Raw genomic sequence first — 144,179 nt, 5'->3', positions numbered from 1 at the left:
TTTCTCATGTGCTGCATTTCCTTTCCTTTCAAGACAGAAGAAATCAGGGTTGGGTTGGGAGAATAACTTGGAAAATGTCATTCAATAGCCTGCTAATACACTACTTTAATTTTTTTTTTGTGCAAATATTCAATATAAGAAACAGAGAAACCAAAATGCAAAGTTACTTCAACCATCTAATAATTAATTGTATTTCAATTTGCTCTATAGAATCTAATTATAAATACAATAAAACTATGACATTTCCTCAGGCGTATTCAAAGATCAGAAGATATTTTAGCAAAGACGCTATGCAAAGTCATTCATTATTAGTAATACGAGGAGTTTTTTAGGATTCATTTTTAGTACATAATGATTTTTAAATTAATTTAGGCTAATTATTACAGATTCTGCACCGCTGTTGGTCGGCTGCACAATAACATGTACAATACATCCAGCTGTTTAGCTGGCCTGGTGACATTGACGGCCATCATCAGCTGATCCAGGAACCATTTATCTGAATGACAGTAAAGTGACAAGCATCTGTTGTGATGTAGCGCGCCGTCCAACAGCCAGAGTATTAGGGGGAAACGGCTGTAAGAGCCATAGCGCAGGAAAGAGCATTTAGCTATTTTAAATTATTGCAGTATTATTATGTATTATTGCAGTATTATTATGTATTATAATGACTGTATATTTGCACATTTGTATAGTGTTAGTACACCCAGAACATTCCATTGTGGACATTTGTACATAGGACACCCCCGGTTAGAGTTCTCCGTTGGTTTAGTCTGCATGACATCATATCCATGACATCATTGCTTAGCTCATCGGGCAAGAAGAGTTCTGTGGAGCAATACAGTTTTTTTTGACCTGGTTATTAAGTTCATTTTCCTTGTAAACGTTTCATTACTATATGTCAGGGCGAAGCTTTTGAATGTTTTTATTCGCGTCAGACGCTATGCTTTTTATATGAACTACGGTGGTTAAAACGCTTTTTAGAAGGCTGCGCCACAAGTCCATGTTCACATGGCAAGCTGTGAAATGGAGGCCGTCAGCCATGCTGTGTGAGGAAATGGAGGCCGTCAGCCATGCTGTGTAAGGAAATGGAGGCCCTCAGCCATGCTGTGTAAGGAAATGGAGGCCCTCAGCCATGCTGTGTGAGGAAATGGAGGCCCTCAGCCATGCTGTGTGAGGAAATGGAGGCCCTCAGCCATGCTGTGTCAGGAAATGGAGGCCGTCAGCCATGCTGTGTCAGGAAATGGAGGCCGTCAGCCATGCTGTGTCAGGAAATGGAGGCCCTCAGCCATGCTGTGTGAGGAAATGGAGGCCCTCAGCCATGCTGTGTGAGGAAATGGAGGCCCTCAGCCATGCTGTGTGAGGAAATGGAGGCCCTCAGCCATGCTGTGTAAGTGCTACTTATGTCGTTTTTTGGGTGTATCTGCACTTTACTTTGCTATTTATATTTTTGACTACTTTTAGTTTACTACATTCCTAAAGAAAATAGTGTACTTTTTACTCCATACATTTTCCCTGATACTCAAAAGCATTCGTTAGATTTTGAATGGTTAGCAGGACAGAATAATTGTCTAATTCACACACTAATCAAGAGAACATCTCTGGTCATCTCTACTGCCTCTGATCTGGAGGACTCACTAAACAGAGAACATCCCTGGTCATCCCTACTGCCTCTGATCTGGAGGACTCACTAAACAGAGAACATCCCTGGTCATCCCTACTGCCTCTGATCTGGAGGACTCACTAAACAGAGAACATCCCTGGTCATCTACTGCCTCTGATCTGGAGGACTCACTAAACAGAGAACATCCCTGGTCATCCCTACTGCCTCTGATCTGGAGGACTCACTAAACAGAGAACATCCCTGGTCATCCCTACTGCCTCTGATCTGGAGGACTCACTAAACAGAGAACATCCCTGGTCATCCCTACTGATGTGATCTGGAGGACTCACTAAACAGAGAACATCACTGGTCATCCCTACTGCCTCTGATCTGGAGGACTCACTAAACAGAGAACATCCCTGGTCATCCCTACTGCCTCTGATCTGGAGGACTCACTAAACAGAGAACATCCCTGGTCATCCCTACTGCCTCTGATCTGGAGGACTCACTAAACAGAGAACATCCCTGGTCATCCCTACTGCCTCTGATCTGGAGAACTCACTAAACAGAGAACATCCCTGGTCATCCCTACTGCCTCTGATCTGGAGGACTCACTAAACAGAGAACATCCCTGGTCATCCCTACTGCCTCTGATCTGGAGGACTCACTAAACAGAGAACATCCCTGGTCATCCCTACTGCCTCTGATCTGGAGGACTCACTAAACAGAGAACATCCCTGGTCATCTACTGATCTGGAGGACTCACTAAACAGAGAACATCCCTGGTCATCTACTGCCTCTGATCTGGAGGACTCACTAAACAGAGAACATCCCTGGTCATCCCTACTGCCTCTGATCTGGAGGACTCACTAAACAGAGAACATCCCTGGTCATCCCTACTGATGTGATCTGGAGGACTCACTGAGAACATCACTGGTCATCCCTACTGGACTGGAGGACTCACTAAACAGAGAACATCCCTGGTCATCCCTACTGCCTCTGATCTGGAGGACTCACTAAACAGAGAACATCCCTGGTCATCCCTACTGCCTCTGATCTGGAGGACTCACTAAACAGAGAACATCCCTGGTCATCCCTACTGCCTCTGATCTGGAGGACTCACTAAACAGAGAACATCCCTGGTCATCCCTACTGCCTCTGATCTGGAGGACTCACTAAACAGAGAACATCCCTGGTCATCCCTACTGCCTCTGATCTGGAGGACTCACTAAACAGAGAACATCCCTGGTCATCCCTACTGCCTCTGATCTGGAGGACTCACTAAACAGAGAACATCCCTGGTCATCCCTACTGCCTCTGATCTGGAGGACTCACTAAACAGAGAACATCCCTGGTCATCCCTACTGCCTCTGATCTGGAGGACTCACTAAACAGAGAACATCCCTGGTCATCACTACTGCCTCTGATCTGGAGGACTCACTAAACAGAGAACATCCCTGGTCATCCCTACTGCCTCTGATCTGGAGGACTCACTAAACAGAGAACATCCCTGGTCATCCCTACTGTCTCTGATCTGGAGGACTCACTAAACAGAGAATATCCCTGGTCATCCCTACTGCCTCTGATCTGGAGGACTCACTAAACAGAGAACATCCCTGGTCATCCCTACTGCCTCTGATCTGGAAAACCGGATCAGCGTCCGGCCCACCACAGGAGTTTCTAGAGCGCGATTGGACAAGGACATCCCGGCCGGCCAAACCCTCCCCTAACCGGGACAACCTATTGTGCGCCGCCCCATGGGTTTCCTGGTCACGGCCGGCTGCGACACAGACCGGGATCGAACCCGGATCTGTAGTGACACCTCTAGTACGATGATGCTGCGCCATTCAGGAGGCCTTTTGGTACTTAAATATAAAAAAATATAAAAAAACATTACTTTTAGACTTTTAATCAAGTAGTATTTTACTGGGTGACTTTCACTTTTCTACCATGTTCTATATACTTTTATTCAAGTATGACAACTGGGTACTTTTTCCACCACTGATGCTGATGCTGTGTAGGCATCTCAATCGCACTATACTGTTCATTGACTACAGCTCAGCGTTCAACACCATAGTGCCCTCAAAGCTCACCACTAAGCTAAGGACCCTGGGACTAAACACATCCCTCTGCAACTGGATCCTGGACTTCCTGACAGGTCGCCCCCAGGTGGTGAGGGTAGGTAACAACACATCTGCCACGCTGATCCTCAACACAGGGGCCCCTCAGGGGTGCGTGCTTAGTCCCCTCCTGTACTCCCTGTTCATCCAAGACTGCTTGGCCAAGTACAACTTCAAAACCATCATTAAGTTTGTTGACGAAACAGTGGTAGGCCTGATCACCGACAACGATAAGACAGACTATAGGGTGGAGGTCAGAGACCTGGCCGTGTGGTGCCAGGACAACAACCTCAACGTGGGCAAGACAAAGGAGATGATCATGGACGACAGGAAAAGGAGGACCGAACAGGCCCCCATTACATGGATGGGCCTGTAGTGGAGCGGGTCGAGAGTTTCAAGTTCCTTGGTGTCCACATCACCAACAAACTATCATGGCTTTTAAGAATTCATGGACCACATGGAAAACTAAAGGCATAGAAACCAGAAATGACTTGGTAATAGGAAAAACGTTTATTTCCTTGACAGAATTAAAAAGCCATTTTGGATATTTTCAAATACAAGTTTATTTATTTATTAACTTAAGGGGGCTGAATAATTTTGCACGCCCAATTTTTCAGTTTTTTGATTTGTTAAAAAAGTTTGAAATATCCAATAAATGTCGTTCCACTTGTTGTTGATTCTTCACAAAAAAATACAGTTTTATATCTTTATGTTTGAAGCCTGAAATGTGGCAAAAGGTCGCAAAGTTCAAGGGGGCCGAATACTTTCGCAAGGCACTGTATATACAGGGGGCACCGGTACAGAGTCAATGTGCAGGTGTACAGGCTAGTTGAGGTAATCTGTACATGTAGGTGTGGGTGAAGTGACTTGTTACCTAGGTAACAAACAAACACTGAGTAGCAGCAGTGTACAATAGGGGGGAGGGGTCAATGTAAATTGTCCGGTGGCAATTTTTATGAATTGTTCAGCAGTCTAATGGCTTGGGATTAGAAGCTGTTGAGGAGCCTTTTGGTCCGAGACTCGGTGCTCCGGTACCGCTTGCCATGCGGTAGTAGACTTGGTGCTCCGGTACCGCTTGCCATGCCGTGCGGTAGCAGACTCGGTGCTCCTGTACCGCTTGCCGTGCGGTAGCAGACTCGGTGCTCCTGTACCGCTTGCCGTGCGGTAGCAGACTCGGTGCTCCTGTACCGCTTGCCGTGCGGTAGCAGACTTGGTGCTGTACCGCTTGCCTTGCGGTAGCAGACTTGGTGCTCCGGTACTGCTTGCCGTGCGGTAGCAGACTCGGTGCTCCGGTACCGCTATGACTTTTAATCTGTTTGCATATTTCAAGACATATGAGGGTGTAGTGAGATGCCAGATAGGTGATTCTCCTCATAAAACATCTTTTAAAAAACGTATATTTAAAAACTGGAAATCAACCAATCCTCCGTCGTTAACGCAATGGAAAGGTCAAATGATTTATTATCTAAATGTTGAAAGTGCTTGGATGACGGAGAGAAACAAAATGGCGCCGCTTGAGGCCATTGTGGTGGAGAGTGATGCAGGCGCTGGAGATGGGCGTGTTCAGCAGGTGTGTCTCTGGACAGGTGTGATGTAGTTGATGTTTGTATGATGCTGTGGTTTGTATGTGTACGTTTCAGTATTGTTAATAAAATACAAAATAAAATAATTAAAATAATTAAAATAAAATCATTAAAATAAAATAATTAAAATAAAATAAAAATATGATTGGTAAGAGAAAAAAAATACAGTGATGGTTGTTGTTATAGAAACGAAGAAAGATAGAACAGTTCTGTGAAGGATTACTAGCAAAAGGGAATAACAAAGATAATGATACTATGATCTACCATTGAGGCCTGTTAGCCGCCAAGCTAACACAACAGTGTGCTACGTTCGTTTTGCCTAGTCACTAGAAATAAGAGATTTTTTAGGAGACAGTGTATATATTTGCAATCGTTTTTGTGCACTGAGGTAAACAAAATGGCGGATGTCACAGCAGATTTAGTCACAGGCTAAAAACGTCCACAAGAGGGCAGCAAAGACGACAGAAAAAGCAACGTGTGTGAAAAAGTGTGTGTATATATGTGTGTGTATGCATGCGTGTGTGTGTGTGTGTGTGTGTATATGTGTTGGACAGGACAAGCTGGGTCAGAAGAATCCGCGGAAACCATTCCCTACTCTCCCTTAGGAAGAAGCAGACTCAGACCATGGGGTCTGAATGGGCCTGCGGAGTGCGTGTGTGTTTGTATATCTGTGTGAATGTGTGTGTGTGTATATCTGTGTGAATGTGTGTGTGTGCGTGTTTGTTTGCACAATTGGGGCGGCAGTCATAGAGAGAAAGCTCATACAGGTTTGTCCTGTTATAGACCCAATGTAATTCTGTTCTGAATTTTTTATTTTTTTTGCTGTGTAGTATTGGTGTAGCTAACTACTGGAACTACACACTACTGTGTTACCATGTAGCGGTGTAGCTAACTACTGGAACTACACACTACTGTGTTACCATGTAGCGGTGTAGCTAACTACTGGAACTACACACTACTGTGTTACCATGTAGCGGTGTAGCTAACTACTGGAACTACACACTACTGTGTTACCATGTAGCGGTGTAGCTAACTACTGGAACTACACACTACTGTGTTACCATGTAGCGGTGTAGCTAACTACTGGAACTACACACTACTGTGTTACCATGTAGCGGTGTAGCTAACTACTGGAACTACACACTACTGTGTTACCATGTAGCTAACTACTGGAACTACACACTACTGTTTCACCATGTAGCTAACTACTGGAACTACACACTACTGTTTTACCATGTAGCTAACTACTGGAACTACACACTACTGTTTTACCATGTAGCTAACTACTGGAACTACACACTACTGTTTCACCATGTAGCGGTGTAGCTAACTACTGGAACTACACACTACTGTGTTACCATGTAGCTAACTACTGGAACTACACACTACTGTTTAACCATGTAGCGGTGTAGCTAACTACTGGAACTACACACTACTGTGTTACCATGTAGCGGTGTAGCTAACTACTGGAACTACACACTACTGTTTAACCATGTAGCGGTGTAGCTAACTACTGGAACTACACACTACTGTTTAACCATGTAGCGGTGATGCTAACTACTGGAACTACACACTACTGTTTAACCATGTAGCTAACTACTGGAACTACACACTACTGTTTAACCATGTAGCTAACTACTGGAACTACACACTACTGTTTAACCATGTAGCGGTGTAGCTAACTACTGGAACTACACACTACTGTTTAACCATGTAGCGGTGTAGCTAACTACTGGAACTACACACTACTGTTTTACCATGTAGCGGTGTAGCTAACTACTGGAACTACACACTACTGTTTAACCATGTAGCGGTGTAGCTAACTACTGGAACTACACACTACTGTTTCACCATGTAGCTAACTACTGGAACTACACACTACTGTTTCACCATGTAGCTAACTACTGGAACTACACACTACTGTTTAACCATGTAGCGGTGTAGCTAACTACTGGAACTACACACTACTGTTTCACCATGTAGCTAACTACTGGAACTACACACTACTGTTTAACCATGTAGCGGTGTAGCTAACTACTGGAACTACACACTACTGTTTAACCATGTAGCGGTGTAGCTAACTACTGGAACTACACACTACTGTTTTACCATGTAGCTAACTACTGGAACTACACACTACTGTTTCACCATGTAGCTAACTACTGGAACTACACACTACTGTTTCACCATGTAGCTAACTACTGGAACTACACACTACTGTTTAACCATGTAGCTAACTACTGGAACTACACACTACTGTTTTACCATGTAGCGGTATAGCTAACTACTGGAACTACACACTACTGTTTTACCATGTAGCTAACTACTGGAACTACACACTACTGTTTCACCATGTAGCGGTGATGCTAACTACTGGAACTACACACTACTGTGTTACCATGTAGCGGTGTAGCTAACTACTGGAACTACACACTACTGTTTAACCATGTAGCGGTGTAGCTAACTACTGGAACTACACACTACTGTTTTACCATGTAGCGGTGTAGCTAACTACTGGAACTACACACTACTGTTTTACCATGTAGCTAACTACTGGAACTACACACTACTGTTTAACCATGTAGCGGTGTAGCTAACTACTGGAACTACACACTACTGTGTTACCATGTAGCTAACTACTGGAACTACACACTACTGTGTTACCATGTAGCTAACTACTGGAACTACACACTACTGTGTTACCATGTAGCGGTGTAGCTAACTACTGGAACTACACACTACTGTGTTACCATGTAGCGGTGTAGCTAACTACTGGAACTACACACTACTGTGTTACCATGTAGCGGTGTAGCTAACTACTGGAACTACACACTACTGTTTTACCATGTAGCGGTGTAGCTAACTACTGGAACTACACACTACTGTTTCACCATGTAGCTAACTACTGGAACTACACACTACTGTTTCACCATGTAGCTAACTACTGGAACTACACACTACTGTTTAACCATGTAGCGGTGTAGCTAACTACTGGAACTACACACTACTGTTTCACCATGTAGCTAACTACTGGAACTACACACTACTGTTTAACCATGTAGCGGTGTAGCTAACTACTGGAACTACACACTACTGTTTAACCATGTAGCGGTGTAGCTAACTACTGGAACTACACACTACTGTTTTACCATGTAGCTAACTACTGGAACTACACACTACTGTTTCACCATGTAGCTAACTACTGGAACTACACACTACTGTTTCACCATGTAGCGGTGATGCTAACTACTGGAACTACACACTACTGTTTCACCATGTAGCTAACTACTGGAACTACACACTACTGTTTAACCATGTAGCTAACTACTGGAACTACACACTACTGTTTTACCATGTAGCGGTATAGCTAACTACTGGAACTACACACTACTGTTTTACCATGTAGCTAACTACTGGAACTACACACTACTGTTTCACCATGTAGCGGTGATGCTAACTACTGGAACTACACACTACTGTGTTACCATGTAGCGGTGTAGCTAACTACTGGAACTACACACTACTGTTTAACCATGTAGCGGTGTAGCTAACTACTGGAACTACACACTACTGTTTTACCATGTAGCGGTGTAGCTAACTACTGGAACTACACACTACTGTTTTACCATGTAGCTAACTACTGGAACTACACACTACTGTTTAACCATGTAGCGGTGTAGCTAACTACTGGAACTACACACTACTGTGTTACCATGTAGCGGTGTAGCTAACTACTGGAACTACACACTACTGTTTTACCATGTAGCGGTGTAGCTAACTACTGGAACTACACACTACTGTTTCACCATGTAGCTAACTACTGGAACTACACACTACTGTTTCACCATGTAGCTAACTACTGGAACTACACACTACTGTTTAACCATGTAGCGGTGTAGCTAACTACTGGAACTACACACTACTGTTTCACCATGTAGCTAACTACTGGAACTACACACTACTGTTTAACCATGTAGCGGTGTAGCTAACTACTGGAACTACACACTACTGTTTAACCATGTAGCGGTGTAGCTAACTACTGGAACTACACACTACTGTTTTACCATGTAGCTAACTACTGGAACTACACACTACTGTTTCACCATGTAGCTAACTACTGGAACTACACACTACTGTTTCACCATGTAGCGGTGATGCTAACTACTGGAACTACACACTACTGTTTCACCATGTAGCTAACTACTGGAACTACACACTACTGTTTAACCATGTAGCTAACTACTGGAACTACACACTACTGTTTTACCATGTAGCGGTATAGCTAACTACTGGAACTACACACTACTGTTTTACCATGTAGCTAACTACTGGAACTACACACTACTGTTTCACCATGTAGCGGTGATGCTAACTACTGGAACTACACACTACTGTGTTACCATGTAGCGGTGTAGCTAACTACTGGAACTACACACTACTGTTTAACCATGTAGCGGTGTAGCTAACTACTGGAACTACACACTACTGTTTTACCATGTAGCGGTGTAGCTAACTACTGGAACTACACACTACTGTTTCACCATGTAGCTAACTACTGGAACTACACACTACTGTTTAACCATGTAGCGGTGTAGCTAACTACTGGAACTACACACTACTGTTTCACCATGTAGCTAACTACTGGAACTACACACTACTGTTTAACCATGTAGCGGTGTAGCTAACTACTGGAACTACACACTACTGTTTAACCATGTAGCGGTGTAGCTAACTACTGGAACTACACACTACTGTTTTACCATGTAGCTAACTACTGGAACTACACACTACTGTTTCACCATGTAGCTAACTACTGGAACTACACACTACTGTTTCACCATGTAGCGGTGATGCTAACTACTGGAACTACACACTACTGTTTCACCATGTAGCTAACTACTGGAACTACACACTACTGTTTAACCATGTAGCTAACTACTGGAACTACACACTACTGTTTTACCATGTAGCGGTATAGCTAACTACTGGAACTACACACTACTGTTTTACCATGTAGCTAACTACTGGAACTACACACTACTGTTTCACCATGTAGCGGTGATGCTAACTACTGGAACTACACACTACTGTGTTACCATGTAGCGGTGTAGCTAACTACTGGAACTACACACTACTGTTTAACCATGTAGCGGTGTAGCTAACTACTGGAACTACACACTACTGTGTTACCATGTAGCTAACTACTGGAACTACACACTACTGTTTTACCATGTAGCGGTGTAGCTAACTACTGGAACTACACACTACTGTGTTACCATGTAGCGGTGTAGCTAACTACTGGAACTACACACTACTGTGTTACCATGTAGCTAACTACTGGAACTACACACTACTGTGTTACCATGTAGCGGTGTAGCTAACTACTGGAACTACACACTACTGTGTTACCATGTAGCGGTGTAGCTAACTACTGGAACTACACACTACTGTTTAACCATGTAGCGGTGTAGCTAACTACTGGAACTACACACTACTGTGTTACCATGTAGCTAACTACTGGAACTACACACTACTGTGTTACCATGTAGCTAACTACTGGAACTACACACTACTGTGTTACCATGTAGCTAACTACTGGAACTACACACTACTGTGTTACCATGTAGCTAACTACTGGAACTACACACTACTGTGTTACCATGTAGCGGTGTAGCTAACTACTGGAACTACACACTACTGTGTTACCATGTAGCGGTGTAGCTAACTACTGGAACTACACACTACTGTGTTACCATGTAGCGGTGTAGCTAACTACTGGAACTACACACTACTGTTTTACCATGTAGCTAACTACTGGAACTACACACTACTGTTTAACCATGTAGCGGTGTAGCTAACTACTGGAACTACACACTACTGTGTTACCATGTAGCTAACTACTGGAACTACACACTACTGTGTTACCATGTAGCTAACTACTGGAACTACACACTACTGTGTTACCATGTAGCGGTGTAGCTAACTACTGGAACTACACACTACTGTGTTACCATGTAGTGGTGTAGCTAACTACTGGAACTACACACTACTGTGTTACCATGTAGCGGTGTAGCTAACTACTGGAACTACACACTACTGTTTTACCATGTAGCGGTGTAGCTAACTACTGGAACTACACACTACTGTTTCACCATGTAGCTAACTACTGGAACTACACACTACTGTTTCACCATGTAGCTAACTACTGGAACTACACACTACTGTTTAACCATGTAGCGGTGTAGCTAACTACTGGAACTACACACTACTGTTTCACCATGTAGCTAACTACTGGAACTACACACTACTGTTTAACCATGTAGCGGTGTAGCTAACTACTGGAACTACACACTACTGTTTAACCATGTAGCGGTGTAGCTAACTACTGGAACTACACACTACTGTTTTACCATGTAGCTAACTACTGGAACTACACACTACTGTTTCACCATGTAGCTAACTACTGGAACTACACACTACTGTTTCACCATGTAGCGGTGATGCTAACTACTGGAACTACACACTACTGTTTCACCATGTAGCTAACTACTGGAACTACACACTACTGTTTAACCATGTAGCTAACTACTGGAACTACACACTACTGTTTTACCATGTAGCGGTATAGCTAACTACTGGAACTACACACTACTGTTTTACCATGTAGCTAACTACTGGAACTACACACTACTGTTTCACCATGTAGCGGTGATGCTAACTACTGGAACTACACACTACTGTGTTACCATGTAGCGGTGTAGCTAACTACTGGAACTACACACTACTGTTTAACCATGTAGCGGTGTAGCTAACTACTGGAACTACACACTACTGTTTTACCATGTAGCGGTGTAGCTAACTACTGGAACTACACACTACTGTTTTACCATGTAGCTAACTACTGGAACTACACACTACTGTTTAACCATGTAGCGGTGTAGCTAACTACTGGAACTACACACTACTGTGTTACCATGTAGCGGTGTAGCTAACTACTGGAACTACACACTACTGTTTTACCATGTAGCGGTGTAGCTAACTACTGGAACTACACACTACTGTTTCACCATGTAGCTAACTACTGGAACTACACACTACTGTTTCACCATGTAGCTAACTACTGGAACTACACACTACTGTTTAACCATGTAGCGGTGTAGCTAACTACTGGAACTACACACTACTGTTTCACCATGTAGCTAACTACTGGAACTACACACTACTGTTTAACCATGTAGCGGTGTAGCTAACTACTGGAACTACACACTACTGTTTAACCATGTAGCGGTGTAGCTAACTACTGGAACTACACACTACTGTTTTACCATGTAGCTAACTACTGGAACTACACACTACTGTTTCACCATGTAGCTAACTACTGGAACTACACACTACTGTTTCACCATGTAGCGGTGATGCTAACTACTGGAACTACACACTACTGTTTCACCATGTAGCTAACTACTGGAACTACACACTACTGTTTAACCATGTAGCTAACTACTGGAACTACACACTACTGTTTTACCATGTAGCGGTATAGCTAACTACTGGAACTACACACTACTGTTTTACCATGTAGCTAACTACTGGAACTACACACTACTGTTTCACCATGTAGCGGTGATGCTAACTACTGGAACTACACACTACTGTGTTACCATGTAGCGGTGTAGCTAACTACTGGAACTACACACTACTGTTTAACCATGTAGCGGTGTAGCTAACTACTGGAACTACACACTACTGTTTTACCATGTAGCGGTGTAGCTAACTACTGGAACTACACACTACTGTTTCACCATGTAGCTAACTACTGGAACTACACACTACTGTTTAACCATGTAGCGGTGTAGCTAACTACTGGAACTACACACTACTGTTTCACCATGTAGCTAACTACTGGAACTACACACTACTGTTTAACCATGTAGCGGTGTAGCTAACTACTGGAACTACACACTACTGTTTAACCATGTAGCGGTGTAGCTAACTACTGGAACTACACACTACTGTTTTACCATGTAGCTAACTACTGGAACTACACACTACTGTTTCACCATGTAGCTAACTACTGGAACTACACACTACTGTTTCACCATGTAGCGGTGATGCTAACTACTGGAACTACACACTACTGTTTCACCATGTAGCTAACTACTGGAACTACACACTACTGTTTAACCATGTAGCTAACTACTGGAACTACACACTACTGTTTTACCATGTAGCGGTATAGCTAACTACTGGAACTACACACTACTGTTTTACCATGTAGCTAACTACTGGAACTACACACTACTGTTTCACCATGTAGCGGTGATGCTAACTACTGGAACTACACACTACTGTGTTACCATGTAGCGGTGTAGCTAACTACTGGAACTACACACTACTGTTTAACCATGTAGCGGTGTAGCTAACTACTGGAACTACACACTACTGTGTTACCATGTAGCTAACTACTGGAACTACACACTACTGTTTTACCATGTAGCGGTGTAGCTAACTACTGGAACTACACACTACTGTGTTACCATGTAGCGGTGTAGCTAACTACTGGAACTACACACTACTGTGTTACCATGTAGCTAACTACTGGAACTACACACTACTGTGTTACCATGTAGCGGTGTAGCTAACTACTGGAACTACACACTACTGTGTTACCATGTAGCGGTGTAGCTAACTACTGGAACTACACACTACTGTTTAACCATGTAGCGGTGTAGCTAACTACTGGAACTACACACTACTGTGTTACCATGTAGCTAACTACTGGAACTACACACTACTGTGTTACCATGTAGCTAACTACTGGAACTACACACTACTGTGTTACCATGTAGCTAACTACTGGAACTACACACTACTGTTTTACCATGTAGCGGTGTAGCTAACTACTGGAACTACACACTACTGTTTTACCATGTAGCGGTGTAGCTAACTACTGGAACTACACACTACTGTTTTACCATGTAGCGGTGTAGCTAACTACTGGAACTACACACTACTGTTTTACCATGTAGCGGTGTAGCTAACAACTGGAACTACACACTACTGTTTTACCATGTAGCTAACTACTGGAACTACACACTACTGTTTTACCATGTAGCTAACTACTGGAACTACACACTACTGTTTTACCATGTAGCGGTGTAGCTAACTACTGGAACTACACACTACTGTTTTACCATGTAGCGGTGTAGCTAACTACTGGAACTACACACTACTGTTTTACCATGTAGCGGTGTAGCTAACTACTGGAACTACACACTACTGTTTTACCATGTAGCGGTGTAGCTAACTACTGGAACTACACACTACTGTTTTACCATGTAGCGGTGTAGCTAACAACTGGAACTACACACTACTGTTTTACCATGTAGCTAACTACTGGAACTACACACTACTGTTTTACCATGTAGCTAACTACTGGAACTACACACTACTGTTTTACCATGTAGCGGTGTAGCTAACTACTGGAACTACACACTACTGTGTTACCATGTAGCTAACTAACTACTGGAACTACACACGACTGTTTTACCATGTAGCTAACTACTGAAACTACACACTACTGTTTCACCATGTAGCGGTGTAGCTAACTACTGGAACTACACACTACTGTTTTACCATGTAGCGGTATAGCTAACTACTGGAACTACACACTACTGTTTTACCATGTAGCTAACTACTGGAACTACACACTACTGTTTTACCATGTAGCTAACTACTGGAACTACACACTACTGTTTCACCATGTAGCGGTGTAGCTAACTACTGGAACTACACACTACTGTTTCACCATGTAGCGGTGTAGCTAACTATTGGAACTACAACATTGTTTTTGTGCCTATAGGCTAAATAACACAATATGTTAACATATGAACCCAAAGTAATCTGTTCTTGCAATTTGTTGTCCATAACATTTCAGATTTACATATGATTTTTTTTCTCACAAAGTAGTTTACATGTAGTGAAATAAACTATATTGCTTTAGTATAGCTTAACTTCGTCCAGCTTGGTCAACTCAATTTTTAGAGTAGCTTCCCCAATATTGACGGTTGGACTTGTTTTCTGTGGGTCAATAGCCTTTGTTAACTGCAAACTCTAAACACATGTACCAAATACTATGCCCGTGACCTTGGTCATGTGCTGCAGAGGTCACTTACCTCTCTCTTTCTCCCTCCCTCCCTCCCCTCCCTCCTGTTTAGTCTACCTCAGGAGGTGTGTCGGACCAATACAGAGACAGGAAATGAAACAAGCCCCCTTCAGATGCGAGAGATGGGGAGGAGCTGCGATAGAGGGGACTGGCTGGTCTAGCGCCTCTGGTAAACATGTCTACAGTGTGGACATTATTTCCCGGCCTTCTTCCCATTGACATCTCTGTCTTCCCATCTCAAATATGTACAAAAAATATATAATAATGAAAACTATTTTGAAAAAGGCTGCTAGACTTTTCTCCATTCACACACCATATTCCTTTTGGGTAACAGTGGCGCAGTGGTCTAAGACACTGTATCTCAGTGCAAGAAGCTGCCTGGTTCGAATCCAGGCTGCATCACATCCGGCCGGGATTGGGCGGTGCACAATTGGTCCGGGTTTGGCCAGGGTAGGCCGTCATTGTAAATAAGAATTTGTTTTTAACTGACTTGCCTAGTTGAATAAAGGTTAAAAAACTGACATACTGTGCCTTGCGGAAGTATTCGGCCCCCTTGAACTTTGCGACCTTTTGCCACATTTCAGGCTTCAAACATAAAGATATAAAACTGTATTTTTTTTGTGAAGAATCAACAACAAGTGGGACACAATCATGAAGTGGAACGACATTTATTGGATATTTCAAACTTCTTTTTTTTGTTGGTATATTGCATTATTTTACATCCGACTTTTGGGATCAGAATTTAAACTTGTTGCACCAACCAAAAATAAGACTGCTGATTTTGTACGTTTGCCAACTGACAAAGAAATGATCAGTCTATAATTTTAATGGTAGGTTTATTTGAACAGTGAGAGACAGAATAACAATTAAAAATATCCAGAAAAACACGTCAAAAATTGTAGAAATTGATTTGCATTTTAACGAGGGAAATGCCCGGCATAAACAATGAGCAGTCATGAGATGTGATGCTTCATAATGATGGTTGCTAGGCAGCGCCCATTATTAGGCTGTTGCCATGCCAGGCATGTCACTTCCCGCCGTAAAACCCGCCACTATCCACGCATGTTTTCTTAAAACCACAACGGGTTGGATCCATCGATAGTTACTGTGGGAATGAATATCAGTGAATGACGAAAATATAGGAATAAAGCCATTGAAAGCATTTATCATTTTGTTGCTTAATAAAAACTCCCAAAGTCATCAAACCATTTTTAACTATAACTATAATTTCAGCGTCATCGCTCTGCTTTTATCATCTTGATAAAAATCATCTTAATGTGAGAGTGTATGTTGATGTTAATATGAACCTCTTAGGGATAGGCGGGACACAAATGTCTCAACTGGCCAATTGCCAGGTTCAACTGCAGAGCGCCAGATTCAAATAAAATGCTACAAAATTCAAACTTTCATTAAATCACACATGTAAGATATTCAATTAAAGCTACACTCGTTGTGAATCCAGCCAACATGTCAGATGTTTAAAATGCTTTTCGGCGGAAGCATAAGAGGCTATTATCTGATAGCCTTCACCATCTGCACCAGCAATAAACAAAGAAGCTAGCATAGCAGGCGCTACACAAAACACTGAAATAAAAATATAAAACATGCATTACCTATGACGAGCTTCTTTTGTTGGCACTCCAATATTTATGTCCCATAAACATCACAAATGGTCCTTTTGTTCGAATTATTCCGTCCAAATATATCGAAATGTCCATTTATAAAGCGCGTTTGATCCAGAAAAAAACAGCTTACAAAAAAACGCAACGTCACTACAAAATATTTAAAAAGTTGCCTATGAACTTTGCCAAAATATCTCAAACTACTTTTGTAATACAACGTTAGGTATTTTAAAACGTTAATAATCGATCAAATTGTAGACGGGGCAATCTGTATTCAATACAGGAAAGAAAACGAACCAGCGCTGCTTTTCACGTCTTGCGCAACTCACAAAAGTGTCCCCAGTTCCGAGTTAGCCTACTTCTTCATTGCACAAAGGAATAACCTCAGCCAAATACCAAAGACTGGTGACATCTAGTGGAAGCAGTGGGAACTGAAAATAGGTTCCTATGAAATATCCCTTGGCAAAGACAATTCAGGGAAAAATAGGTTCCTATGAAATATCCCTTGGCAAAGACAATTCAGGGAACAGAGAGAGAGGGGGGGGGTGAATTCTGAACAGTTAGTCCTCGGGGTTTTGCCTGCTACATAAGTTCTGTTATACTCACAGACATGATTCAAACAGTTTCAAACAGTGTTTTCTATCCAAATCTATGAATAATATGCATATCTTATATTCTTGGCATGAGTAGCAGGAAGTTGAAATTGGGCACGCTATTTATCCAAAAGTGAAAATTCTGCCCCCTAGCTTCAAGATGCTTCAAGAGGTTTAACTAAGTAATTGGCCCGCCACCCATGAGCACAGACATGATCAGGTGTCATAGAACCCGTCTTTTCTAATGTTACGAATAAAAACCCTACTGAGGAAATCCTCTTCAGACCACTCTTACCTCGGTGTAAACTGAGGTTTGAATACTAAGACTAAGCAAACTGCGAATAGTTGTTGAATTCCTAACCATACCACGTGAAGCATTAGCTGGAAATGGTTAAACTCTGAGACTATCGATCCCAACAGAATAAGAGCAAATCTTAGATACTAATTACTAGTCTGCAGCTATAAATTATGTCAACCTGGGATGCGAAGACCGACAACCGCCGAAACATCTATTCTATGAGAACATTTCTGAATGGTCCTCTGAAGTATCCATTCTAACCACTGAAGACTTTAATCTTCAGGGAAGCAGAGAAAGAGACTCAGATAAACTCTCCAGCAGACAGACGGACGATTCCAACAGAGATCACAACGACACACTGGGCGTAAATATATATATTGATGGCAATTATTCCCGAATGAGTGAGCGTTCATGTGCAAAGGATTAGCATTTCAATGAATATAATTATCCACTGTGTGTAGTGACTCCTTTTAGTCTTTCCCGCCCTTCTCAGCCCACACCCACTTCCCTTTGTCCACTAAACCGTCGGTTTAGCCCACTAGAGAACCTATCATTTCCTTGTAACCATATCTCCTGTTTGTTTGTTTATGCATTTCTGTGATTATTTAGTTAACTAGTAAATAAATGATTAAAGGCTGGGTTCGTGCAGATAACCAACAATTTACGACTTTGGAATGAGACTAACGTGAGGTAAAGAATAGTTCATTAGATATGAGATATCTGAAGAGTTATATTAGAAAAAATTATAACTTTGTAATCTGAAGATTTTCCTTGGTGCCCAAACTTCCTAGTTAATTAATCACGTAATAATAATTACAGAGAATTGATTTGACATGACACCGAGCCTACTGTCTCTCTGCACCGACCCTACTGTCTCTCTGCACTGACCCTACTGTCTCTCTGCACTGACCCTACTGTCTCTCTTCACTGACCCTACTGTCTCTCTGCACCGACCCTACTGTCTCTCTGCACTGACCCTACTGTCTCTCTGCACTGACCCTACTGTCTCTCTGCACCGAGCCTACTGTCTCTCTGCACTGACCCTACTGTCTCTCTGCACCGACCCTACTGTCTCTCTGCACTGACCCTACTGTCTCTCTGCACTGACCCTACTGTCTCTCTGCACTGACCCTACTGTCTCTCTGCACTGACCCTACTGTCTCTCTGCACTGACCCTACTGTCTCTCTGCACTGACCCTACTGTCTCTCTGCACCGACCCTACTGTCTCTCTGCACCGACCCTACTGTCTCTCTGCACTGACCCTACTGTCTCTCTGCACTGACCCTACTGTCTCTCTGCACTGACCCTACTGTCTCTCTGCACTGACCCTACTGTCTCTCTGCACTGACCCTACTGTCTCTCTGCACTGACCCTACTGTCTCTCTGCACTGACCCTACTGTCTCTCTGCACTGAGCCTACTGTCTCTCTGCACTGACCCTACTGTCTCTCTGCACTGACCCTACTGTCTCTCTGCACTGACCCTACTGTCTCTCTGCACTGACCCTACTGTCTCTCTGCACTGACCCTACTGTCTCTCTGCACTGACCCTACTGTCTCTCTGCACTGACCCTACTGTCTCTCTGCACTGACCCTACTGTCTCTCTGCACTGACCCTACTGTCTCTCTGCACTGAGCCTACTGTCTCTCTGCACTGACCCTACTGTCTCTCTGCACTGAACCTACTGTCTCTCTGCACTGATCCTACTGTCTTTCTGCACTGACCCTACTGTCTCTCTTAGGAATCACACTGACCCTACTGTCTCTCTGTACTGACCCTACTGTCTCTCTGCACTGACCCTACTGTCTCTCTGCACTGACCCTACTGTCTCTCTGCACTGACCCTACTGTCTCTCTGCACTGACCCTACTGTCTCTCTGTACTGACCCTACTGTCTCTCTGCACTGACCCTACTGTCTCTCTGCACTGACCCTACTGTCTCTCTGCACTGACCCTACTGTCTCTCTGTACTGACCCTACTGTCTCTCTGCGCTGACCCTACTGTCTCTCTGCACTGACCCTACTGTCTCTCTGCACTGACCCTACTGTCTCTCTGCACTGACCCTACTGTCTCTCTGCACTGACCCTACTGTCTCTCTGCACTGACCCTACTGTCTCTCTGTACTGACCCTACTGTCTCTCTGCACTGACCCTACTGTCTCTCTGCACTGACCCTACTGTCTCTCTGCACTGAACCTACTGTCTCTCTGCACTGATCCTACTGTCTTTCTGCACTGACCCTACTGTCTCTCTTAGGAATCACACTGACCCTACTGTCTCTCTGCACTGACCCTACTGTCTCTCTGCACTGACCCTACTGTCTCTCTTCACTGACCCTACTGTCTCTCTGCACTGACCCTACTGTCTCTCTGCACTGAACCTACTGTCTCTCTGCACTGAACCTACTGTCTCTCTGCACTGATCCTACTGTCTTTCTGCACTGACCCTACTGTCTCTCTTAGGAATCACACTGACCCTACTGTCTCTCTGCACTGACCCCACTGTCTCTCTTCACTGACCCTACTGTCTCTCTGCACTGACCCTACTGTCTCTCTGCACTGACCCTACTGTCTCTCTGCACTGACCCTACTGTCTCTCTGCACTGACCCTACTGTCTCTCTGCACTGAACCTACTGTCTCTCTGCACTGACCCTACTGTCTCTCTGCACTGAACCTACTGTCTCTCTGCACTGATCCTACTGTCTTTCTGCACTGACCCTACTGTCTCTCTTAGGAATCACACTGACCCTACTGTCTCTCTGCACTGACCCTACTGTCTCTCTGCACTGACCCTACTGTCTCTCTGCACTGACCCTACTGTCTCCCTGCACTGACCCTACTGTCTCTCTGCACTGACCCTACTGTCTCTCTGCACTGACCCTACTGTCTCTCTTTACTGACCCTACTGTCTCTCTGCACTGACCCTACTGTCTCTCTGCACTGATCGTACTGTCTCTCTGCACTGACCCTACTGTCTCTCTGCACTGATCCTACTGTCTCTCTGCAATGACCCTACTGTCTCTCTGCAGTGACCCTACTGTCTCTCTGCACTGACCCTACTGTCTCTCTGCACTGACCCTACTGTCTCTCTTAGGAATCACACTGACCCTACTGTCTCTCTGCACTGACCCTACTGTCTCTCTGCACTGACCCTACTGTCTCTCTTAGGAATCACACTGACCCTACTGTCTCTCTGCACTGATCCTACTGTCTCTCTGCACTGACCCTACTGTCTCTCTTAGGAATCACACTGACCCTACTGTCTCTCTGCACTCATCCTACTGTCTCTCTGCACTGACCCTACTGTCTCTCTGCAATGACCCTACTGTCTCTCTGTACTGACCCTACTGTCTCTCTTAGGAATCACACTGACCCTACTGTCTCTCTGCACTGACCCTACTGTCTCTCTGCACTGACCCTACTGTCTCTCTGCACTGACCCTACTGTCTCTCTGTACTGACCCTACTGTCTCGCGTAAGAATCACACTGACCATACTGTCTCTCTGCACTGACCCTACTGTCTCTCTGCACTGACCCTACTGTCTCTGCACTGACCCTACTGTCTCTCTGCATTGACCATACTGTCTCTCTTCACTGACCCTACTGTCTCTCTGCACTGACCCTACTGTCTCTCTGCACTGATCCTACTGTCTCTCTGCACTGACCCTACTGTCTCTCTGCAATGACCCTACTGTCTCTCTGCACTGACCCTACTGTCTCTCTTAGGAATCACACTGACCCTACTGTCTCTCTGCACTGACCCTACTGTCTCTCTGCACTGACCCTACTGTCTCTCTGCACTGAACCTACTGTCTCTCTGCACTGACCCTACTGTCTCTCTGCACTGACCCTACTGTCTCTCTGCACTGAACCTACAGTTTCTCTGCACTGACCCTACTGTCTCTCTGCACTGACCCTACTGTCTCGCTTAAGAATCACACTGACCCTACTGTCTCTCTGCACTGACCCTACTGTCTCTCTTCACTGACCCTACTGTCTCTCTGCACTGACCCTACTGTCTCTCTGCACTGACCCTACTGTCTCTCTGCACTGACCCTACTGTCTCTCTGCACTGATCCTACTGTCTCTCTGCACTGACCCTACTGTCTCTCTGCACTGACCCTACTGTCTCTCTGCACTGACCCTACTGTCTCTCTTAGGAATCACACTGACCCTACTGTCTCTCTGCACTGACCCTACTGTCTCTCTGCACTGACCCTACTGTCTCTCTGCACTGACCCTACTGTCTCTCTGCACTGACCCTACTGTCTCGCTTAGGAATCACACAAACCCTACATTCTCTCTGCACTGACCCTACTGTCTCTCTGCACTGACCCTACTGTCTCGCTTAAGAATCACACTGACCATACTGTCTCTCTGCACTGACCCTACTGTCTCTCTGCACTGACCCTACTGTTGCTCTGGACTGACCCTACTGTCTCTCTTTACTGACCCTACTATCGCTCTGCACTGACCCTACTATCTCTCTGCACTGATCCTACTGTCTCTCTGCACTGACCCTACTGTCTCTCTGCACTGACCCTACTGTCTCTCTGCACTGACCCTACTGTCTCTCTGCACTGACCCTACTGTCTCTCTGCACTGACCCTACTGTCTCTCTGCACTGACCCTACTGTCTCTCTGCACTGATCCTACTGTCTCTCTGCACTGATCCTACTGTCTCTCTGCACTGACCCTACTGTCTCTCTGCAATGACCCTACTGTCTCTCTTAGGAATCACACTGACCCTACTGTCTCTCTGCACTGACCCTACTGTCTCTCTGCACTGACCCTACTGTCTCTCTTCACTGACCCTACTGTCTCTCTGCACTGACCCTACTGTCTCTCTGCACTGAACCTACTGTCTCTCTGCACTGATCCTACTGTCTTTCTGCACTGACCCTACTGTCTCTCTTAGGAATCACACTGACCCTACTGTCTCTCTGCACTGACCCTACTGTCTCTCTTCACTGACACTACTGTCTCTCTGCACTGACCCTACTGTCTCTCTGCACTGACCCTACTGTCTCTCTGCACTGACCCTACTGTCTCTCTGCACTGACCCTACTGTCTCTCTGCACTGAACCTACTGTCTCTCTGCACTGAACCTACTGTCTCTCTGCACTGATCCTACTGTCTTTCTGCACTGACCCTACTGTCTCTCTTAGGAATCACACTGACCCTACTGTCTCTCTGCACTGACCCTACTGTCTCTCGGCACTGACCCTACTGTCTCTCTGCACTGACCCTACTGTCTCTCTTCACTGACCCTACTGTCTCTCTGCACTGACCCTACTGTCTCTCTGCACTGACCCTACTGTCTCTCTTTACTGACCCTACTGTCTCTCTGCACTGACCCTACTGTCTCTCTGCACTGATCGTACTGTCTCTCTGCACTGACCCTACTGTCTCTCTGCACTGATCCTACTGTCTCTCTGCAATGACCCTACTGTCTCTCTGCAGTGACCCTACTGTCTCTCTGCACTGACCCTACTGTCTCTCTGCACTGACCCTACTGTCTCTCTGCACTGACCCTACTGTCTCTCTTAGGAATCACACTGACCCTACTGTCTCTCTGCACTGATCCTACTGTCTCTCTGCACTGACCCTACTGTCTCTCTTAGGAATCACACTGACCCTACTGTCTCTCTGCACTGATCCTACTGTCTCTCTGCACTGACCCTACTGTCTCTCTGCAATGACCCTACTGTCTCTCTGTACTGACCCTACTGTCTCTCTTAGGAATCACACTGACCCTACTGTCTCTCTGCACTGACCCTACTGTCTCTCTGCACTGACCCTACTGTCTCTCTGTACTGACCCTACTGTCTCGCGTAAGAATCACACTGACCATACTGTCTCTCTGCACTGACCCTACTGTCTCTCTGCACTGACCCTACTGTCTCTGCACTGACCCTACTGTCTCTCTGCATTGACCATACTGTCTCTCTTCACTGACCCTACTGTCTCTCTGCACTGACCCTACTGTCTCTCTGCACTGATCCTACTGTCTCTCTGCACTGACCCTACTGTCTCTCTGCAATGACCCTACTGTCTCTCTGCACTGACCCTACTGTCTCTCTTAGGAATCACACTGACCCTACTGTCTCTCTGCACTGACCCTACTGTCTCTCTGCACTGACCCTACTGTCTCTCTGCACTGACCCTACTGTCTCTCTGCACTGAACCTACTGTCTCTCTGCACTGACCCTACTGTCTCTCTGCACTGACCCTACTGTCTCTCTGCACTGAACCTACTGTCTCTCTGCACTGACCCTACAGTTTCTCTGCACTGACCCTACTGTCTCTCTGCACTGACCCTACTGTCTCGCTTAAGAATCACACTGACCCTACTGTCTCTCTGCACTGACCCTACTGTCTCTCTTCACTGACCCTACTGTCTCTCTGCACTGACCCTACTGTCTCTCTGCACTGACCCTACTGTCTCTCTGCACTGACCCTACTGTCTCTCTGCACTGACCCTACTGTCTCTCTGCACTGACCCTACTGTCTCTCTGCACTGACCCTACTGTCTCTCTGCACTGACCCTACTGTCTCTCTTAGGAATCACACTGACCCTACTGTCTCTCTGCACTGACCCTACTGTCTCTCTGCACTGACCCTACTGTCTCTCTGCACTGACCCTACTGTCTCTCTGCACTGACCCTACTGTCTCGCTTAGGAATCACACAAACCCTACATTCTCTCTGCACTGACCCTACTGTCTCTCTGCACTGACCCTACTGTCTCGCTTAAGAATCACACTGACCATACTGTCTCTCTGCACTGACCCTACTGTCTCTCTGCACTGACCCTACTGTTGCTCTGGACTGACCCTACTGTCTCTCTTTACTGACCCTACTATCGCTCTGCACTGACCCTACTATCTCTCTGCACTGATCCTACTGTCTCTCTGCACTGACCCTACTGTCTCTCTGCACTGACCCTACTGTCTCTCTGCACTGACCCTACTGTCTCTCTGCACTGATCCTACTGTCTCTCTGCACTGACCCTACTGTCTCTCTGCAATGACCCTACTGTCTCTCTGCACTGACCCTACTGTCTCTCTGCACTGACCCTACTGTCTCTCTGCACTTACCCTACTGTCTCTCTGCACTGACACTACTGTCTCGCTTAAGAATCACACTGACCATACTGTCTCTCTGCACTGACCCTACTGTCTCTCTGCACTGACCCTACTGTCTCTCTGTACTGACCCTACTGTCTCGCTTAAGAATCACACTGACCATACTGTCTCTCTGCACTGACCCTACTGTCTCTCTGCACTGACCCTACTGTCTCTCTGCAATGACCCTACTGTCTCTCTGCACTGACCCTACTGTCTCTCTTAGGAATCACACAAACCCTACATTCTCTCTGCACTGACCCTACTGTCTCTCTGCACTGACCCTACTGTCTCGCTTAAGAATCACACTGACCATACTGTCTCTCTGCACTGACCCTACTGTCTCTCTGCACTGACCCTACTGTTGCTCTGCACTGACCCTACTGTCTCTCTTTACTGACCCTACTATCGCTCTGCACTGACCCTACTGTCTCTCTGCACCGATCCTACTGTCTCTCTGCACTGACCCTACTGTCTCTCTGCACCGACCCTACTGTCTCTCTGCACTGACCCTACTGTCTCTCTGCACTGACCCTACTCTCTCTCTGCACTGACCCTACGGTCTCTCTGCACTGATCCTACTGTCTCTCTGCACTGACCCTACTGTCTCTCTGCACTGACCCTACTGTCTCTCTGCAGTGACCCTACTGTCTCTCTGCACTGACCCTACTGTCTCTCTGCACTGACCCTACTGTCTCTCTGCACTGACCCTACTGTCTCTCTTAGGAATCACACTGACCCTACTGTCTCTCTGCACTGACCCTACTGTCTCTCTGCACTGACCCTACTGTCTCTCTTAGGAATCACACTGACCCTACTGTCTCTCTGCACTGATCCTACTGTCTCTCTGCACTGACCCTACTGTCTCTCTTAGGAATCACACTGACCCTACTGTCTCTCTGCACTGATCCTACTGTCTCTCTGCACTGACCCTACTGTCTATCTGCAATGACCCTACTGTCTCTCTGCACTGACCCTACTGTCTCTCTTAGGAATCACACTGACCCTACTGTCTGTCTGCACTGACCCTACTGTCTCTCTGCACTGACCCTACTGTCTCTCTGCACTGACCCTACTGTCTCTCTGTACTGACCCTACTGTCTCGCGTAAGAATCACACTGACCATACTGTCTCTCTGCACTGACCCTACTGTCTCTCTGCACTGACCCTACTGTCTCTGCACTGACCCTACTGTCTCTCTGCATTGACCATACTGTCTCTCTTCACTGACCCTACTGTCTCTCTGCACTGACCCTACTGTCTCTCTGCACTGATCCTACTGTCTCTCTGCACTGACCCTACTGTCTCTCTGCAATGACCCTACTGTCTCTCTGCACTGACCCTACTGTCTCTCTTAGGAATCACACTGACCCTACTGTCTCTCTGCACTGACCCTACTGTCTCTCTGCACTGACCCTACTGTCTCTCTGCACTGACCCTACTGTCTCTCTGCACTGACCCTACTGTCTCTCTTAGGAATCACACTGACCCTACTGTATCTCTGCACTGACCCTACTGTCTCTCTGCACTGACCCTACTGTCTCTCTGCACTGACCCTACTGTCTCTCTGCACTGACCCTACTGTCTCGCTTAGGAATCACACAAACCCTACATTCTCTCTGCACTGACCCTACTGTCTCTCTGCACTGACCCTACTGTCTCGCTTAAGAATCACACTGACCATACTGTCTCTCTGCACTGACCCTACTGTCTCTCTGCACTGACCCTACTGTTGCTCTGGACTGACCCTACTGTCTCTCTTTACTGACCCTACTATCGCTCTGCACTGACCCTACTATCTCTCTGCACTGATCCTACTGTCTCTCTGCACTGACCCTACTGTCTCTCTGCACTGACCCTACTGTCTCTCTGCACTGACCCTACTGTCTCTCTGCACTGACCCTACTGTCTCTCTGCACTGACCCTACTCTCTCTCTGCACTGACCCTACTGTCTCTCTGCACTGATCCTACTGTCTCTCTGCACTGATCCTACTGTCTCTCTGCACTGACCCTACTGTCTCTCTGCAATGACCCTACTGTCTCTCTGCACTGACCCTACTGTCTCTCTTAGGAATCACACTGACCCTACTGTCTCTCTGCACTGACCCTACTGTCTCTCTGCACTGACCCTACTGTCTCTCTGCACTGACCCTACTGTCTCTCTGCACTGACCCTACTGTCTCTCTGCACTTACCCTACTGTCTCTCTGCACTGACACTACTGTCTCGCTTAAGAATCACACTGACCATACTGTCTCTCTGCACTGACCCTACTGTCTCTCTGCACTGACCCTACTGTCTCTCTGCACTGACCCTACTGTCTCGCTTAAGAATCACACTGACCATACTGTCTCTCTGCACTGACCCTACTGTCTCTCTGCACTGACCCTACTGTCTCGCTTAGGAATCACACAAACCCTACATTCTCTCTGCACTGACCCTACTGTCTCTCTGCACTGACCCTACTGTCTCGCTTAAGAATCACACTGACCATACTGTCTCTCTGCACTGACCCTACTGTCTCTCTGCACTGACCCTACTGTTGCTCTGGACTGACCCTACTGTCTCTCTTTACTGACCCTACTGTTGCTCTGGACTGACCCTACTGTCTCTCTTTACTGACCCTACTATCGCTCTGCACTGACCCTACTATCTCTCTGCACTGATCCTACTGTCTCTCTGCACTGACCCTACTGTCTCTCTGCACTGACCCTACTGTCTCTCTGCACTGACCCTACTGTCTCTCTGCACTGACCCTACTCTCTCTCTGCACTGACCCTACTGTCTCTCTGCACTGATCCTACTGTCTCTCTGCACTGATCCTACTGTCTCTCTGCACTGACCCTACTGTCTCTCTGCAATGACCCTACTGTCTCTCTGCACTGACCCTACTGTCTCTCTTAGGAATCACACTGACCCTACTGTCTCTCTGCACTGACCCTACTGTCTCTCTGCACTGACCCTACTGTCTCTCTGCACTGACCCTACTGTCTCTCTGCACTGACCCTACTGTCTCTCTGCACTTACCCTACTGTCTCTCTGCACTGACACTACTGTCTCGCTTAAGAATCACACTGACCATACTGTCTCTCTGCACTGACCCTACTGTCTCTCTGCACTGACCCTACTGTCTCTCTGCACTGACCCTACTGTCTCGCTTAAGAATCACACTGACCATACTGTCTCTCTGTACTGACCCTACTGTCTCTCTGCACTGACCCTACTGTCTCTCTGCACTGACCCTACTGTCTCTCTGCAATGACCCTACTGTCTCTCTGCACTGACCCTACTGTCTCTCTTAGGAATCACACAAACCCTACATTCTCTCTGCACTGACCCTACTGTCTCTCTGCACTGACCCTACTGTCTCGCTTAAGAATCACACTGACCATACTGTCTCTCTGCACTGACCCTACTGTCTCTCTGCACTGACCCTACTGTTGCTCTGCACTGACCCTACTGTCTCTCTTTACTGACCCTACTATCGCTCTGCACTGACCCTACTGTCTCTCTGCACTGATCCTACTGTCTCTCTGCACTGACCCTACTGTCTCTCTGCACCGACCCTACTGTCTCTCTGCACTGACCCTACTGTCTCTCTGCACTGACCCTACTGTCTCTCTGCACTGACCCTACTGTCTCTCTGCACTGATCCTACTATCTCTCTGCACTGACCCTACTGTCTCTCTGCACTGACCCTACTGTCTCTCTGCACTGATCCTACTGTCTCTCACACACGTCACTTACGATACACAGACACACACCTTGATTACAGATGAACATGGTCCTACATTTATCTGACTGTCAGGTTGTTCAGCAGTCCATCCCTTTTGGTTCATGTGATGAGCATCCGTTAGGTAACACACTGTGATTACATAGACACACACGGGTTTGTTTAACCTGATTCAACTCAGGAGTTTCACACTACTCTATCTGTCATATCTTTCCTTCCCTCCCTCTGGTTGGGGGAAGGCTGTGCCAACATCAACAGACAGAGAGACAGAGACAGAGAGACAGAGACAGAGACAGAGAGTTAGACACAGAGAGTGAGAGAGAAGGAGAGAGACATAGAGAGAGAGGGAGAGAGACACAGAGAGAGAGGGAGAGAGACACAGAGAGAGAGAGGGAGAGAGACACAGAGAAAGAGGGAGAGAGACACAGAGAGAGGGAGAGAGACACAGAGAAAGAGAGGGAGAGAGACACAGAGAGAGAGAGGGAGAGACACAGAGAGAGAGGGAGAGAGACACGGAGAGAGAGGGAGAGAGACACGGAGAGGGAGAGAGACACGGAGAGAGAGGGAGAGAGACACAGAGAGAGAGGGAGAGAGACACAGAGAGAGAGAGGGAGAGAGACACAGAGAGAGAGAGGGAGAGACACAGAGAGAGAGGGAGAGAGACACAGAGAGAGAAGGGGAGAGACACAGAGAGACACAGAGAGAGAGGGAGAGAGACACGGAGAGAGAAGGGGAGAGACACAGAGAGAGAAGGGGAGAGACAGAGAGACACAGAGAGAGAGGGAGAGAGACACGGAGAGAGAAGGGGAGAGACACAGAGCGAGAAGGGGAGAGAGACAGAGAGAGAGAGAGAGAGAGACACAGAGAGAGAGAGGGAGAGACACAGAGAGAAGGGGAGAGACACAGAGAGAGAGAGAGAGAGAGAGATAATAACACATATCACATCATGAAAAGACTCAAATCATCATCAGAAGAATCCCAACTCAGAGACAGCATCTTGTTAGAGGTCTGACCGTGTCACAACTCAGGGACAGAGACAGCATCTTGTTAGAGGTCTGACCGTGTCCCAACTCAGGGACAGAGACAGCATCTTGTTAGAGGTCTGACCGTGTCCCAACTCAGAGACAGAGACAGCATCTTGTTAGAGGTCTGACCGTGTCACAACTCAGGGACAGAGACAGCATCTTGTTAGAGGTCTGACCGTGTCCCAACTCAGAGACAGAGACAGCATCTTGTTAGAGGTCTGACCGTGTCACAACTCAGAGACAGCATCTTGTTAGAGGTCTGACCGTGTCCCAACTCAGGGGCAGCATCTTGTTAGAGGTCTGACCGTGTCAGAACTCAGAGACAGCATCTTGTTAGAGGTCTGACCGTGTCACAACTCAGGGACAGAGACAGCATCTTGTTAGAGGTCTGACCGTGTCACAACTCAGGGACAGCATCTTGTTAGAGGTCTGACCGTGTCCCAACTCAGGGACAGCATCTTGTTAGAGGTCTGACCGTGTTCCAACTCAGGGACAGAGACAGCATCTTGTTAGAGGTCTGACCGTGTACCAACTCAGGGACAGAGACAGCATCTTGTTAGAGGTCTGACCGTGTCCCAACTCAGGGACAGAGACAGCATCTTGTTAGAGGTCTGACCGTGTCCCAACTCAGGGACAGAGACAGCATCTTGTTAGAGGTCTGACCGTGTCCCAACTCAGAGACAGCATCTTGTTAGAGGTTTGACCGTGTCCCAACTCAGAGACAGAGACAGCATCTTGTTAGAGGTCTGACCGTGTCCCAACTCAGAGACAGCATCTTGTTAGAGGTCTGACCGTGTCACTACTCAGAGACAGAGACAGCATCTTGTTAGAGGTCTGACCGTGTCCCAACTTAGGGACAGCATCTTGTTAGAGGTCTGACCGTGTCACAACTCAGAGACAGCATCTTGTTAGAGGTCTGACCGTGTCACAACTCAGGGACAGAGACAGCATCTTGTTAGAGGTCTGACCGTGTCCCAACTCAGGGGCAGCATCTTGTTAGAGGTCTGACCGTGTCAGAACTCAGAGACAGCATCTTGTTAGAGGTCTGACCGTGTCCCAACTCAGGGACAGAGACAGCATCTTGTTAGAGGTCTGACCATGTCACAACTCAGAGACAGCATCTTGTTAGAGGTCTGACCGTGTCACAACTCAGGGACAGAGACAGCATCTTGTTAGAGGTCTGACCGTGTCACAACTCAGGGACAGCATCTTGTTAGAGGTCTGACCGTGTCCCAACTCAGAGACAGAGACAGCATCTTGTTAGAGGTCTGACCGTGTCACAACTCAGGGACAGCATCTTGTTAGAGGTCTGACCGTGTCCCAACTCAGGGACAGCATCTTGTTAGAGGTCTGACCGTGTTCCAACTCAGGGACAGAGACAGCATCTTGTTAGAGGTCTGACCGTGTCCCAACTCAGGGACAGAGACAGCATCTTGTTAGAGGTCTGACCGTGTCCCAACTCAGGGACAGAGACAGCATCTTGTTAGAGGTCTGACCGTGTCCCAACTCAGAGACAGCATCTTGTTAGAGGTCTGACCGTGTCCCAACTCAGAGACAGCATCTTGTTAGAGGTCTGACCGTGGCACTACTCAGAGACTGAGACAGCATCTTGTTAGAGGTCTGACCGTGTCCCAACTTAGGGACAGCATCTTGTTAGAGGTCTGACCGTGTTCCAACTTAGGGACAGCATCTTGTTAGAGGTCTGACCGTGTTCCAACTCAGGGACAGAGTTTGTCCATTTGTACTATATAATGTGCTATAGAATGTACTATAGAATGTACTATAGAATGTACTATAGAAAGTGCTATAGAATGTGCCATAGAATGTGCTATAGAATGTAGTATAGAATGTGCTATAGAATGTACTATAGAATGTGCTATAGAATGTGCTATAGAATGTACTATAGAATGTACTATAGAATGTGCTATAGAATGTGCTATAGAATGTGCTATAGAATGTACTATAGAATGTGCTATAGAATGTACTATAGAATGTACTATAGAATGTGCTATAGAATGTGCTATAGAATGTACTATAGAATGTGCTATAGAATGTGCTATAGAATGTACTATAGAATGTACTATAGAATGTGCTATAGAATGTACTATAGAATGTGCTATAGAATGTACTATAGAATGTACTATAGAATGTACTATAGAATGTGCTATAGAATGTGCTATAGAATGTACTATAGAATGTACTATAGAATGTACTATAGAATGTGCTATAGAATGTACTATAGAATGTACTATAGAATGTGCTATAGAATGTACTATAGAATGTACTATAGAATGTACTATAGAATGTGCTATAGAATGTGCTATAGAATGTGCTATAGAATGTACTATATAATGTACTATAGAATGTACTATAGAATGTGCTATAGAATGTACTATAGAATGTACTATAGAATGTGCTATAGAATGTACTATAGAATGTGCTATAGAATGTGCTATAGAATGTACTATAGAATGTGCTATAGAATGTACTATAGAATGTACTATAGAATGTACTATAGTCAGTGTTTTTTATCTTTGGCAGGCTCTGATAAAAACAGGTGAAAGCAATATGCTTGGCTTGGTCTGTTGCTGACCTCTTATCTGTCACGTAACACACACACACAAAGAGAGAGAGAGAGAGAGACAAAGACACGCCACAGAGGTAGACTTACTCTGGAGACGGGAGAGAGAGACTCAGAGAGAAACAGAGAGAGAGAAAGAGAAAAAATGCTGACTCTTTATTCCCTGTTCCTCAGTTCGTGAGAGAGAGAGGAGTGGTGCCAAGGGCATTATCTAATATAAATGTGTCTGTGTGTGTGTGTGTGTACACCATAGTATCCCCTTAGCCAAAACAAAGAGGGTGGGGGACAGAGAGGGGGTGTGGTGGTAACGTGCTGGGTGGAGCACACACACATCAGGGTTGAATGGCGGGATGTCATGTCTAAATCTGGCCTCTCTACGACCTCCGCTTGATGAATCATCAACGCTCAGTATGGAGACAGACATCTCAGTATGGAGACAGACAGCACATCTCAGGGTGGGGACAGACAGCACATCTCAGGGTGGGGACAGACAGCACATCTCAGTATGGAGACAGACAGCACATCTCAGTATGGAGACAGACAGCACATCTCAGTATGGAGACAGACAGCACATCTCAGGGTGGAGACAGACAGCACATCTCAGTATGGAGACAGACAGCACATCTCAGGATGGGGACAGACAGCACATCTCAGTATGGAGACAGACAGCACATCTCAGTATGGAGACAGACAGCACATCTCAGTATGGAGACAGACAGCACATCTCAGTATGGAGACAGACAGCACATCTCAGGGTGGGGACAGACAGCACATCTCAGGGTGGGGACAGACAGCACATCTCAGTATGGAGACAGACAGCACATCTCAGTATGGAGACAGACAGCACATCTCAGGGTGGAGACAGACAGCACATCTCAGTATGGAGACAGACAGCACATCTCAGGGTGGGGACAGACAGCACAACTCAGTATGGAGACAGACAGCACATCTCAGTATGGAGACAGACAGCACATCTCAGGGTGGAGACAGACAGCACATCTCAGTATGGAGACAGACAGCACATCTCAGAGTGGGGACAGACAGCACATCTCAGGGTGGGGACAGACAGCACATCTCAGGGTGGGGACAGACAGCACATCTCAGTATGGAGACAGACAGCACATCTCAGTATGGAGACAGACAGCACATCTCAGGGTGGGGACAGACAGCACATCTCAGGGTGGGGACAGACAGCACATCTCAGTATGGAGACAGACAGCACATCTCAGTATGGAGACAGACAGCACATCTCAGGGTGGAGACAGACAGCACATCTCAGTATGGAGACAGACAGCACATCTCAGGGTGGGGACAGACAGCACATCTCAGTATGGAGACAGACAGCACATCTCAGTATGGAGACAGACAGCACATCTCAGGGTGGAGACAGACAGCACATCTCAGTATGGAGACAGACAGCACATCTCAGAGTGGGGACAGACAGCACATCTCAGGGTGGGGACAGACAGCACATCTCAGGGTGGGGACAGACAGCACATCTCAGTATGGAGACAGACAGCACATCTCAGGGTGGGGACAGACAGCACATCTCAGTATGGAGACAGACAGCACATCTCAGTGTGGAGACAGACAGCACATCTCAGTATGGAGACAGACAGCACCTCTCAGTATGGAGACAGACAGCACATCTCAGTATGGGAACAGACAGCACATCTCAGTATGGAGACAGACAGCACATATCAGTATGGAGACAGACAGCACATCTCAGGGTGGAGACAGACAGCACATATCAGGGTGGGGACAGACAGCACATCTCAGTATGGAGACAGACAGCACATCTCAGGGTGGAGACAGACAGCACATCTCAGTATGGAGACAGACAGCACATCTCAGGGTGGAGACAGACAGCACATCTCAGTATGGAGACAGACAGCACATCTCAGTATGGAGACAGACAGCACATCTCAGTATGGAGACAGACAGCACATCTCAGTATGGAGACAGACAGCACATATCAGTATGGAGACAGACAGCACCTCTCAGTATGGAGACAGACATCTCAGTATGGAGACAGCACATCTCAGTATGGAGACAGACAGCACATATCAGTATGGAGACAGACAGCACCTCTCAGTATGGAGACAGACAGCACCTCTCAGTATGGAGACAGACAGCACATCTCAGTATGGGGACAGACAGCACATCTCAGGGTGGGGACAGACAGCACATCTCAGGGTGGGGACAGACAGCACATCTCAGTATGGAGACAGACAGCACATCTCAGGGTGGGGACAGACAGCACATCTCAGGGTGGGGACAGACAGCACATCTCAGGGTGGGGACAGACAGCCTTCTCAATATGGAGGACAGACAGCCATCTCAGTAGAGGACAGACAGCCCACCTCAATATGGAGGACAGACAGCCATCTCAGTAGAGGACAGACACCCCATCTCAGTAGAGGACAGACAGCCATCTCAGTAGAGGACAGACAACCCATCTCAGTATGGAGGACAGACAGCCCACCTCAATATGGAGGACAGACAGCCATCTCAGTAGAGGACAGACACCCCATCTCAGTAGAGGACAGACAGCCATCTCAGTAGAGGACAGACAGCCATCTCATTAGAGGACAGACAACCCATCTCAGTATGGAGGACAGTTCTCAATGCATGTCAGCCCATCATGGCCACTTTGTATCACTGTATCTGGCCTACCTCTGGGCCGGGGACCTCTGGTGGGAACTCAGCCACTTTGTTTCTAGTGACAGGTTGGTCTGTATTTGCTGCAGCATGTTACAGTAATGTACTGTAAAGACCGAATGTTTCATTTATCTCCATCTGGCTCTCGTCTTTTCATTTGTAAAGATGATTTTAGTTTTTAACTGCAGCTGCAGATTTTTAAAACAGCCTAAAATAACGTTGCTTTAAATCACGGACGGTACTCTCTAGACTCTCTCTTTAAATCAGTCAATGTGGAGGCTATATACAGGGGGTACCTGTACAGAGTCAATGTGGAGGCTATATACAGGGGGTACCTGTACAGAGTCAATGTGGAGGCTATATACAGGGGGTACCTGTACAGAGTCAATGTGGAGGTTATATACAGGGGGTACCAGTACAGAGTCAATGTGGAGGCTATATACAGGGGGTACCGGTACAGAGTCATTGTGGAGGCTATATACAGGGGGTACCGGTACAGAGTCAATGTGGAGGCTATATACAGGGTGTTACGGTACAGAGTCAATGTGGAGGCTATATACAGGGTGTTACGGTACAGAGTCAATGTGGAGGCTATATACAGGGGGTACCAGTACAGAGTCAATGTGGAGGCTATATACAGGGGGTACCTGTACAGAGTCAATGTGGAGGCTATATACAGGGGGTACCTGTACAGAGTCAATGTGGAGGCTATATACAGGGGGTACCTGTACAGAGTCAATGTGGAGGTTATATACAGGGGGTACCAGTACAGAGTCAATGTGGAGGCTATATACAGGGGGTACCTGTACAGAGTCAATGTGGAGGCTATATACAGGGTGTTACGGTACAGAGTCAATGTGGAGGCTATATACAGGGGGTACCGGTACAGAGTCATTGTGGAGGCTATATACAGGGGGTACCGGTACAGAGTCAATGTGGAGGCTATATACAGGGTGTTACGGTACAGAGTCAATGTGGAGGCTATATACAGGGGGTACCAGTACAGAGTCAATGTGGAGACTATATACAGGGTGTTACGGTACAGAGTCAATGTGGAGGCTATATACAGGGTGTTACGGTACAGAGTCAATGTGGAGGCTATATACAGGGTGTTACGGTACAGAGTCAATGTGGAGGCTATATACAGGGTGTTACGGTACAGAGTCAATGTGGAGGCTATATACAGGGGGTACCGGTACAGAGTCAATGTGGAGGCTATATACAGGGTATTACGGTACAGAGTCAATGTGGAGGCTATATACAGGGTGTTACGGTACAGAGTCAATGTGGAGGCTATATACAGGGGGTATCGGTACAGAGTCAATGTGGAGGCTATATACAGGGTGTTACGGTACAGCGTCAATGTGGAGGCTATATACAGGGGGTACCGGTACAGAGTCAATGTGGAGGCTATATACAGGCTTAATTGTGGCCCCATTTAAGGTCTGTAGAGCAGCCTGTATCTGGCCCACCTCCGGGCCGGGGACCTCTGGTGGGAACTCAGCCGTACCTTTGTGCAGTATGTGAACCTGGGCTGAACCTTTTTATTTGACAATTATTTTTCACTGTATGATACAAAGTAATCAGACCTCTTGACATTTTCCCACATTTTGTAACGTTACAGCTTTATTCTAAAATGGATTAAATAAAACATTTCCCTCATTAATCTACATCACAATACCTCATAATGACATCACAATACCCCATAATGACATCACAATACCCCATAATGACATCACAATACCCCATAATGACATCACAATACCCCATAATGACATCACAATACCCCATAATGACATCACGATACCCCATAATGACATCACAATACCCCATAATGACATCACGAGACCCCATAATGACATCACGATACCCCATAATGACATCACGATACCCCATAATGACATCACGAGACCCCATAATGACATCACGATACCCCATAATGACATCACGATACCCCATAATGACATCCCCCCATAATGACATCACGAGACCCCATAATGACATCACGAGACCCCATAATGACATCACGATACCCCATAATGACATCACAATACCCCATAATGACATCACAATACCCCATAATGACATCACGATACCCCATAATGACATCACGAGACCCCATAATGACATCACGAGACCCCATAATGACATCACGAGACCCCATAATGACATCACGATACCCCATAATGACATCACGATACCCCATAATGACATCACGATACCCCATAATGACATCACGATACCCCATAATGACATCACGATACCCCATAATGACATCACGATACCCCATAATGACATCACGATACCCCATAATGACATCACGATACCCCATAATGACATCACGATACCCCATAATGACATCACAATACCCCATAATGACATCACAATACCCCATAATGACATCACAATACCCCATAATGACATCACAATACCCCATAATGACATTGTGATGTTGTGATTAATGACATTGTGATGTCATTACGGGGGTATTGTGATGTCATTACGGGGTATTGTGGTGTCATTACGGGGTATTGTGATGTCATTACGGGGTATTGTGATGTCATTACGGGGTATTGTGATGTCATTAAGGGGTATTGTGATGTCATTATGGGGTATTGTGGTGTTATTATGGGGTATTGTGATGTCATTATGGGGTATTGTGATGTCATTATGGGGTATCGTGATGTCATTATGGGGTATTGTGATGTCATTATGGGGTATTGTGATGTCATTATGGGGTATTGTGATGTCATTATGGGGTATTGTGATGTCATTATGGGGTATTGTGATGTCATTATGGGGTATTGTGATGTCATTACGGGGTATTGTGATGTCATTACGGGTATTGTGATGTCATTATGGGGTATTGTGATGTCATTATGGGGTATTGTGATGTCATTATGGGGTATTGTGATGTCATTATGGGGTATTGTGATGTCATTATGGGGTACTGTGATGTCATTATGGGGTATTGTGATGTCATTATGGGGTATTGTGATGTCATTATGGGGTATTGTGATGTCATTATGGGGTATTGTGATGTCATTATGGGGTATTGTGATGTCATTATGGGGTATTGTGATGTCATTATGGGGTATTGTGATGTCATTATGGGGTACTGTGATGTCATTATGGGGTATTGTGATGTCATTATGGGGTACTGTGATGTCATTATGGGGTATTGTGATGTCATTATGGGGTATTGTGATGTCATTATGGGGTATCGTGATGTCATTATGGGGTATTGTGATGTCATTATGGGGTATCGTGATGTCATTATGGGGTCTCGTGATGTCATTATGGGGTATCGTGATGTCATTATGGGGTATTGTGATGTCATTATGGGGTATTGTGATGTCATTATGGGGTATTGTGATGTCATTATGGGGTATTGTGATGTCATTATGGGGTATTGTGTGTAGATTAATGAGAGAAAAACAATTTTATAATTGTCACGGTATTCCTCCTCTTCATCTGAAGAAGAGAGGCGAGAAGGATTTTCACCACACTCCGAGGGCCCTCACCTCCTCCCTGTAGGCCGTCTCGTCGATGTTGGTAATCAAGCCTACCACTGTAGTGTCGTCCGCAAACTTGATGATTGAGTTGGAGGCGTGGGCCACGCAGTCATGGGTGAACAGGGAGTACAGGAGAGGGCTCAGAATGCACCCTTGTGGGGCCCCAGTGTTGAAGATCAGCGGGGTGGAGATGTTGTTACCTACCCTCACCACCTGGGGGCGGCCCGTCAGGAAGTCCAGTACCCAGTTGCACAGGGCGGGGTCGAGACCCAGGGTCTCGAGCTTGATGACGAGTTTGGAGGGTACTATGGTGTTAAATGCTGAGCTGTAGTCGATGAACAGCATTCTTACATAGGTATTCCTCTTGTCCAGAGGGCAGTGTGCATCGTCTGTGGACCTATTTGGGCGGTAAGCAAATTGGAGTGGGTCTAGGTGTCAGGTAGGGTGGAGGTGATATGGTCCTTGACTAGTCTCTCAAAGCACTTCATGATGACGGAAGTGAGTGCTACGGGGCGGTAGTCGTTTAGCTCAGTTACCTTAGCTTTCTTGGGAACAGGGACAATGGTGGCCCTCTTGAAGCATGTGGGAACAGCAGACTGCGATAGGGATTGATTGAATATGTCCGTAAACATACTAGCCAGCTGGTCTGCGCATGCTCTGAGGACGTGGCTGGGCCTGCCGTCTGGGCCTGCTTCCTTCATGTCTTAAAGGTAAATTAGTATTCACCCCATAGTCCCTTCTGCGCATATCTCTCCAGCACTAACACATTATATCACATATAACACCAGCTAGAACGTTAAATATTCAGTCAAAAAGATACAACTTTACATTATTTAATGATGAATAAAATAAATCATTAATCTAAACAATTTGAGGAATTGTTTTTCAGAAAGAGTGTAGCAGAGGACTTAATTGGTTGACAAGAGAATCAAGAGCAAAGGATTGTGGGATAGATAGTAGAGTGGAAGGAGGGCAGAAACGTTTTGGGCAGGAGTGGGCTACTTAGGTCCAAAAGGCACTGTGTGCTTTTGGTCCAGCTGGTTCGAATTCCAGAGCAAGGAACTTCAGCCTCAATTTCTCTGGATGAAAGTGTCTGCTAAATGACTATAATCATAGTTCTCAATCAGTTGAATCAGGACTGTTATATAGCTGGACCAAAAGCCTACAGTAGTCAGGGCATCTTAGCATAGCGTCTCTCTGCCAGGTGGGGCCTCGTTAGGTGACCATTACCGGCAGTCAAATTCCACGTCACGGTAATTAGGCATCTCCAAGCTCTGCTGCTGGTGATTGTTAACCTACTAAACTTGCTAACTGCCTCGTACTCAGCATTTTATTGTGCCTCTAATCACTCTGACATCAAATGTAAAATCAAATCAAACACTTCATGAGAGCCCATGAGCTCAAGTTGAGCAACGTTTCTATGGGGTGTCATTATGTAAGAATACAGAGTGATGACCTCTATTAAAAAGAGGAGGAACCCATCAGCTTTCTATTGGCTAAGCCTACTATATCTATTTATGAACTTTCCTAATATTAAGCACATTGCTTCTCTTTACAACAGGAGTATAGCCTATGAACCATGGGAAAACCATTCTCTATTCAAATGCATCTATTTTTTTCTCCTGCCCGTTCCGAGACAAGAGCAGGATATGGTCCATTCTAAATCAATACATATACTAAATAATATTTATGAATTTGTAAAGACACAATTAAATCTAGAATAGTCTGATGGGTGACAATATTATCACTTGTGAATGATGTGCCCAGCACGTGCAGTAAGGAAAGAAACAGATTGACTTTTTTTTTCTGTGTCTTTCAAATCCTTGTCAAACACCTCAAGTAGCCCATAGGCCTATATGTTTTGGTAAGGTTTGTATCACAACGAAAGTGGCCAAATAACTTCTGAAAATTAGGGGTGTTTAGATACATACATAAGCAGCGTGTGAGTAAAGCATTACAAGCATAATCACATTTGCGGAAGCTTTTGAGAAAAGGTTTATTTCACACTAATTGATAGAATTTTGAAACATTATAGCCTTCTACCATGTACCTACTGCCGTGTACCTACTGCCGTGTACCTACTGCCGTGTACCTACTGCCATGTACCTACTGCCATGTACCTACTGCCGTGTACCTACTGCCTTCTACCATGTACCTACTGCCGTGTACCTACTGCCTTCTACCATGTACCTACTGCCGTGTACCTACTGCCTTCTACCATGTACCTACTGCCGTGTACCTACTGCCGTGTACCTACTGCCTTCTACCATGTACCTACTGCCGTGTACCTACTGCCGTGTACCTACTGCCGTGTACCTACTGCCGTGTACCTACTGCCGTGTACCTACTGCCGTGTACCTACTGCCATGTACCTACTGCCGTGTACCTACTTCTACCTACTGCCATGTACCTACTTCTACCTACTGCCATGTACCTACTTCTACCTACTGCCATGTACCTACTTCTACCTACTGCCATGTACCTACTTCTACCATGTACCTACTTCTACCTACTGCCATGTACCTACTTCTACCTACTGCCATGTACCTACTTCTACCTACTGCCATGTACCTACTACCATGTACATACTTCTACCTACTGCCATGTACCTACTTCTACCTACTGCCATGTACCTACTTCTACCTACTGCCATGTACCTACTTCTACCTACTGCCATGTACCTACTTCTACCTACTGCCATGTACCTACTTCTACCTACTGCCATGTACCTACTTCTACCTACTGCCATGTACCTACTTCTACCTACTGCCATGTACCTACTGCCATGTACCTACTTCTACCTACTGCCATGTACCTACTTCTACCTACTGCCATGTACCTACTTCTACCTACTGCCATGTACCTACTTCTACCTACTGCCATGTACCTACTTCTACCTACTGCCATGTACCTACTTCTACCTACTGCCATGTACCTACTTCTACCTACTGCCATGTACCTACTTCTACCTACTGCCATGTACCTACTTCTACCTACTGCCATGTACCTACTTCTACCTACTGCCATTTACCTACTTCTACCTACTGCCATGTACCTACTTCTACATACTGCCATGTACCTACTTCTACATACTGCCATGTACCTACTTCTACATACTGCCATGTACCTACTTCTACCTACTGCCATGTACCTACTTCTACCTACTGCCATGTACCTACTTCTACCTACTGCCATGTACCTACTTCTACCTACTGCCATGTACCTACTGCCATGTACCTACTTCTACCTACTGCCATGTACCTACTTCTACCATGTACCTACTTCTACCTACTGCCATGTACCTACTTCTACATACTGCCATGTACCTACTTCTACCTACTGCCATGTACCTACTTCTACCTACTGCCATGTACCTACTGCCATGTACCTACTTCTACATACTGCCATGTACCTACTTCTACCTACTGCCATGTACCTACTTCCATGTACCTACTGCCATGTACCTACTTCTACATACTGCCATGTACCTACTTCTACCTACTGCCATGTACCTACTTCTACATACTGCCATGTACCTACTGCCATGTACCTACTGCCATGTACCTACTTCTACCTACTGCCATGTACCTACTTCTACATACTGCCATGCACCTACTTCTACATACTGCCATGTACCTACTTCTACATACTGCCATGCACCTACTTCTACCTAGTGCCATGTACCTACTTCTACCTACTACCATGTACCTACTTCTACCTACTGCCATGTACCTACTTCTACATACTGCCATGTATATACGTCTACCTACTACCATGTACCTACTTCTACCTACTGACATGTACCTACTTCTACATACTGCCATGTACCTACTTCTACATACTGCCATGTACCTACTTCTACCTAGTGCCATGTACCTACTGCCATGTACCTACTTCTACCTACTGCCATGTACCTACTTCTACCTACTGCCATGTACCTACTTCTACATACTGCCATGTACCTACTTCTACATACTGCCATGTGCGCATTGCTGCGCTAATGTGACGAAATAACCTAATAGTTTATCAACATTTAAGCTAAAAGTTCTGATCTGTTGCATCAGCCTCATTGCTTTTAAAAGGTGTTTTGATGCTAGTGGTTGTATATATTTGGGATCTATCACATCCCACCATTGTCCCAGACTATGTTTGGAATATTTATTTATTGCACAGAATAGGTCAACTTTTGTAGTGGATTGACATAGGCTAGTGTTTTTGCTGTTCATTAGGCCTACTCATCTTGTTGGCTGATGAAAAGTATGTGTTATTCCAACATATTCAATATGCACCTCGGAATTGGATAAGGGCAGTGTGTCCGTCTTCACTTGTAGCCTTTGAGAAGGAAACAATCACGTGACGGGCATTGGCTAATAAGAATTGAGATATCTGAGAGAACAATGTGAGTGAGAGGTGCTTTGGAGCACGGCAGCCCAAGAGAAAGGAATTATAATTATTATATTCAGCCCAAGGGAACAACGACCACTGGCTGCAAAACACATGGATTATTTAGGAGGCATTTACCGCCACACAAAGGGGATTCCGCCGGGAAATTAAGAGGCATTATCAACCGTTTGTCAAATTGTGAATGAGAGACTGATGAAGTGTGTTCAGACTGAGCAACAAAACAAAGCAGAGCTCATGCCTTTCAAGCGACTTTTTTCAAATCTTCATTAAGAGTCTCATCATTCAGCCTTACAATGTATTAAACATCTGAACATACGGCGCAACGTTTATAGAACAGCTAAAGTTACATTAATAATTAATAATAGGAGTACCGATGTCTTTGTTAACCGCTCAACATAGAATAACTGCATGTGCAACACTTCCTCCAATCGTTTGGAGAAAATGTCCTCTCTATTTCATTCAGATTTGTTCAATTATATTGTAAAATAATAATTAAATAATGCCACGGAATTCTAAGTAAATCTTGTCTGCTAAATGAACTAGTGTAGCCCACAGCCATTTGCCATATGGTATCGCTAGATCAGGGCCTAACATGAGGACAACTCAGAGGATGCTATTCTGTTCTTCTGAAATAGACTACATTTTCTTCATATCATGTTTCGTCTAAAATAATGGATTTATTGTGAAGGTGTAGACTATATTACATGGATTTATTGTGATGGTGTAGGTAGACTATATTACATGGATTTATTGTGATGGTGTAGACTATATTACATGGATTTATTGTGATGGTGTAGACTATATTACATGGATTTATTGTGATGGTGTAGGTAGACTATATTACATGGATTTATTGTGATGGTGTAGGTAGACTATATTACATGGATTTATTGTGATGGTGTAGGTAGACTATATTACATGGATTTATTGTGATGGTGTAGGTAGACTATATTACATGGATTTATTGTGATGGTGTAGACTATATTACATGGATTTATTGTGATGGTGTAGGTAGACTATATTACATGGATTTATTGTGATGGTGTAGACTATATTACATGGATTTATTGTGATGGTGTAGGTAGACTATATTACATGGATTTATTGTGATGGTGTAGGTAGACTATATTACATGGATTTATTGTGATGGTGTAGACTATATTACATGGATTTATTGTGATGGTGTAGACTATATTACATGGATTTATTGTGATGGTGTAGACTATATTACATGGATTTATTGTGATTGTGTAGGTAGACTATATTACATGGATTTATTGTGATGGTGTAGACTATATTACATGGATTTATTGTGATGGTGTAGGTAGACTATATTACATGGATTTATTGTGAAGGTGTAGACTATATTACATGGATTTATTGTGATGGTGTAGGTAGACTATATTACATGGATTTATTGTGATGGTGTAGACTATATTACATGGATTTATTGTGATGGTGTAGGTAGACTATATTACATGGATTTATTGTGATGGTGTAGACTATATTACATGGATTCATTGTGATGGTGTAGACTATATTACATGGATTTATTGTGATGGTGTAGGTAGACTATATTACATGGATTTATTGTGATGGTGTAGACTATATTACATGGATTTATTGTGATGGTGTATAGACTATATTACATGGATTTATTGTGATGGTGTAGACTATATTACATGGATTTATTGTGATGGTGTAGACTATATTACATGGATTTATTGTGATGGTGTAGACTATATTACATGGATTTATTGTGATGGTGTAGGTAGACTATATTACATGGATTTATTGTGATGGTGTAGGTAGACTATATTACATGGATTTATTGTGATGGTGTAGGTAGACTATATTACATGGATTTATTGTGATGGTGTAGGTAGACTATATTACATGGATTTATTGTGATGGTGTAGACTATATTACATGGATTTATTGTGATGGTGTAGACTATATTACATGGATTTATCGTGATGGTGTAGAATATATTACATGGATTTATTAAGACTTTTTAAAATGTAGATGTACCAAAGGTCTGCATCGGTGTCTTGTTGGCTGTGTGTGGAAGCCAGAAGATGCTAAATGTGTTTATGTTAATTAACGGTCAATTACCGTGAGACCGGCAGTTATTTCCTTGTCAATAACCGGCTGACAACATTTCATGACCATCAGCCCTAGGCCCTCTGCAGTCAAAAACACGATGTTCCTGTGTTTAATATATACAGTATTTATATACCATGAGGTTAGAATAACACTGTGAAAAGAGCAGTTTGAAAAGACTACCTGAAAATTCTGACCGTTTTGGTAGGACAAGAGTTTTGGGTAAATTAGTTAATAGACCAATAAGAAAGAGTTCCAAACCTCTCTGCCAATAACAGCTATTTTTCAGTTTCCCCCTCCCCACTCACACGACTTCCAGACAGTTGTTGCTTGAGAAATTACTATTTGCTATGAAGCAAATGTTTGTTTTTGTTGTTGTTGACCATTTTAATTGAAAAACAAATCAAAGTAAGATACTTAATTGTTACCCAGAAATGATTTGACATCGAGATAAAAAAAACCCAGCTGGAATTGACCTTTTATTGGTTCATCGTTTACTTCATCTTGTTCGGTAACTTCTGCACTGGATGGATGGATAGATAGAGGGATGGATAGATAGATAGAGGGATGGATGTGAACACTCAGTCTGTGAATGACACTTCTGTCAATCTCTGAAGGAATTGCACTTTGTCTGTTTGTCTGTCTGTCTGTCTGTCTGTCTGTCTGTCTGTCTGTCTGTCTGTCTGTCTGTCTGTCTGTCTGTCAGTCTGCAGCTAGCCGTCGGTCATGCAGTCTCTGGGTCCAGTTCTGACTTGATCCAGCTCGTCATTCTTTGATCTGCAGAGAAAATACACAAAACCAAGACTAGGTTAAAATCTTGAACTCTAAAGTTTACGGAAACCATATCCTTCACAACAGGCAGGTGAACTGCCTGTAACTCCAGCAGGTTTGGTCTGTTCTGTCTGCTCAGATAGAACATTAGGGTTCTATCCCAAATGGGGCCCTATTCCCTATGTAGTGCACTACTTTATACCAGAGCCCTATTCCCTATATAGTACACTACTTTAGACCAGAGCCCTATTCCCTATATAGTGCACTACTTTAGACCAGGACCCTATTCCCTATATAGTACACTACTTTAGACCAGAGCCCTATTCCCTATATAGTGCACTACTTTAGACCAGAGCCCTATTCCCTATATAGGGAATAGGTTCCCGTTTGAGACAAAAGCCTACAATGTAGATATATTTTCCTCAGGTAGGAAGAGGAGAAGGCCGGAGCCTGGTTACCTCGGTGACGACCCCGGCAGCGATGGTTGACCCTACATATCTCAGCATGAAGCGTCCCAGCTCCTTGAAGTCCTTATAGAGCTCCAACGCCACGGGCCTCTGGGTCTGGATCTCCACCATCGCGTTCATACCCTTACCCAGACACCTACACAACATTAAATAAACATTTATACAACATTCACATTCTTTCCCAACACTAAGGGTGTAACGGTTCACCAAACCCATGATTCGGTACGTATTGACGTTTTGTGGGGTAGTTTTGGGGGGTCACGGATCGGCTTTGGTACATCGGGAAAATTACAATGTTCCTGGCATTGTCTGTTGTGACAGGATTGTTAAGTTGGGTCAAGTTTCCACTCGGGTGCTGCGTTCGTAACCATGTGGGAGGTGGGAATTCACCCGTTTTGAAGTCGTAACTACCAGCATTCATGTGATTTGAACTCTTTGAGAAACGCAGATTGACTAATGGCCAACAAGCTACAACTAAAAGTACGGCAAATTATTACGTTCAAAAAAGAGGATTGCTTTTTATAAATGTTTTCAACGGCTGTTATAGAGGCCATTACCTTAGTAGGTCACAGAGGTCACCATGTAGAAGAAGCTCAAGGATGATGGGAGCTCATGTTTTCCCCACTAGTACTACCAGTTGGAGGGCCATTGAAATAGATTCAATTCATCTCCCAGTGTCTTTTGGAAAGCAGACTGAACCAGGATTTTGCCTGTGCTTAGCGCCATTCTGTTTATTTTTTATCCTGAAAAACTAACGTCCTTAAACAATCACACACATACCCATAACATGATGCAGCCATCACTATGCTTGAAAATATGAAGAGTTGTACTCAGTAATGTGTTCTATTGAATTTTGTCCAAAACATACTTTGTATTCCCGGACAAAAAGTGAATTGCTTTGCCACATTTTTTTCAGTATTAATTTAGTGCCTTGTTGCAAACAGGATGTATGTTTTGGAATATTTTTTTATTCTGTACAGGCTTCCTTCTTTTCACTCTTTCACCAATAGCTGCCCTGCTTTGTGAGGCAAACCTGGAAAACCTCCCTGGTCTTTGAGGTTGAATTTGTGTTTGAAAGCATCTTTCCCTCGATCCTGACTAGTCCCACAGTTGCTGAAAAACATCCCCACAGTATGATGCTGCCACCACCATGCTTCACCGTAGAGATGGTGCCAGGTTTCCTCCAGACGTGACACTTGGCATTCAGGCCAAAGAGTTCAATCTTGGTTTCATCAGACCAGAGACTCTTGTTTCTCATGGTCGGAGAGTCCTTTAGGTGCCTTTTTGGCAAACTCCAAGAGGGCTGTCGTGTGCCTTTTACTGAGGAGTGGCTTCTTTTTGGCCACTCTACCATAAAGGCCTGATTGGTGGAGTGCTGCAGAGATGGGTTGTCCATCTGGAAGGTTCTCCCATCTCCACAGAGGAACTCCGGAGCTCTGTCAGAGTGACCATCGGTCACCTCCCTGACCAAGGCCCTTCTCCCCCGATTGTTCAGTTTGGCCGGCGGCCAGCTCTAGGAAGAGTCTCGGTGGTTCCAAACGTCTTCCATTTAAGAATGATGGAGGCCACTGTGTTCTTTGGGACCTTCAATGATAAAGAAATTTTTTGGTACCCTTCCCCAGATATGCGCCTCCACACAATCATGTCTTGGAGCTCTACAGACAATTCCTTCGACCTCATAGCTTGGTTTTTGCTCTGACATGCACTGTCAACTGTGGGACCTAATATAGACAGGTGTGTGCCTTTCCAAATCATGTCCAATCAACTGAATTTACCACCGGTGGACTCCAGTCAAGTTGTAGAAACATCTCAAGGATGATCAACGGAAACAGGATGCACCCGAGTTCAATTTTGAGTCTCATAGCAAAAGGTCTGAATAATGAATACTGATGTAAATCTAAATAAGCTGATATGATTTTTTTTTTTTAAATAAATTTGCTAAATCTTGTAAAAACCTGTTTTTTCGATTAATCATTATGAGGCATTGTGTGTAGATTGATGAGAGGGGTCTGAATACTTTCCGAATGCACTGATCGGGTACTACCTGTTTACTGAAATGGGTTCCAGATTTCGCAACGTGGCTCGAGAAATTGGACGAGGCGCTGAAAACCTAAACTATCCTCAACCACTGAGAATGGGAGCATACCCGCGGCTATAAACAAGACAGATACGTTGCTTTGTTTTTCTTTTTTTACTATCTCTCCTTCTTTGGCCCGGTCAGAATCAGCTGCCAAGGTACGGTTGTGTTGTTTCTGTGTGTTTTCGTCGATATACTGGGGTGATGAAGTGATGGCAGCTGCTATTCTCGTTGAGCGACGACATACCACGTCTTATCCACCGCTCTTGTCCATCTCTACTGTGAACCCAACATGTTCCCAAACTACAGATTATAACAATGGATCCTCAGATTCTGGTTTAATTGACCCCACCATTGTACAGAACTAGTTCCCTCACAAAAGGACAGTTTGAAATGTGCCAATTAAGAATCTCTATAACGGGTACGTAGGCTCTAGTTGTTTTAACAGAAGAGTCTGAAACATTTTCAGCTCAGTATGTAGCTTCGGCTGTAGCCTGTAGGCATTGTGTTTTCATTTGATAAATATCTATTTAAGGAATTCATTCGGGTTCCACAGTGAGGAACCGAGGTCCCTGTACCGAACAGTTCGGTACGAATACATGTTCCCGTTTACAACCCAACCAAATACACAATGTTAGTGCAATGTTTACTGCATTTTTAAAATTTTATTTTACCTTTATTTAACTAGGCAAGTCAGTTAAGAACAAATTCTTATTTTCAGTGACGGCCTAGGAACAGTGGGTTAACTGCCTTGTTCAGGGGCAGAATGACAGATTTTGTACCTTGTCAGCCCGGGGATTTGAACTTGCAACCTTCCGGTTACTAGTCCAACACTCTAACCACTAGGCTACCCTGCCGCCCCTCCACTCTAACCACTAGGCTACCCTGCCGCCCCTCCACTCTAACCACTAGGCTACCCTGCCGCCCCTCCACTCTAACCACTAGGCTACCCTACCGCCCCTCCACTCTAACCACTAGGCTACCCTGCCACCACTCCACTCTAACCACTAGGCTACCTGCCGCCCCTCCACTCTAACCACTAGGCTACCCTACCGCCCCTCCACTCTAACCACTAGGCTACCCTACCGCCTCTACACTCTAACCACTAGGCTACCCTACCGCCTCTACACTCTAACCACTAGGCTACCCTGCCGCCCCTCCACTCTAACCACTAGGCTACCTACCACCCCTCCACTCTAACCACTAGGCTACCTACCACCCCTCCACTCTAACCACTAGGCTACCCTACCGCCTCTACACTCTAACCACTAGGCTACCCTACCGCCTCTACACTCTAACCACTAGGCTACCCTGCCGCCCCTCCACTCTAACCACTAGGCTACCTACCGCCTCTACACTCTAACCACTAGGCTACCCTACCACCCCTACACTCTAACCACTAGGCTACCTGCCGCCCCTCCACTCTAACCACTAGGCTACCCTACAACCCCTCCACTCTAACCACTAGGCTACCTGCCGCCCCTCCACTCTAACCACTAGGCTACCCTGCCACCCCTCCACTCTAACCACTAGGCTACCTACCACCACTCCACTCTAACCACTAGGCTAACCTGTCGTATCACAACATTGAAGACATATTTCGGGAGAGTTGATCCTTGATCCTGAGACTACAGAACTGCATTGACATAAAAAGGTAGAATCAGACGTAGGGATATCGGGCCGATTTCCTCAGCAACAAAACCGCGTGATAAGCGAGGCCAAAACTTCTCTTCTTCTATGGTCCCTCAGAATGAAGCAGCTTCATCATCTATGAAGACTTCACCTTGATACTCACTTGGGTTTCTTCTTGAGCACCTCTCCGCTGCTCTTGTGCAGAACGCTGACCAGCTTCCTAATGGTGGCCGGTTCACTGATCGTCTGGTAGTGCAACACAACCTACGCACAGAACACACACTTAGAACCACACACTTCACACACTGAACCACACACTTAGAACCACACACTTCACACACAGACAATATTCTTAAATCTACTTAGAACCACCCATGGAACACAGATTGTGTGTGTACTCACGGGGAAGCCCTGCGTGATGGGGACCTCTATGTTGAAGAGCAGGACTCTGGCCCTGAAGCGGGAACACGCTCTGATTGGCTCCTTAATGTCACAGAACACACAGCCCACACTGGAGGAGAGATTATAGACACTGAGTGGACAAAACATTAAGAACAGCTGCTCTTTCCATGACATTACCAGACCAGGTGAATCCAGGTGAATGCTATGATCCCTTATTGATGTCACTTGTTAAATCCACTTCAATCAGTGTAGATGAAGGGGAGGAGACATGTAGATGAAGGGGAGGAGACATGTAGATGAAGGGGAGGAGACATGTAGATGAAGGGGAGGAGACGTGTAGATGAAGGGGAGGAGACGTGTAGATGAAGGGGAGGAGACGTGGAGACGTGTAGATGAAGGGGAGGAGCCGTGTAGATGAAGGGGAGGAGACGTGTAGATGAAGGGGAGGAGACGTGTAGATGAAGGGGAGGAGAGTGTAGATGAAGGGGAGGAGACGTGTAGATGAAGGGGAGGAGACGTGTAGATGAAGGGGAGGAGACGTGTAGATGAAGGGGAGGAGACATGTAGATGAAGGGGAGGAGACGTGTAGATGAAGGGGAGGAGACATGTAGATGAAGGGGAGGAGACAGTTTCAATAATTATTTTTAAGCCTTGAGACATGGATTGTGTCTGTGTCATTCAGAGGGTGAAAGGTCAAGACTAAATATTTAAGTGTCTTTGAACTGTGTATGGTGGTAGGTGCCAGGCACACTGGTTTGTGTCAAGAACTGCAACGCTGCTGGGTTTTTCACACTCAACAGTTTCTCTGTGTGTGATCAAGAATGATCCACCACCCAAAGGACATTCAGCCAACTAGACACAACTGTGGGAAGCATTAGAGTCAACTTGGGCCAGCATCCCTGTGGAACGCTTTCAACACCTTGTAGAGTCCATACAGCCACGCAGATCAAACATTACAGGGATAGAAACACACAGAGAACAATTATTATCATTTCACTGATTAGGGGTTAGAGGTTAGGGGTTAGAGGTTAGGGCTGTATACTCACTTGATCTGATTAGAGGTTAGAGATTAGGGCTGTATACTCACTTGATCTGATTAGAGGTTAGGGGTTAGAGATTAGGGCTGTATACTCACTTGATCTGATTAGAGGTTAGAGGTTAGGGGTTAGAGGTTAGGGCTGTATACTCACTTGATCTGATTAGAGGTTAGAGATTAGGGCTGTATACTCACTTGATCTGATTAGAGGTTAGAGATTAGGGCTGTATACTCACTTGATCTGATTAGAGGTTAGAGATTAGGGCTGTATACTCACTTGATCTTGATGATGACCAGTGGGGCAGGGTTAGAGGTTAAGGTTTAGGTTCTATACTTAATCTAGATGCTGCCCATGCCAGTGGGTTAGAGGTCACGTGTTAAGGTTAGAGGTCACGTGTGAAGGTTAGAGGTCACGTGTGAAGGTTAGAGGTCACGTGTTAAGGTTAGAGGTCACGTTTTAAGGTTAGAGGTCACGTGTTAAGGTTAGAGGTCACGTGTTAAGGTTAGCGTTTATGTTATATACACTGCTCAAAAAAATAAAGGGAACACTTAAACAACACAATGTAACTCCAAGTCAATCACACTTCTGTGAAATCAAACTGTCCACTTAGGAAGCAACACTGATTGACAATAAATTTCACACGCTGTTGTGCAAATGGAATAGACAACAGGTGGAAATGATAGGCAATTAGCAAGACACCCCCAATAAAGGAGTGGTTCTGCAGGTGGTGACCACAGACCACTTCTCAGTTCCTATGCTTCCTGGCTGATGTTTTGGTCACTTTTGAATGCTGGCAGTGCTTTCACTCTAGTGGTAGCATGAGACGGAGTCTACAACCCACACAAGTGGCTCAGGTAGTGCAGCTCATCCAGGATGGCACATCAATGCGAGCTGTGGCAAGATTTGCTGTGTCTGTCAGCGTAGTGTCCAGAGCATGGAGGCGCTACCAGGAGACAGGCCAGTACATCAGGAGACGTGGAGGAGGCCGTAGGAGGGCAACAACCCAGCAGCAGGACCGCTACCTCCGCCTTTGTGCAAGGAGGAGCACTGCCAGAGCCCTGCAAAATGACCTCCAGCAGGCCACAAATGTGCATGTGTCTGCTCAAATGGTCAGAAACAGACTCCATGAGGGTGGTATGAGGGCCCGACGTCCACAGGTGAGGGTTGTGCTTACAGCCCAACACCGTGCAGAACGTTTGGCATTTGCCAGAGAACACCAAGATTGGCAAATTCGCCACTGGCGCCCTGTGCTCTTCACAGATGAAAGCAGGTTCACACTGAGCACGTGTGACAGACGTGACAGAGTCTGGAGACGCCGTGGAGAACGTTCTGCTGCCTGCAACATCCTCCAGCATGACCGGTTTGGCGGTGGGTCAGTCATGGTGTGGGGTGGCATTTCTTTGGGGGGGGCCGCACAGCCCTCCATGTGCTCGCCAGAGGTAGCCTGACTGCCAGTAGGTACTGAGATGAGATCCTCAGACCCCTTGTGAGACCATATGCTGGTGCGGTTGGCCCTGGGTTCCTCCTAATGCAAGACAATGCTAGAACTCATGTGGCTGGAGTGTGTCATCAGTTCCTGCAAGAGGAAGGCATTGATGCTATGGACTGGCCCGCCCGTTCCCCAGACCTGAATCCAATTGAGCACATCTGGGACATCATGTCTCGCTCCATCCACCAACGCCACGTTGCACCACAGACTGTCCAGGAGTTGGCGGATGCTTTAGTCCTGGTCTGGGAGGAGATCCCTAAGGAGACCATCCCCCACCTCATCAGGAGCATGCCCAGGCGTTGTAGGGAGGTCATACAGGCACGAGGAGGCCACACACACTACTGAGCCTCATTTTGACTTGTTTTAAGGACATTACATCAAAGTTGGATCAGCCTGTAGTGTGGTTTTCCACTTTAATTTTGAGTGTGACTCCAAATCCAGACCTCCATGGGTTGATACATTTGATTTCCATTGATCATTTCTGTGTGATTTTGTTGTCAGCACATTCAACTATGTAAAGAAAAAAGTATTTAATAAGAATATTTCATTCATTCAGATCTAGGATGTTATTTTAGTGTTCCCTTTATTTTTTTGAGCAGTATATATATATATATGTATATCTATGTTAGAGGTTAGGGGTTAGGTTCTATACTTGATCTAGATGCTGTCCATGCCAGTGGGTTTGGGTTAGGGGTTAGAGGTTAGGGGTTAGGTTCTATACTTAATCTTGATGATGTCCATGCCAGTGGGTTTGGGTTAGGGGTTAGGGGTTAGGTTCTATACTTGATCTTGATGATGTCCATGCCAGTGGGTTTGGGTTAGGGGTTAGGTTCTATACTTGATCTTGATGCTGTCCATGCCAGTGGGTTTGGGTTAGGGGTTAGAGGTTAGGTTCTATACTTGATCTTGATGATGTCCATGCCAGTGGGTTTGGGTTAGGGGTTAGAGGTTAGGTTCTATACTTGATCTTGATGATGTCCATGCCAGTGGGTTTGGGTTAGGGGTTAGGGGTTAGAGGTTAGGTTATATACTAACTTAATCTTGATGATGTCCATGCCAGTGGGTTTGGGTTAGGGGTTAGAGGTTAGGTTATATACTAACTTAATCTTGATGATGTCCATGCCAGTGGGTTTGGGTTAGGGGTTAGAGGTTAGGTTATATACTAACTTAATCTTGATGATGTCCATGCCAGTGGGTTTGGGTTAGAGGTTAGGTTATATACTAACTTAATCTTGATGATGTCCATGCCAGTGGGTTTGGGTTAGGGGTTAGAGGTTAGGTTATATACTAACTTAATCTTGATGATGTCCATGCCAGTGGGTTTGGGTTAGGGGTTAGAGGTTAGGGGTTAGAGGTTAGGGGTTAGAGGTTATATACTAACTTAATCTTGATGATGTCCATGCCAGTGGGTTTGGGTTAGGGGTTAGAGGTTAGGGGTTAGAGGTTAGGGGTTATATACTAACTTAATCTTGATGATGTCCATGCCAGTGGGTTAGGGGTTAGGGGTTAGAGGTTAGGGGTTAGAGGTTATATACTAACTTAATCTTGATGATGTCCATGCCAGTGGGTTTGGGTTAGGGGTTAGAGGTTAGGGGTTAGAGGTTATATACTAACTTAATCTTGATGATGTCCATGCCAGTGACGGTCAGACTAACATGATCTCCTGCTGCTGCCCAGTCCAGAGGATCATCGTGGAGAGAGATGCCTACACAGAGACAATACAGAGACAGACAGATAGGGAGAGAGACAGAGAGAGACAGAGAGGGAGAGAGAGAGAGAGACAGAGAGGGAGAGAGAGAGAGACACAGAGAGGGAGAGAGAGAGAGACACAGAGAGGGAGAGAGAGAGAGACACAGAGAGGGAGAGAGAGAGAGAGACAGAGAGGGAGAGAGAGAGAGAGAGAGAGAGAGAGAGAGAGAGAGAGAGAGACAGAGAGAGACAGAGAGGGAGAGAGAGAGAGAGAGAGAGAGGGAGAGAGAGAGAGCGAGAGAGGGAGAGAGAGGGGGAGAGAGAGGGGGAGAGAGAGAGCGAGAGACAGAGAGGGAGAGAGAGAGAGACACAGAGAGGGAGAGAGAGAGAGCGAGAGAGGGAGAGAGAGGGGGAGAGAGACAGAGAGAGACAGAGAGGGAGAGGGAGAGAGAGAGAGAGACAGAGAGAGAGAGAGGGGGGAGAGAGAGAGAGACAGAGAGAGGGAGAGAGAGAGAGACACAGAGAGGGAGAGAGAGAGAGACACAGAGAGGGAGAGAGAGAGAGACACAGAGAGACAGAGAGGGAGAGAGAGAGAGACACAGATAGGGAGAGAGACAGAGAGAGACAGAGAGGGAGAGAGAGAGAGACAGAGAGAGGGAGAGAGAGAGAGACACAGAGAGGGAGAGAGAGAGAGACACAGAGAGGGAGAGAGAGAGAGACACAGAGAGACAGAGAGGGAGAGAGAGAGAGACACAGAGAGGGAGAGAGAGAGAGACACAGAGAGGGAGAGAGAGAGAGACACAGAGAGGGAGAGAGAGAGAGCGAGAGAGGGAGAGAGAGGGGGAGAGAGAGAGCGAGAGAGGGAGAGAGACAGAGAGAGGGAGAGAGACAGAGAGAGACACAGAGGGAGAGAGAGAGAGACACAGAGAGGGAGAGAGAGAGAGAGAGCGAGAGAGGGAGAGAGAGAGAGCGAGAGAGCCAGAGACACAAAGAGAGAGACACAGTGAGAGAGAGACACACAGAACGAGAGAGAGACAGAGACACAGAGCGAGAGAGAGAGACAGAGCGAGAGAGAGCGAGAAAAACACACAGAGAAAGAGACGAGAGAGACACACAGAGAGAAAGAGACAAGAGACACACACAGAGAGAGACAGACACAGAGAGTCACAGAGACACAGAGAGAGACAGAGATGTGTTGTATGTCCACAAGGTGGCACTGGTGTATTAGACATTGAGAGACACACACACAGAGAGACATAGACACAGAGAGACAGAGACACAGAGAAACAAAGACACAGAGAGACAGATACATAGAGAGACAGACACAGAGTAGAGACAGAGACACAGAGAGACAGAGACATAGAGAGACAGAGAGACATAGACACAGAGTAGAGACAGAGACACAGAGAGACATAGACACAGAGTAGAGACAGAGACACAGAGAGACATAGACACAGAGTAGAGACAGAGACAAATAGACACAGAGAGATACAGACACAGAGATACAGACACAGAGAGATACAGACACAGAGAGATACAGACACACAGAAACAGACCTTTAACAGTGCATGTCTCATTGGGGGGCATGGCCAGTACTCGGTCTCCTGTCTGAATGTAGCCCGCCTCGATCTTCCCGGTTACACAGAACCCTGAGCCCTGATCTAGAACCACAGAGAAGAGGGTTAGAACACAGAACCATGAGCCTTTTTTTAAATTTTATTTTACCTTTATTTAACCAGGCAAGTCAGTTAAGAACAAATTCTTATTTTCAATGACGGCCTAGGAACAGTGGGTTAACTGCCTGTTCAGGGGCAGAACGACAGATTTTGTACCTTGTCAGCTCGGGGATTTGAACTTACAACCTTTCGGTTACTAGTCCAATGCTCTAACCACTAGGCTACCCTGATCTAGAACCACAGAGAACAGGGTTAGAACACAGAACCCTGATCTAGAACCACAGAGAACAGGGTTAGAACACAGAACCCCGATCTAGAACCACAGAGAACAGGGTTAGAACACAGAACCCTGATCTAGAACCACAGAGAACAGGGTTAGAACACAGAACCCTGATCTAGAACCACAGAGAACAGGGTTAGAACACAGAACCCTGAGCCCTAATCTAGAACCACAGAGAACAGGGTTAGAACCCTGAGCCCTAATCTAGAACCACAGAGAACAGGGTTAGAACCCTGAGCCCTAATCTAGAACCACAGAGAACAAGGTTAGAACATAGAACACTGATCTTTAAAAAGAATATCAACAGCTGATCGAACACATAAAGCGTATTTCTCTCCAATGTTGAGCCCAAATGTGTTTACACCCCTGTTAGTGAGCATTTCTCCTTTACCAAGGTAATCCACCTGCCACCTGACAGGTGTAGCATATCATGAAGCCGTTTAAGTTTTTCCTAGCCACCGTGCTTCTACACCTGCATTGCTTTGCTGTTTGGGGTTTTAGGCTGGGTTTCTGTACAGCACTTTGAGATATCAGCTGATGTAAGAAGGGCTTTATGAATTTTGAATTTGTTTTAATTTACGAATTTGTTTTAAATAAACAGCATGCTTATTACACAGGTGCACCTTGAGCTGGGGACAATAAAAGGCCACTCGAAAATGTGCAGTTTTGTCACACAACACCACAGATGTGTCAAGTTGAGGGAGCGTGCAATTGGCATGCCGACTGCAGGAATGTCCACCAGAGCTGTTGTCATGCCGACTGCAGGAATGTCCACCAGAGCTGTTGCCAGAGAATGTAATGTTCAGTTCTCTACCATAAGCCGCCTTCAATATCCTTTTAGAGAATTTGGCACTACGTCCAACCAGCCTCCCAACCGCAGACCACGTGTAACCACGACAGCTTCTTCACCTGCGGGATCGTCTGAGGGGAACCCTTTTGTGGGGAAAAACTCATTCTGATTGGCTGGGCCTGGCTCCCAAGTAGGTGCCCTCCCAGGCCCACCCATGGCTGTGCCCCTGTTCAGTCATCTGAAATCCATAGATTAGGGCCTAATGAAATTATTTCAATTGACTGATTTCCTTATATGAACTGTAACTCAGTAAAATCTTTGAAATTGTTGCATGTTGCCTTGATATTTTTACATTGATTTATTTAATATTTTAGTTCAGTATAGATAGATGGCAGGTAGCCTAGTGGTTAGAGCGTTGGACTAGTAACCGAAAGGTTGCTAGATTGAATCCCTGAGCTGACAAGGTAAAAAAAAAAATGTCGTTCTGCCCCTGAACAAGGCAGTTAAACCCACTGTTCCTAGACCAGTTAACCCCACTGTTCCCAGGCCATCATTGAAAATAAGAATTTGTTCTTAACTGACTTGCCGAGTGAAATAAAGGTTCAATTTAAAAAAGAAAATATACATTTAAAAATACCTCCGCCAACTGGGTGACCAACATGTCGATGTGCCCTTGAGCAAGGCACTTAATCCTAATTGCTCCTGTAAATCGCTCTGGATAAAACATCTGCTAAATGACTAAAATGTAAATTCACTGTCATTATGGGGTATTTGTGTGTAGATGGTTGAGAGTTAAATCCATGTTGAATTCAGGATGTAACACAACAAGATTTAAAATGATACCTGCAGACAATGTTGAATTCAGGATGTAACAAGATGTGGAATAAAATCAAGGGGTTGAATACTTTCTGAAAGCAGGTATGTTCTCAATTTAAAATGATACCTGCAGACAATGCATACGAGGAAAACCATACACCACATTCTGTACATACATACACATTTTCAAGAATGACATTTAAAATAGTTTAGTACAAATCCAACCCTTGTAATTTAGGTCCAGTATGAAAATAAGGAAGTGACAATTAGGCTATTGGAGATTTGCATTACAGGTTCGATATATCAATGTTGTACATTTGACTTTAGTTCATGCATTTTTTTTTTTTTTTTTTAGCAATGTCACCTCAAAAGTAATTGCGGTTGTTCCCATAGCAACCATGTAACGTCTATGGATAAGCTAGCGACCTGTTAGATCAATAATATGTTTTGTTTTTTATTTATTATTAAAACATTTGTTGGCTTTATAATCGTGAGAGAAATTTAACTAGCTAGGTAGCTTACAAGGTCGGCTGACTTTTCTCAAAATAAATCTCACTGTGGCTAGCTACTTCCTGTCCCTCATGCTAGCCTTTACAGACAAATATCACTTTAGAAACATATATAATATTTATCAACAACAAGTGGGACACAATCATGAAGTGGAACGACATTTATTGGATATTTCAAACTTTTTTAACAAAATCAAAAACTGACAAATTGGGCGTGCAAAATTATTCAGCCCCTTTCAGTGCAGCAAACTCTCTCCAGAAGTTCAGCGAGGATCTCTGAATGATCCAATGTTGACCTAAATGACTAATGATGATAAATACAATCCACCTGTGTGTAATCAAGTCTCCGTATAAATGCACCTGCACTGTGATAGTCTCAGAGGTCCGTTAAAAGCGCAGAGAGCATCATGAAGAACAAGGAACACACCAGGCAGGTCCGAGATACTGTTGTGAAGAAGTTTAAAGCCGGATTTGGATACAAAAAGATTTCCCAAGCTTTAAACATCCCAAGGAGCACTGTGCAAGCGATAACATTGAAATGGAAGGAGTATCAGACCACTGCAAATCTACCAAGACCTGGCCGTCCCTCTAAACTTTCAGCTCATACAAGGAGAAGACTGATCGGAGATGCAGCCAAGATGCCCATGATCACTCTGGATGAACTGCAGAGATCTACAGCTGAGGTGGGAGACTCTGTCCATAGGACAACAATCAGTCGTATATTGCACAAATCTGGCCTTTATGGAAGAGTGGCAAGAAGAAAGCCATTTCTTAAAGATATCCATAAAAAGTGTTGTTTAAAGTTTGCCACAAGCCACCTGGGAGACACACCAAACATGTGGAAGAAGGTGCTCTGGTCAGATGAAACCAAAATTGAACTTTTTGGCAACAATGCAAAACGTTATGTTTGGCGTAAAAGCAACACAGCTCATCACCCTGAACACACCATCCCCACTGTCAAACATGGTGGTGGCAGCATCATGGTTTGGGCCTGCTTTTCTTCAGCAGGGACAGGGAAGATGGTTCAAATTGATGGGAAGATGGATGGAGCCAAATACAGGACCATTCTGGAAGAAAATATGATGGAGTCTGCAAAAGACCCGAGACTGGGACAGAGATTTGTCTTCCAACAAGACAATGATCCAAAACATAAAGCAAAATCTACAATGGAATGGTTCAAAAATAAACATATCCAGGTGTTAGAATGGCCAAGTCAATGTCCAGACCTGAATCCAATCGGGAATCTGTGGAAAGAACTGAAAACTGCTGTTCACAAATGCTCTCCATCCAACCTCACTGAGCTCGAGCTGTTTTGCAAGGAGGAATGGGAAAAATGTTCAGTCTCTCGATGTGCAAAACTGATAGAGACATACCCCAAGCGACTTACTGCTGTAATCACAGCAAAAGGTGGCGCTACAAAGTATTAACTTAAAGGGGCTGAATAATTTTGCACGCCCAATTTTTTCAGTTTTTGATTTGTTAAAAAAATAAATGTCGTTCCACTTCATGATTGTGTCCCACTTGTTGTTGATTCTTCACAAAAAAATACAGTTTTATATCTTTATGTTTGAAGCCTGAAATGTGGCAAAAGGTCGCAAAGTTCAAGGGGGCCGAATACTTTCGCAAGGCACTGTATCTATGTAGACCCACGTAGAACAAGGTTAAAACACAGAACTCTGATCTAGAACCACAGATAAAACAAGGTGTGATGTCACCTTTGAAGACATCCGAGACACACAGTCGGAAGGGCTTTTCTATCGACCTCTGGGGTGGTTTGAAATAATCTATGGAGAGAGAGGAGGAGGGAGAGATAGAGGGGGAGAGAGGAGGAGGGAGAGATAGAAGGGGGGAGAGAGGAGGAGGGAGAGATAGAGGGGGAGAGAGAATAGATATAGAGGGGGAGAGAGAGAGAGCAGAGAGAATAGATATGGAGGGAGAGAGAGAGCAGAGAGAATAGATATGGAGGGAGAGAGAGCAGAGAGAATAGATATGGAGGGAGAGAGAGAGAGCAGAGAGAATAGATATGGAGGGAGAGAGAGAGAGCAGAGAGAATAGATATGGAGGGAGAGAGCAGAGAGCAGAGAGAATAGATATGGAGGGAGAGAAAGAGAGCAGAGAGAATAGATATGGAGGGAGAGAGAGAGAGCAGAGAGAATAGATATGGAGGGAGAGAGAGAGAGCAGAGAGAATTGATATGGAGGGAGAGAGAGAGAGCAGAGAGAATAGATATGGAGGGAGAGAGCAGAGAGAATAGATATGGAGGGAGAGAGAGAGCAGAGAGAATAGATATGGAGGGAGAGAGAGCAGAGAGAATAGATATGGAGGGAGAGGGAGAGAGCAGAGAGAATAGATATGGAGGGAGAGAGAGAGAGCAGAGAGAATAGATATGGAGGGAGAGAGAGAGAGCAGAGAGAATAGATATGGAGGGAGAGAGCAAGAGAGCAGAGAGAATAGATATGGAGGGAGAGAGCAAGAGAGCAGAGAGAATAGATATGGAGGGAGAGAGAGAGAGCAGAGAGAATAGATATGGAGGGAGAGAGAGAGCAGAGAGAATAGATATGGAGGGAGAGAGAGCAGAGAGAATAGATATGGAGGGAGAGGGAGAGAGCAGAGAGAATAGATATGGAGGGAGAGAGAGAGAGCAGAGAGAATAGATATGGAGGGAGAGAGAGAGAGCAGAGAGAATAGATATGGAGGGAGAGAGAGAGAGCAGAGAATAGATATGGAGGGAGAGAGAGAGAGCAGAGAGAATAGATATGGAGGGAGAGAGAGAGAGCAGAGAATAGATATGGAGGGAGAGAGAGAGAGAGAGCAGAGAGAATAGATATGGAGGGAGAGAGAGAGAGAGAGCAGAGAGAATAGAGATGGAGGGAGAGAGAGAGAGAGCAGAGAGAATAGATATGGAGGGAGAGAGAGAGAGCAGAGAGAATAGATATGGAGGGAGAGAGAGAGAGCAGAGAGAATAGATATGGAGGGAGAGAGAGAGCAGAGAGAATAGATATGGAGGGAGAGAGCAGAGAGAATAGATATGGAGGGAGAGAGAGAGAGCAGAGAGAATAGATATGGAGGGAGAGAGAGAGAGCAGAGAGAATAGATATGGAGGGAGAGAGAGAGAGCAGAGAGAATAGATATGGAGGGAGAGAGCAGAGAGAATATATATGGAGGGAGAGAGCAGAGAGCAGAGAGAATAGATATGGAGGGAGAGAGAGAGAGAATAGATATGGAGGGAGAAAGAGAGAGAATAGATATGGAGGGAGAGAGAGAGAGCAGAGAGAATAGATATGGAGGGAGAGAGAGCAGAGAGAATAGATATGGAGGGAGAGAGCAGAGAGAATAGATATGAGGGAGAGAGAGAGAGCAGAGAGAATAGATATGGAGGGAGAGAGAGAGAGCAGAGAGAATAGATATGGAGGGAGAGAGAGAGAGCAGAGAGAATAGATATGGAGGGAGAGAGAGAGAGCAGAGAGAATAGATATGGAGGGAGAGAGCAGAGAGCAGAGAGAATAGATATGGAGGGAGAGAGAGCAGAGAGAATAGATATGGAGGGAGAGAGAGCAGAGAGAATAGATATGGAGGGAGAGAGAGCAGAGAGAATAGATATGGAGGGAGAGAGAGAGAGAGCAGAGAGAATAGATGATATGGAGGGAGAGAGCAGAGAGAATAGATATGGAGGGAGAGAGAGCAGAGAGAATAGATATGGAGGGAGAGAGAGAGAGAGAGAGCAGAGAGAATAGATATGGAGGGAGAGAGAGCAGAGAGAATAGATATGGAGGGAGAGAGCAGAGAGAATAGATATGGAGGGAGAGAGCAGAGAGAATAGATATGGAGGGAGAGAGAGCAGAGAGAATAGATATGGAGGGAGAGAGCAGAGAGCAGAGAGAATAGATATGGAGGGAGAGAGAGCAGAGAGAATATATATGGAGGGAGAGAGAGCAGAGAGAATAGATATGGAGGGAGAGAGAGCAGAGAGAATAGATATGGAGGGAGAGAGAGCAGAGAGAATAGATATGGAGGGAGAGAGAGCAGAGAGAATATATATGGAGGGAGAGAGAGCAGAGAGAATAGATATGGAGGGAGAGAGAGAGAGCAGAGAGAATAGATATGGAGGGAGGGAGGGAGAAAACAAGCATGAGAAAAATAGTGAGATGTTATCTTCAAATTAGACTGTTGACTGATACCACTTAGTTACTCTGTTACCATGCTGACTAATACCATAGCAACATCACAATGACTTCCACTTTTACTATTGTCACAGTCATAACACTACTTAGACACACACACACTTTCAGCTCATTAAAGAAGATAGGTTTAAATAAAAGAGTCAATATGTCTCTGAAACCCCACCTCTTTAAGGAATACCTAGGATAGGATAAAGTAATCTTTCTCCCCCTCCCCCCTTAAAAGACCTAGATGCACTATTGTAAAGTGGCTGTTCCACTGGATGTCATAAGGTGAAAGCACCAATTTGTAAGTCGCTCTGGATAAGAGCGTCTGCTAAATGACTTAAATGTAAATGTCTCAGCTACTCTGCTCTCTCTGAGATCATTCTTTGTTCGTTAAATGTACTTGTCCAACAGCCATGTACATAATGGATGTTTTAATGTTAACATTGTTGAGTTGTCACATGTTATTTTCTAAACCTTTGTGGACTTGAATAAGAGTGTGTGTGTGTGTGTGTGTGTGTGTGTACCGATCTGTTCCAGCAGACAGGGTCCAGAGTACCAGGATGTTAGCGCCAGAGCAGAACTCTTAGTGGTCAGGTTCTCTCCTGATAGACCACTGGTCGGCACGTAGAACACATCAGAGTCCTGGGAGAGAACACAGAACACATCAGAGTCCTGGGAGAGAACACAGAACACATCAGAGTCCTGGGAGAGAACACAGAACACATCAGAGTCCTGGGAGAGAACACAGAACACATCAGAGTCCTGGGAGAGAACACAGAACACATCAGAGTCCTGGGAGAGAACACAGAACACATCAGAGTCCTGGGAGAGAACACAGAACAGCTATTACACTACAGAACACTGTTATAGAACTCTCAGTGGTCGGCACGCAGAACAGAGTCCTGGGATACAACAAAACGTAACAATACAAAACAAAACACAAACATCAACGACATCACCCTACCCAGAACCACCTGCTCTCACCTCTATCTCAGAATGACATCACCCTCCCCAGAACCACCTGCTCTCACCTTTATCTCAGAATGACATCACCCTACCCAGAACCACCTGCTCTCACCTCTATCTCAGAATGACATCACCCTCCCCAGAACCACCTGCTCTCACCTCTATCTCAGAATGACATCACACCTGAACCACCTGCTCTCATCTCTATCTCAGAATGACATCACCCTACCCAGAACCACCTGCTCTCACCTCTATCTCAGAATGACATCACCCTACCCAGAACCACCTGCTCTCACCTCTATCTCAGAATGACATCACCCTCCCCAGAACCACCTGCTCTCACCTCTATCTCAGAATGACATCACCCTCCCCAGAACCACCTGCTCTCACCTCTATCTCAGAATGACATCACCCTCCCCAGAACCACCTGCTCTCACCTCTATCTCAGAATGACATCACCCTACCCAGAACCACCTGCTCTCACCTCTATCTCAGAATGACATCACCCTACCCAGAACCACCTGCTCTCACCTCTATCTCAGAATGACATCACCCTCCCCAGAACCACCTGCTCTCACCTCTATCTCAGAATGACATCACCCTCCCCAGAACTACCTGCTCTCACCTCTATCTCAGAATGACATCACCCTACCCAGAACCACCTGCTCTCACCTCTATCTCAGAATGACATCACCCTACCCAGAACCACCTGCTCTCACCTTTATCTCAGAATGACATCACCCTACCCAGAACCACCTGCTGTCACCTCTATCTCAGAATGACATCAGCCTACCCAGAACCACCTGCTCTCACCTTTATCTCAGAATGACATCACCCTACCCAGAACCACCTGCTCTCACCTTTATCTCAGAATGACATCACCCTACCCAGAACCACCTGCTCTCACCTTTATCTCAGAATGACATCCCCTACCCAGAACCACCTGCTCTTACCTATCTCAGAATGACATCACCCTACCCAGAACCACCTGCTCTCACCTTTATCTCAGAATGACATCACCCTACCCAGAACCACCTGCTCTCACCTTTATCTCAGAATGACATCACCCTACCCAGAACCACAGACCCACCTGCTCTTACCTTTATCTCAGAATGATATCCTCTACCCAGAACCACAGACCCACCTGCTCTTACCTCTATCTCAGAATGACATCCCCTACCCAGAACCACCTGCTCTTACCTCTATCTCCAGTGCCTGCACTGCTCTCCGTCACGTCTCAAATCGCACAATTTTGTTCCTGTCCGTCTCCCAGGCCCTTCCAATATTTAGATAATGAAGCATATTCTTTTTCTATTGTCTTAACAATAGAGGATTGGTTGATTTCAGGTTTCAAGTATATGTTTTATGAGAAGAGTATACTCCAACCCATTCCCTCTGTCACGCCCTGGTCTAAGTATTTTTCCTCATGTATTGGGTCAGGCCAGGGTGTGGCATGGAGTTTTTGTATTGTGGTGTGTTTTGTCTGGGGGTTTTGGTGTGTATGTTAGTGGGATTGTAGCTTAGTAGGGTTATCTAGCAAAGTCTATGGCTGTCTGGAGTGGTTCTCAATCAGAGGCAGGTGTTTATCGTTGTCTCTGATTGGGAACCATATTTAGGCAGCCATATTCTTTGGTTGTATTGTGGGTGATTGTCCTGTGTGTCTTGATGTCCTTGTTAGAGGTTTGTAGACACATGTATAGGCTGTTTTCGGTTTTCGTTTCGTTTATTGTTTTGTAGTGTTAGTGTTTTGTCGTGTGTTACGTTTGTTTATTAAAGATGAATCGCAATAGACACGCTGCAGTTTGGTCCGACTCTCCTTCACCATTAGAAAACCGTTACACCCTCCATCTTGTTCCAAATTCAGTTCAATTTAAGTCTTGGTTCCAACAGTTCATTTTATTTATTTTCTAAGAGATTGTCAGTTGGATAGGCTCTCTGTAAGGTTTTGTATATCTTACCTATAATATTTTAATGTCTCAAATAAGAGTCCCTTCAGATTGCTCTGATGTCCTAAATGTTGTGATACAGGACCCATTATGTACATTATTATTATTATTATTACATTATGTACATTATTATTATTATTATTATTACATTATGTACATTATTATTATTATTATTATTACATTATGTACATTATTATTATTATCCCATTATGTACATTATTATTATTATTATTATTACATTATGTACATTATTAACACGTATTTCACATAACACACATTTTAAAATATCCACAGAGGTCAAGAGTACAAAATGGCTTTTTAATTCTGGAAATAACTGTGTTTCCTATTACCAAGTTATTTACGGGATCTAAGCCTTTCGTTTTCCAACGTGGACCAATTTATCGGTGAATTGTGAAAAGCGATCCTAGGATAGTTCCATAAACGTTGTGTTTTTAGGGAGTGATATCGGTTGTTGTAGAATCCAGTTCATTTTCTTACATATTGTCACGGTGTTCTTAACTATGAAGTTGTTCATGTTTTTAGCTTTGTCCTTTGAAAATAGACACATAAAAAGATTATGGGGATGAGAGACTATACGTTTTCAATAATGACCTATTGTTCGTCTTTAGGGCATTTAAATATATGTCTCAAGTAAAAGTCCTGGATGGAAAGTTGATACAATTCAATGTCTGGGAGGTCAAAACCACCCCCAGACTCAGGAAGGTCAAAACCACCCCCAGACTCAGGAAGGTCAAAACCACCCTCACACTCAGGAAGGTCAAAACCAACCCCGGACTCAAAAAGGTCAAAACCAACCCCGGACTCAAAAAGGTCAAAACCAACCCCGGACTCAAAAAGGTCAAATCACCCCCGGACTCAAAAAGGTCAAAACCACCCCCGGACTCAAAAAGGTCAAAACCACCCCCGGACTCAAAAAGGTCAAAACCACCCCCGGACTCAAAAAGGTCAAAATCACCCCCGGACTCAAAAAGGTCAAAACCACCCCCGGACTCAAAAAGGTCAAAACCACCCCCGGACTCAGGTAGGTCAAAACCACCCCCGGACTCAGGTAGGTCAAAACCACCCCCGGACTCAGGTAGGTCAAAACCACCCCCGGACTCAGGAAGGTCAAAACCACCCCCGGACTCAGGAAGGTCAAAACCACCCCCAGACTCAGGAAGGTCAAAACCACACTCAGACTCAGGAAGGTCAAAACCACACTCAGACTCAGGAAGGTCAAAACCACCCTCTCAGACTCAGGAAGGTCAAAACCACCCTCAGACTCAAAACCAGGAAGGTCAAAACCACCAGACTCAGGAAGGTCAGACTCAGGAAGGTCAAAACCACCCTCAGACTCAGGAAGGTCAAAACCACCCTCAGACTCAGGAAGGTCAAAACCACCCTCAGACTCAGGAAAACCACCCTCAGACTCAGGAAGGTCAAACCACCCTCAGACTCAGGAAGGTCAAAACCACCCTCAGACTCAGGAAGGTCAAAACCACCCTCAGACTCAGGAAGGTCAAAACCACCCTCAGACTCAGGAAGGTCAAAACCACCCTCAGACTCAGGAAGGTCAAAACCACCCTCAGACTCAGGAAGGTCAAAACCACCCTCAGACTCAGGAAGGTCAAAACCACCCTCAGACTCAGGAAGGTCAAAACCACCCTCAGACTCAGGAAGGTCAAAACCACCCTCAGACTCAGGAAGGTCAAAACCACCCTCAGACTCAGGAAGGTCAAAACCACCCTCAGACTCAGGAAGGTCAAAACCACCCTCAGACTCAGACTCAGAAGGTCAAAACCACCTTCAGACTCAGGAAGGTCAAAACCACCTTTAAAACCATTTCAGGAAGTCAAAACCACCTTCAGACTCAGGAAGGTCAAAACTTATCCAGAGCGACTTCAGACTCAGGAAGGTCAAAACCACCTTCAGACTCAGGAAGGTCAAAACCACATTCAGACTCAGGAAGGTCAAAACCACCTTCAGACTCAGGAAGGTCAAAACCACCTTCAGACTCAGGAAGGTCAAAACCACCCTCAGACTCAGGAAGGTCAAAACCACCCCCAGACTCAGGAAGGTCAAAACCAACCTCACTCAGGAAGGTCAAAACCACCCTCACTCAGGAAAGTCAAAACCACCCTCACTCAGGAAAGTCAAAACCACCCTCACTCAGGAAAGTCAAAACCACCCTCACTCAGGAAGGTCAAAACCACCCTCACTCAGGAAGGTCAAAACCACCCTCACTCAGGAAGGTCAAAACCACCCTCACTCAGGAAGGTCAAAACCACCCTCACTCAGGAAGGTCAAAACCACCCTCACTCAGGAAGGTCAAAACCACCCTCACTCAGGAAGGTCAAAACCACCCTCACTCAGGAAAGTCAAAACCACCCTCACTCAGGAAGGTCAAAACCACCCTCACTCAGGAAAGTCAAAACCACCCTCACTCAGGAAGGTCAAAACCACCCTCAGACTGTTGGGGAATAATCAGAATTAGTTGGTAACATATGTAAGATGTTTTATATTCATCATATGTTTGTAAGTTACTTCTCATCAGAATGTTATGTTTGTATAATACTGTGGCGGGGTTGCAGTCATCTGTTCTCTGTCAGGACTAAGTTATTTGGGCCGGAGAGAGGGGAGAGGTCAAGTGTGTATCTCTTGGCTCCACAATGTCTGTGTGCCAGTCAGTGTGTCTCTGTGATCTTGTCAAGATAGGATGGATTTGATATATGCCTGTTGATATGGAGGATTTGTTTATGGTTCTGAGTTTGAGAAAAGGACATAGTTTAGGAGACAAAGCTGAACGATGAATTATGCCTGTGCTGTGTTATCCTGTGTGTGTCTTTGCTATCAAGGATCTCAGTTGCAATGTGTAAGGGACGAGGAGGAGGAAGGCGAGTCTGAGTCTGAGGACGATGAGGAGGCTTTCTTTTCAGACTCCTCCTCAATGGGTCCAGAGTTGACAGCCAGTCAGGCAGATGGGGTCAAAGTACAACCCCTGTCTTACTTTGCTGCTCTTTTGCTCACCAGTATCACTACTTACACACCTTCATCTGCTCATCATCATCTACTCATCTATCACTCCAGTGTTAATCTGCTAAATTGTAATTACTTCGCTACTATGGGCTATTTATTGCCTTACCTCCTCACGCCATTTGCACACACTGTATATAGACTTTCTTTTTTTCTACTGTGTTATTGACTGTATGTTTATTCCAAGTGTAACTCTGTGTTGTTGTTTCTGTCGCACTGCTTTGCTTTATCTTAGCCAGGTTGTAGGTTACTTTCCTACCTGGTTAAATAAAGGTGAAATACAAAAAAACAAGTGGGAGGGGAGGTCAGTTTGGGTCCTCAGATCCTCAAAATGTTCTACAGCTGCACCACCGAGAGCATCCTGACTGGTTGCATCACAGCCTGGTATGGCAACTACTCGGCCTCCGACCGCAAGGCACTACAGAGGGTAGTGCGTACGTCCCAGTACATCTCTGGGGCCAAGCTTCCTACCATCCAGGACCTCTATACCAGGCGGTGTCAGAGGAAAGCCCTAAATATTGTCATAGACTCCAGTCACCCTAGTCATAGACTGTTCTCTCTGCTACCACACGGCAAGCGGTACCGTAGAGCCAAGTCTAGGTCCAAGAGGCTTCTAAACAGCTTCTACCCACAAGCCATCAGACTCCTGAACACATAATCAAATAGCTACCCAGACAATTTGCATTGCCCCCCCCCCCCCCCCTTCCACACCACTGAAGTTCTCTGTTTATTGTCTATGAATAATCACTTTAATAACTAACATATTACCTCGACTAACTGGTGCCTCCGCACGTTGACTCTGGTGCCTCCGCACGTTGACTAACTGGTGCCTCCGCACGTTGACTAACTGGTGCCTCCGCACGTTGACTCTGGTGCCTCCGCACGTTGACTCTGGTGCCTCCGCACGTTGACTAACTGGTGCCTCCGCACGTTGACTCTGGTGCCTCCGCACGTTGACTCTGGTGCCTCCGCACGTTGACTCTGGTGCCTCCGCACGTTGACTAACTGGTGCCTCCGCACGTTGACTCTGGTGCCTCCGCACGTTGACTAACTGGTGCCTCCGCACGTTGACTCTGGTGCCTCCGCACGTTGACTAACTGGTGCCTCCGCACGTTGACTAACTGGTGCCTCCGCACGTTGACTCTGGTGCCTCCGCACGTTGACTAACTGGTGCCTCCGCACGTTGACTAACTGGTGCCTCCGCACGTTGACTAACTGGTGCCTCCGCACGTTGACTCTGGTGCCTCCGCACGTTGACTCTGGTGCCTCCGCACGTTGACTAACTGGTGCCTCCGCACGTTGACTAACTGGTGCCTCCGCACGTTGACTCTGGTGCCTCCGCACGTTGACTCTGGTGCCTCCGCACGTTGACTAACTGGTGCCTCCGCACGTTGACTCTGGTGCCTCCGCACGTTGACTCTGGTGCCTCCGCACGTTGACTCTGGTGCCTCCGCACGTTGACTCTGGTGCCTCCGCACGTTGACTAACTGGTGCCTCCGCACGTTGACTAACTGGTGCCTCCGCACGTTGACTCTGGTGCCTCCGCACGTTGACTCTGTATATTGTTATTTTATTATTTGTTATTTTTTATTTCTTTAGGAATTTGACTTAAAACTGAATTGTTGGTTCAGAGCTTGTAAAGAAAAGCATTTCACTGTAAGGTGTTGTATTCGGCGCATGTGACAAATACAATCTGATTTGAACTCAACATCCTCTCCTAATCTGTCCACTGCAAGGTCAAAGGTCCTAACCCTAGCTCCAGGTCAAAGGTCCTAATCTGTCCACTACATAACACTGTTATAGAAGTCTCAGTGGTCAGGTTCTCTCCTGACAGCCTACGGGTCGGGACAGACAACACACTTATAACATAACCCTGTTATAGAAGTCTCAGTGGTCAGGTTCTCTCCTGACAGCCTACGGGTCAGGACAGACAACACACTTATAACATAACACTGCAATAACTAATGTAGAACAGAGTCCTGGGAACAACCATATAATTAGGCTGTAAATTAGATATAGGATCTCTATAAACACTTAAAACACTGCTATAAAAGCATTAGAAATATAACACTATTAGAAACACAAGAAATTGTAGTTTAGGTTAGCTTGATTGACTTAATTCAGTGTCCACTAACCCTAGCTCCAGGTCAAAGGTCGAAGGTCCTAACCCTAGCTCCAGGTCTTAGGTCGAAGGTCCTAACCCCAGCTCCAGGTCAAAGGTCCTAACCCTAGCTCCAGGTCAAAGGTCGAAGGTCCTAACCCTAGCTCCAGGTCGAAGGTCCTAACCCTAGCTCCAGGTCAAAGGTCCTAACCCTAGCTGCAAGGTCAAAGGTCCTAACCCTAGCTCCAGGTCAAAGGTCCTAACCCCAGCTCCAGGTCAAAGGTCCTAACCCTAGCTCCAGGTCAAAGGTCCTAACCCCAGCTCCAGGTCAAAGGTCCTAACCCCAGCTCCAGGTCAAAGGTCCTAACCCTAGCTCCAGGTCAAAGGTCCTAACCCTAGCTCCAAGTCAAAGGTCCTAACCCTAGCTCCAGGTCAAAGGTCCTAACCCCAGCTCCAGGTCAAAGGTCCTAACCCTAGCTCCAGGTCAAAGGTCCTAACCCTAGCTCCAGGTCAAAGGTCCTAACCCTAGCTCCAGGTCAAAGGTCCTAACCCCAGCTCCAGGTCAAAGGTCCTAACCCTAGCCACCCACCTTAAATCCAGCCTGTTTCAGGAAATGTCCAAGTTTGGAGATGATCTCTTTGAATCGCTCCTGTTGCCAGTTGACCTGTTACACACACACACACACACACACACACACACACACACACACACACACACACAGTTCCTTTTTAAACATTGCCATATCTGTTACAATACGATTGTACCATAAATTACACTGTTGTCAGAGTAACGGGCATTGCCGTGGTTACACCTAGTAGTAGTGGTAACGTTGTTCTCACCTGGTCCATCTTGTTGACGGCAACAGCGAGTTGCGTGACGCCCAACGAACGGACCAGAAGGCCGTGCTCTCGCGTCTGACCACCCGCCTCGAACCCTGCCTCAAACTCACCTCTGCTGGCATCTACCACTAACACCGCCACGTCGGCCTGTGAGGAGACACACAGGTTATACAAACACCTGTTGAATTACAGGCCCTAATGAGGACATTCTGATCCGTATTACAGGCCCTAATGAGGACATTCTGATCCGTATTACAGGCCCTAATGAGGACATTCTGATCTTTATTACAGGCCCTAATGAGGACATTCTGATCCGTATTACAGGCCCTCATGAGGACATTCTGATCCGTATTACAGGCCCTAATGAGGACATTCTGATCCGTATTACAGGCCCTCATGAGGACATTCTGATCCGTATTACAGGCCCTAATGAGGACATTCTGATCTGAATTACAGGCCCTAATGAGGACATTCTGATCCGAATTACAGGCCCTAATGAGGACATTCTGATCCGTATTACAGGCCCTAATGAGGACATTCTGATCTGAATTACAGGCCCTAATGAGGACATTCTGATCCGTATTACAGGCCCTAATGAGGACATTCTGATCCGTATTACAGGACATTCTGATCTGAATTACAGGACATTCTGATCCGTATTACAGGACATTCTGATCTGAATTACAGGCCCTAATGAGGACATTCTGATCTGCATTACAGGCCCTAATGAGGACATTCTGATCCGTATTACAGGCCCTAACAGGGGGTACCGATATCAAGTCAAGGTTAGGGGGTACAGGTTAGTCGAGGTAATTTGTACATGTAGGTAGGGGTAAAGTGACCATGCATAGATAATAAACAGCGAGTAGCAGCAGTCAAATGTAAATAGTCCGGGTGGCCTATTTGATCAATTGTTCAGCAGTCTCATGGCTTGACGGTAGAAGCTGTTAAGGAGCCTTTTGGACCTAGACTTGGCACTCCGTTAGGGATGAGGTCTGGACGTACCGTTAGGGATGAGGTCTGGACGTACCGTTAGGGATGAGGTCTGGACGTACCTGGGCCGCTCCAGTGATCATGTTAGGGATGAGGTCTGGACGTACCGTTAGGGATGAGGTCTGGACGTACCTGGGCCGCTCCAGTGATCATGTTAGGGATGAGGTCTGGACGTACCGTTAGGGATGAGGTCTGGACGTACCGTTAGGGATGAGGTCTGGACGTACCGTTAGGGATGAGGTCTGGACGTACCGTTAGGGATGAGGTCTGGACGTACCTGGGCCGCTCCAGTGATCATGTTATGGATGAGGTCTGGACGTACCGTTAGGGATGAGGTCTGGACGTACCGTTAGGGATGAGGTCTGGACGTACCTGGGCTGCTCCAGTGATCATGTTAGGGATGAAGTCTTTGTGTCCAGGAGCGTCCATCAGAGTCACCACCTTAGAGGCCGTCTCAAACTTAGTCATCCCCACGTCCATGGTTACACCCCTGGAAAACACACACACACACAAAACACACACACACACACACACACACACACAGATTCAGTGGGTGTCTTGCAGAGTAGGTAGGTATGTGTGTGGAACCGTCTGTACCTGTTCCTCTCCTCCCCGGTCTCATCCAGGACCCATGCGTAGGCGAACGAGGCCTTGCCAGCCTTTTTGGACTCCTGTTCGTACTTGTGCATGGTGCGTTTATTGACGTTTCCCAACAGGTACAACAGGTGACCCATCAGAGTGCTCTTCCCAGCATCTACATGACCTGGAGAGGAGGGGGGGTGGAGAGGAGGGAGGGGTGGAGAGGAGGGGGGGTGGAGAGGAGGAGGTTAACATGTTCCGATCGATCTCTGTGACCGCTCAGACTACGGCCTCTGTGACCGCTCAGACTACGGCCTCTGTGACCGCTCAGACTACGGCCTCTGTGACCGCTCAGACTACGGCCTCTGTGACCGCTCAGACTACGGCCTCTGTGACCGCTCAGACTACGGCCTCTGTGACCGCTCAGACTATGGCCTCTGTGACCCCTCAGACTACGGCCTCCGTGACCACGCCGACAGTGTAGCCCCTGTGACCACGCCGACAGTGTAGCCCCTGTGACCACGCCGACAGTGTAGCCCCTGTAACCACGCCGACAGTGTAGCCCCTGTAACCACGCCGACAGTGTAGCCCCTGTAACCACGCCGACAGTGTAGCCCCTGTAACCACGCCGACAGTGTAGCCCCTGTAACCACGCCGACAGTGTAGCCCCTGTAACCACGCCGACAGTGTAGCCCCTGTAACCACGCCGACAGTGTAGCCCCTGTAACCACGCCGACAGTGTAGCCCCTGTAACCACGCCGACAGTGTAGCCCCTGTAACCACGCCGACAGTGTAGCCCCTGTAACCACGCCGACAGTGTAGCCTCTGTAACCACGCCGACAGTGTAGCCCCTGTAACCACGCCGACAGTGTAGCCCCTGTAACCACGCCGACAGTGTAGCCTCTGTAACCACGCCGACAGTGTAGCCTCTGTAACCACGCCGACAGTGTAGCCTCTGTAACCACGCCGACAGTGTAGCCTCTGTAACCACGCCGACAGTGTAGCCTCTGTAACCACGCCGACAGTGTAGCCTCTGTAACCACGCCGACAGTGTAGCCTCTGTAACCACGCCGACAGTGTAGCCTCTGTAACCACGCCGACAGTGTAGCCTCTGTAACCACGCCGACAGTGTAGCCTCTGTAACCACGCCGACAGTGTAGCCTCTGTAACCACCTCGACAGTGTAGCCTCTGTAACCACGCCGACAGTGTAGCCTCTGTAACCACCTCGACAGTGTAGCCCCTGTAACCACGCCGACAGTGTAGTTTATGTGATTCAGTCCATGCAGAGTGTGTAGTCTCTGTAACAGTGTAGTTTGTGAGAGGTGAGTGTGTGAGAGGAATGTGGCGTTCCAGGAGACACGTGCGTGTATGTACCTATAACCACCAGGTTGAGTAGAGACTTGCCCCCTTGTCTCTTCTCCAGCTCGGCCCTGACGTTCAGCTGTTGCTTGGCCTTCCCCGGGGTACGTCCTGGGGTGGGGACGGAAGGGGGCTCCTCTGCCCCCCCGAACCCTTTAGAGGGTGTCTCCGGACGCTTGGAGGGGGTTTCGGGGCTGGTTTTCATGGTCATGTCATCAGGGCTACCCCCACGATGGACGGAGGGGCTGGGGACAACCCCGTTCTCCTCTGTACTGGATGGACCACAGAAGAGAATAATAATTTATTTAACTTATTCAGTATAACCCTGGTAAGACATGCTACAATCAAGTTAGTTTGTTTTGATAGGACAGTGAAGAGGGGACAGTGGAGAGGAGACAGTGGATAGGAGACAGTGGAGAGGAGAAAGAGGAGAGGAGACAGGGGAGAGGGGACAGGAGAGAGGAGACAGTGGAGAGGAGACAGGGGAGAGGGGGACGGGCAGAGGGGGCCGGGAAGAGGGGACAGTGGAGAGGAGACAGGGGAGAGGAGACAGGGGAGAGGAGACAGGGGAGAGGAGACAGGGGAGAGGGGACAGGAGAGAGGAGACAGTGGAGAGGAGACAGGGGAGAGGAGACAGGGGAGAGGAGACAGGGGAGAGGAGACAGGGGAGAGGGGACAGGAGAGAGGAGACAGTGGAGAGGAGACAGGGGAGAGGGGAGATTGTTCCTGTTCCCTTCCCCAACTGTTCCCATCCCCAACTTTTCCTGTTCCCTTCCCCAACTGTTCCTGTTCCCTTCCCCAACTGTTCCTGTTCCCTTCCCCAACTGTTCCTGTTCCCTTCCCCAACTGTTCCTGTTCCCTTCCCCAACTGTTCCTGTTCCCATCCCCAACTGTTCCTGTTCCTTTCCCCAACTGTTCCCTTCCCCAACTGTTCCTGTTCCCTTCCCCAACTGTTCCTGTTCCTTTCCCCAACTGTTCCTGTTCCCTTCCCCAACTGTTCTTGTTCCCTTACCCAACTGTTCCTGTTCCCTTACCCAACTGTTCCTGTTCCCTTCCCCAACTGTTCCTGTTCCCTTCCCCAACTGTTCCTGTTCCCTTCCCCAACTGTTCCTGTTCATTTCCCCAACTGTTCCCATCCCCAACTTTTCCTGTTCCCTTCCCCAACTGTTCCTGTTCCCTTCCCCAACTGTTCCTGTTCCCTTCCCCAACTGTTCCTGTTCCCTTCCCCAACTGTTCCTGTTCCCTTCCCCAACTGTTCCTGTTCCCATCCCCAACTGTTCCTGTTCCTTTCCCCAACTGTTCCTGTTCCTTTCCCCAACTGTTCCCTTCCCCAACTGTTCCTGTTCCCTTCCCCAACTGTTCCTGTTCCCTTCCCCAACTGTTCCTGTTCCTTTCCCCAACTGTTCCCTTCCCCAACTGTTCCTGTTCCCTTCCCCAACTGTTCCTGTTCCTTTCCCCAACTGTTCCTGTTCCCTTCCCCAACTGTTCTTGTTCCCGTCCCCAACTGTTCCTGTTCCCTTCCCCAACTGTTCCTGTTCCCTTCCCCAACTGTTCCTGTTCCCTTCCCCAACTGTTCCCGTCCCCAACTGTTCCTGTTCCCTTCCCCAACTGTTCCCTTCCCCAACTGTTCCCTTCCCCAACTGTTCCTGTTCCCTTCACTAACTGTTCCCGTCCCCTTCCCCAACTGTTCCCGTCCCCTTCCCCAACTGTTTCCGTCCCCTTCCCCAACTGTTCTTGTTCCCGTCCCCAACTGTTCCTGTTCCTTTCCCCAACTGTTCCTTTCCCCAACTGTTCCCGTCCCCTTCCCCAACTGTTCTTGTTCCCTTCCCCAACTGTTCCTGTTCCCTTCCCCAACTGTTCCTGTTCCCTTCCCCAACTGTTCCTGTTCCCTTCCCCAACTGTTCCTGTTCCCTTCCCCAACTGTTCCTGTTCCATTCCCCAACTGTTCCTGTTCCTTTCCCCAACTGTTCTTGTTCCCTTCCCCAACAGTTCCTGTTCCCGTCCCCAACTGTCCCCATCCCCTTCCCCAACTGTTCCCTTCCCCAACAGTTCCTGTTCCCTTCCCCAACTGTTCCTGTTCCCTTCCCCAACTGTTCCTGTTCCCTTCCCTTCCCCAACTGTTCCTGTTCCCTTCCCCAACTGTTCCTGTTCCCTTCCCCAACTGTTCCTGTTCCTTTCCCCAACTGTTCCTTTCCCCAACTGTTCCCTTCCCCAACTGTTCCCGTCCCCAACTGTTCTTGTTCCCTTCCCCAACTGTTCCCGTCCCCAACTGTTCCTGTTCCTTTCCCCAACTGTTCCCTTCCCCAACTGTTCTTGTTCCCTTCCCCAACTGTTCCTTTCCCCAACTGTTCCCATCCCCAACTGTTCCTGTTCCCTTCCCCAACTGTTCCTGTTCCATTCCCCAACTGTTCCCTTCCCCAACTGTTCCTGTTCCCTTCCCCAACTGTTCCTGTTCCTTTCCCCAACTGTTCCTGTTCCATTCCCCAACTGTTCCTGTTCCTTTCCCCAACTGTTCTTGTTCCCTTCCCCAACTGTTCCTGTTCCCTTCCCCAACTGTTCCCGTCCCCAACTGTCCCCATCCCCTTCCCCAACTGTTCCCTTCCCCAACAGTTCCTGTTCCCTTCCCCAACAGTTCCTGTTCCCTTACCCAACTGTTCCTGTTCCCTTACCCAACTGTTCCTGTTCCCTTCCCTTCCCCAACTGTTCCTGTTCCCTTCCCTTCCCCAACTGTTCCTGTTCCCTTCCCCAACTGTTCCTGTTCCCTTCCCCAACTGTTCTTGTTCCCTTCCCCAACTGTTCCTGTTCCTTTTCCCAACTGTTCCCTTCCCCAACTGTTCCTGTTCCCGTCCCCAACTGTTCCTGTTCCCGTCCCCAACTGTTCTTGTTCCCTTCCCCAACTGTTCCCGTCCCCAACTGTTCCTGTTCCTTTCCCCAACTGTTCCTGTTCCCTTCCCTTCCCCAACTGTTCCTGTTCCCTTCCACAACTGTTCTTGTTCCCTTCCCCAACTGTTCCTGTTCCTTTCCCCAACTGTTCCTTTCCCCAACTGTTCAATTCCCCAACTGTTCCTGTTCCCGTCCCCAACTGTTCCTGTTCCCTTCCCCAACTGTTCCCGTCCCCAACTGTTCTTGTTCCCTTTCCCAACTGTTCCCGTCCCCAACTGTTCCTGTTCCTTTCCCCAACTGTTCCCTTCCCCAACTGTTCCTGTTCCCTTCCCCAACTGTTCTTGTTCCTTTCCCCAACTGTTCCTGTTCCTTTCCCCAACTGTTCCCTTCCCCAACTGTTCCTGTTCCCGTCCCCAACTGTTCCTTTCCCCAACTGTTCCTGTTCCCTTCCCCAACTGTTCCTGTTCCTTTCCCCAACTGTTCTTGTTCCCTTACCCAACTGTTCCTTTCCCCACCTGTTCCTGTTCCCTTCCCCAACTGTTCCTGTTCCCTTCCCCAACTGTTCCTGTTCCCTTCCCCAACTGTTCCCGTCCCCAACTGTTCCCGTCCCCTTCCCCAACTGTTCCTGTTCCCTTCCCCAACTGTTCCTGTTCCCTTCCCCAACTGTTCTTGTTCCCTTCCCCAACTGTTCCTGTTCCCTTCCCCAACTGTTCCTGTTCCCTTCCCCAACTGTTCCCGTCCCCAACTGTTCCCCTCCTGTTCCCTTCCACAACTGTTCCTGTTCCCTTCCCCAACTGTTCCTGTTCCCTTCCCCAACTGTTCCTGTTCCCTTCCCCAACTGTTCCCGTCCCCAACTGTTCCTTTCCCCAACTGTTCTTGTTCCCGTCCCCAACTGTTCTTGTTCCCTTCCCCAACTGTTCCCGTCCCCAACTGTTCCTGTTCCCTTCCCCAACTGTTCCTGTCCCCAACTGTTCCTGTTCCCTTCCCCAACTGTTCCCATCCCCAACTGTTCCTGTTCCCTTCCGCAACTGTTCCCGTCCCCAACTGTTCCTGTTCCCTTCCCCAACTGTTCCTGTTCCCGTCCCCAACTGTTCCTGTTCCCGTCCCCTTCCCCAACTGTTCCTGTTCCCTTCCCCAACTGTTCCCGTCCCCAACTGTTCTTGTTCCCGTCCCCAACTGTTCCTGTTCCCTTCCCCAACTGTTCCTGTTCCCTTCCCCAACTGTTCTTGTTCCCTTCCCCAACTGTTCTTGTTCCCTTCCCCTCCTGTTCCCTTCCCCAACTGTTCCTGTTCCCTTCCCCAACTGTTCCTGTTCCCTTCCCCAACTGTTCCCGTCCCCAACTGTTCTTGTTCCCTTCCCCAACTGTTCTTGTTCCCTTCCCCAACTGTTCTTGTTCCCTTCCCCAACTGTTCTTGTTCCCTTCCCCAACTGTTCCCTTCCCCAACTGTTCCTGTTCCTTTCCCCAACTGTTCCTGTTCCCTTCCCCAACTGTTCCTGTTCCTTTCCCCAACTGTTCCTGTTCCTTTCCCCAACTGTTCCTGTTCCTTTCCCCAACTGTTCCTGTTCCCGTCCCCAACTGTTCCTGTTCCCGTCCCCAACTGTTCCTGTTCCCTTCCCCAACTGTTCCTGTTCCTTTCCCCAACTGTTCCTGTTCCCGTCCCCAACTGTTCCTGTTCCCTTCCCCAACTGTTCCTGTTCCTTTCCCCAACTGTTCCTGTTCCCGTCCCCAACTGTTCCTGTTCCTTTCCCCAACTGTTCCTGTTCCCTTCCCCAACTGTTCCTGTTCCTTTCCCCAACTGTTCTTGTTCCCTTCCCCAACTGTTCCTGTTCCTTTCCCCAACTGTTCCTGTTCCCTTCCCCAACTGTTCCTGTTCCCTTCCCCAACTGTTCCCTTCCCCAACTGTTCCTGTTCCTTTCCCCAACTGTTCCTGTTCCCTTCCCCAACTGTTCCTGTTCCTTTCCCCAACTGTTCCTGTTCCCTTCCCCAACTGTTCCCTTCCCCAACTACTATAGTCGTTATCTCTCCAGTCTGCCCCAGAGAAAAGCTGATGAACATAGTGTGTGTGTGTGTGTGTGTGTTATACCTCGGCACGTCAAAGCCCATGGTCTGTTTCTTCCCTGAGACGGTCATGCGGGCCACTTTAGGCAGAACTTCTGAGTCCAGTTGACACTGCCCCGCCTCACGGTCCTTAGCTGGGGGAGAGAGAGATACACACTCAGTAATACACATAAACACACACTCAGTAATACACATAAACACACACTCAGTAATACACATAAATACACACTCAGTAATACACATAAACACAGTAATATTCTCTCACGCACAGGAATACAAAACACAGTATGCACAGTTTCATTATGGAATTTTTATGCATTACTTCCCAAATGAATTTGTGTGAACTAGTAAAGCACTACATGTGCAGAACCATCAGCAAATATACAAGGTGTGTGTCAGATGGATTTGAATACCACACAGATACAGCTAGCTTCATCAACAGATACAGCTAGCTTCATCAACAGATACAACTAGCTTCATCAACAGATACAACTAGCTTCATCAACAGATACAGCTAGCTTCATCAACAGATACAGCTAGCTTCATCAACAGATACAACTAGCTTCATCAACAGATACAGCTAGCTTCATCAACAGATACAGCTAGCTTCATCAACAGATACAGCTAGCTTCATCAACAGATACAGCTAACTTCATCAACAGATACAGCTAGCATCATCAACAGATACAGCTAACTTCATAAACACGATACAGCTAGCTTCATCAACAGATACAACTAGCTTCATCAACAGATACAACTAGCTTCATAAACAGGATACAACTAGCTTCATAAACACGATACAGCTAGCTTCATCAACAGATACAGCTAGCTTCATCAACAGATACAGCTAACTTCATCAACAGATACAGCTAGCATCATCAACAGATACAGCTAACTTCATAAACACGATACAGCTAACTTCATCAACAGATACAGCTAGCTTCATCAACAGATACAACTAGCTTCATCAACAGATACAGCTAGCTTCATCAACAGATACAGCTAGCTTCATCAACAGATACAGCTAGCTTCATCAACAGATACAGCTAGCTTCATCAACAGATACAACTAGCTTCATCAACAGATACAGCTAGCTTCATCAACAGATACAACTAGCTTCATCAACAGATACAACTAGCATCATCAACAGTTAACGATACAGCTAGCTTCATCAACAGATACAGCTAGCTTCATCAACAGATACAACTAGCTTCATCAACAGATACAACTAGCATCATCAACAGTTACAACTAGCTTCATCAACAGATACAGCTAACTTCATCAACACGATACAGCTAGCTTCATCAACAGATACAGCGAGCTTCATCAACAGATACAGCGAGCTTCATCAACAGATACAGCTAGATTAAAATCCGACTCTTTTCTCTGTATATATCAATGATGTTGCTCTTGCTGCGGGCGATTCTCTGATCCACCTCTACGCAGACGACACCATTCTGTATACTTCTGGCCCTTCCTTGGACACTGTGTTAACTAACCTCCAGATGAGCTTCAACACCATTACAACTCTCCTTCCGTGGCCTCCAACTGCTCTTAAACGCTAGTAAAACCAAATGTCATCTACAAAATAGCTTCCAACACTCTACTCAGCAAACTGGATGCAGTTTATCACAGTGCCATCCGTTTTGTTACTAAAGCACCTTATACCACCCACCCACCACTGCGACCTGTATGCTCTCATTGGCTGGCCCTCGCTACATATTCGTCGCCAGACCCACTGGCTCCAGGTCATCTACAAGTCCATGCTAGGTAAAGCTCCGCCGTATCTCAGTTCACTGATCACAATGGCAACACCCACCCATAGCACGCGCTCCAGCAGGTGTATCTCACTGATCATCACTAAAGCCAACACCTCCTTTGGCCGCCGTTCGTTCCAGTTCTCTGCTGCCTGCAACTGGAACGAGTTGCAAAAATCGCTGAAGTTGGAGACTTTTATCTCCCTCACCAACTTCAAACATCTGCTATCTGAGCAGCTAACCGATCGCTGCAGCTGTACATAGTCTATCGGTAAATAGCCCACCCATTTTCACCTACCTCATCCCCATACTGTTTTTATTTATTTACTTTTCTGCTCTTTTGCACACCAATATCTCTACCTGTACATGACCATCTGATCATTTATCACTCCAGTGTTAATCTGCAAAATTGTAATTATTCGCCTACCTCCTCATGCCTTTTGCACACAATGTATATAGACTCTTTTTTTTCCTACTGTGTTATTGACTTGTTTATTGTTTACTCCATGTGTAACTCTGTGTTGTCTGTTCACACTGCTATGCTTTATCTTGGCCAGGTCGCAGTTGTAAATGAGAACTTGTTCTCAACTAGCCTACCTGGTTAAATAAAGGTGAAATAAAATAAATAAATAAATAGCTTCATCAACTGATACAGCTAGCATCATCAGCAGGTGAGTCTGCTACAGGGCCTGGGTCTAGCTAGATGAGTCTGCTACAGGGCCTGGGTCTAGCTAGATGAGTCTGCTACTGGGCCTGGGTCTAGCTAGATGAGTCTGCTACTGGGCCTGGGTCTAGCTAGATGAGTCTGCTACAGGGCATGGGTCTAGCTAGATGAGTCTGCTACAGGGCCTGGGTCTAGCTAGATGAGTCTGCTACAGGGCCTGGGTCTAGCTAGATGAGTCTGCTACAGGGCCTGGGTCTAGCTAGATGAGTCTGCTACAGGGCCTGGCCTGGGTCTAGCTAGATGAGTCTGCTACAGGGGCTGGCCTGGGTCTAGCTAGATGAGTCTGCTACAGGGCCTGGGTCTAGCTAGATGAGTCTGCTACAGGGCCTGGATCTAGCTAGATGAGTCTGCTACAGGGCCTGGGTCTAGCTAGATGAGTCTGCTACAGGGCATGGGTCTAGCTAGATGAGTCTGCTACTGGGCCTGGGTCTAGCTAGATGAGTCTGCTACTGGGCCTGGGTCTAGCTAGATGAGTCTGCTACTGGGCCTGGGTCTAGCTAGATGAGTCTAATACAGGACCTGGGTCTAGCTAGATGAGTCTGCTACAGGGCCTGGCCTGGGTCTAGCTAGATGAGTCTGCTACAGGGCCTGGCCTGGGTCTAGCTAGATGAGTCTGCTACTGGGCCTGGGTCTAGCTAGATGAGTCTGCTACAGGGCCTGGGTCTAGCTAGATGAGTCTAATACAGGACCTGGGTCTAGCTAGATGAGTCTGCTACAGGGCCTGGCCTGGGTCTAGCTAGATGAGTCTGCTACAGGGCCTGGCCTGGGTCTAGCTAGATGAGTCTGCTACAGGGCCTGGCCTGGGTCTAGCTAGATGAGTCTGCTACAGGGCCTGGGTCTAGCTAGATGAGTCTGCTACAGGACCTGGGTCTAGCTAGATGAGTCTGCTACAGGGCCTGGGTCTAGCTAGATGAGTCTGCTACTGGGCCTGGGTCTAGCTAGATGAGTCTGCTACTGGGCCTGGGTCTAGCTAGATGAGTCTGCTACAGGGCCTGGGTCTAGCTAGATGAGTCTGCTACAGGGCCTGGGTCTAGCTAGATGAGTCTGCTACAGGGCCTGGGTCTAGCTAGATGAGTCTGCTACAGGGCCTGGCCTGGGTCTAGCTAGATGAGTCTGCTACAGGGCCTGGCCTGGGTCTAGATAGATGAGTCTGCTACAGGGCATGGGTCTAGCTAGATGAGTCTGCTACAGGGCCTGGGTCTAGCTAGATGAGTCTGCTACTGGGCCTGGGTCTAGCTAGATGAGTCTGCTACAGGGCCTGGCCTGGGTCTAGCTAGATGAGTCTGCTACAGGGCCTGGGTCTAGCTAGATGAGTCTGCTACAGGGCCTGGGTCTAGCTAGATGAGTCTGCTACTGGGCCTGGGTCTAGCTAGATGAGTCTGCTACCGGGCCTGGGTCTAGCTAGATGAGTCTGCTACAGGACCTGGGTCTAGCTAGATGAGTCTGCTACTGGGCCTGGCCTGGGTCTAGCTAGATGAGTCTGCTACAGGACCTGGGTCTAGCTAGATGAGTCTGCTACAGGGCCTGGGTCTAGCTAGATGAGTCTGCTACTGGGCCTGGGTCTAGCTAGATGAGTCTGCTACCGGGCCTGGGTCTAGCTAGATGAGTCTGCTACAGGACCTGGGTCTAGCTAGATGAGTCTGCTACAGGACCTGGGTCTAGCTAGATGAGTCTGCTACAGGGCCTGGCCTGGGTCTAGCTAGATGAGTCTGCTACAGGGCCTGGCCTGGGTCTAGCTAGATGAGTCTGCTACAGGGCCTGGCCTGGGTCTAGCTAGATGAGTCTGCTACAGGGCCTGGCCTGGGTCTAGCTAGATGAGTCTGCTACAGGGCCTGGCCTGGGTCTAGCTAGATGAGTCAGGGATGTGCTGGTATGACTGGTGTTTGACGGGGAACAGGTAGCCGGATTGGTAAAGGGTTAATTTCAGAACTGGCAGTTACTATGGAAATAGAGCAGTGATACATTTCGCAGAATGATTCTTGGGGTGCCAACTAAACAAACGCAATACCCTGTAATGAACGCACACAACACGGTCTCACACACACACACAAACAACAATGTCTCACACACACAACACGGTCGCACACACACAACACGGTCTCACACACACACACAAACAACAATGTCTCTCTCTCTCTCACACACACACACACACACACACACACACACACACACACACACACACACACACACAGGGAGAGAGGTTTCAGAGAGAGGAGAGATGGTATGATCCCACCTAGTCCACAGACTGCTGTCAGGGTAAGAGCCCTGTCCCACCTAGTCCACAGACTGCTGTCCCACCTAGTCCACAGACTGCTGTCACACCTAGTCCACAGACTGCTGTCACACCTAGTCCACAGACTGCTGTCACACCTAGTCCACAGACTGCTGTCCCACCTAGTCCACAGACTGCTGTCACACCTAGTCCTCAGACTGCTGTCCCACCTAGTCCACAGACTGCTGTCACACCTAGTCCACAGACTGCTGTCACACCTGGTCCACAGACTGCTGTCCCACCTGGTCCACAGACTGCTGTCCCACCTAGTCCACAGACTGCTGTAACACCTAGTCCACAGACTGCTGTCCCACCTAGTCCACAGACTGCTGTGACACCTAGTCCACAGACTGCTGTCCCACCTAGTCCACAGACTGCTGTCACACCTAGTCCACAGACTGCTGTCAGGGTAAGAGCCCTGTCACACCTAGTCCACAGACTGCTGTCCCACCTAGTCCACAGACTGCTGTCACACCTAGTCCACAGACTGCTGTCACACCTAGTCCACAGACTGCTGTCAGGGTAAGAGCCCTGTCACACCTAGTCCACAGACTGCTGTCAGGGTCAGAGACTCCGTAGTCCACAGACTGTGTGACACCTGGTCCACAGACTGCTGTCACACCAGAGGGCCACAGACTGCTGCACCACCTGCGCCTCAGAAATGTCCTAACAATGAGGAGGTACGGCTCCGCATTGACATGATTGGTTGACGGTAGGTGAGGGCGAGAGGTCCTGTAGAAACACAAACTCACTTCCTTGACAACAACTCTGCGAAGTGCAAGAAGTATAAATGTCCTGACTACTGTAGAGACAGTATCAGTATCAGAAGTATAAATGTCCTGACTACTACAGAGACAGTATCAGAAGTATAAATGTCCTGACTACTGCAGAGACAGTATCAGAAGTATAAATGTCCTGACTACTGCAGAGACAGTATCAGAAGTATAAATGTCCTGACTACTACAGAGACAGTATCAGAAGTATAAATGTCCTGACTACTGCAGAGACAGTATCAGTAGTATAAATGTCCTGACTACTAGACAGTATCAGAAGTATAAATGTCCTGACTACTACAGAGACAGTATCAGAAGTATAAATGTCCTGACTACTGCAGAGACAGTATCAGAAGTATAAATGTCCTGACTACTGACAGTATCAGAGTATAAATGTCCTGACTACAAGACAGTATCAGAAGTATAAATGTCCTGACTACTGCAGAGACAGTATCAGTAGTATAAATGTCCTGACTACTGTAGAGACAGTATCAGTAGTATAAATGTCCTGACTACTACAGAGACAGTATCAGAAGTATAAATGTCCTGACTACAAGACAGTATCAGAAGTATAAATGTCCTGACTACTGCAGAGACAGTATCAGAAGTATAAATGTCCTGACTACTGTAGAGACAGTATCAGAAGTATAAATGTCCTGACTACTGCAGAGACAGTATCAGAAGTATAAATGTCCTGACTACTAGACAGTATCAGTAGTATAAATGTCCTGACTACTGCAGAGACAGTATCAGAAGTATAAATGTCCTGACTACTGTAGAGACAGTATCAGAAGTATAAATGTCCTGACTACTAGACAGTATCAGAAGTATAAATGTCCTGACTACTGTAGAGACAGTATCAGTATCAGAAGTATAAATGCCCTGACTACTGCAGAGACAGTATCAGAAGTATAAATGTCCTGACTACTGCAGAGACAGTATCAGTATCAGAAGTATAAATGTCCTGACTACTGCAGAGACAGTATCAGAAGTATAAATGTCCTGACTACTGCAGAGACAGTATCAGAAGTATAAATGTCCTGACTACTACAGAGACAGTATCAGTAGTATAAATGTCCTGACTACTGTAGAAACAGTATCAGAAGTATAAATGTCCTGACTACTGCAGAGACAGTATCAGAAGTATAAATGTCCTGACTACTAGACAGTATCAGAAGTATAAATGTCCTGACTACTAGACAGTATCAGAAGTATAAATGTCCTGACTACTAGACAGTATCAGAAGTATAAATGTCCTGACTACTGTAGAAACAGTATCAGAAGTATAAATGTCCTGACTACTGCAGAGACAGTATCAGTAGTATAAATGTCCTGACTACTGCAGAAACAGTATCAGAAGTATAAATGTCCTGACTACTGCAGAGACAGTATCAGTAGTATAAATGTCCTGACTACTGCAGAGACAGTATCAGAAGTATAAATGTCCTGACTACTGCAGAGACAGTATCAGTAGTATAAATGTCCTGACTACTAGACAGTATCAGTAGTATAAATGTCCTGACTACTGCAGAGACAGTATCAGAAGTATAAATGTCCTGACTACTAGACAGTATCAGTATCAGTAGTATAAATGTCCTGACTACTACAGAGACAGTATCAGAAGTATAAATGTCCTGACTACTGCAGAGACAGTATCAGTAGTATAAATGTCCTGACTACTGTAGAGACAGTATCAGAAGTATAAATGTCCTGACTACTGCAGAGACAGTATCAGAAGTATAAATGTCCTGACTACTAGACAGTATCAGTAGTATAAATGTCCTGACTACTGCAGAGACAGTATCAGAAGTATAAATGTCCTGACTACTGCAGAGACAGTATCAGAAGTATAAATGTCCTGACTACTAGACAGTATCAGAAGTATAAATGTCCTGACTACTGCAGAGACAGTATCAGTATCAGAAGTATAAATGTCCTGACTACTACAGAGACAGTATCAGAAGTATAAATGTCCTGACTACTACAGAGACAGTATCAGTATCAGAAGTATAAATGTCCTGACTACTGCAGAAACAGTATCAGAAGTATAAATGTCCTGACTACTGCAGAGACAGTATCAGAAGTATAAATGTCCTGACTACTAGACAGTATCAGTAGTATAAATGTCCTGACTACTGTAGAAACAGTATCAGAAGTATAAATGTCCTGACTACTGCAGAGACAGTATCAGAAGTATAAATGTCATGACTACTAGACAGTATCAGAAGTATAAATGTCCTGACTACTAGACAGTATCAGAAGTATAAATGTCCTGACTACTAGACAGTATCAGAAGTATAAATGTCCTGACTACTGTAGAAACAGTATCAGAAGTATAAATGTCCTGACTACTGCAGAGACAGTATCAGTAGTATAAATGTCCTGACTACTGCAGAAACAGTATCAGAAGTATAAATGTCCTGACTACTGCAGAGACAGTATCAGTAGTATAAATGTCCTGACTACTGCAGAGACAGTATCAGAAGTATAAATGTCCTGACTACTGCAGAGACAGTATCAGTAGTATAAATGTCCTGACTACTAGACAGTATCAGTAGTATAAATGTCCTGACTACTGCAGAGACAGTATCAGAAGTATAAATGTCCTGACTACTAGACAGTATCAGTATCAGTAGTATAAATGTCCTGACTACTACAGAGACAGTATCAGAAGTATAAATGTCCTGACTACTGCAGAGACAGTATCAGTATCAGTAGTATAAATGTCCTGACTACTAGACAGTATCAGTAGTATAAATGTCCTGACTACTGCAGAGACAGTATCAGAAGTATAAATGTCCTGACTACTAGACAGTATCAGTATCAGTAGTATAAATGTCCTGACTACTAGACAGTATCAGAAGTAAATGTCCTGACTACTAGACAGTAACAGAAGTATAAATGTCCTGACTACTAGACAGTATCAGAAGTATAAATGTCCTGACTACTGCAGAGACAGTATCAGAAGTATAAATGTCCTGACTACTGTAGAGACAGTATCAGAAGTATAAATGTCCTGACTACTGCAGAGACAGTATCAGAAGTATAAATGTCCTGACTACTACAGAGACAGTATCAGAAGTATAAATGTCCTGACTACTGCAGAGACAGTATCAGAAGTATAAATGTCCTGACTACTAGACAGTATCAGAAGTATAAATGTCCTGACTACTGCAGAGACAGTATCAGAAGTATAAATGTCCTGACTACTGCAGAGACAGTATCAGAAGTATAAATGTCCTGACTACTACAGAGACAGTATCAGAAGTATAAATGTCCTGACTACTGCAGAGACAGTATCAGAAGTATAAATGTCCTGACTACTAGACAGTATCAGAAGTATAAATGTCCTGACTACAAGACAGTATCAGAAGTATAAATGTCCTGACTACTGCAGAGACAGTATCAGTAGTATAAATGTCCTGACTACTGTAGAGACAGTATCAGTAGTATAAATGTCCTGACTACTACAGAGACAGTATCAGAAGTATAAATGTCCTGACTACAAGACAGTATCAGAAGTATAAATGTCCTGACTACTGCAGAGACAGTATCAGAAGTATAAATGTCCTGACTACTGTAGAGACAGTATCAGAAGTATAAATGTCCTGACTACTGCAGAGACAGTATCAGAAGTATAAATGTCCTGACTACTAGACAGTATCAGTAGTATAAATGTCCTGACTACTGCAGAGACAGTATCAGAAGTATAAATGTCCTGACTACTAGACAGTATCAGAAGTATAAATGTCCTGACTACTAGACAGTATCAGAAGTATAAATGTCCTGACTACTGCAGAGACAGTATCAGTATCAGAAGTATAAATGTCCTGACTACTGCAGAGACAGTATCAGAAGTATAAATGTCCTGACTACTGCAGAGACAGTATCAGTATCAGAAGTATAAATGTCCTGACTACTGCAGAGACAGTATCAGAAGTATAAATGTCCTGACTACTGCAGAGACAGTATCAGAAGTATAAATGTCCTGACTACTACAGAGACAGTATCAGTAGTATAAATGTCCTGACTACTGTAGAAACAGTATCAGAAGTATAAATGTCCTGACTACTGCAGAGACAGTATCAGAAGTATAAATGTCCTGACTACTAGACAGTATCAGAAGTATAAATGTCCTGACTACTAGACAGTATCAGAAGTATAAATGTCCTGACTACTAGACAGTATCAGAAGTATAAATGTCCTGACTACTGTAGAAACAGTATCAGAAGTATAAATGTCCTGACTACTGCAGAGACAGTATCAGTAGTATAAATGTCCTGACTACTGCAGAAACAGTATCAGAAGTATAAATGTCCTGACTACTGCAGAGACAGTATCAGTAGTATAAATGTCCTGACTACTGCAGAGACAGTATCAGAAGTATAAATGTCCTGACTACTGCAGAGACAGTATCAGAAGTATAAATGTCCTGACTACTAGACAGTATCAGAGTATAAATGTCCTGACTACTGTATCAGAAGTATAAATGTCCTGACTACTAGACAGTATCAGTATCAGTAGTATAAATGTCCTGACTACTACAGAGACAGTATCAGAAGTATAAATGTCCTGACTACTGCAGAGACAGTATCAGTAGTATAAATGTCCTGACTACTGTAGAGACAGTATCAGAAGTATAAATGTCCTGACTACTGCAGAGACAGTATCAGAAGTATAAATGTCCTGACTACTAGACAGTATCAGTAGTATAAATGTCCTGACTACTGCAGAGACAGTATCAGAAGTATAAATGTCCTGACTACTGTAGAGACAGTATCAGAAGTATAAATGTCCTGACTACTAGACAGTATCAGAAGTATAAATGTCCTGACTACTGTAGAGACAGTATCAGTATCAGAAGTATAAATGCCCTGACTACTGCAGAGACAGTATCAGAAGTATAAATGTCCTGACTACTGCAGAGACAGTATCAGTATCAGAAGTATAAATGTCCTGACTACTGCAGAGACAGTATCAGAAGTATAAATGTCCTGACTACTGCAGAGACAGTATCAGAAGTATAAATGTCCTGACTACTACAGAGACAGTATCAGTAGTATAAATGTCCTGACTACTGTAGAAACAGTATCAGAAGTATAAATGTCCTGACTACTGCAGAGACAGTATCAGAAGTATAAATGTCATGACTACTAGACAGTATCAGAAGTATAAATGTCCTGACTACTAGACAGTATCAGAAGTATAAATGTCCTGACTACTAGACAGTATCAGAAGTATAAATGTCCTGACTACTGTAGAAACAGTATCAGAAGTATAAATGTCCTGACTACTGCAGAGACAGTATCAGTAGTATAAATGTCCTGACTACTGCAGAAACAGTATCAGAAGTATAAATGTCCTGACTACTGCAGAGACAGTATCAGTAGTATAAATGTCCTGACTACTGCAGAGACAGTATCAGAAGTATAAATGTCCTGACTACTACAGAGACAGTATCAGTAGTATAAATGTATAAATATCAGTAGTATAAATGTCCTGACTACTGCAGAGACAGTATCAGAAGTATAAATGTCCTGACTACTGCAGAGACAGTATCAGTATCAGTAGTATAAATGTCCTGACTACTACAGAGACAGTATCAGAAGTATAAATGTCCTGACTACTGCAGAGACAGTATCAGTATCAGTAGTATAAATGTCCTGACTACTAGACAGTATCAGAAGTATAAATGTCCTGACTACTGCAGAGACAGTATCAGAAGTATAAATGTCCTGACTACTGCAGAGACAGTATCAGTAGTATAAATGTCCTGACTACTAGACAGTATCAGAAGTAAATGTCCTGACTACTAGACAGTATCAGAAGTATAAATGTCCTGACTACTAGACAGTATCAGAAGTATAAATGTCCTGACTACTGCAGAGACAGTATCAGAAGTATAAATGTCCTGACTACTGTAGAGACAGTATCAGAAGTATAAATGTCCTGACTACTGCAGAGACAGTATCAGAAGTATAAATGTCCTGACTACTACAGAGACAGTATCAGAAGTATAAATGTCCTGACTACTGCAGAGACAGTATCAGAAGTATAAATGTCCTGACTACTAGACAGTATCAGAAGTATAAATGTCCTGACTACTGTAGAGACAGTATCAGAAGTATAAATGTCCTGACTACTGCAGAGACAGTATCAGAAGTATAAATGTCCTGACTACTACAGAGACAGTATCAGAAGTATAAATGTCCTGACTACTGCAGAGACAGTATCAGAAGTATAAATGTCCTGACTACTAGACAGTATCAGAAGTATAAATGTCCTGACTACAAGACAGTATCAGAAGTATAAATGTCCTGACTACTGCAGAGACAGTATCAGTAGTATAAATGTCCTGACTACTGTAGAGACAGTATCAGTACATAAATGTCCTGACTACTACAGAGACAGTATCAGTAGTATAAATGTCCTGACTACTGCAGAGACAGTATCAGAAGTATAAATGTCCTGACTACTGCAGAGACAGTATCAGAAGTATAAATGTCCTGACTACTGCAGAGACAGTATCAGAAGTATAAATGTCCTGACTACTGCAGAGACAGTATCAGAAGTATAAATGTCCTGACTACTAGACAGTATCAGAAGTATAAATGTCCTGACTACTGCAGAGACAGTATCAGAAGTATAAATGTCCTGACTACTGCAGAGACAGTATCAGAAGTATAAATGTCCTGACTACTAGACAGTATCAGAAGTATAAATGTCCTGACTACTGCAGAGACAGTATCAGTATCAGTAGTATAAATGTCCTGACTACTGCAGAGACAGTATCAGAAGTATAAATGTCCTGACTACTGCAGAGACAGTATCAGAAGTATAAATGTCCTGACTACTGCAGAGACAGTATCAGAAGTATAAATGTCCTGACTACTGCAGAGACAGTATCAGAAGTATAAATGTCCTGACTACTGCAGAGACAGTATCAGAAGTATAAATGTCCTGACTACTGCAGAGACAGTATCAGAAGTATAAATGTCCTGACTACTGCAGAGACAGTATCAGAAGTATAAATGTCCTGACTACTGCAGAGAAACAGTATCAGAAGTATAAATGTCCTGACTACTAGAGACAGTATCAGAAGTATAAATGTAGACAGTATAAAGTATGTCCTGACTACTGCAGAGACAGTATCAGAAGTATAAATGTCCTGACTACTGCAGAGACAGTATCAGTAGTATAAATGTCCTGACTACTGCAGACAGTATCAGAAGTATAAATGTCCTGACTACTGCAGAGACAGTATCAGTAGTATAAATGTCCTGACTACTAGACAGTACAGTAGTAGACTACTAGACAGTATCAGAAGTATAAATGTCCTGACTACTGCAGAGACAGTATCAGTATCAGTAGTATAAATGTCCTGACTACTGCAGAGACAGTATCAGAAGTATAAATGTCCTGACTACTGCAGAGACAGTATCAGAAGTATAAATGTCCTGACTACTGCAGAGACAGTATCAGTATCAGTAGTATAAATGTCCTGACTACTGCAGAGACAGTATAAATGTCAGAGACAGTATCAGAAGTATAAATGTCCTGACTACTGCAGAGACAGTATCAGAAGTATAAATGTCCTGACTACTGCAGAGACAGTATCAGAAGTATAAATGTCCTGACTACTGCAGAGACAGTATCAGAAGTATAAGTCCTGACTACTGTATAAATGTCCTGACTACTGACAGAGACAGTATCAGAAGTATAAATGTCCTGACTACTGCAGAGACAGAGACAGTATCACTACTGTAGAGACAGTATCAGAAGTATAAATGTCCTGACTACTGCAGAGACAGTATCAGAAGTATAAATGTCCTGACTACTACAGAGACAGTATCAGTATCAGAAGTATAAATGTCCTGACTACTAGACAGAGACAGTATCAGAAGTATAAATGTCCTGACTACTGCAGAGACAGTATCAGTATCAGAAGTATAAATGTCCTGACTACTGCAGAGACAGTATCAGAAGTATAAATGTCCTGACTACTGCAGAGACAGTATCAGAAGTATAAATGTCCTGACTACTAGACAGTATCAGAAGTATAAATGTCCTGACTACTGCAGAGACAGTATCAGAAGTATAAATGTCCTGACTACTGCAGAGACAGTATCAGAAGTATAAATGTCCTGACTACTGCAGAGACAGTATCAGAAGTATAAATGTCCTGACTACTGCAGAGACAGTATCAGAAGTATAAATGTCCTGACTACTGCAGAGACAGTATCAGAAGTATAAATGTCCTGACTACTGCAGAGACAGTATCAGAAGTATAAATGTCCTGACTACTGCAGAGACAGTATCAGAAGTATAAATGTCCTGACTACTGTAGAGACAGTATCAGAAGTATAAATGTCCTGACTACTAGACAGTATCAGAAGTATAAATGTCCTGACTACTGACAGACAGTATCAGTAGTATAAATGTCCTGACTACTAGACAGTATCAGAAGTATAAATGTCCTGACTACTGCAGAGACAGTATCAGTAGTATAAATGTCCTGACTACTAGACAGTATCAGTAGTATAAATGTTCTGACTACTAGACAGTATCAGAAGTATAAATGTCCTGACTACTGCAGAGACAGTATCAGTATCAGTAGTATAAATGTCCTGACTACTAGACAGAGACAGTATCAGAAGTATAAATGTCCTGACTACTGCAGAGACAGTATCAGTATCAGAAGTATAAATGTCCTGACTACTAGACAGAGACAGTATCAGAAGTATAAATGTCCTGACTACTGCAGAGATAGTATCAGTAGTATAAATGTCCTGACAACTAGACAGTATCAGAAGTATAAATGTCCTGACTACTACAGAGACAGAGACAGTATCAGAAGTATAAATAAATGTCCTGACTACTAGACAGTAGACAGTATCAGACAGTATAAATGTCCTGACTACTGCAGAGACAGTATCAGAAGTATAAATGTCCTGACTACTGCATAGACAGTATCAGAAGTATAAATGTCCTGACTACTACAGAGACAGTATCAGAAGTATAAATGTCCTGACTACTGTAGAGACAGTATCAGAAGTATAAATGTCCTGACTACTGCAGAGACAGTATCAGAAGTATAAATGTCCTGACTACTACAGAGACAGTATCAGAAGTATAAATGTCCTGACTACTGCAGAGACAGTATCAGAAGTATAAATGTCCTGACTACTACAGACAGTATCAGAAGTATAAATGTCCTGACTACTGCAGAGACAGTATCAGAAGTATAAATGTCCTGACTACTGCAGAGACAGTATCAGTATCAGTAGTATAAATGTCCTGACTACTAGACAGTATCAGAAGTATAAATGTCCTGACTACTAGACAGTATCAGTATCAGTAGTATAAATGTCCTGACTACTAGACAGTATCAGTAGTATAAATGTCCTGACTACTAGACAGTATCAGTAGTATAAATGTTCTGACTACTAGACAGTATCAGAAGTATAAATGTCCTGACTACTGCAGAGACAGTATCAGTATCAGTAGTATAAATGTCCTGACTACTAGACAGTATCACAATTATAAATGTCCTGACTACTAGACAGTATCAGAAGTATAAATGTCCTGACTACTAGACAGTATCAGTAGTATAAATGTTCTGACTACTAGACAGTATCAGAAGTATAAATGTCCTGACTACTACAGAGACAGTATCAGAAGTATAAATGTCCTGACTACTGTAGAGACAGTATCAGAAGTATAAATGTCCTGACTACTGCAGAGACAGTATCAGAAGTATAAATGTCCTGACTACTGCAGAGACAGTATCAGAAGTATAAATGTCCTGACTACTAGACAGTATCAGAAGTATAAATGTCCTGACTACTGCAGAGACAGTATCAGAAGTATAAATGTCCTGACTACTAGACAGTATCACAAGTATAAATGTCCTGACTACTGTAGAGACAGTATCAGAAGTATAAATGTCCTGACTACTGCAGAGACAGTATCACAAGTATAAATGTCCTGACTACTACAGAGACAGTATCAGTATCAGTAGTATAAATGTCCTGACTACTAGACAGTATCAGAAGTATAAATGTCCCGACTACTGCAGAGACAGTATCAGTATCCTGACTACTGACAGAGACAGTAAAAGTATAAATGTCCTGACTACTACAGAGACAGTATCAGAAGTATAAATGTCCTGACTACTGCAGAGACAGTATCAGAAGTATAAATGTCCTGACTACTGTAGAGACAGTATCAGAAGTATAAATGTCCTGACTACTGCAGAGACAGTATCAGAAGTATAAATGTCCTGACTACAGAGACAGTATCAGAAGTATAAATGTCCTGACTACTGCAGAGACAGTATCAGAAGTATAAATGTCCTGACTACTAGACAGTATCAGAAGTATAAATGTCCTGACTACTACAGAGACAGTATCAGAAGTATAAATGTCCTGACTACTGCAGAGACAGTATCAGAAGTATAAATGTCCTGACTACTAGAGACAGTATCAGAAGTATAAATGTCCTGACTACTACAGAGACAGTATCAGTATCAGTAGTATAAATGTCCTCACTACTGCAGAGACAGTATCAGAAGTATAAATGTCCTGACTACTGCAGAGACAGTATCAGAAGTATAAATGTCCTCACTACTGCAGAGACAGTATCAGAAGTATAAATGTCCTGACTACTGCAGAGACAGTATCAGAAGTATAAATGTCCTGACTACTGCAGAGACAGTATCAGAAGTATAAATGTCCTGACTACTAGACAGTATCAGAAGTATAAATGTCCTGACTACTACAGAGACAGTATCAGAAGTATAAATGTCCTGACTACTGTAGAGACAGTATCAGAAGTATAAATGTCCTGACTACTGCAGAGACAGTATCAGAAGTATAAATGTCCTGACTACTACAGAGACAGTATCAGAAGTATAAATGTCCTGACTACTACAGAGACAGTATCAGAAGTATAAATGTCCTGACTACTGCAGAGACAGTATCAGAAGTATAAATGTCCTGACTACTGCAGAGACAGTATCAGTATCAGAAGTATAAATGTCCTGACTACTGCAGAGACAGTATCAGAAGTATAAATGTCCTGACTACTACAGAGACAGTATCAGAAGTATAAATGTCCTGACTACTAGACAGTATCAGAAGTATAAATGTCCTGACTACTACAGAGACAGTATCAGAAGTATAAATGTCCTGACTACTAGACAGTATCAGAAGTATAAATGTCCTGACTACTAGAGACAGTATCAGAAGTATAAATGTCCTGACTACTAGACAGTATCAGAAGTATAAATGTCCTGACTACTAGACAGTATCAAGTATAAATGTCCTGACTACTGCAGAGACAGTATCAGAAGTATAAATGTCCTGACTACTAGACAGTATCAGAAGTATAAATGTCCTGACTACTACAGAGACAGTATCAGAAGTATAAATGTCCTGACTACTACAGAGACAGTATCAGAAGTATAAATGTCCTGACTACTAGACAGTATCAGAAGTATAAATGTCCTGACTACTGCAGAGACAGTATCAGTATCAGAAGTATAAATGTCCTGACTACTAGACAGAGACAGTATCAGAAGTATAAATGTCCTGACTACTACAGAGACAGTATCAGTAAGTATAAATGTCCTGACTACTGCAGAGACAGTATCAGAAGTATAAATGTCCTGACTACTGCAGAGACAGTATCAGTATCAGTAGTATAAATGTCCTGACTACTGCAGAGACAGTATCAGAAGTATAAATGTCCTGACTACTGCAGAGACAGTATCAGAAGTATAAATGTCCTGACTACTGCAGAGACAGTATCAGAAGTATAAATGTCCTGACTACTAGACAGTATCAGAAGTATAAATGTCCTGACTACTGTAGACAGTATCAGAAGTATAAATGTCCTGACTACTGCAGAGACAGTATCAGAAGTATAAATGTCCTCACTACTGCAGAGACAGTATCAGAAGTATAAATGTCCTGACTACTGCAGAGACAGTATCAGAAGTATAAATGTCCTGACTACTGCAGAGACAGTATCAGAAGTATAAATGTCCTGACTACTGCAGAGACAGTATCAGAAGTATAAATGTCCTGACTACTGCAGAGACAGTATCAGAAGTATAAATGTCCTGACTACTGCAGAGACAGTATCAGAAGTATAAATGTCCTGACTACTAGACAGTATCAGAAGTATAAATGTCCTGACTACTGTAGAGACAGTATCAGTATCAGTAGTATAAATGTCCTGACTACTAGACAGTATCAGAAGTATAAATGTCCTGACTACTAGACAGTATCAGTATCAGTAGTATAAATGTCCTGACTACTAGACAGTATCAGTAGTATAAATGTCCTGACTACTAGACAGTATCAGTAGTATAAATGTTCTGACTACTAGACAGTATCAGAAGTATAAATGTCCTGACTACTGCAGAGACAGTATCAGTATCAGTAGTATAAATGTCCTGACTACTAGACAGTATCACAATTATAAATGTCCTGACTACTAGACAGTATCAGAAGTATAAATGTCCTGACTACTGCAGAGACAGTATCAGTATCAGTAGTATAAATGTCCTGACTACTGCAGAGACAGTATCACAAGTATAAATGTCCTGACTAATGTAGAGACAGTATCAGTATCAGTAGTATAAATGTCCTGACTACTAGACAGTATCAGAAGTATAAATGTCCCGACTACTGCAGAGACAGTATCAGAAGTATAAATGTCCTGACTACTGCAGAGACAGTATCAGAAGTATAAATGTCCTGACTACTACAGAGACAGTATCAGAAGTAGTATAAATGTCCTGACTACTGCAGAGACAGTATCAGAAGTATAAAATGTCCTGACTACTGACAGAGACAGTATCAGAAGTATAAATGTCCTGACTACTGCAGAGACAGTATCAGAAGTATAAATGTCCTGACTACTACAGAGACAGTATCAGAAGTATAAATGTCCTGACTACTGCAGAGACAGTATCAGAAGTATAAATGTCCTGACTACTAGACAGTATCAGAAGTATAAATGTCCTGACTACTGTAGAGACAGTATCAGAAGTATAAATGTCCTGACTACTGCAGAGACAGTATCAGAAGTATAAATGTCCTGACTACTACAGAGACAGTATCAGAAGTATAAATGTCCTGACTACTACAGAGACAGTATCAGTATCAGTAGTATAAATGTCCTCACTACTGCAGAGACAGTATCAGTATCAGAAGTATAAATGTCCTGACTACTGCAGAGACAGTATCAGTATCAGAAGTATAAATGTCCTCACTACTGCAGAGACAGTATCAGAAGTATAAATGTCCTGACTACGACAGAGACAGTATCAGAAGTATAAATGTCCTGACTACTGCAGAGACAGTATCAGAAGTATAAATGTCCTGACTACTAGACAGTATCAGAAGTATAAATGTCCTGACTACTACAGAGACAGTATCAGAAGTATAAATGTCCTCACTACTGCAGAGACAGTATCAGTAGTATAAATGTCCTGACTACTACAGAGACAGTATCAGAAGTATAAATGTCCTGACTACTAGACAGTATCAGAAGTATAAATGTCCTGACTACTGCAGAGACAGTATCAGTAGTATAAATGTCCTGACTACTGTAGAGACAGTATCAGTATCAGAAGTATAAATGTCCTGACTACTACAGAGACAGTATCAGAAGTATAAATGTCCTGACTACTGTAGAGACAGTATCAGAAGTATAAATGTCCTGACTACTACAGAGACAGTATCAGAAGTATAAATGTCCTGACTACTAGACAGTATCAGAAGTATAAATGTCCTGACTACTACAGAGACAGTATCAGAAGTATAAATGTCCTGACTACTAGACAGTATCAGAAGTATAAATGTCCTGACTACTAGACAGTATCAGTATCAGTAGTATAAATGTCCTGACTACTAGACAGTATCAGTAGTATCAGTATAAATGTCTAGTAGTCAGGACATTTACTAGACAGTATCAGGACATTTATACTACTGATAGATATAAATCAGGACATTTATACTCCTGACTACTAGACAGTATCAGAAGTATAAATGTCCTGACTACTGCAGAGACAGTATCAGTAGTATAAATGTCCTGACTACTAGACAGTATCACAATTATAAATGTCCTGACTACTAGACAGTATCAGAAGTATAAATGTCCTGACTACTGCAGAGACAGTATCACAAGTATAAATGTCCTGACTACTGTAGAGACAGTATCAGAAGTATAAATGTCCTGACTACTGCAGAGACAGTATCACAAGTATAAATGTCCTGACTACTACAGAGACAGTATCAGTATCAGTAGTATAAATGTCCTGACTACTAGACAGTATCAGAAGTATAAATGTCCCGACTACTGCAGAGACAGTATCAGTATCAGAAGTATAAATGTCCTGACTACTAGACAGAGACAGTATCAGAAGTATAAATGTCCTGACTACTACAGAGACAGTATCAGAAGTATAAATGTCCTGACTACTACAGAGACAGTATCAGAAGTATAAATGTCCTGACTACTGTAGAGACAGTATCAGAAGTATAAATGTCCTGACTACTGCAGAGACAGTATCAGAAGTATAAATGTCCTGACTACTACAGAGACAGTATCAGAAGTATAAATGTCCTGACTACTGCAGAGACAGTATCAGAAGTATAAATGTCCTGACTACTAGACAGTATCAGAAGTATAAATGTCCTGACTACTGTAGAGACAGTATCAGAAGTATAAATGTCCTGACTACTGCAGAGACAGTATCAGAAGTATAAATGTCCTGACTACTACAGAGACAGTATCAGAAGTATAAATGTCCTCACTACTGCAGAGACAGTATCAGTATCAGAAGTATAAATGTCCTGACTACTGCAGAGACAGTATCAGAAGTATAAATGTCCTCACTACTGCAGAGACAGTATCAGAAGTATAAATGTCCTGACTACGACAGAGACAGTATCAGAAGTATAAATGTCCTGACTACTGCAGAGACAGTATCAGAAGTATAAATGTCCTGACTACTAGACAGTATCAGAAGTATAAATGTCCTGACTACTACAGAGACAGTATCAGAAGTATAAATGTCCTCACTACTGCAGAGACAGTATCAGTAGTATAAATGTCCTGACTACTACAGAGACAGTATCAGAAGTATAAATGTCCTGACTACTAGACAGTATCAGAAGTATAAATGCCCTGACTACTGCAGAGACAGTATCAGTAGTATAAATGTCCTGACTACTGTAGAGACAGTATCAGAAGTATAAATGTCCTGACTACTACAGAGACAGTATCAGAAGTATAAATGTCCTGACTACTGTAGAGACAGTATCAGAAGTATAAATGTCCTGACTACTACAGAGACAGTATCAGAAGTATAAATGTCCTGACTACTAGACAGTATCAGAAGTATAAATGTCCTGACTACTACAGAGACAGTATCAGAAGTATAAATGTCCTGACTACTAGACAGTATCAGAAGTATAAATGTCCTGACTACTACAGAGACAGTATCAGAAGTATAAATGTCCTGACTACTAGACAGTATCAGAAGTATAAATGTCCTGACTACTGTAGAGACAGTATCAGAAGTATAAATGTCCTGACTACTGCAGAGACAGTATCAGAAGTATAAATGTCCTGACTACTACAGAGACAGTATCAGTAGTATAAATGTCCTGACTACTGTAGAGACAGTATCAGTATCAGAAGTATAAATGTCCTGACTACTGCAGAGACAGTATCAGTATCAGAAGTATAAATGTCCTCACTACTGAAGAGACAGTATCAGTATCAGAAGTATAAATGTCCTGACTACTACAGAGACAGTATCAGAAGTATAAATGTCCTGACTACTGCAGAGACAGTATCAGAAGTATAAATGTCCTGACTACTACAGAGACTGTATCAGAAGTATAAATGTCCTGACTACTGCAGAGACAGTATCAGAAGTATAAATGTCCTGACTACTACAGAGACATTATCAGAAGTATAAATGTCCTGACTACTAGACAGTATCAGAAGTATAAATGTCCTGACTACTAGACAGTATCAAGTATAAATGTCCTGACTACTAGACAGTATCAGAAGTATAAATGTCCTGACTACTACAGAGACAGTATCAGAAGTATAAATGTCCTGACTACTAGACAGTATCAGAAGTATAAATGTCCTGACTACTACAGAGACAGTATCAGAAGTATAAATGTCCTGACTACTAGACAGTATCAGAAGTATAAATGTCCTGACAACTGCAGAGACAGTATCAGTATCAGTAGTATAAATGTTCTGACTACTAGACAGTATCAGAAGTATAAATGTCCTGACTACTAGACAGTATCAGAAGTATAAATGTCCTGACTACTACAGAGACAGTATCAGAAGTATAAATGTCCTGACTACTAGACAGTATCATTTATAAATGTCCTGACAACTGCAGAGACAGTATCAGTATCAGTAGTATAAATGTTCTGACTACTAGACAGTATCAGTATCAGTAGTATAAATGTCCTGACTACTAGACAGTATCAGAAGTATAAATGTCCTGACTACTGCAGAGACAGTATCAGAAGTATAAATGTCCTGACTACTGCAGAGCCAGTATCTGTGTAAATGCTGCAAGGCCACTATAGACAGCAGGGTGACCATGCAGAGCACTGAAGGAAACCAATGTGTCATTTTTGCATTTGGCTGAGCTGTCTCTTTCAGGATCACTTTGTTAGTCCATACGAGAGGGAAATGTACCTTTGGTTCTTTACCACACAGCTGACCTTGTGGGGACACACAGATCATTTTATAACCGAGGTTTCTCTGAATGAGTCTTTCTGGAGGACAGGAAAAACCCTCCGATGCAAGAAGACTGATTCACAAAAACCACCTAGTAGCCACCTCTCGTGTGTGTGTGTGTGTGTGTGTGTGTGTGTGTGTGTGTGTAAAAATACAAATATAAAATACATTTTTTGACCGACTGGTTTATGTTGGTCCCCCATGAGGTCAAATGCTATTTCTAGGGCCAGGAGATAAGGCCAGGAGATTTAGGGTTAGGAGATCGGGTTTAGGAGATTTAGGGCCAGGAGATCGGGCCAGGAGATAGGGCCAGGAGATAGGGTTAGAATTAAAATCGCTGAAGCTGGAGACTTATATTTCCTTATAGGGTTAAGGTTTAGGGTCAGGGTTTAGGGTTAAGGTTTAGGGTTAAGGTTTAGGGTTAAGGTTTAGGGTTAAGGTTTAGGGTTAAGGGTTAAGGTTTAGGGTTAAGGTTTAGGGTCAGGGTTTAGGGTTAAGGTTTAGGGTTAAGGTTTAGGTTAAGGTTTAGGTTTAGGGTTAAGGGTTAAGGTTTAGGGTTAAGGGTTAAGGTTTAGGGTTAAGGTTTAGGGTTAAGGTTTAGGGTTAAGGTTTAGGGTTAAGGTTTAGGGGTTAAGGGTCTCCTGTTTAGGGTTAAGGTTTAGGGTTAAGGTTTAGGGTTTAGGGTTAAGGTTAAGGGTTAAGGTTTAGGGGTTAAGGTTTAGGGCTTCAGGGTCTCCCATTGTCATCCAGCTAAATCCTGAAGAATACAGTGTTACTACTGTTGACCTGGGAAGGAGGGAGAGAGAGAGCAGGGAGGGAGGGAGAGAGAGAGAGCAGGGAGGGAGAGAGAGAGCAGGGAGGGAGAGGGCAGGGAGAGAGAGAGAGAGAGCAGGGAGGGAGGGAGGGAGCAGGTGGGGAGGGAGGGAGGGAGGGAGGGAGCAGGAGGGGAGGGAGAGAGAGAACAGGGAGGGAGGGAGGGAGCAAGCAGGGAGGGAGAGAGCAGGGGGAGCAGGATATGCAAACCCTCTCCTTCTAGGATTACAGAAAGCCCCATCTGATCAGGATGGTAGCCGTAGGCTTCATCTACCCTCCAACCACACCTGTTCTGTCCTCCGTTTGACAACACACACACAAACACACACACACACACACACACACACACACACGGCCTGGAGGAAGGTTTTGGACAAACGGATGCCAGAAGTTGCCAGTTTTTATTCAGAACCCTTTAACAGGTTCCAACCCTGAGGGGTATAGTTAATGACTCCAGGTTCCAACCCTGAGGGGTTTAGTTAATGACTCCAGGTTCCAACCCTGAGGGGTATAGTTAATGACTCCAGGTTCCAACCCTGAGGGGTATAGTTAATGACTCCAGGTTCCAACCCTGAGGGGTATAGTTAATGACTCCAGGTTCCAACCCTGAGGGGTATAGTTAATGACTCCAGGTTCCAACCCTGAGGGGTATAGTTAATGACTCCAGGTTCCAACCCTGAGGGGTGTAGTTAATGACTCCAGGTTCCAACCCTGAGGGGTATAGTTAATGACTCCAGGTTCCAGACTCCAGCAGTCAGTCAGCTGTGTTTCCTAACACACTCAGCAAATAACAGGAAGTCAAGCATGGACCGTTCTGGGCATTGAAAATGTAACCTAATACTAGAGCATATTTACTTCAAAGTGGATGTAACTGCACTGAGGGAATGACTGAAATACGGAGAATGGAGAGGTATGAGAGATAGAGAGACAGACAGAGGAGAGACGGAGAGAGAGAGAGACAGACAGAGAGGAGAGAGAGACAGAGAGGAGAGACAGAGGAGAGAGAGACAGAGACAGAGAGGAGAGAGAGACAGAGAGGAGAGAGAGACAGAGAGGAGAGACAGAGGAGAGAGAGACAGAGACAGAGAGGAGAGAGAGACAGAGAGGAGAGACAGAGGAGAGACAGAGACAGAGAGGAGAGACAGAAACAGAGCAGAGACAGAACATGTTTATCTATAATAATCCTGACTGTAATCTCCCTCCCTGCCACTAGGGTGCAGTAGAGGCTGTGGCAGAGTAAGGTATAGTAATTAACTGCTGCAACACTAACAAACCCATCATGTCATCAACAACAGCCCTCGTAGTAATTTAGTATATGCTTATCTATTTGAATACAACATTTACATGTGTTGAATGCAGGGAAGAAGAAGTGGGTTGGGGAGTTCAGGAGGCTACCATCTGTTAAATCACAAGAGAGAAGAGGCCCTGCGCCCTGCACCCTGGGACCTGCACCCTGGGCCCTGCACCCATGGGACCTGCACCCTGGGCCCTGCACCCTGGGCCCTGCACCCTGGGCCCTGCACCCTGGGACCTGCACCCTGGGACCTGCACCCTGGGACCTGCACCCTGGGCCCTGAATAAGGGACCTGGGACAGAAACCCTGAAATGCTAAATAGAAACATTTTAACCACTACCCTGCTGCCCCCTTGACTTGTGGGGATATTTTTCAGGGACTTAGACTTATGAAGGGAAAGATGAATGTAAAAGACATCCCCATGAAGTGTGTCTCCAGCCAGGACAGTCAAAGCCCCGCTTTGTCACAGGGGTATTGTGAATTAGAGAAAAAACAATTGAATATTAAAGAATAAGGCGTTACTGCTTTTACTTTCCAATGCTTTAGATGAAATCATTTAAGGCTAATAATCAAATTAGGATTTAGGGGCTCTGGACACATCTAATGAGTCAGAGGAAATGCTATAGACATCACAATATAGTACTGCACGCTGGGATACCCTGGGCCCTGGTCTACCTGCACCCTGGGCCCTAGGGACCTACCACCCTGGGCCCTGCACCCTGGGACCTGCAGGGAATGCACCCTGGGCTCTGGGCTAAACCCTGGGCCCTACCCTACCTGCACTACCTGCACCCTGGGCATAGGGACTCACCCTGGGACCTGCAAAATGCTAGACATCACAATACGCTTTCAGTACTTATTATAGGACGTGAATGTAAAAGACATCCCCATGAAGTGTGTCAACCAGCCAGACAGTCAAAGCCCCGTAGTCACAGGGTGAACAGGACCCTGGTCTAAGCTGCAAATCACTATAATCAAATTAGGAATTAGGGCTCTGGTCTAAAGTAGTGCACTATATAGGAATAGGGCTCTGGTCTAAAGTAGTGCACTATATAGGGAATAGGGCCCTGGTCTATAGTAGTGCACTATATAGGGAATAGGGCTCTGGTCTAAAGTAGTACACTATATAGGGAATAGGGCCTGGTCTATAGTAGTAGTGCACTATATAGGGAATAGGGCTCTGGTCTAAAGTAGTGCACTATATAGGGAATAGGGCTCTGGTCTATAGTAGTACCACTATAGGGAATAGGGCTCTGGTCTATAGTAGTGCACTATATAGGAATAGGGCTCTGGTCTAAAGTAGTGCACTATATAGGGAATAGGGCTCTGGTCTAAAGTAGTGCACTATATAGGGAATAGGGCCCTGGTCTATAGTAGTGCACTATATAGGGAATAGGGCTCTGGTCTAAAGTAGTGTACTATATAGGGAATAGGGCCCTGGTCTATAGTAGTGCACTATATAGGGAATAGGGCTCTGGTCTAAAGTAGTGCACTATATAGGGAATAGGGCTCTGGTCTATAGTAGTACCACTATATAGGGAATAGGGCCCTGGTCTATAGTAGTGCACTATATAGGGAATAGGGCTCTGGTCTATAGTAGTGTACTATATAGGGAATAGGGCTCTGGTCTAAAGTAGTGCACTATATAGGGAATAGGGCCCTGGTCTATAGTAGTGCACTATATAGAGAATAGGGCTCTGGTCTAAAGTAGTGCACTATATAGGGAATAGGGCCCTGGTCTATAGTAGTGCACTATATAGGGAATAGGGCTCTGGTCTATAGTAGTGTACTATATAGGGAATAGGGCCCTGGTCTAAAGTAGTGTACTATATAGGGAATAGGGCTCTGGTCTAAAGTAGTGCACTATATAGGGAATAGGGCCCTGGTCTAAAGTAGTGTACTATATAGGGAATAGGACCCTGGTCTAAAGTAGTGTACTATATAGGGAATAGGGCCCTGGTCTATAGTAGTGCACTATATAGGGAATAGGGCCCTGGTCTATAGTAGTGCACTATATAGGGAATAGGGCTCTGGTCTATAGTAGTGCACTATATAGGGAATAGGGCTCTGGTCTATAGTAGTGCACTATATAGGGAATAGGGCATATATAGTGCACTACTTTAGACCAGAGCCCTATGGCACCCTATTTGAGATTTGAGATTCAGACTGATGCGTCTTCCAATCTCCTGACCTCCTGACCTCTAGCTGGAGTGATGCTACTTTTCCATCTGCAGGAATGCAACACCAGCATCTTTCTGCAAAACCAAGACTGCAGAACAGAGACTGCAGAACAGAGACTGCAGAACAGAGACTGCACAACCGAGACTGCAGAACCATGACTGCAGAACAGAGACTGCAGTACAGAGACTGCAGAACAGAGACTGCAGAACAGAGACTGCAGAACAGAGACTGCAGAACAGAGACCGCAGAACAGAGACTGCAGAACAGAGACTGCAGAACAAAGACTGCAGAACAGAGACTGCAGTACACAGACTGCAGAACAGAGACTGCAGAACAGAGACTGCAGAACAGAGACTGCAGGGGAGACTGATCAGAATTGTGAGACTGCAGAACAGAGACTGCAGAACAGAGACTGCAGGGGAGCAAAGTGATCAGGAATTGTGTACAGATAGTGTGTGTGTGTGATAGACAGCTGGACATAGACAGCTGGACATAGACTGTGACATTTGCATTCCTGCAGCAACCCACGCTAGCACTGTGTGAAGAGCACAGACTACAGATAGACAGCTGGACATAGACTACAGATAGACAGCTGGACATAGACTACAGATAGACAGCTGGACATAGACAGCTGGACATAGACTACAGATAGACAGCTGGACATAGACTACAGATAGACAGCTGGACATAGACAGCTGGACATAGACTACAGATAGACAGCTGGACATAGACTACAGATAGACAGCTGGACATAGACTACAGATAGACAGCTGGACATAGACTACAGATAGACAGCTGGACATAGACTACAGATAGACAGCTGGACATAGACTACAGATAGACAGCTGGACATAGACTACAGATAGACATAGACTACAGATAGACATAGACTACAGATAGACAGCTGGACATAGACTACAGATAGACAGCTGGACATAGACTACAGATAGACATAGACTACAGATAGACATAGACTACAGATAGACATCTGGACATAGACTACAGCACACACACTTGAATGCAGATATCGTCGCCCTCCCACACAAAACTTCCACAGAATAGTCAGGTTCTTTACCTGGTAGTAAGGTTCTTTACCTGGTAGTAAGGTTCTCCACCATTCACCTGGTAGTCAGGTTCTTTACCTGGTAGTAAGGTTCTCCACCATTCACCTGGTAGTCAGGTTCTTTGCCTGGTAGTAAGGTTCTTCACCATTCACCTGGTAGTCAGGTTCTTTACCTGGTAGTCAGGTTCTTTACCTGGTAGTAAGGTTCTCCACCATTCACCTGGTAGTCAGGTTCTTTACCCGGTAGTCAGGTTCCGGTAGTCAGGTTCTTTACCTGGTAGTCAGGTTCTTTACCTGGTAGTCAGGTTCTTTACCCGGTAGTCAGGTTCTTTACCCGGTAGTCAGGTTCTTCACCTGGTAGTCAGGTTCTTCACCTGGTAGTAAGGTTCTCCACCATTCACCTGGTAGTCAGGTTCTTTACCTGGTAGTCAGGTTCTTTACCTGGTAGTAAGGTTCTCCACCATTCACCTGGTAGTCAGGTTCTTTACCCGGTAGTCAGGTTCCGGTAGTCAGGTTCTTTACCTGGTAGTCAGGTTATTTACCCGGTAGTCAGGTTCTTCACCTGGTAGTCAGGTTCTTCACCTGGTAGTCAGGTTCTTCACCTGGTAGTCAGGTTCTCCACTATTCACCTGGTAGTCAGGTTCTTTACCTGGTAGTCAGGTTCTTTACCTGGTAGTCAGGTTCTTTACCTGGTAGTCAGGTTCTTTACCTGGTAGTCAGGTTCTTCACCTGGTAGTCAGGTTCTCCACCATTCACCTGGTAGTCAGGTTCTTTACCCGGTAGTCAGGTTCTTTACCTGGTAGTCAGGTTCTTTACCCGGTAGTCAGGTTCTTTACCCGGTAGTCAGGTTCAGTCAGGTTCTTTACCCGGTAGTCAGGTTCTTTACCCGGTAGTCAGGTTCTTTACCTGGTAGTCAGGTTCTTTACCTGGTAGTCAGGTTCTTTACCTGGTAGTCAGGTTCTCCACCATTCACCTGGTAGTCAGGTTCTTTACCTGGTAGTCAGGTTCTTTACCCGGTAGTCAGGTTCTTTACCATTCACCTGGTAGTCAGGTTCTTTACCTGGTAGTCAGGTTCTTTACCTGGTAGTCAGGTTCTTTACCCGGTAGTCAGGTTCTTTACCTGGTAGTCAGGTTCTTTACCCGGTAGTCAGGTTCTCCACCATTCACCTGGTAGTCAGGTTCTTTACCTGGTAGTCAGGTTCTTTACCTGGTAGTAAGGTTCTCCACCATTCACCTGGTAGTCAGGTTCTCCACCTGGTAGTCAGGTTCTCCACCATTCACCTGGTAGTCAGGTTCTTCACCTGGTAGTCAGGTTCTTCACCTGGTAGTCAGGTTCTCCACCTGGTAGTAAGGTTCTCCACCATTCACCTGGTAGTCAGGTTCTCCACCTGGTAGTCAGGTTCTCCACCATTCACCTGGTAGTCAGGTTCTTCACCTGGTAGCATGTAGGTTTAAGCTGGTTTTAGTGGTGAATAATGTAGAGTGAACTAAAGGATGTAAACCATGGTTGCACAGCTGTCACACGTTGTTGTGGTCCATGAGAAAACATCACCGTCGAGACACAAACACAGGACACACACAATCACAGTACACACACAAACACACAGACTTACACACGTGTTACACAAACACACAGACTTACACACGTGTTAAACAAACACACAGACTTACACACGTGTTAAACAAACACACAGACTTACACACGTGTTACACAAACACAGGACTCCAATGGACGTCAAATTCTTTAACCAAAGATGTTTCTTTTTTTCTAAATACTGTAAAACTATTCGGTGGAATGTTCTTTGCGGGGCTCCCGTAAGCCTACAGAAATAAATACCTATAAAAACGTATCTGATGTGAGACACACAAGCTACAAAATGTGTTTAAACTAATTTAAATGTTTAGCCCAATTGAGACCCGTTTCAAAATGTTCACTCCGATAATAACTGTGAATAAGACAGATGTGTTATCTGTCATGGTTATGATAAATGAGGCATCGTTGGCATATAGATGATACGTGTTGAAAAACTCATTCCAGTGTGGGCTTCGTGTTCTAAAAATATATATTTGTTCCATTCCAGTACTGTAGTACTCTGGAAAAAAATGATGTGAGTACTTAAACAGTGAAAACATTTCAAATACACACACACACACAACCCAGAGAGAAAGAGAGAGGACTGATCACAAAGAGAGAGAGAGAGATCATGCAAACCATTAAAGCGGTTCAAGAGTGAGTGTGTGTGTGCGTGTGTGTGTGTGTGCGTGTGTGTGTGTGCGTGCGTGTGTGCGTGTGTGCGTGCGTGCGTGTGTGATCAGAGGCAGTAGAGATGACCAGGGATGTTCTCTGTTTAGTGAGTCCTCTAGATCAGAGGCAGTAGGGATGACCAGGGATGTTCTCTGTTTAGTGAGTCCTCCAGATCAGAGGCAGTAGGGATGACCAGGGATGTTCTCTGTTTAGTGAGTCCTCCAGATCAGAGGCAGTAGGGATGACCAGGGATGTTCTCTGTTTAGTGAGTCCTCCAGATCAGAGGCAGTAGGGATGACCAGGGATGTTCTCTGTTTAGTGAGTCCTCCAGATCAGAGGCAGTAGGGATGACCAGGGATGTTCTCTGTTTAGTGAGTCCTCCTGATCAGAGGCAGTAGGGATGACCAGGGATGTTCTCTGTTTAGTGAGTCCTCCTGATCAGAGGCAGTAGGGATGACCAGGGATGTTCTCTGTTTAGTGAGTCCTCCAGATCAGAGGCAGTAGGGATGACCAGGGATGTTCTCTGTTTAGTGAGTCCTCCAGATCAGAGGCAGTAGGGATGACCAGGGATGTTCTCTGTTTAGTGAGTCCTCCAGATCAGAGGCAGTAGGGATGACCAGGGATGTTCTCTGTTTAGTGAGTCCTCCAGATCAGAGTCAGAGGGATGACCAGGGATGTTCTCTGTTTAGTGAGTCCTCCAGATCAGAGGCAGTAGGGATGACCAGGGATGTTCTCTGTTTAGTGAGTCCTCCAGATCAGAGGCAGTAGGGATGACCAGGGATGTTCTCTGTTTAGTGAGTCCTCCAGATCAGAGACAGTAGGGATGACCAGGGATGTTCTCTGTTTAGTGAGTCCTCCAGATCAGAGGCAGTAGGGATGACCAGGGATGTTCTCTGTTTAGTGAGTCCTCCAGATCAGAGGCAGTAGGGATGACCAGGGATGTTCTCTGTTTAGTGAGTCCTCCAGATCAGAGGCAGTAGGGATGACCAGGGATGTTCTCTGTTTAGTGAGTCCTCCAGATCAGAGGCAGTAGGGATGACCAGGGATGTTCTCTGTTTAGTGAGTCCTCCTGATCAGAGGCAGTAGGGATGACCAGGGATGTTCTCTGTTTAGTGAGTCCTCCTGATCAGAGACAGTAGGGATGACCAGGGATGTTCTCTGTTTAGTGAGTCCTCCAGATCAGAGGCAGTAGATGACCAGGGATGTTCTCTGTTTAGTGAGTCCTCCAGATCAGAGGCAGTAGGGATGACCAGGGATGTTCTCTGTTTAGTGAGTCCTCCAGATCAGAGGCAGTAGGGATGACCAGGGATGTTCTCTGTTTAGTGAGTCCTCCAGATCAGAGACAGTAGGGATGACCAGGGATGTTCTCTGTTTAGTGAGTCCTCCAGATCAGAGGCAGTAGGGAGGACCAGGGATGTTCTCTGTTTAGTGAGTCCTCCTGATCAGAGGCAGTAGGGATGACCAGGGATGTTCTCTGTTTAGTGAGTCCTCCTGATCAGAGACAGTAGGGATGACCAGGGATGTTCTCTGTTTAGTGAGTCCTCCAGATCAGAGGCAGTAGGGATGACCAGGGATGTTCTCTGTTTAGTGAGTCCTCCAGATCAGAGGCAGTAGGGATGACCAGGGATGTTCTCTGTTTAGTGAGTCCTCCAGATCAGAGGCAGTAGGGATGACCAGGGATGTTCTCTGTTTAGTGAGGCCTCCAGATCAGAGGCAGTAGGGATGACCAGGGATGTTCTCTGTTTAGTGAGTCCTCCAGATCAGAGGCAGTAGGGATGACCAGGGATGTTCTCTGTTTAGTGAGTCCTCCAGATCAGAGGCAGTAGGGATGACCAGGGATGTTCTCTGTTTAGTGAGTCCTCCAGATCAGAGGCAGTAGGGATGACCAGGGATGTTCTCTGTTTAGTGAGTCCTCCAGATCAGAGGCAGTAGGGATGACCAGGGATGTTCTCTGTTTAGTGAGTCCTCCAGATCAGAGGCAGTAGGGATGACCAGGGATGTTCTCTGTTTAGTGAGTCCTCCAGATCAGAGGCAGTAGGGATGACCAGGGATGTTCTCTGTTTAGTGAGTCCTCCAGATCAGAGACAGTAGGGATGACCAGGGATGTTCTCTGTTTAGTGAGTCCTCCAGATCAGAGGCAGTAGGGATGACCAGGGATGTTCTCTGTTTAGTGAGTCCTCCAGATCAGAGGCAGTAGGGATGACCAGGGATGTTCTCTGTTTAGTGAGTCCTCCAGATCAGAGGCAGTAGGGATGACCAGGGATGTTCTCTGTTTAGTGAGTCCTCCAGATCAGAGGCAGTAGGGATGACCAGGGATGTTCTCTGTTTAGTGAGTCCTCCAGATCAGAGGCAGTAGGGATGACCAGGGATGTTCTCTGTTTAGTGAGTCCTCCAGATCAGAGGCAGTAGGGATGACCAGGGATGTTCTCTGTTTAGTGAGTCCTCCAGATCAATTTAAATGTGTGAATTGGACCATGTTCCTGTCCTGTTAATTATTCAAAATGTAACAAATACTTTTGGGTGTCAGGGAAAAAAAAGTACATTATTTTCTTTAGGAATGTACAGTGAAGTAAAAGTAAAAGTTGTCAAAAATATAAAAAGTAAAGATACCTCAAAAAACAAATAAAATAGTAAATAGTACTTTAAAGTATTTTTAAACCATTAATGTGTGAACATGTTTATAACTATATAGTTTATATTAGTATATTAGTATATTAGGACCGGAAGTAGAATATATATAACTAGTACTAGAATAGTAAACTAACAAACATTGGACCAACTGGGGACATGCTGTTAGTCCCCGCAAGGTCAAATCCTATTTAGGGTTAAGGTTAGAATCAGTGTTAAAATTAGGTTTAGAATTAGTATCAGAGTTAGAATTAGGTTTAAGAGTTAGGTTAAGGTTAGGTTTTGGGGTTAAGGTTAGGGAGAATAGGACTTTGAATGGCTATAAATTGTGTGTCCCGACAAGGTTAGTGAAACTATTTTGAAACAAAAAAGTAATGGGAACAACTCCAGGTGTCCTCCAAATGCAAACGTCTCCCCCCCCTACACACACACACACACACACAACACACACACACACAGACAGACACACACAAACGTCTCCCCCCTACACACACACACACACACAGGTGCTGAGCCAGAACAATGGTTAACTGACACATATTTCCAATAGCAGCTGCACAACCCCCTCAAGTCTATATCATTATTCTTTCCGTCTAAACATGAAGGGATTTATCTTAATATTTCTTGAAGAGCTACTGTAAAAAAATAGATTCACACTCAAAAAAAAAGATGATAAGAATCCACTGTTTCTGATTACAAAAAAATTAACTTTTTTTTCTCTCTCAATAAAATTCTCAGAATACTTTCAAAAAGCAGTTTTGGGAAATCCACTTCCTACACTCCAGGGTGAAGTTTCCCGTACAAATCTAGGATCAGCTTCAACTCCCTCAAGCCTAACCTTAACCATTAGTGGTGAAAATGCACAACTGACCCGAGATCAGCATGTAGGGGTCTTTACCCTACTCTCTAGAACATGTGAGGTAGCCCAGCAACAGGCAGTCCACTTCCTTAGCAACCTACACTCGGGGTGAAGGCCTTCTTCTGATTGGCTCGTACGATGTCGTAAGGGGAGGGGTAAGGAATATCCTACCACCTGTCAGGCAACACCACAGAAGCTCCAGGGCCTAGTTTGAAGAGAGGAATATCCTACCGAATCACATTTTATTGGTCACATACACATGTTTAGCAGATGTTATAGCAGGTGTTTCTTGCTCCAACAGTGCAGTAATATCGAACAATTTCACAACTACGCACAATATTCACAAATATAAAGTAAAGGAATTAAGAATATCAATATATGGACGAGCAATGTCAGAGCGGCACAGACTAAGATACAGTAGAATACAGTATATACACATGAGATGAGTAAAGCAGTAGGTAAACATTATTAAAGGGACCAGTGTTCCATTATTAAAGTGACCAGTGTTCCATTATTAAAGTGACCAGTGTTCCATTATTAAAGTGACCAGTGTTCCATTATTAAAGTGACTAGTGTTCCATTATTAAAGTGACCAGTGTTCCATTATTAAAGTGACTAGTGTTCCATTATTAAAGTGACCAGTGTTCCATTATTAAAGTGACCAGTGTTCCATTATTAAAGTGACCAGTGTTCCATTATTAAAGTGACCAGTGTTCCATTATTAAAGTGACCAGTGTTCCATTATTAAAGTGACCAGTGTTCCATTATTAAAGTGACCAGTGTTCCATTATTAAAGTGACCAGTGTTCCATTATTAAAGTGACCAGTGTTCCATTATTAAAGTGATCAGTGTTCCATTATTAAACTGACCAGTGTTCCATTATTAAAGTGACCAGTGTTCCATTATTAAAGTTCCCATTATTAAAGTGACCAGTGTTCCATTATTAAAGTGACCAGTGTTCCATTATTAAAGGGACCAGTCCATTATTAAAGGGACCAGTGTTCCATTATTAAAGTGACCAGTGTTCCATTATTAAAGTGACCAGTGTTCCATTATTAAAGTGACCAGTGTTCCATTATTAAAGTGACCAGTGTTCCATTATTAAAGTGACCAGTGTTCCATTATTAAAGTGACCAGTGTTCCATTATTAAAGTGACCAGTGTTCCATTATTAAAGTGACCAGTGTTCCATTATTAAAGGGTGTTCCAGTGTTCCATTATTAAAGTGACCAGTGTTCCATTATTAAAGTGACCAGTGTTCCATTATTAAAGGGACCAGTGTTCCATTATTAAAGTGACCAGTGTTCCATTATTAAAGTGACCAGTGTTCCATTATTAAAGTGACCAGTGTTCCATTATTAAAGTGACCAGTGTTCCATTATTAAAGTGACCAGTGTTCCATTATTAAAGTGACCAGTGTTCCATTATTAAAGTGACCAGTGTTCCATTATTAAAGTGACCAGTGTTCCATTATTAAAGTGACCAGTGTTCCATTATTAAAGTGACCAGTGTTCCATTATTAAAGTGACCAGTGTTCCATTATTAAAGTGACCAGTGTTCCATTATTAAAGTGACCAGTGTTCCATTATTAAAGGGACCAGTGTTCCATTATTAAAGTGACCAGTGTTCCATTATTAAAGTGACCAGTGTTCCATTATTAAAGTGACCAGTGTTCCATTATTAAAGTGACCAGTGTTCCATTATTAAGTGACCAGTGTTCCATTATTAAAGTGACCAGTGTTCCATTATTAAAGTGTTTCCATTATTAAAGTGACCAGTGTTCCATTATTAAAGTGACCAGTGTTCCATTATTAAAGTGACCAGTGATTCCATTATTAAAGTGACCAGTGTTCCATTATTAAAGTGACCAGTGTTCCATTATTAAAGTGACCAGTGTTCCATTATTAAAGTGACCAGTGTTCCATTATTAAAGTGACCAGTGTTCCATTATTAAAGTGACCAGTGTTCCATTATTAAAGTGACCAGTGTTCCATTATTAAAGTGACCAGTGTTCCATTATTAAAGGACCAGTGTTCCATTATTAAAGTGACCAGTGTTCCATTATTAAAGTGACCAGTGTTCCATTATTAAAGTGACCAGTGTTCCATTATTAAAGTGACCAGTGTTCCATTATTAAAGTGACCAGTGTTCCATTATTAAAGTGACCAGTGTTCCATTATTAAAGTGATTATTAAAGTGACCGTGTTCCATTATTAAAGTGACCAGTGTTCCATTATTAAAGTGACCGTGTTCCATTATTAAAGTGACCAGTGTTCCATTATTAAAGTGACCAGTGTTCCATTATTAAAGTGACCAGTGTTCCATTATTAAAGTGACCAGTGTTCCATTATTAAAGTGACCAGTGTTCCATTATTAAAGTGACCAGTGTTCCATTATTAAAGTGACCAGTGTTCCATTATTAAAGTATACAGGACAGTTCATTATTAAAGTGACCTCTAAGTTGCAGGGTTGAGTAACTTGGGTGGTAGCCGGCTAGTGATGGCTATTTAACAGTCTGATGGCCTTGAGATAGAAGCTGTTTTTTCAGTCTCTCGGTCCCAGCTTTGGTGCACCTGTACTGACCTTGCCTTCTGGATGATAGCGGGGTGAACAGGCAGTGGCTCGGGTGGTTGATGTCCTTGATGATCTTTTTGGCCTTCCTGTGACATTGAGTGTTGTAGGTGTCCTGGAGGGCAGGTAGTTTGAAACCGGTGATGTGTTGGAGAGCCCTGCGGTTGCAGGAGGTACAGTTGCCGTACCAGGTGGGGATGCAGCCCGACAAGATGCTCTCAATTGTGAATTTGTAAAGGTTTGTGAGGGTTTTAGGTGCCAAGGCAAATTTCTTCAGCCTCCTGAAATTTCTTCACCACACGATCTGTGTGGTTGGACCATTTCAGTGGTGTGTACCCCAAGGTCCCGTCAATGTGGATAAGGGGCTACTCTGCTATTTCCTGAAGTCCACGATCAGCTCCAGGTTATTTTCCTGGCACCACACTCCCAGGTTCCTCACCTCCTCCCTGTAGGCTGTCACGTCATTGTTGGTAATCAGGCCTACTACTGTTGTGTCGTCTGCAAATTTGATGTTTGAGTTGGAGGTGCGTGTGGACATCCAGTCATGGGTGAACAAGGAGTACAGGAGGGGGCTGAGAACGCACCCTTGTGGGGCCCCAGTGTTGAGGATCAGCGAAGTGGAGGTGTTGTTTCCTACCTTCACCATCTGGGAGGGGGCTGGCTGGTTTTCCCTTTATAATCCATGATTGTCTACAGACCCTGCCACATGTCTGAGTCGTTGAATTGAGACTCAACTTCGTCTCTGTACTGACGGTTTGTCTGTTTGATTGCCTTACGGAGGGAAGAACTGCACTGTTTGTATTCGGCCATATTCCCAGTCACCTTGCTGTGGTTAAATGGGGTGGTTCGCGCTTTCAGTTTGTATTCGGCCATATTCCCAGTCACCTTGCTGTGGTTAAATGGGGTGGTTCGCGCTAGAGGCAGTATAACGGAACGTGAACTAGATGCTTATCCAGGTTTTCTAGCTTTGTCACTAACTCAGAACAGAGGCAGTATAATGGCTCCTCAACTAGAGGCAGTATAATTTATAACTAGCCAGTATAATGGAATGTGAAATGACAATGTGAACTAGAGGCAGTAATGTGAACCTGTGTATAAAAAACTAGAGGCAGTATAACGGAACATGAACAAGAGGGAGTATAATGGAATGTGAACAAGAGGGAGTATAATGGAACGTGAGCTAGAGGCAGTATAATGGAACGTGAGCTAGAGGCAGTATAATGGAACGTGAACTAGAGGCAGTATAATGGAACGTGAGCTAGAGGCAGTATAATGGAACGTGAACTAGATGCAGTATAATGGAACGTGAACTAGAGGCAGTATAATGGAATGTGAGCTAGAGGCAGTATAATGGAATGTGAACTAGAGGCAGTATAATGGAATGCGAACTAGAGGCAGTATAATGTCATGTGAACTAGAGGCAGTATAATGGAATGTGAACTAGAGGCAGTATAATGTCATGTGAACTAGAGGCAGTATAATGTCATGTGAACTAGAGGCAGTATAATGGAATGTGAACTAGAGGCAGTATAATGGAATGTGAACTAGAGGCAGTATAATGGAACGTGAACTAGAGGCAGTATAATGTAACGTGAACTAGAGGCAGTATAATGGCATGTGAACTAGAGGCAGTATAATGTCATGTGAACTAGAGGCAGTATAATGTCATGTGAACCAGAGGCAGTATAATGGAATGTGAACTAGAGGCAGTATAACTAGAGGCAGTATAATGTCATGTGAACTAGAGGCAGTATAATGTCATGTGAACTAGAGGCAGTATAATGTCATGTGAGCTAGAGGCAGTATAATGTCATGTGAACTAGAGGCAGTATAATGTCATGTGAACTAGAGGCAGTATAATGTCATGTGAACCAGAGGCAGTATAATGTCATGTGAACCAGAGGCAGTATAACTAGAGGCAGTATAATGTCATGTGAACTAGAGGCAGTATAATGTCATGTGAACTAGAGGCAGTATAATGTCATGTGAACTAGAGGCAGTATAATGTCATGTGAACTAGAGGCAGTATAATGTCATGTGAACTAGAGGCAGTATAATGTCATGTGAGCTAGAGGCAGTATAATGTCATGTGAACTAGAGGCAGTATAATGTCATGTGAACTAGAGGCAGTATAATGTCATGTGAACTAGAGGCAGTATAATGTCATGTGAACCAGAGGCAGTATAATGTCAAGTGAACTAGAGGCAGTATAATGTCATGTGAACTAGAGGCAGTATAATGGCATGTGAACTAGAGGCAGTATAATGTCATGTGAACCAGAGGCAGTATAATGGAATGTGAACTAGAGGCAGTATAACTAGAGGCAGTATAATGTCATGTGAACTAGAGGCAGTATAATGTCATGTGAACTAGAGGCAGTATAATGTCATGTGAGCTAGAGGCAGTATAATGTCATGTGAACTAGAGGCAGTATAATGTCATGTGAACTAGAGGCAGTATAATGTCATGTGAACCAGAGGCAGTATAATGTCATGTGAACCAGAGGCAGTATAACTAGAGGCAGTATAATGTCATGTGAACTAGAGGCAGTATAATGTCATGTGAACTAGAGGCAGTATAATGTCATGTGAACTAGAGGCAGTATAATGTCATGTGAACTAGAGGCAGTATAATGTCATGTGAACTAGAGGCAGTATAATGTCATGTGAGCTAGAGGCAGTATAATGTCATGTGAACTAGAGGCAGTATAATGTCATGTGAACTAGAGGCAGTATAATGTCATGTGAACTAGAGGCAGTATAATGTCATGTGAACCAGAGGCAGTATAATGTCATGTGAACTAGAGGCAGTATAATGTCATGTGAACCAGAGGCAGTATAATGTCATGTGAACCAGAGGCAGTATAATGTCATGTGAACTAGAGGCAGTATAACTAGAGGCAGTATAACTAGAGGCAGTATAACTAGAGGCAGTATAACCAGAGGCAGTATAACTAGAGGCAGTATAATGTCATGTGAACTAGAGGCAGAGGCAGTATAATGTCATGTGAACTAGAGGCAGTATAACTAGAGGCAGTATAACTAGAGGCAGTATAACCAGAGGCAGTATAACTAGAGGCAGTATAACTAGAGGCAGTATAACTAGAGGCAGTATAATGTCATGTGAACTAGAGGCAGTATAATGTCATGTGAACTAGAGGCAGTATAATGTCATGTGAACTAGAGGCAGTATAATGTCATGTGAACCAGAGGCAGTGAACTATAATGTCATATAATGGCATGAACTAGACAGTATAATGTCATGTGAACCAGAGGCAGTATAATGGAATGTGAACTAGAGGCAGTATAACTAGAGGCAGTATAATGTCATGTGAACTAGAGGCAGTATAATGTCATGTGAACTAGAGGCAGTATAATGTCATGAACTAGAGGCAGTATAATGTCATGTGAACTAGAGGCAGTAATAAACTAGAGGCAGTATAATGTCATGTGAACTAGAGGCAGTATAATGTCATGTGAACTAGAGGCAGTATAATGTCATGTGAACTAGAGGCAGTATAATGTCATGTGAACTAGAGGCAGTATAATGTCATGTGAACTAGAGGCAGTATAATGTCATGTGAACTAGAGGCAGTATAATGTCATAATAGAGGCATGTGTGAACTAGAGGCAGTATAATGTCATGTGAACTAGAGGCAGTATAATGTCATGTGAACAGAGGTCAGTATAAATGTCATGTGAACTAGAGGCAGTATAATGTCATGTGAACCAGAGGCAGTATAATGTCATGTGAACCAGAGGCAGTATAATGTCATGTGAACTAGAGGCAGTATAACTAGAGGCAGTATAACTAGAGGCAGTATAACTAGAGGCAGTATAACTAGAGGCAGTATAACCAGAGGCAGTATAACTAGAGGCAGTATAATGTCATGTGAACTAGAGGCAGTATAACTAGAGGCAGTATAATGTCATGTGAACTAGAGGCAGTATAACTAGAGGCAGTATAACTAGAGGCAGTATAACCAGAGGCAGTATAACTAGAGGCAGTATAACTAGAGGCAGTATAACTAGAGGCAGTTTAACTAGAGGCAGTATAACTAGAGGCAGTATAATGTATAATGAGGAAGATACAAAGCGAGAGGTTTCACTCTCTCCAAAATAAGTCCAAAGCGTTTCTATGGGTTTATTTTGGGCCTAAGCGTGTCGCCTGCCTTCCCCCCTTCAGACTCCCCGCATTGTTAGGGCTGAAACACAAGCATCTCCTCATTACATACAGGTCTCTGATAGTATTTTCTGTTGGTCACCTCATTTTACCGTTTGAATTTATTTTGTTACTGTTTACTGAACGGCTAATGAGGGTCAGTTAGTCGGAACCAAATTTGACCGAAATTGGCATCCCTAGTTTCTTTAACAAGCACTTTTAATTTCAAACTGAATCTCTCTGCTGTTTCTGAACCAGACCTTTGAATACTATTTCAAATTATTTCAAATACTTTATCGGAGCTTGATTGAGCTTGCCTGGTGCAATGGAACCAATAAAGCAGTCAAAAAAAAAAGGAACCATTGGCATAAAAACAAAATAGGCTATTCCAGAGTTGAGTCATAGCCTCCATGGCTACAGAGACAAATAAGTCTGAATTCATATCTCAATCTCAAACATGAACAACAACACACATACAGCACCAGTCAAAAGTTGACACCTAGTCATTCCAGGATTTGTACTATGTTCTACATTGTAGAATGATAGCGAAGACATCAAAACTATGAAATAACACAATATGGAATCATGTAGTAACCAAAAAAAGTGTTAAACACATCAAAATATATTTTTTAATATTTGAGATTCTTCAAAGTAGCCACCCTTTTGCCTTGATGACAGCTTTGCTCTTAGCATTCTCTTTCCTAGTTTTGATGTCTTCACTATTATTCTAAACTAAGGTCCTAAACGATATCTTAACCGCCATCGATAAGAAACATTACTGTGCAGCCGTATTCATTGATCTGGCCAAGGCTTTCGACTCTGTCAACCACCACATCCTCATCGGCAGACTCGACAGCCTTGGTTTCTCAAATGATTGCCTCGCCTGGTTCACCAACTACTTCTCTGATAGAGTTCAGTGTGTCAAATCGGAGGGTCTGCTGTCCGGACCTCTGGCAGTCTCTATGGGGGTGCCACAGGGTTCAATTCTTGGACCGACTCTCTTCTCTGTATACATCAATGAGGTCGCTCTTGCTGCTGGTGAGTCTCTGATCCACCTCTACGCAGACGACACCATTCTGTATACTTCCGGCCCTTCTTTGGACACTGTGTTAACAACCCTCCAGGCAAGCTTCAATGCCATACAACTCTCCTTCCGTGGCCTCCAATTGCTCTTAAATACAAGTAAAACTAAATGCATGCTCTTCAACCGATCGCTACCTGCACCTACCCGCCTGTCCAACATCACTACTCTGGACGGTTCTGACTTAGAATACGTGGACAACTACAAATACTTAGGTGTCTGGTTAGACTGTAAACTCTCCTTCCAGACCCATATCAAACATCTCCAATCCAAAGTTAAATCTAGAATTGGCTTCCTATTTCGCAACAAAGCATCCTTCACTCATGCTGCCAAACATACCCTTGTAAAATTGACCATCCTACCAATCCTCGACTTTGGCGATGTCATTTACAAAATAGCCTCCAATACCCTACTCAACAAATTGGATGCAGTCTATCACAGTGCAATCCGTTTTGTCACCAAAGCCCCATATACTACCCACCATTGCGACCTGTACGCTCTCGTTGGCTGGCCCTCGCTTCATACTCGTCGCCAAACCCACTGGCTCCATGTCATCTACAAGACCCTGCTAGGTAAAGTCCCCCTTATCTCAGCTCGCTGGTCACCATAGCATCTCCCACCTGTAGCACACGCTCCAGCAGGTATATCTCTCTAGTCACCCCCAAAACCAATTCTTTCTTTGGCCGCCTCTCCTTCCAGTTCTCTGCTGCCAATGACTGGAACGAACTACAAAAATCTCTTAAATTGGAAACACTTATCTCCCTCACTAGCTTTAAGCACCAACTGTCAGAGCATCTTACAGATTACTGCACCTGTACATAGCCCACCTATAATTTAGCCCAAACAACTACCTCTTTCCCAACTGTATTTAATTTATTTATTTATTTTGCTCCTTTGCACCCCATTATTTTTATTTCTACTTTGCACATTCTTCCATTGCAAAACTACCATTCCAGTGTTTTACTTGCTATATTGTATTTACTTTGCCACCATGGCCTTTTTTGCCTTTACATCCCTTCTCACCTAATTTGCTCACATTGTATATAGACTTGTTTTTTTTACTGTATTATTGACTGTATGTTTGTTTTACTCCATGTGTAACTCTGTGTCGTTGTATGTGTCGAACTGCTTTGCTTTATCTTGGCCAGGTCGCAATTATAAATGAGAACTTGTTCTCAACTTGCTTACCTGGTTAAATAAAGGTGAAATAAAAATAAATTTAAAAAAATTCTACAACCCTTGAATGAGTAGGTGTGTCCAAACTTTTAACGGGTAAGTAAAAATAACATTCTATTGGTAGCAAGAATTTTGTAAACAAATTGTTCTTGAAAACGAGGTTTTGAATCCAGCGTCGTTTCGTGTATCAGTTGTGGAAAATTTATTCCCTCCTATTTTACAATCCATATGTCACAGCTGTACATTTTTTTATCCTTAAATGAAACTGATATACTTTTCTACTTATCACAGATTTCTTTAAACAATGATGGTCTTTGCTGCCGACCAACAAGATCCTTACTTTGTCCCCCCTTCTACTTGCCTCTTCCATTTTAGCTGTGATGCTGCAATTCGTTGGTTGTAATTCTGGGTAGAGCAGACATTTCCATATGTCTGTTAGCTGCATGTGTAACATAACTATACCAGTCCCTGTTATGATATTATTTACAAAGATTACAGTTTTTTTTATCAATTAGTATATTTGAGTTTAACCATAATATTTGTTCTGACTAAACTGAAATTGCAACTAACTTTCTATGGCTTGTTTTTTTTTTTTAAAAAGCGATATTTTGGAGATGATTTCATTTTCAAATAACCAAAAAGTGAGAAGTTGTAATCTGAATGAAGGGAACAAGGCCATTCTTACTAACCTGCGAGAGAACCAGTTCTGATTTCAGTCTAACTTCTGTATGACGAAGCCTTTAGTGAGGTCATAATGGTCGAGTACTTTAGTATATAAAATGTCTGGCCTCACAATTCATACTCATGATACAAATAATAAGAAGTAGTCCTGTTTAAATGGTTTCTGGTTCACTTCCCGGTTTCTTCTGTTCCTCGACACAATCCTGTCTCGGCGCTCTACGGACAATTCCTGCTCTGACATGGACTGTTAACTGTGGGACCTTATATAGACAGGGGTGTGCCTATCCAAATCATGTCCAATCAATTGAATTTACCGCAGGAAATCTCCTATCAAGTTGTAGAAACATCTCAAGGATAATCAATGGAAACAGGATGAACCTGAGCTCAATTTCAAGTCTCATAGCAAAGGGTCTGAATACTTCTGTAAATAATAGACAATATGTAAATAAGGGATTTCTGTTTGTTATTTGTAATACATTTGCAACAAAAACTGTTTTCACTTTGTCATTACGGGGTATTGTGATGTCATTACGGGGTATTGTGATGTCATTACGGGGTATTGTGATGTCATTCCCGGGTATTGTGATGTCATTACGGGGTATTGGGGTATTGTGATGTCATTACGGGGTATTGTGATGTCATTACGGGGTATTGTGATGTCATTACGGGGTATTGTGATGTCATTCCCGGGTATTGTGATGTCATTACGGGGTATTGTGATGTCATTACGGGTATTGTGATGTCATTACGGGGTATTGTGGTGTCATTCCCGGTATTGTGATGTCATTACGGGGTATTGTGATGTCATTACGGGTATTGTGATGTCATTACGGGTATTGTGGTGTCATTCCGGGTATTGTGATGTCATTACGGGTATTGTGATGTCATTACGGGGTATTGTGATGTCATTACGGGTATTGTGATGTCATTACGGGGGTATTGTGGTGTCATTACGGGGTATTGTGATGTCATTACGGGGTATTGTGATGTCATTACGGGGTATTGTGGTGTCATTACGGGGTATTGTGATGTCATTACGGGGTATTGTGATGTCATTACGGGGTATTGTGGTGTCATTACGGGGTATTGTGATGTCATTACGGGGTATTGTGATGTCATTACGGGGTATTGGGGTATTGTGATGTCATTACGGGGTATTGTGATGTCATTACGGGGTATTGTGATGTCATTACGGGGTATTGTGATGTCATTACGGGGTATTGTGATGTCATTCCCGGGTATTGTGATGTCATTACGGGGTATTGTGATGTCATTACGGGGTATTGTGATGTCATTACGGGGTATTGTGGTGTCATTCCCGGGTATTGTGATGTCATTACGGGGTATTGTGATGTCATTACGGGGTATTGTGATGTCATTACGGGGTATTGTGGTGTCATTACGGGGTATTGTGATGTCATTACGGGGTATTGTGATGTCATTACGGGGTATTGTGATGTCATTACGGGGTATTGTGGTGTCATTACGGGGTATTGTGATGTCATTACGGGGTATTGTGATGTCATTACGGGGGTATTGTGGTGTCATTACGGGGTATTGTGATGTCATTACGGGGTATTGTGATGTCATTACGGGGTATTGTGGTGTCATTACGGGGGTATTGTGATGTCATTACGGGGTATTGTGATGTCATTACGGGGTATTGGGGTGTGATGTCATTACGGGGTATTGTGATGTCATTACGTGTGATGTCATTACGGGGTATTGTGATGTCATTACGGGGGGGTATTGTGATGTCATTACGGGGTGTATTGGGGTGATGTCATTACGGGGTATTGTGGTGTCATTACGGGGTATTGTGGTGTCATTACGGGGTATTGTGGTGTCATTACGGGGTATTGTGATGTCATTACGGGGTATTGTGGTGTCATTACGGGGTATTGTGGTGTCATTACGGGGTATGTCATTCATTACGGGTATTGTGATGTCATTACGGGTATTGTGATGTCATTACGGGTATTGTGGTGTCATTACGGGTATTGTGATGTCATTACGGGTATTGTGGTGTCATTACGGGTATTGTGATGTCATTACGGGTATTGTGATGTCATTACGGGGTATTGTGATGTCATTACGGGTATTGTGATGTCATTACGGGGTATTGTGGTGTCATTACGGGTATTGTGATGTCATTACGGGTATTGTGATGTCATTACGGGGTATTGTGATGTCATTACGGGGTATTGTGATGTCATTACGGGTATTGTGATGTCATTACCGGGTATTGTGATGTCATTACGGGTATTGTGATGTCATTACGGGGTATTGTGATGTCATTACGGGTATTGTGATGTCATTACAGGGTATTGTGATGTCATTACGGGTATTGTGATGTCATTATGGGGTATTGTGATGTCATTACGGGGTATTGTGATGTCATTCCCGGGTATTGTGATGTCATTACGGGGTATTGTGATGTCATTACGGGGTATTGTGATGTCATTACGGGGTATTGTGGTGTCATTACGGGGTATTGTGATGTCATTACGGGGTATTGTGATGTCATTACGGGGTATTGGGGTATTGTGATGTCATTACGGGGTATTGTGATGTCATTACGGGGTATTGTGATGTCATTACGGGGTATTGTGATGTCATTACGGGGTATTGTGATGTCATTACGGGGTATTGTGATGTCATTACGGGGTATTGTGGTGTCATTACATTACGGGGTATTGTGGTGTCATTACGGGGTATTGTGGTGTCATTACGGGGTATTGTGGTGTCATTACGGTGTCATTGTGGATGTCATTACGGGGTATTGTGATGTCATTACGGGGTATTGTGGTGTCATTACGGGGTATTGTGGTGTCATTACGGGGTATTGTGATGTCATTACGGGGTATTGTGATGTCATTACGGGGTATTGTGGTGTCATTACGGGGTATTGTGATGTCATTACGGGGTATTGTGGTGTCATTACGGGGTATTGTGATGTCATTACGGGGTATTGTGGTGTCATTACGGGGTATTGTGGTGTCATTACGGGTATTGTGATGTCATTACGGGTATTGTGATGTCATTCCCGGTATTGTGATGTCATTACGGGGTATTGTGATGTCATTACGGGGTATTGTGATGTCATTACGGGGTATTGTGATGTCATTACGGGGTATTGTGATGTCATTCCCGGGTATTGTGATGTCATTACGGGGTATTGTGATGTCATTACGGGGTATTGTGATGTCATTACGGGGTATTGTGATGTCATTACGGGGTATTGTGATGTCATTACAGGGTATTGTGATGTCATTCCCGGGTATTGTGATGTCATTATGGGGTATTGTGATGTCATTACGGGGTATTGTGATGTCATTCCCGGGTATTGTGATGTCATTACGGGGTATTGTGATGTCATTACGGGGTATTGTGATGTCATTACGGGGTATTGTGGTGTCATTACGGGGTATTGTGATGTCATTACGGGGTATTGTGGTGTCATTACGGGGTATTGTGATGTCATTACGGGGTATTGTGATGTCATTACGGGGTATTGGGGTATTGTGATGTCATTACGGGGTATTGTGATGTCATTACGGGGTATTGTGATGTCATTACGGGGTATTGTGATGTCATTACGGGGTATTGTGATGTCATTACGGGGTATTGTGATGTCATTACGGGGTATTGTGGTGTCATTACGGGGTATTGTGGTGTCATTACGGGGTATTGTGATGTCATTACGGGGTATTGTGGTGTCATTACGGGGTATTGTGATGTCATTACGGGGGGTATTGTGGTGTCATTGGGTGGGTGTCATTACGGGGTATTGTGATGTCATTACGGGGTATTGTGGTGTCATTACGGGTATTGTGGTGTCATTACGGGTATTGTGATGTCATTACGGGTATTGTGGTGTCATTACGGGTGGTGTCATTGTGGTGTCATTACGGGTATTGTGATGTCATTACGGGTATTGTGATGTCATTACGGGGTATTGTGGTGTCATTACGGGGTATTGTGGTGTCATTACGGGTATTGTGGTGTCATTACGGGGTATTGTGGTGTCATTACGGGGTATTGTGGTGTCATTACGGGGGTATTGTGGTGTCATTACGGGTATTGTGGTGTCATTACGGGGTATTGTGGTGTCATTACGGGGTATTGTGGTGTCATTACGGGGTATTGTGGTGTCATTACGGGGTATTGTGGTGTCATTACGGGTATTGTGGTGTCATTACGGGGTATTGTGGTGTCATTACGGGGTATTGTGGTGTCATTACGGGGTATTGTGGTGTCATTACGGGTATTGTGATGTCATTACGGGGTATTGTGGTGTCATTACGGGGTATTGTGGTGTCATTACGGGGTGTGGTGTCATTACGGGGTATTGTGATGTCATTACGGGGTATTGTGGTGTCATTACGGGGTATTGTGGTGTCATTACGGGGTATTGTGGTGTCATTACGGGTATTGTGGTGTCATTACGGGGTATTGTGGTGTCATTACGGGTATTGTGATGTCATTACGGGGTATTGTGATGTCATTACGGGGTATTGTGATGTCATTACGGGGTATTGTGGTGTCATTACGGGGTATTGTGGTGTCATTACGGGGTATTGTGATGTCATTACGGGTATTGTGGTGTCATTACGGGTATTGTGGTGTCATTACGGGTATTGTGGTGTCATTACGGGTATTGTGGTGTCATTACGGGTATTGTGGTGTCATTACGGGTATTGTGGTGTCATTACGGGGTATTGTGGTGTCATTACGGGTATTGTGGTGTCATTACGGGGTATTGTGATGTCATTACGGGTGTCATTACGGGTATTGTGGTGTCATTACGGGGTATTGTGGTGTCATTACGGGGTATTGTGGTGTCATTACGGGTATTGTGGTGTCATTACGGGTATTGTGATGTCATTACGGGTATTGTGATGTCATTACGGGTATTGTGGTGTCATTACGGGGTATTGTGATGTCATTACGGGGTATTGTGATGTCATTACGGGGTATTGTGATGTCATTACGGGTATTGTGATGTCATTACGGGGTATTGTGATGTCATTACGGGGTATTGTGATGTCATTACGGGGTATTGTGGTGTCATTACGGGGTATTGTGGTGTCATTACGGGTATTGTGATGTCATTATGGGTATTGTGATGTCATTACGGGGTATTGTGATGTCATTACGGGGTATTGTGATGTCATTACGGGTATTGTGATGTCATTACGGGTATTGTGGTGTCATTGGGTATTGTGGTGTCATTACGGGGTATTGTGATGTCATTACGGGGTATTGTGGTGTCATTACGGGGTATTGTGGTGTCATTACGGGGTATTGTGGTGTCATTACGGGGTATTGTGGTGTCATTACGGGGTATTGTGGTGTCATTACGGGGTATTGTGGTGTCATTACGGGGTATTGTGGTGTCATTACGGGGTATTGTGGTGTCATTACGGGGTATTGTGATGTCATTACGGGGTATTGTGGTGTCATTACGGGGTATTGTGGTGTCATTACGGGGTATTGTGGTGTCATTACGGGTATTGTGGTGTCATGGGGTATTGTGGTGTCATTACGGGGTATTGTGATGTCATTACGGGGTATTGTGATGTCATTACGGGGTATTGTGGTGTCATTACGGGGTATTGTGATGTCATTACGGGGTATTGTGATGTCATTACGGGGTATTGTGATGTCATTACGGGGTATTGTGAGGTCATTACGGGGTATTGTGATGTCATTACGGGGGTATTGTGATGTCATTACGGGGTATTGTGGTGTCATTACGGGGTATTGTGGTGTCATTACGGGGTATTGTGATGTCATTATGGGGTATTGTGATGTCATTACGGGGGTATTGTGATGTCATTACGGGGGTATTGTGATGTCATTACGGGGTATTGTGATGTCATTACGGGGTATTGTGATGTCATTACGGGGTATTGTGATGTCATTACGGGGTATTGTGATGTCATTACGGGGTATTGTGATGTCATTACGGGGTATTGTGATGTCATTACGGGGTATTGTGATGTCATTACGGGGTATTGTGATGTCATTACGGGGTATTGTGATGTCATTACGGGGTATTGTGATGTCATTACGGGGTATTGTGATGTCATTACGGGGGTATTGTGATGTCATTACGGGGTATTGTGGTGTCATTACGGGGTATTGTGATGTCATTACGGGGTATTGTGATGTCATTACGGGGGTATTATAGATGTGTAGATTGGAGTGGATTTGTATTGATTTAATCCATGTTAGAATAACTAACGTGACAAAAGGTGGAAAAAGTCAAGAGGTCTGGAAACTTTCTGAAGGCAACGTACTAAAAACATGTTGCACATATTAATTTATTTCTACAATCCCCCCCCCCCTCTCTGATTGTCCTAGTGTGACCCCCTCTCTGATTGCCCTAGTGACCCCCTCTCTGATTGCCCTAGTGTGACCCCCCTCTCTGATTGCCCTAGTGTGACCCCCCTCTGATTGTCCTAGTGTGACCCCCTCTCTGATTGCCCTAGTGTGACCCCCCCCTCTGATTGTCCTAGTGTGACCCCCCTCTGATTGCCCTAGTGTGACCCCCCTCTGATTGTCCTAGTGTGACCCCCTCTCTGATTGCCCTAGTGTGACCCCCCTCTCTGATTGCCCCAGTCACGGACCAGGATGTCTTGCTCCCTCCCAGGCAGACTAAATAACTTTTTTGCCCGCTTTGAGGACAATACAGTGCCACTGACACGGCCCACAACCAAAACCTGCGGACTCTCCTTCACTGCAGCCGACGTGAGTAAGACATTTAAACGTGTCAACCCTCGCAAGGCTGCAGGCCCAGACGGCATCCCCAGCCGCGCCCTCAGAGCATGTGCAGACCAGCTGGCTGGTGTGTTTACGGACATATTCAATCAATCCCTATACCAGTCTGCTGTTCCCACATGCTTCAAGAGGGCCACCATTGTTCCTGTTCCCAAGAAAGCTAAGGTAACTGAGCTAAACGACTACCGCCCCGTAGCACTCTCTTCCGTCATCATGAAGTGCTTTGAGAGACTAGTCAAGGACCATATCACCTCCACCCTACCTGACACCCTAGACCCACTCCAATTTGCTTACCGCCCAAATAGGTCCACAGACGATGCAATCTCAACCACACTGCACACTGCCCTAACCCACCTGGACAAGAGGAATACCTATGTGAGAATGCTGTTCATCGACTACAGCTCGGCATTCAACACCATAGTACCCTCCAAGCTCGTCATCAAGCTCGAGACCCTGGGTCTCGACCCCGCCCTGTGCAACTGGGTACTGGACTTCCTAACAGGCCGCCCCCAGGTGGTGAGGGTAGGCAACAACATCTCCTCCCCGCTGATCCTCAACACGGGGGCCCCACAAGGGTGCGTTCTGAGCCCTCTCCTGTACTCCCTGTTCACCCACGACTGCGTGGCCATGCACGCCTCCAACTCAATCATCAAGTTTGCGGACGACACAACAGTGGTAGGCTTGATTACCAACAACGACGAGACGGCCTACAGGGAGGAGGTGAGGGCCCTCGGAGTGTGGTGTCAGGAAAATAACCTCACACTCAACGTCAACAAAACTAAGGAGATGATTGTGGACTTCAGGAAACAGCAGAGGGAACACCCCCCTATCCACATCGATGGAACAGTAGTGGAGAGGGTAGCAAGTTTTAAGTTCCTCGGCGTACACATCACAGACAAACTGAATTGGTCCACTCACACTGACAGCATCGTGAAGAAGGCGCAGCAGCGCCTCTTCAACCTCAGGAGGCTGAAGAAATTCGGCTTGTCAACAAAAGCACTCACGAACTTCTACAGATGCACAATCGAGAGCATCCTGGCGGGCTGTATCACCGCCTGGTACGGCAACTGCTCCGCCCTCAACCGTAAGGCTCTCCAGAGGGTAGTGAGGTCTGCACAACGCATCACCGGGGGCAAACTACCTGCCCTCCAGGACACCTACACCACCCGATGTTACAGGAAGGCCATAAAGATCATCAAGGACATCAACCACCCGAACCACTGCCTGTTCACCCCGCTATCATCCAGAAGGCGAGGTCAGTACAGGTGCATCAAAGCTGGGACCGAGAGACTGAAAAACAGCTTCTATCTCAAGGCCATCAGACTGTTAAACAGCCACCACTAACATTGAGTGGCTGCTGCCAACACACTGTCATTGACACTGACCCAACTCCAGCCACTTTAATAATGGGAATTGATGGGAAATGACGTAAATATATCACTAGCCACTTTAAACAATGCTACCTTATATAATGCTACTTACCCTACATTATTAATCTCATATGCATACGTATATACTGTACTCTACATCATCGACTGCATCCTTATGTAATACATGTATCACTAGCCACTTTAACTATGCCACTTTGTTTACTTTGTCTACATACTCATCTCATATGTATATACTGTACTCGATACCATCTACTGTATGCTGCTCTGTACCATCACTCATTCATATATCCTTATGTACATATTCTTTATCCGCTTACACTGTGTATAAGACAGTCGTTTTAGAATTGTTAGTTAGATTACTTGTTGGTTATTACTGCATTGTCTGAACTAGAAGCACAAGCATTTCACTACACTCACATTAACATCTGCTAACCATGTGTATGTGACAAATAAATTTGATTTTGATTTGATTTAGTGTGACCCCCCCCCTCTCTGATTGCCCTAGTGTGACCCCCCCCTCTCTGATTGCCCTAGTGTGACCCCCTCTCTGATTGCCCTAGTGTGACCCCCCTCTCTGATTGCCCTAGTGTGACCCCCTCTCTGATTGCCCTAGTGTGACCCCCTCTGATTGCCCTAGTGTGACCCCCCTCTCTGATTGCCCTAGTGTGACCCCCTCTCTGATTGTCCTAGTGTGACCCCCCTCTCTGATTGTCCTAGTGTGACCCCCTCTGATTGTCCTAGTGTGACCCCCTCTCTGATTGCCCTAGTGTGACCCCCCCTCTCTGATTGCCCTAGTGTGACCCCCTCTCTGATTGTCCTAGTGTGACCCAATTTGTACCCTGGATAAGAGCCTCTCTTAAATGTAAATTGTCCTAGTGATTGTCCTACCCCCCCTCTCTGATAGGCCTAGTGTGACCCCCCTCTCTGATTGTCCTAGTGTGACCCCCCTCTCTGATTGTCCTAGTGTGACCCCCTCTCTGATTGTCCTAGTGTGACCCCCCTCTCTGATTGTCCTAGTGTGACCCCCTCTCTGATTGTCCTAGTGTGACCCCCTCTCTGATTGTCCTAGTGTGACCCCCCTCTCTGATTGTCCTATTGTGACCCCCCCTCTCTGATTGTCCTAGTGTGACCCCCTCTCTGATTGTCCTAGTGTGACCCCCCCCTCTGATTGTCCTAGTGTGACCCCCTCTCTGATCGTCCTAGTGTGACCCCCCCCTCTGATTGTCCTAGTGTGACCCCCCCCTCTCCAAGGGTTACTGCAGCTAGCACTACCTGGGTGGGGGTCTATTTCAACCCAACTGATAAGACTTGTCATATTGCTACTTGTAGTATCTAATTGGTCTCAATACATTTCATGATGTGTAGCCTAACGTGAGCAGCTATGTGTCCAATCTGTCCTTATTACTGGGTAGGCGTATTAATATCTCTAGGAGCTGATCCATCATCAGTATTGTGAAATATTTTTTTATATGCATCGTTAAAATTCCCTGTAAGTCTCAATTGGCCATCTGGAAACCGGTCCGATGTGGTCCTAGTCCAGGCATACCTTTCTCTGGTCGCGGTGCAGCTGAGGCTTCCTGATTGGCTCTTGGTACAACTGCTGTCTCCTTATTTGCTCTCTGCGGCAGCGGTGCGTCATTATTGGTCCTGGCATCCAGGGGCGGCAGCCCGGCGCTCTCGACTGAGAGAACGGCGTCCAAGGCTCTCTGAGGGTCGAAGGCACACTGCAAGGCAGCCTGGGTAAGGACCGACTCTGGCATGGCATCACCGAGCACCGCACGCATCAGGTCCAGACACGAGTACAACTTGCCTGTGGAGACACACACACACACACACACACACACACACACACACACACACACTGTTAATTCAGGGGTTCCAATAAGAGTTAAATCATGTTACAAGTGGGGGGTTAAGGGTACCTTGGTCCAGGGGTTGAGGTAGTGTGTGAGGGGGAGGGGGGGGGTTAAGGGGTTGAGGTTGGTCCAGGGGTTGAGGTTAGTGTGTGAGGGGTTGGGAGGGGAGGGGGGGTTAAGGGTACCTTGGTCCAGGGGTTGAGGTAGTGTGTGAGGGGGTGAGGGGGTTAAGGGTACCTTGGTCCAGGGGGTTGAGGTAGTGTGTGAGGGGGTGAGGGGGGTTAAGGGTACCTTGGTCCAGGGGTTGAGGTAGTGTGTGAGGGGGTGGGGGTTAAGGGTACCTTGGTCCAGGGGTTGAGGTAGTGTGTGAGGGGGTGAGGGGGTTAAGGGTACCTTGGTCCAGGGGTTGAGGTAGTGTGTGAGGGGGTGAGGGGGGTTCAGGGTACCTTGGTCCAGGGGTTGAGGTAGTGTGTGAGGGGGTGAGGGGGGTTCAGGGTACCTTGGTCCAGGGGTTGAGGTAGTGTGTGAGGGGGTGTTAAGGGTACCTTGGTCCAGGGGGTTGAGGTTGTGTGTGAGGAGGTGAGGGGGGTTAAGGGTACCTTGGTCCAGGGGGTTGAGGTAGTGTGTGAGGGGTGAGGGGGGGGTTAAGGGTACCTTGGTCCAGGGGTTGAGGTTGTGTGTGAGGGGTGGGGTGGGGGTTAAGGGTACCTTGGTCCAGGGGTTGAGGTTGTGTGTGAGGGGGTGGGGGTGGTTAAGGGTACCTTGGTCCAGGGGTTGAGGTAGTGTGTGAGGGGTGGGAGGGGAGGGGGTTAAGGGTACCTTGGTCCAGGGGGTTGAGGTTGTGTGTGAGGGGTGGGGTGGGGGTTAAGGGTACCTTGGTCCAGGGGTTGAGGTTGTGTGTGAGGGGGTGGGGGGTGGTTAAGGGTACCTTGGTCCAGGGGTTGAGGTAGTGTGTGAGGGGGTGGGAGGGGAGGGGGTTAAGGGTACCTTGGTCCAGGGGTTGAGGTTGTGTGTGAGGGGTGGGAGGGGTGGGGGTTAAGGGTACCTTGGTCCAGGGGGTTGAGGTTGTGTGTGAGGGGGTGAGGGGGTTAAGGGTACCTTGGTCCAGGGGGTTGAGGTTGTGTGTGAGGGGGGTTAAGGGTACCTTGGTCCAGGGGGTTGAGGTTGTGTGTGAGGGGGTGGGGGGGTTAAGGGTACCTTGGTCCAGGGGGTTGAGGTCGTGTGTGAGGGTGGGAGAGGTGTGTATGGCCTCATCTTCCTCCATCTCCTCCTCCTCTAGGGGTGGCTCAACGTTGGGTCTCTCCTGCCTGCTGGAGTAGATGAACTGGGCTGCTGTGGACACCACAGAACACACAACGGAACACTCAACAGCCAATCACAGTGCTTGGCAATGTCAACAATGTGTCACATCCAGTGTTCTGAGTTCCGATGCGGTGGCCTTTTAGAGACCAGGAGGGACGATGTTACTGAAAGATGCAGTAAGTCAAGTCAGAAGATAACAGATTCATTACCAACAGCAGGTGCAAAGTACAGCAAAATGTCATCACGTTTTGAAGTCAACTTTCCTCTCTTTGTCTAACAACACTTTACTGAATCTAGCAAAGTAGTTGTGGGTCAGAGTGCAGTATTAATTTAGCTTCATAGCACACACGTTTTGGTTAGCACGTTTCTCACACCGGCTTCTGACAAGGAGGGAGCAGGCCTGCCAAGGAGGGAGCAGGCCTACCAAGGAGGGAGCAGGCCTACCAAGGAGGGAGCAGGCCTACCAAGGAGGGAGCAGGCCTGCCAAGGAGGGAGCAGGCCTACCAAGGAGGGAGCAGGCCTGCCAAAGAGGGAGCAGGCCTGCCAAGGAGGGAACAGGCCTACCAAGGAGGGAACAGGCCTGCCAAGGAGGGAGCAAGCAGGCCTGCCAAGGAGGGAGCAGGCCTGCCAAGGCAACAGCAGGAGGGTCTCCTAGCAACACGTGCCACGGAGGGAGACGCGACAATAGTTAGGGAACATCTAATCATTCCAGGGTTTTTATTTATTTTTTACATTGTAGAATAATAGTGAAGTCACATGAAAACTATGAAATAACACAATGTGGAATCATGTAGTAACCAAAAACAAAGTAGCCACCCGTTGCCTTGTTGTTTGCATCCTGTTTGCAACAAGGCACTTTAATAACATATGGCAAAGTTTGTCCTGAATGAGGGGTTGAATCTAAATTAGACCTTATTTGGTCAGAAGCACTGGGCGATGTCGGGAATGAGATGCCATTTCAGACACACAGTCTAAGGCAGGACTCCCAACTAGCGACCTGGGGGTGATTTATTTGGCCCTTAAATCCTGAGCAATATAAATATATATATAATATCCATACAGCTCTTTTTTTCCTTAATTTTCCACCATAATTTGCAAATAAATTCATTTAAAATCCTACAATGTGATTTTCTGGATTTTTTCTTCTCATTTAGTCTGTCATAGTTGAAGTGTACCTATGATGAAAATTACAGGCCTCTCTCATCTTTTTAAGTGGGAGAACTTGCACAATTGGTGGCTGACTAAGTACTTTTTTGCCCCACTGTATATATAAATTAAATGTAAATGTAAATATATATAATATCCATACAGCTTTCTTTTTTTTCTTAATTTCTTTTTCTTTCTTTTTGGACATTAAAAAAATTAAAAACACCAGAAAATCAGCTCCTTGTGATTTTACTTTTGGAAATCGGTCCCAAACTATTCCCACGACAGAGAGATATGTGATCGCATATCAAATGTAAGCAAGGTTTGAAATTATGTTTTAGTTAAATATCTCTGTTTGGGCCTTTTGCGGTCAAAAAATTATAATACTAATATGAATGAATCTAGTTGATGATCCTTGATTTAAGGTTATACATTGTGTATTTATTATTACTGTTTTCTTTCTCTCTGATTTTACTTAGTGTAACAGATAGCAGGGGATTATTTCTCTGTTTTCTTTCATGTGTACTGTACTGTGTGTAACAGATGTACTAGGGTAGTGTAACAGATAGCAGGGGAGATACACTATAAAGAACATGTGTACTGTACTAGGGTAGTGTAACAGATAGCAGGGGAGATACACTATAAAGAACATGTGTACTGTACTAGGGTAGTGTAACAGATAGCAGGGAGGTACACTATAAAGAACATGTGTACTGTACTAGGGTAGTGTGACAGACCTGTAGCAGGGGAGATACAGTAGTCATCGTCAACAGACTGTCCATACAGATCGTCATCGTCAAGGTCTGCAGAAACACCAGGGAAAGGGATACAGTTAACAGAGGCAGCTAGCTAGCTAGGTTACACACAAACATCGTAATCACTCTCACTCTCTCTCTCTCACACACACACTGGCTGCCTATCATTTGGCCTAGTCAGCAACTCTGCCTGGCTGGCTGGCAGCTTTTATGAGGCCTTTACTGGTGGACTGGATACACACCAGTATCTTTCAACTTTGGGAGAGCAGATCTCTTTGACTAAGCAGTTCAAGAGGAGAATAATTATTCTGTCAACAAATAAATAAACATATTAAAAAAAAACATTTTTTTGGCATACTAAGACAAAAAGAAACGTGGCAGTGTAAATGATAACACATTTGTGAAAGAAATTAAGGCATTTATTAAAATGCTGGAATTAAATGCTGCAAATAAACAATTAACTACATTTAGAAGGTCTTCAGACCCCTGAACGTTTTCCTCATTTTGTTACGTTACAGCCTTATTCTAAAAAGGATTCAATTGTAGTTTTTCCTCATCAATCTACACACAATACCCCATAATGATATCACAATACCCCATAATGACATCACAATACCCCATAATGACATCACAATACCCCATAATGACATCACAATACCCCATAATGATATCACAATACCCCATAATGACATCACAATACCCCATAATGACATCACAATAACCCATAATGACATCACAATACCCCATAATGATGGAAGCAAACAGAGGTTTTTAGACATTTTAGAAAATGTATTAAAATTAAAACTGAAATGTTACATTTAAATAAGTATTTAGACCCTTTACTCAGTACTTTGTTGAGGCACCTTTGGCAGTGATTACAGCCTCGAGTCTCCGTGGGTATGATGCTACCAGCTTGGCACACCTGTATTTGGGGAGTTTCTCCCATTCTTCTCTGCAGTTCCTCTCAAGCTCTGTTAGGTTGGATGGGGAGCGTCGCTGCACAGATATTTTCAGGTCTCTGCAGAGATGTTCGATCGGATTCAAGTCCGGGCTCTAGCTGGGCCACTCAAGGACATTCAGAGACTTGTCCAGAAGCCAATCCTGCATTGTCTTGGCTGTGTGCTTAGAGTCATTGTCCTGTTGGCAGGTGAACCTTCGGCCCAGTCAGAGGTCCTGAGTGCTCTGGAGCAGGTTTTCATCAAGGTTCTCTCTGTACTTTGCCCCGTTCATCTTTGCCACAATCCTGACTAGTCTCCCAGGCCCAGCCACTGGAAAATACCCCCACCGCATGATGCTGTCACCACCATGCTTCACCATAGGGATGGTGCCAGGTTTCCTCCGGACATGATGCTGTCACCACCATGCTTCACCATAGGGATGGTGCCAGGTTTCCTCCGGACATGATGCTGTCACCACCATGCTTCACCATAGGGATGGTGCCAGGTTTCCTCCGGACATGATGCTGTCACCACCATGCTTCACCATAGGGATGGTGCCAGGTTTCCTCCGGACATGATGCTGTCACCACCATGCTTCACCATAGGGATGGTGCCAGGTTTCCTCCGGACATGATGCTGTCACCACCATGCTTCACCATAGGGATGGTGCCAGGTTTCCTCCGGACATGATGCTGCCACCACCATGCTTCACCATAGGGATGGTGCCAGGTTTCCTCCGGACATGATGCTGTCACCACCATGCTTCACCATAGGGATGGTGCCAGGTTTCCTCCGGACATGATGCTGTCACTACCATGCTTCACCGTTGGGATGGTGCCAGGTTTCCTCCGGACATGACGCTTGGCATTCAGGCTAAAGAGTTCATCAGACCAGAGAAGATTGTTTGTCATGGTCAGAGCTCTTTAGGTGCCTTTTGGCAAACTCCAAGCGGGCTGTCATGTGCATTTTACTGAGGAGTGGTTTCCGTCTGACCACTCTACCATAAAGGTCTGATTGGTGAAGTGCTGCAAAGATGGGTTGTCCTTCTGGAAGGTTCTCCCATATCCACAGAGGAACTCTTGAGCTCTGTTAGGGTGACCACTGGGTTCTTTGTCTCCTCCGTGACCAAGGCCCTTTTCCCCCGATTTCTCAGTTTGGCCGGTCAGCCAGCTCTAGGTGGTTCCAAACTTCTTCCATTAAAGAATGATGGAGGCCACTGTGTTATTGGGGACCTTTAATGCTGCAGAAATGTGTTCGTACCCTTCCCCAGATCTGTGCCTCGACACAATCCTGTCACGGAGCTCCACAGACACTTCCTTCGACCTCATGGCTTGGTTTTTGATCTGACATGTACTGTCAACTGTGGGACCTTATATAGACAGGTGTGTGCCTTTCCAAATCATGTCCAATCATCTGAATTTACCACCGGTGGACTCCAATCAAGTTGTAGAAAACATCTGAAGGATGATTAATGGAAACAGGATGCGCCTGAGTTCAATTTCGAGTCTCGTAGCAAAGGGTCTGAATACTTATGTAAAAAAGGTATCGGTTTTATTATTTATAATACATGTTCTAAAAACCTGTTTTCAAATCGAATTTCAAATCAAAATTGTATTTGTCACATGAGCCCGAATACAACAGGTGTCGACCTTACCGTGAAATGCTTACTGACAAGCCCTTAACAGCACAGAAGAAAGAGTTTCTTAATAAACTAAAGTAAAACAAAACGTAATTAAATCAAAAAGTAACAAGAAAAATTACACAACAATGACAAGGCTATATACAGAGGATACCTGTACCGAGTCAATGTGTGTGGGTACAGGTTAGTCAAGGTCATTTGTAAAGTGACTATGCATAGATAATAAACAGCGAGTTTTCGCTTTGTCATCATGAGGTATTGTATTGATGAGGAATAATGATAATAATTGAATCCATTTTAGAAGAAGGCTGTAACGTGTCAAAATGTGGAAGAAGGGAAGGCGTCTGAACACTTTCCGAATGCCCTGTATACATACAACTAACATTTTGGGCAATTCAACCAAATTCACATAGAAATGTGAGTTATAGATCTGTCATTCTCAATGAAAGCCAGTCTAAGAAAAGGTCAATATGTTCTATGTACACTATTTCTATGCTTCCTGTTCTTAAGTTTAGTTTTTTTGCTTCTTTTACTTGAAGTTTTGTACACCAGCTCTAAACAGCTGAAAACACTATACTTTTGGTTATGGAAAATAGATTTCTCAGCGGTTTAGATGGTTGAATGATACTCTACATTACACTTGCTTGTTTTGTCACATTAACTGAAATAAGGCAAACTATTAGAATGTTTAGCAACCAAGAAATGGTGTTGCTATTTTTGAATAGTGCAGCTTTAAATACGGTTCATGGTTCGTTTCCTTGCCGCGATACTAATGAGTATCGCGATACTTGTATCCTACTGGCCAGCTTCAGTGAGTGGAAGTTGAAAAGCTAACTAGCTAGCAAGCAAGCTAACTAACTAAGCAATAATATTGACACATATCGGCCGATAGAGTTGACTTAGTTCATTAAATGAACTAAATAGTTCAACTCAGTTCTCTGAAATATATTCCTCTGTGTTAATGTTAAGGCACCAATTGCAATTGACAGCCCAAATAGGACACGACAGCAATAAACCCTTATCAAGCCTTATCAAGCTAATCGGCTAACGTTAGCTTGCTAGATAACACGTTGGTTTGTTCGGGCATCGGAGGGTCCAAGCACTTTCACAGCATCTAACCTTCATCATAGTTGTAGCCTCGGACATTTCTGTGCCGGGACATGTTGCCTTTATTACTTCTCCTTTCGGCCGTGTTGAGGCGGTTTTTTGGCTCACAGCGTTTGTTGTAACATGTCATGCGTCCATATAGGAATAGGCGAAGCGAGAGGTTTTACTCCGCCGCATAAAAAAATCTGTCCACGAAGTGGAATAGTTTGTATGGAGGTCAATGAAAGTTCAACAAAATATATATAATTACTTATTTGCTACGTGAGATTATTTTTGATCGAATAGAATTATCGTTAATGACTAGATTGTTACGAATGCACAGATATGAGTGGACGAGTTTATTTTAGATTTCCCCTTGTCATAGAGATAGATAGATGACTCCTAATGAATATCGCCAGTTTTAGCATGGGCATTGTCATAGAGGGCTTCCACTATTTTAAAGTATTCAACTGGGTGAGGATTCCTATGAGTTGGGAGCAATCAGCCAGTGAAGAAAAATCACATTAACTATTTTAAAATGGAAATTGCGTCAATGACGCTGCCCATGTTGTCATAGACCCTGTGATGATACAGAGACAAAGATGAGTCAACTATATATCTCTATGGCCTGTTGTTCACACGCTTATCTTCCCTCTCATTGGCTAGAATGGTCCCACCTGATCTCGCCTTCCGTCCATCTTTTCGGACATGTAAATTCCACTGTTAGAGCGGTGACTCGAATATCTTTAATGTAATAGACCATCTTTGATGCGTCTCTCTTTCCGAGAGTCATTAACCCCTTTTTATATATATATATATATATAACCCTACCCGAGTTCAAATAAAACCGAACAATGTTTTCCCTTATCCCCCGGTTGTGTAAACATATTTTGCTGCAAAAGTGTTTACATTCATAGATATATTACCACTTTAACTAAAACGGTGCAGAATAAAGCCTGGTTTGAGGAGGGTGGAATTCCACCAATCCAAAGAGAGGAAAAAGCCTTTGCGCTCTGTGGACAACGAATCCCATCATTAGGACAGAGACGTAGGCGTCTCGTCATTGGCCGTGTTAGAGAGCATACAATCCATGAAGCATTGTGGGTAAATGGTGACTGATTGACTGATGATACAAATAATAATGAGTAGTTATTTTATGATGCAAGTTGATTTGTAGATCCGTCCGTCGGCAATCTGCGGCATTGTCGAACAAACCCGTTATAAGCAGTATTTCTGGCCAAATACCCACCTCTGCACAAGACGGTAGAGTAGAGCGCGCTCCTGTTGAGCGGTTGAAAACAACAGAGGTTAGAGTGAGGGAGGCGGTTTATTAGTGACATTGACCTTACCATTTGTGATTGAACTATTTGCACATCGTTACAACACAGTATATAGACCTAATATGACATTTTAAATGCATTTATTCTTTTGGAACTTTTGTCAGTGTACTGTTTACTGTTAATTTATTTATCGTTTATTTCACTTTTGTATATTATCTATTTTACTTGCTTTGGCAATGTAAACATATTTATCCCATGCCAATAAAGTGTCTTTAAATTAAAATGATAATTTAAGTTACTTCTAAACGCAGAGCTAGGGTCTGTCACACTGCTCCAATCCTAACTGAAATCCTGGCCAAGAGAAAGATAAATACCGATCTGATGTCAGAGCAACGTTAAAATACGGTAGGGCGAAACCTCTTCAGTAGCATTACGGCGACGCTATAATGCATCTAGTCCACCAACAATACGAACATTTACTTTAACTTTGATCATTAAAATTCTAGCATCAAAGCTGTTCCAAAGACAATTATATTCCCTCATCAATATATATTTTTTAAAACAGCTCCATTTTATTTTTTATTTTTTCCATTTCTGAAAAACAAGAAAACCACACATTACTGTGCAGGTTGTTTTCTGTCGGCTTTTCCAAGGAAACGTCACCTTCTGAGCTCATGCAGCTTCAGCCTGTGTTTCTGGAAACCACCCGTTTGACGGTTGTGACTAGAACAAGTTCAGCTATGGACCAAAAGTTGCCTGTTTGAGTCGTGGCAGGGACACATGTAGAACTTTAGCTAAAGCTAACCCTTTTCCTAACCTTAACCTAATCCTCCTAACCTGCTCCTTTAGTTATCCTAACCTTAACCTAATTCTCCTAACCTGCTCCTTTAGTTATCCTAACCTTAACCTAATCCTCCTAACCTGCTCCTTTAGTTATCCTAACCTTAACCTAATCCTCCTAACCTGCTCCTTTAGTTATCCTAACCTTAACCTAATTCTCCTAACCTGCTCCTTTAGTTATCCTAACCTTAACCTAATTCTCCTAACCTGCTCCTTTAGTTATCCTAACCTTAACCTAATTCTCCTAACCTGCTCCTTTAGTTATCCTAACCTTAACCTAATCCTCCTAACCTGCTCCTTTAGTTATCCTAACCAGCCAAAACCCCTTTAGAAACTGAGCGTGTCTGAGCGTGTCTGCCAATCTGGTGCTAACACCCACCCACTGCCCTGGCTGAATGGTATGTATAAGGTGGTGATGATGGTGATGGTGATGATGATGATAATGATGGTGGTGGTGATGATGATGATGGTGGTGATGGTGATGATGATGGTGGTGATGGCCTACATAGGCGTACAGAGGCCCATTATCAGCAACCATCACTCCTGTGTTCCAATGGCACGTTGTGTTAGCTAATCCAAGTTTATCATTTTAAAAGGCTAATTGATCATTATAAAACCATTTTGCAATTATGTTAGCACAGCTGAAAACTGTTGTACTGATTAAAGAAGCAATACAACTAGCCTTCTTTAGACTAGTTGAGTATCTGGAGGGAGCATCAGTATTTGTGGGTTCAATTACAGGCTCAAAATGGCCAGAAACAAAGGCCTTTCTTCTGAAACTCACCATCACCATCATCACCATCATCATCAAACTCATCAGTCTATTCTTGTTCTGAGAAATGAAGGCTATTCCATGAGAGAAATTGCCAAGAACTGAAGATCTCGTACAACGCTGTGTACTACTCCCTTCACAGAACAACGCAAACTGGCTCTAACTAGAATAGAAAGAGTGGGAGGCCCCGGTGCACAACTGAACAAGAGGATAAGTACATTAGAGTGTATGAGAAACAGACGCCTCACAAGTCCTCCACTTGCAGCTTCATTAAATAGTACCCGCAAAACACCAGTCTCAACGTCAACAGTGAAGAGGCAACTCCGGGATGCTGGCCTTCTAGGCAGAGTTGCAAAGAAAAAGTCATCTCAGACTGGCCAATAAAAAGAAAAGATTAAGATGGGCAAAAGAACACAGACACTGGACAGAGGAACTCTGCCTAGAAGGCCAGCATCCCGGAGTCGCCTCTTCACTGTTGACGTTGAGACTGGACAGAGGAACTCTGCCTAGAAGGCCAGCATCCCGGTCTCCTCTTCACTGTCGACGTTGAGACTGGACAGAGGAACTCTGCCTAGAAGGCCAGCATCCCGGAGTCACCTCTTCACTGTTGACGTTGAGACTGGACAGAGGAACTCTGCCTAGAAGGCCAGCATCCCGGAGTCGCCTCTTCACTGTTGACGTTGAGACTGGACAGAGGAACTCTGCCTAGAAGGCCAGCATCCCGGAGTCACCTCTTCACTGTTGACGTTGAGACTGGACAGAGGAACTCTGCCTAGAAGGCCAGCATCCCGGAGTCGCCTCTTCACTGTTGACGTTGAGACTGGACAGAGGAACTCTGCCTAGAAGGCCAGCATCCCGGAGTCACCTCTTCACTGTTGCTAGTATTGTCAGAGGTCACCTTGGAGTTCACAACAACAACAAAAACATAGATTATTCTGTCTGGAATTGTTACTCCCCTGACCTGACCTCCCCCAGTACAACTAATCCTGTCCGAATGGAGTTTATGAGGTTGGAATAATGCTGTGAAAATGACGATAATGTACTTTTAGTGTTAGAGCTGTTTGAAAAGACCGCGTGAAATTTCAGCTTGACATCACCAGGTAGTATTAGTTGTTAGACCAATAAGAAAGAGAGTTTTGCCCTCCTCTCGGCCAATCACAGATAGTTTTCAGGTTACCCATCTCTCCCATTAGGCCGACAGTTTCTTGCAAAATTTCTTGCTTGAGAAATTTAATTTAGCTATGAAGCTATTTTTTTGTTTATTTTTGACATTTAAATGTATTTTTTACTTCTTTTTTACCCAGAAATGATTTGATATCGAGATAAAGAATAACTGCATTGGATCTTTAATCCCTTCTATTTAATAAATATATATATATATATCTGCCAAAACCAGCTACATGTAATGGATAAGAATGAAGAGTCTAGTTGTTGCTTTTTATATTGAGACAGGTTTTAAAAGTCAGGCTTAGGAACAATGACTCAAGAAATGAGATTTGGTGTAACGGGGTCGCAAGCTGTGCATGGAAACACACACACACACACACACACACACACACACACACACACACACACACATGCACAAACAAAGCCTCCAACCCAGACGCACCTGTGTTCTAGAAGGGTGT

The 144,179-nt window shown here is 44.8% G+C and overlaps 1 protein-coding gene across 2 annotated transcripts; it reads right to left on the bottom strand.

Moving 5' to 3' along the window:
- Positions 1-45,594: 45,594 nt before the first annotated feature.
- LOC115124220 (HBS1-like protein) lies at positions 45,595-139,962 on the bottom strand. 2 transcript variants are annotated; one of them, XM_065008546.1, is made up of 18 exons: positions 139,693-139,962; positions 135,979-136,044; positions 133,991-134,125; positions 132,484-132,747; positions 79,714-79,822; positions 74,762-75,018; positions 73,405-73,570; positions 73,180-73,297; positions 71,815-71,961; positions 71,565-71,639; positions 63,454-63,571; positions 60,479-60,547; positions 56,249-56,353; positions 54,618-54,708; positions 50,478-50,586; positions 50,239-50,339; positions 46,358-46,502; positions 45,595-45,905 (listed from the first exon to the last, which is right to left on the bottom strand). In XM_065008546.1, the coding sequence occupies exons 1-18, from the start codon at positions 139,808-139,810 to the stop codon at positions 45,894-45,896; spliced, it is 2,205 nt and encodes a 734-aa protein (XP_064864618.1). In that variant the 5' UTR covers positions 139,811-139,962; the 3' UTR covers positions 45,595-45,893. The 2 variants fall into 2 exon arrangements, with proteins under 2 accessions (XP_064864618.1, XP_064864619.1); XM_065008547.1 differs by lacking the exons at positions 133,991-134,125; positions 135,979-136,044; positions 139,693-139,962 and adding an exon at positions 133,031-133,058.
- Between the last annotated feature and the right edge of the window lie 4,217 nt (positions 139,963-144,179).

The sequence above is a fragment of the Oncorhynchus nerka genome, linkage group LG24, assembly GCF_034236695.1.
Source record: "Oncorhynchus nerka isolate Pitt River linkage group LG24, Oner_Uvic_2.0, whole genome shotgun sequence".
In the NCBI taxonomy this organism is placed as follows: domain Eukaryota; kingdom Metazoa; phylum Chordata; class Actinopteri; order Salmoniformes; family Salmonidae; genus Oncorhynchus; species Oncorhynchus nerka.
This window is presented reverse-complemented; position numbering and strand designations above follow the sequence as displayed.

Coding starts and splice junctions, on each gene's coding strand:
- LOC115124220 (XM_065008546.1), bottom strand. CDS start 139,810: ATGACATGTTACAACAAACGCTGTGAGCCAAAAAACCGCCTCAACACG. Junction 73,298..73,404: donor ACCGGGGAGGAGAGGAACAG/GTACAGACGGTT, acceptor TGTGTTTTCCAG/GGGTGTAACCATGGACGTGG. Junction 71,962..73,179: donor TGATCACTGGAGCAGCCCAG/GTACGTCCAGAC, acceptor GTCTCCTCACAG/GCCGACGTGGCGGTGTTAGT.